Source organism: Salvia splendens, chromosome 9, assembly GCF_004379255.2.
Source record: "Salvia splendens isolate huo1 chromosome 9, SspV2, whole genome shotgun sequence".
Taxonomy (NCBI): domain Eukaryota; kingdom Viridiplantae; phylum Streptophyta; class Magnoliopsida; order Lamiales; family Lamiaceae; genus Salvia; species Salvia splendens.
Genome location: NC_056040.1, coordinates 14338084 through 14453726, shown reverse-complemented (window position 1 = coordinate 14453726; position 115643 = coordinate 14338084). Strand labels below are relative to the sequence as shown.

Here is a 115643-nt window from a genome sequence, read left to right as displayed (position 1 = left end):
CTGTTCTATCGATTTGTGTATTTGATTTTGGTTTAAGTTGCATCAAATCATGGAGATAGTAATCGATTGGAGCTCTTCGTGTGGTGTCGTCTCTGATACCAGAAAAAGGATGCAACAAATTGTATCAGAGCTAACGTTCCTCGGACAATGATGTCGCTGATGCCATTGGCAGAGCCGGAGAAGAGAGAATTGGAGTGAGAGAGTCGATGGGGGCAGCGGAAGCTGGAATCGCAGCCTGAATCACAGCAATTCAAGGCTCGATGGGAGAAAATGATGCAACAACTCTGAAATATGATTGTTCCAAAGCCGAGTGGAGAAGTTGCAGTGGCGGATAAGGAATTCAACTTTGAATCACATGTGGAAGAAGTAGATCTGTAGTACGAGGCGAGGCGGCAACAATCAGAGGCTCGATTTCACGAGCGGATGGCAGACACTGACCCTCATACGTTCGTACCTCTGCCCCAAGTTGAAGGGCAGGGATCCGTCCGCCTTGAATCTCATGATGGAGAATGGATTGTGCAACGATCAACATCAGCGACAGACGAACACGCCGATAGCCATGAATCGCATGAGAAAGAAGGAGAGCCTATTGGGGAGTTGTTCTTGAGTTGCAACATCACTGATCATCATCCATTGGAGGTAGTGCTGACTCCACGGCAGAAAACAGAGGAGTTGGAGCTATCCATACCTTTACCGCACAACTGTAATTTAGAGAAGGTGAACGACATTGATTCGGAGCCTTGCGTTTTGAGCTCATACCTAGAATCAAAAGACTACATAAGGGTGGAGAACTCTAGGAAGGAATCGGTGGAATTTGGAGCACAAAATCAAGGAATCCTCATTCTACCACCTACTCGAGAAAATGCTCAACTGAAAGAGCTTGTTGTAAGTTTGCCTACCCAGTTTATTGTAATTTTGCATCGAAGTGGCTGTTGGAATGTGATCATAAGCCCAAGGTGAAAATGAAGTGTAGGGTTGATTGTGTTGAGTTCTACTCCAAATTCAGTCACCATTGTAATAGTGTCAGCCTGGGATTGTTGTGGAGATGTGCAAGCAAGTTGGAAGCAAGTATTTCATTGGTGACATCAATTTTCAGTCAGGATTATTTCTCTGAGGTATTTGATACTGATTCTTCTAGACATGGAATGGATTCCATAGGTGGTGTAGTTGAGCAACTTAGTGGTGTTGTGGAGGAAGAATCGATGATATTAAGGAAGGATGCTATTGGTAATTTTGAAGAGTTTGGGAACTATAGCAAATTTTCATTGCAATTTTGTCTTGATGCAAAGGCTGGTGGTGGAAAAATCGACCATGGTCAGGTGAAGAAGGGAGGCATGGAATTAGAGCAGAATCAACTCCAGAGAATTGAACGCCTATCTCATGCTCGAAAAAATGCCACAGTGAAGAAGCTAACTGTGGTTTTACCTATCTCAGCCGGTTATAGTTTGTCACTGTCGTGGCTGCTCAATTGGTTTCCGAGGCCTAAGGTGAAGATGAAAACGAAGGAGGTGGAACTAAGAGACCTAATTTCTACCCTTACACAAGAGTTGGGAGAAGAGATACAGTTTGTGGATGATGCATCAAGATTTTTGAGTGACAAGATTACTGGAGCAATAGTTAAAGTTCCTGCATATTTAAATGACTCTCAAAGGATTTCCACAGAGGATGTTAGTTCATTGTCCTATGGTTTTGAAATAAAAACTTTTACACCGAAGGATGTGCAGGAGCCGGAGCAAGATGGAAAAGATAATAGGGATATTTTCATCTTAGAAATTGGAATTTTAGTAGGCAAGAAACATGGTGGTAAAAGAGAGGAAGATCCATTGCATGGAGATATGTCATTTGATAGATGTCTCTGTATTGATGAAGGTATAGAACAGTTGGAGCAATTGGGATCATTGTGCAATAACTATGTGTGTCAAGGGAGATTTTATATTGATGAAGGACTAGAACGAGTGGAGAAATTGGAGACACTATTTGTTAAAGTTGATCACTTGTTTCGTTATAATTTTCAGCTCAAGCCCTTGTGGATTTGGTCCGTATCAGATTCTGGACGAAAACGGGACCATGGCTTGAGAGCTCCCTTATTCGTACCTTCCATTTAGGATGCTTACATTTCGCTCTATTCTTGCTGACAATGACTTGTTTCCTTCCTTCCTTGAGGACAAGGAAGCTCACTGGGGGGGAGTGTTGATACGATCACAATTGCATGGCTTATAGGGGAGATGAAGCTTACAGAGTATGTTGGCAGAGCTTGGCTAAAGAACTGGAGACGGGTGAATCTACATTGAGACTGACACACAATTGCTTGCTGATAATAGCATTTGATGTATTGATGATAGTGTTAAGGTGGATACGAGAGAGATCAGTGGTTCGTTTGCTGGAGGCTTCGGTTAGGAGCAATGGACAGATCATATCAGCGAGCAAGGCAGCTGGTGAGAGGGAACAAGTCTTGTGCTTGAAGAGGTTGTTGGTTGTGCAAGGTCATTACCTTTCATGGGAGTGGTTGTTCGCTTGGTTCCCTAGGCGGCCAATGGTAAAGAAGGTCGAGAGGCTTGTCTCCATGATTCCTTGCGGACAAAGGATTTAAGGGGGATGGATTGTTACGGTCACAAATTAAAGAGGGGAAAAGAAGCTCAACTCAATTGACTTAATTGATATGCCAGCTGGAGGGCCACATCAGCCTAAACAGAAAATGAGAGAGAAGGAAAGTTGAGGGGTCTAAATGCAAAGGAGAGAGAAGGGAAATAAATTGAGTATAAATGCAGAGACTCTCTTCTTCAACAGAGTCGGGAAAAATAGCGTGTGAGCTTGCAAGCTGTGGTCATCGTGAGAATCCGGTGATTCTCCGTTAAATGTACCGTGTTCATCTTATCATTGTATCTTTGATTTCCATTTACATTTGAAGTTCCATTTGTGTAATACTCATCATCAATGCAGTTCCTATTCATCCGTTCTATCGATTTGTGTATTTGATTTTGGTTTAAGTTGCATCAAATCATAGAGGTAGTGATCGATTGGAGCTCTTCGTGTGATGTCGTCTCTGATACCAGAAAAAGAGGATGCAACAGAGTCGGATGATTTCTCCTAGCTTCTCTCTCTTTCTTGTTCTAGTCTTGGCTGCCAGTTTGTGAATGAGAGGGAGAAAAAGGAAATTCCTGGGGACTGTTATAACCGTCGGGGCTGAATTGATGATTTTACCCTTGAGGTGGTTAGCTCTGTTAACTAGCAATTAGTAGTCACTTAGATCCAGATTGAGCCACGTAGGCTTTTAATCCAAGGGTTCAAAATTTCCATTTGATATACTAGTATAAAACCAGATTTCTGATTTTCTAATATTCCCAGTCATAGCTAAACAAACTTCGTCTTGAACATTTTCAGTGGCTTGTTTTCTAGTTTGTATACATTTCAATTTTCATGGACATATTGAGACAGCGATCCGTAAAATTGAAGGTATGTCTGAATTCCATCTCTCAAATCAGTTTTTTCATCTTCTATGGGGGACGCGAAACTGATTTGACAAATGGGGTTCAGTCACATCTTTCAATCGGAGCCAAATCGATTTAAGAGATGGAGCTCAGCTAAATCTTCGCTTCAATTGAGCAATCTGAAGGTGATGGGAGGTATTTACATTTTCATCCAGATTAAGTTTGGCTATTTTCTCGAACGAGGAAGCGGAGCTAGTTCGTGTGTGCTCTGATTAAATAGCTAATCATCTGCGTTTTCTTCTCGTTCATTATTTCAATTTAGAGCTGAGAGACGTTGAAATGCTGATTTAGCCCATGATTATGTGAGATGTGGAAATTTTGGTTTTTGGCGAAATATCAAATAATTTTATACCGCAATTATCATTTTTTACGTAGTATCCAGTGCAGACAAACAATTTCCCGTTCCATCTCTATGTAGATGCTATACTAGGTGAAATTTTGTGTGTTGAGCATTTTCTGTACATTTGAGGAGAAAGTTTGCATATTTTTTAATTAGAAATACATCAAGACTGTGCTTTGGCTGGCTTCTGGCAAATTTAATGTCAGTGACTGAATGTTCAATCACTAATTCTGTAGCCCAGTTGTTAAGGCCACTTGTTCTTTATAATTTGCTCAACAATATAATACTAGCATTCATTGAAAAATCTTGTGTTGTGATGTGATTATTACTTTGTTAGCAAGAATGTCATCACAATTCAAGTATCTTTTTCTTCCTTTCCCCTTTCAGTAATTGCAAAGAAACTCTAGAGTCAAGATCACAAAGGAGCCACTCCTGCATCTGTAAGATTGTTAAATGAGGATTTTGCAGAAGGTAACTGCCCCTTTACAAACACATGATCAATCAAGTAATCTTTTTCTAATATTTCACTGTGGAATTTGCTAGGAAAGCCAACTGAAAATAGCAATCATATATAAACAACTCACTTTACATGTAACTTAAATGGCTTTGGATAGATGAAAACGCTTCTCATTGAGCTTGAGGTCATTTCTTGTCATCCCATGAAGAATGAACATCTACTTTCCAATCTTGAGTAGCCTTCTTCATCTGCTCTGCACATGAAGGATCGCAGTCGATTAGCTTAATCCCTCCAAGAAAGCCTCCAAATTCCCCATGAATCCTTTCCAGATTGTAACAGTGTTTCATGGTCAGTGTTTCAAGGTCATCAAAGCTTCCCCGTCCGATTTTCCAGTCCTCCAGATCAGTGTCTTCAATAATAAGAAATGTAAGAAAACTGAATGCACCCTCTTCTACTTCCCACTCTGGACCTTGAAAAGCATAGCTTCGCAATTTGAGCACCTGAAGGCACGGCAGTGAAGAAATCTTGCTCGTTTCTTTCCAGGGATAGCCCATCCCGCTCAAGCTCAACTTTGTCAAATTTCGCGGGAAAATGGACATTGGAGCGAGCACGGGAACAACCACCTCAGGATTTGTTATGACACATTTGAGTGATCTTAGGTTGGTGAGATGGGGAATATGATCAAACACGCTTAAGGGGCTACCAATATCATCATCTTCCAAACTAATCTGGATTCCTAATTTCTTCAGATTAGGAACTGATCTTAAAACGGCCTCATTGCAACTCTCAGCACTTACACCTGAAAGAATCAACAAGCTTTCCAAGGAAGCGCCGCAAGGATCTGGCAAGTCACTGCCAATGACCTGAAGTTGCTTCAGTTCCTTCATATCCCATATCTCCTTAGGCAGGTGCAACGGGCCTTCACTGGACTTGATGCTCAAATGTTGATGGACAATCAAGAACTCAAGGCTTGAGAGTTGGGATATCGAAGAAGGGAGCTCCCTGTTCAAAGTGAGGGCTAGGTATCTTAGTTGAACTAATTCCAGAACCTCCATTGGGAACTCGTAGAAACGGATTGTAAGAGCATCAAGTTTCCGAAGCAATCCCAAACCAGAACATATTGGCACTTGGTATTTCTGATATGGCCCATAACACAGGAGGGAATGTACAGTTGATGCACACTTCTCCTCCACTGATTCACACACTTCTCTGATGCCAAATAGAATGTTGTTGTGGAAGGATAGCCTGCATTGGCTTTCAACTCCTTCATCGAAAGCATCATTGCTAGTTTTCAAGACATATGAAAACTTGATCTTAGTAGCTTCTTGGTTAGACAAGTGCCATAGAGAAGAATGCAGACCACACTTTTTAATCTGTTTAGCGCCTAGTCGCCCGGAATCATCTAGGGTGGTTTGGTGGACCATGACAAGGCTATTTGAAACAAGCTCATCCAAACACTTCTCTGCAGTAGGATATAGAGATTCATCTGCATTTTCTTCAAGAAATCCGTCTACACTCCACATGTTCATGAGCTTGGATCGTGATAGGTGATAATTCCGAGGGAAAACTCCCATGTAGAGAAAACACATTTGCAGAAGGCGAGGTAAGTACTTGTAACTTGGAAGTAACACCTTTGATATATCATCATATGCATCCATGAAAATAGGATGATTCTTATGAGCTGCAATCTCACCCCAGCATTCCACAGTCTTCTCCTCTTCGGCTAACAGGTTAGCAACCGCGACAATCATGAGAGGTAATCCATCACATTTCTTTGCGATTTTCTTCCCAATCTTCTCGAGTTGGAAAGAGCACGGCTCTTCACCAAACACCTTCTCACGGAGAAGATCCCAACTTTCTTCATCGTTCAACAATCTCACCCTCATCCCATCCGTGGAAAGCCTAGAACCATAATCATCCAACTGCTGCAGCCTTGTAGTGAAGATGACTTGGCTTCCATTTGTCTCGTCGTGTAGAGAACTTTTCAGTTCATTTCTCTCGTATCGAAACGAAGGATGCAGGTGATACATCATGTATCTGTCCCACACATCATCCAGCACAATGAGGTATCTCTTATCCTTCAAACTCTCTTTCAACCGCATAGCTATTACATCTTCATCTCCTTCCACAACGGTCTCACCATTCAACTCTGCCAGAATTCGCCTTGGAATCTCCTTGAATCGGCATTCTTTGCCTACTGTCACCCACACACGACAGTCGAAGTGTTCCTCCATTTTCGGATCATCGAGAAGCTTACTAGCAAGAGAAGTTTTGCCGATGCCAGCCATCCCAACTAGGGCAGTTACCTGCGTGCTCTTCAACCAACTGATTCTGAGCCTATGTTTGAGTTTATTGAAATCGTAAACTAATCCGACCATCTTTTCAGCGCAATGAACATCACCTTCATCTTCTTCATCCTCCTTGGGCGGAGAGTTGTACAATTGTTGGACGTATTTCTCCCCCATCGATTTCAATTGAACCAATCCTTGATTTATTTTCTGTATAATCTGCTCTTCAGATTGTTCCGCAATTTGTTTGACCTCATTATTTAACCTAGATACTTCATATTTGAATGTAGTATCTGCTCTGCTCCAAGGTATAAATCTTTTGGTGATTTGTTGCAAGGAATCCATTTCTTTGATTGCGAATTGCAAGATTTCCCGAGATGGAGCAGCAAGCGAATTCCCATGAGAGGTTAGAAGATCCTCAATCTCGCGCTTGAGAAAATTGACCGCTGCAAAAGACATCTTATGTTCCTCTCTCTAGCTCAGGGTGAATGATGATGATGATGAAGAAGAAGAACGAAAAATAGTGAATACAGTCAACTCAATAATAGTTAGAGCATCCATGGTTTTGGACAAGCAATAGCACATCCATAGCCTAGCCACAAACTCCGCCGGTCACATCAGCAGCCCTAAAAACTCCTCCTGCCAAAGCAACTGGACAAGCAATAGCTCAGCCACAATAAACAAAATTATAAAAATAAATAATTAATAATCACACAAAATACGGAATTAAATTTTCGACACAGATACGGGAATACTCAATAATAATATTAAAATTTTAAAAAGTACATTAATTAAAAAAAGTACATTAATTTTAAAAAAATTTCATAAATAAAAAAAATCCTCCTCCACACACGAGCCCCCCGCCTCCGCCTCACTCCTCGCCGTCGTCGCCGCTATCCGGGACCCCCAAATCTGCGGCATCTGAGCCCGCGTCTGAGGCCTCCACCTGTGCCGCGGCGGAGGTTAAATCGGCCTGCATACTCACGAGCATCGCGTGGAGAAAACTCTTCTCCTCGGGGTCGGTTGCCGCCCTTCATTCAGCTAAGACCTTCCACATCTGAGAACGCGTTTGTTGACGACTCGCCGACCAGCCAGTTGCGACGACTCGCCGACTAGCCTCTTCCACTTCTTCTTCTTTGGCGCACCCCGACCCCGCCCTACTCCCCCGTTTGAACGGGAGTGTCCGCATCCCCGAGATCTATCCCTAACTCCTCTAAGGAGAAAGTATTACACCCAGTGAACTGCGTCTCCGCTGGGGTCGATGTGTGCGAAGAAGCAGTCACAAAATCAAAACTGGGGCGATAGACGTTGTCCCCCTCGGCGTCCCCTGCATCCCCGGGTACCCCGGCATCATCTGCATCCCAGGTGCCCACCCCGGCATCATCTGCATCCCGGGTTGCATCCCCGGTACTAGTGTTGCCCACGGTTCCAAAACCGGCGGTTTCAAGACAACGGATAATTTAAATTGAAATAAGACGAATAAGGTGAAAATTATATCAATTTTATTGAATTTGAGTTGTAACGGACAACTATACATTACAATTTACAATACATATACAAGTATACAACATACAACAATGTAATATAATTTACAAGTGTCGTCGGAACGTAAATAAAAAAATGAAATGGGGGGATAATGGATGAATTTGAATTCAAAATCAAAATTAAAAAAAAATTGAATTTCGGAAAACCGGCGGTTTTGGCGAAAAACCGTCGGAACCGCCGGTTCAGTGAACAAACCGTTTGCCTCGTGTTCCGCACCGGAACCGAAAACCGCAGGTTTTCGCGATTAACCACCGGTTTCCGGTCCAAAAACCGTCGGTTTTGCCGACAAAACCGGCTGAAAAAGCTGCCCCCGCTGCCGCCTCGGTTTTCTCACCGGAACCGTGAAACCGGCGGTTTGGTGACGGTTTTGGTTCCAAAAATCTTGAACCGGAACCGGACCGCGGTTCCAAATGCGACGGTTCCGGTTCGAAAAAATTGTCACGGTTCCGGTTCGGCGGTTAACCGCTGGAAACGGAACCGGTGGGCATCTCTACCCGGTACCCCCTGCCCGCCCGGCATCGCTGGCCCTGCATCGCCGGCCCCCCCGGCATCCCCTGCCATCCCGGCACACCACCCCTGGGCATCATCTGCTGCCAAGGGTACATGTTGTAGTACCTGACCATCGGACCCCATCCACCTCCCACGGGTACCGTGGGGGTTTGAGACCCGCTCGTCCCTGGAGTAGGCTCGTTGTTGTGCTCCATTTCGCGTTGTTGCTCTTGTACAAAAATTAAGATAGAGAGAGTACTTGTTATAACAAGTGTTGCAAATGAAAATGACGTGCAAGTCGCATATATATAGTGTTTCGAAAATTAAATTTTAAAAAAAATCCGCTTGCAGATTGCTCGCCGATCGGGAGCCTGCAATGGCGGCCAGCTGATCGGCCAGCGCTTCGGCCAGCGCGAGGGAATCGGCGTGTGCTCGCCGTTTTTCTTGCCGATTTGGCGCTCGCCGGCTGCAATGGTTCGGCGAGCAGACCGGCGAGCGCCAGGGATCGGCTAGCCGGTGGGCTCGCCGCCATTGCGGATGCTCTAACGGATGGCCAGCTTTGCTTTCTCCATATTATTAATTGCATTATTGAATTTGATGAATGAATCTAAAAAAACATCACTAATTTTGTCCAAATTGATACGCCATCTTCTTTTAATTAGGTGGATGTATATTTTGCTTTTTAATGGATCTCATTTCAAAGCTTCTAATATGCAATTGATTTAATGAATGCGATTAACAAAATTAATATCCCAAAATATATTTGAATTATTTAACTTTGTGTTTGGATGAATGATCAATAGAACTCTCATATTTGGTCAAGTGTGTCTTACAGTTTCTCTTCAAATTTTACATCACTTCAGGTTGAATTAGTTTTTGAAAATGTTTGTTGTATTTCTACTTTTTTACCTTCTGTGATGGGGAACTCAAGTTATCCATAGATGATATACCTTTTGCTTTCGACTCATTTTTTCATAAATTGAGGTAATAACATCATTTTTCAATTTTTATCAAATTAGAGACACTCAACTTTTTACGACGACCGAAAAATAACGGTGAAAGTATTTTATAAGGAAATCTAATATTTACTCGCTGTATAGTAGTAACAAATTACACGTTATATCCACAGTTACACACATACAAATATTGCTTCAAAATAAGAATAATTTTTAAACATGAGAGTATAAAACACAAATATCTCAAAGAAAACAAACATGGTTATAAATTAGGGAGTCATGACTTCAGCTTCTTATCAAGCCATGAATAGTGAATATAAATACTGGGGTCATAAAATTTCAGTTGAGAGGAGTAACCATGTATCATTTGCCTCAGACATGTCTCCACTAAAGGGTTGCTGTCAACAACTTCAATTTTTCCAAAATTATGACCAAATCTTCCATGAATCTCTTCCAACAAATGGCAATGTTTTATGCTCAGATAGTAGAGTTTTGGGCAGCCTCCTTCTCTCACTTCCCACTCCACCAAATCAGTGTCTTCAATCACGAGATACCCAAGTTTTGCAAATCTTTTCTCTTCTACTATCCATGTCCGACCTTGAAAGGCATAGCACCGCAACTTGAGTACTTCAAGATTCGGCAATGATCCAATCACACTCATATCTTCCCAAGAATATCCCAACCCACTCAAATGTAGCTTCTTAAGAACTGTCAACGATGTTGGAAGAGGATGCGGATGCGGATGGAAAAGTGTTTCTGTCATTAGGTCAGGATTCACGACTACACATTTGAGTATCTGCAGTTTTTTGAGATGGGAAATTTGATCAAGAAAACTCAATGCCTCAGCAGCATCAGGCTCCGACTCAAGTTGAATTCCTAACTTCCTTAGATTAGGAATGGCTTCAAAAATCACCTTTGTGCAACAAAGAGCGCTCACATCTAAAAGTGTTGAGAGGTTTGGTAAGGAAGCGCCACAAGGATCTCGTAGATCGCTTCCCACAACCTGTAGATGCTTCAGTTCCTTCATATGCCATATCTCCATAGGCATGTACGATGGAGCCTCAAAAGGCTTGATGCTAAGATGTTGGGATATAATCAAGAACTGAAGGTTCCAAAGTTTGGATATAGAAGAAGGGAGATCCCCATCACAAGTGAGGGCGAGGTACCTCAACTGAACCAGTTTCACTACCTCAATCGGGAACTCATAGAAACGGATTGTAAGAGCATCCACCACCCTCAACAACCTCAAGCCTAAACAAACGGGAACTTGATAACGACAGAATGGGCCAAAACATAAGAGAGAACGAGCGGTTGATGCACAACTATCCTCAATCAAGTTACGAACATCTTTGATGGCAAATAAAATGTTATTATGGATGACCAGTCGCCGTTGGCCTTCTATACCTTCTTCAAGATCACCACCACACTTATGTAACATATGGAAGAACTTGTTTTTCTTAGCTTCCGTTTTGCATAAATGCCACACAGAAGTATGAACCAAGCAAGATTTCACCCCAGAGGATTTAATGTTCCAAATTGTGCTTTCTTTATGAAGCAAAACAAGATTATTGTAACTAAGAGCTCTCAAACAATGCTCACTATATTCATTTGCAGTTTGCCATCCCAATGGCTCAGGAAATCCCTCAGCCGCCCACATTATGACCACCTTTGATTTCAATATCTCAAAATTTTGAGGAAAAACTCCCATATAGAGAAAACACGGCCTCAACACCTGAGCCAAGTACTCTAAACTTGGATATAAAACCTTTGATATTGCACCATATGCATCCATAAAAACTGAGTTCTTTTTCTCCAATACCTCATCCCAATAATCAGGCATCCTCTCTACTCCACATAAGAGGTTCGCCACCGCCACGATCATAAGAGGAAGACCTTCACACTTCTCGGCAATCTTCCTTCCTATCTTCTCTAGCTGATAAGGGCATAACTCTTCTCCAAACACCTTCTCACGAAGAAGATCCCAACTTTCTTCCTTACCCAAAAACCTCATTTTCACAATTCCTGATACAGGATTGCTAGCACCTCGACCTACTTGGTCTAACCTAGTTGTGATCAAGATTTTCCCTCCATTATTATCATCATCTTTAAACAAACTATTTTTCAACTCGTTCCAAACTTGTTTGTCCCACACATCATCCAACACAATGAGATGCCTCCTAACTTTCAGCCTTTCTTTCAAATAATCACCAATCTTTCTCACCTCTTCATCCATAATCATTTCAACCATGTTAGCATCAACTTGAGCTACAATCGCAAGTAAGATTTCTTTCAACTTCCATTTTCTACCTACTGCAACCCAAGCTCGAAGATCAAACTGTTGTGAAATATCTAAATCGTTATAAATTTCATTAGCAAGTGCAGTCTTACCGATTCCAGCCATCCCGGTTATAGGCGTCACGAAACGAAGCCCATCCACACGTTTAAGCCGATTTTTGATTTCCAGAAATTTATCAGATAATCCAATCAACTTCGTCTCATTTCCACAAGAATCAATTCTTGTCGAAACAATAGGTTCATCACCATCATCTTGTTCAATTTCTGGATTATCTAATTCTTTGATGTAGTCCAGCTCCATCTCCTTCAATGCATCGACGATGCCCACAATCTCGTGCTCAGATTCCCGCAGATTTATGGAGAATTTATTCCAATCCCCGCTGGTTTCTTCATCAGATTGTGAAATAATCTGATCTGATAGGTCGGATTCGAGCAAATCTTCGAGTTTGTACACCGCCTCTCTGATTTGCTCGTCAAAAGCGTTGATCTTCTTCCTGCTGCTGCTCTTGCTTCCGCCATCCAATCTTATGAGAGTTTTCCGCAACGACTGAAGCTCGTTGCTTGCAGATTCTAAGATCTCTGCAGACGGGGGAATTAACACGATTTGAGATGAATTTAGGAGACGTTTGATCGTATGCTTGAGCGAAATCACACTGGCGTATGCACCCATCTCTTTCTCCATCAATTTTTGGTAAAGTATATAAATATTCTTTTTTTTCATTTTTGTTTTTGAAACAATGGTTTCTTTTAATTTACGATTAAAAAATGTTAACTATACTCCTTTTGAAGAAAAGTGTTCATTAGAGCATCCATAATGCCAATAGGCCAGCTATAGGCCAGCCATAGTTAGGGGTGGGTCGGTACGGTATACCGTACCGACCGTGCCATACCGCATACCGTACCGGAAAGTACGGTATGATAAAATTCAATATCGATACCGTACCGAATTTTCGGTATACCGAAATTCCGGTATACCGGAAATTCGGTATGATATTTTTTGATACCGTTACCATACCGTTATCACGGTATACCGTACCGTGATAACGGTATGGTAACGGTAACGGTATACCGAAAAATAATTGGTTTCTTGATTTGTTCATTTACTAATTGGTTTCTCGATTGTTCATTATTTTTTGCTATCGGTAATTCGTCCATCACTCTATTCAATTTTATATTTTGGTTAGCATGTTATCAAGTATCATATTATATTTGTTGTTGCCGATGATGTTGATCTTTAAGTATCTTTTAATATATATTTATGGATTATTTTGATTACATATATTCAAAATTTTATCACATAATCGTGGTTAATGATAAAATGAAGGTACTTATTGATTATTTTTGGCTATTTAGACCAATAGTAGTAATAATTGGTCTTATAAATAAAATCTCCAAATAGATTTACGAGTGTAATGAAATAAAGATTCAGTTTTTTCCCCCTAGACTTTAATTTCAATCTATCATTATAAACATGCATACAAATTCTCAAAAATATTAACAAGGCACGGTCTTCCTTTGATTTGAATAAATTTTTAAAATACTAGCAAATAATATTTTTTTAATGTGAAAATACTAAAATTCAACATATATCAAAATTTGGCTCATTTGTTGGTTATGATGAGTATATTTTAAAGTTAAAGGTTTAGGATTTAGGTTTCAAGGTTTGAGTTTTAAGTGTATAGGGTCGCTATATTGCAATGAAATGAATCTCGACTAGAAAGTGTCTCACCAGTGCAATATTAAATTATTGCAACGTAAACTTGCTCCTACAGTTATAACTCAACGGTTAATTCATATTTTCACAGATTTAAAATGTTTTTTAATTTTAAGTCTGATATTTAAATGTCAAGACAGTTTATTAAAATGTCAACACAAATATGTGTTGAAATTTTAATGTGATCGTATTGACATTTTTAAGAAAAGGTAGCATTTAAACACACTCTTGTGTCTATGTGGGGTTAATGTGATTGAAAAAGTATAATCAAAAGTAAGAGGATGTCGAATATTCTTTTGTTTATCATTTCACAACTTTTATTTCGCAAAATGAAATAAATATGAAGAAATTAAAATGACCCGTGCATCGCACGGGCGTGACACTAGTTAGTAATTTAAATTGGACATTTATTTCTCTTTAAAAATTAAGAATGACTGATCAGTATCCTATTTATTCATCCTTAAATTTAAGTAGTATATAAAATAAGATAACATACAATGAATTAAACACTAATTAAACGATTTGATTCATTTTCAGCTGCGCATATTTTTAATTGACATTTTATGAAGTGGGACGAAGAATAAAATAAAATTTTTAATTACTTTGTATATTTGGAATATGACATTACACAAAGAATCATATACTAAATGGTGTGAGTTAATACAAATTCTTTCAAATGTGCTATGTTGAAACATATTCCCGATATCGTATTTCCAATCTTCTTTCGGTGTTATGTGCTATTGTGTTTATTATATTTAATAGGATGAGTTGATAAAAAAATAATTCAGGTTAATTTTGAATTTGTTTGAATAAATTATCATTTGAATGTTTAATTTTATTGTATTAATTGATGTATTAAATTTTTTTTAATATAATATATATATTACAACATATTTAATATTAATATATATATATATATATAATAATAATCTATCGGTATACCGTGGATTCGGTATATACCGAAGTTTCGGTATACCGTGGATTCGGTATACCGCGGTATAGAAAAATTGATACCGTTACCGTACCGAAACACTGAAGTACGGTATCATACCGTACCAGAAACTGCGGTATACCGAAAAATCGGTATTTTCAGTATTTTTCCGGTACGGTAAGTTCGGTATTACTGTATTTCGGTATAATTTCCCACCTCTAGCCATAGTCTAGCCATAAACTCCTCCTGCCACATCATCAGCATTAAAAATTCTTCCTGTCATATCATCAGGACAAGCAACTAGACAAGCAATAGGCTAGTCATAGGCTAGCCACAATAAACAAAATTATAAAAATAACAATCATACAAAATACGGAATTCAGCTTACGACACAGATACGAGAAAATGCAATAATTTTATTTAAATTAAAAAAGGTACATTAAAAAAATTACATAATTAAAAAAAAACTAACGACGTGCAGTCCTCTGCTCCCACAACTCATCAATTAAATCCTTTTGGAGTCGAATATGAGCTTCCACTTGGCGCATGTCGGCATGTGCTTGGAGGCGGCCGGCTTCATCGTGAGGTACCCCACTTCGTACATTGGGGGCGGCCACGCAGTGGCTTGGACCGGCTTCATTATCGTCGTTGGCCCAACTAGTCAGTTGTACATCTTCATCTTCGACAATCATGTTGTGCATGATAATACAGGCGTACATTATATCAGCAATGCAGTCGTCGCGCCGACTCCTGCCGTTCCGCAAAGTAAGCCTTCCTCTCATCTGATGCGCATCTGATCATCTTCACAAAGACGGGCCACCTAGGGTATATCCCATCCGCCAAGTAGTAGCCCATATCATGCGGGTTCCCGTTGGCGATAAAACTGATGGTGGGACCGACGTCGTGGCACTGCTCGTTGAAAAGGGGCGACGAGTTGAGGACGTCGAGGTCGTTGTTCGACCCGGCTACCCCAAAATATGCATGCCAAATCCACAGCCGGTAATCGGCTATGGCCTCGAGGATCATCGTGGGATTCTTTCCCTCGTAGCCGGTCGTGTAGTTTCCAGGCAGCGGGGCAGTTCTTCCACTCCCAATGCATACAATCTATGCTGCCTAACATACCCGGGAACCCATGCTTCTCCCCGTGCATCTGCATCAGCTCCTGGCAGTCTTCGGGGGTAGGGCTTCGAAGGTACTGTTCACGGAATATTTCAACCACGCCCTGACAGAAATACTTCATACATTCAAGGGCAGTCGTCTCACCGATGTGGAGGTACTCGTCCCACATGTCTGTCGCGCCTCCGTAGGCCAACTGCCTGATTGCCGTAGTGCACTTTTGAATAGGTGTGTGGCCGCGTCTGCCAGGCGCATCGTGCCTGAAGCGAAAACACATATATCGACGCTCCAAAGCGTCAACAATACGCATAAACATGGCCATGCTCATCCTAAAACGCCGCTTGAAAATGTTGGCGTTAAACCGCTGCTCCGGTGCGAAGTAGTCTTCGTATAGCCACTGATGTGCAGCTACGTGATCTAGCTCAATCACTGCTCGGCGGTGGACAACGGGTCGAGGTACCGCCGGCTGCAAGACCCTTTGTATCAGCCGGTTTATCTCATGGGACGTATAGGCCTCCAACTCTTCGTTAATTCGCCGTTTGTACTCCTCAGCATTCCCACCACTACCACATGCGTTACTCATTTCGCGTTGTTGATCTTGTACAGAAATTAAGATAGAGAGAAAACTCATTAAAACAAGTGGTGCGAATGAAAATGACGTGCAAATCGCGTATATATAGTGTTTCGAAAATTAAATTTAAAAAATAAAAAATCAGTTGGCCGATCGCTCGCGATCGGGAGCCTGCAATGGCGGTCAGCCGATCGGCGAGCGCATAGGCCAGCGCCCGGGAATCGGCGTGCGCTCACCGTTTTTCTCGCCGATTTGGCGCTCGCCTGCTGCAATGGTTCGGCGAGCGGATCGGCCAGCGCCGGGAATCGGCTAGCCGGTCCGCTCGACGCCATTGTGAATGCTCTTATAAATTAATCATTCGTTCGTTTTATAAATACTTACCAAGAGTTCAATATTATACTTTTCCGATGAAAACAAACAACTTAGAAAAGATAACAGAGAGTCAAATATACATATGCATAACGGACGTAGATTCGCTCCAACCCAACAAAATCCAGTTTACGTCATCGAACTTGAATCCCAACAAATTTCATACGTTCTCAAATTCGAGTCATTACTTTTTCATTCATCTAAGCGCGAAATATTGGAATTAAAATACAATTTCGGCCATCGGATTGCGGCAAAGGGAGTAATTTTCAGTAGTAGATCTTAATCAGTTTACGTCTTGATTGGTTGCGTTTGAATTAGGCACGAAAATGGTGCAAGACTCGGCGTCCGAGGCCGAATCGGACGATTGCGATATTGTGCCCGAATTCGTCGAGGTGGATCCCTCCGGTCGCTACGGTCGGGTTCGTGCAATTTCTTTTGCTCGTGTATTATTTTGTTGATGAAGTTGGATAATGTTTCGTTCCTTAATGTTGTTGTGATTTCGTGTTTTGGTGTTCAGCTTTATTGTTTGCTTTTCTTGTTAGAGGTCAATTAGTTAATTTAGTTATGTTCGTGCTGTTTTTTGCAGTATAAAGAAGTGCTAGGAAAGGGGGCTTTCAAAAAAGTGTATGGAATTTAATGTGATTTGATGATTTACAATTTTCATTTCAGTTTTGTTTATCCTTGATTTACTGTTGGAATTTAGATATAGGGCATTTGATGAGTTGGAAGGCATAGAGGTGGCTTGGAATCAGGTGAAACTTGCTGATCTCTTGAGAAATTCAGTTGATTTGGAGAGGTTGTTTTCTGAAGTGCACTTGCTCAAAACTCTCAAGCATAAGAACATTATCAAGTTTTACAGCTCGTGGGTCGATGCAAAGAACGAGCATATCAACTTCATTACTGAGATTTTCGTGTCTGGGACTCTAAGACAGTACGTTGGATTTTCAGTTGCTGTGTTATGAATCTTTTGATTTCCTTGAGTGGGAGCTTAGAAGCTCGAACTGGTTTTCGTGTTGTTTAGGTATAGGAAGAAACACAAGCATGTTGATGTGAGGGCATTGAAGAAATGGTCTAGGCAAATCTTAGAAGGGCTATCATATCTGCATCGTCATGATCCTCCAGTTATTCATCGCGACTTGAAATGTGATAATATATTTGTCAATGGGAATCAAGGAGAGGTGAAAATTGGTGATCTTGGGCTAGCTGCTATCCTACAGCAAGCTCGTTCAGCTCACAGTGTTATAGGTAAGTTAGTTGATTATAACTTCAATTTTGCGTTATGCTTGAATTTTATGGTTAAGGTGACATGTGATCCTGAGATAGGTACTCCGGAATTCATGGCACCGGAGCTGTATGAGGAAGAATACAATGAACTTGTAGATATATACGCTTTCGGTATGTGCTTGATAGAGCTAGTCACCTTTGAGTATCCGTATGTGGAATGCTCCAATGCTGCTCAGATATACAAAAAAGTGACAGCGGTAAGTCGATATTGATTTTACTGTCTGTAGTTTGCTTTTTTATCTTTCGTTTGTCTGCTTTAAGGGGAAGCTTGTATTATACCGAAATTATTCCCTTGAGCATTTATCATCTGTTACTACAGAAAAATAAAAGAAAGATGAGTAGGAGTGAATATCCAGATACAGGAACAGGATAAAACCGAAGAAGATGACACAATATTACTAAAGAAATCTCTGTTTCTCGCTTTGTTGCTGGACACATTCTTTGATAGTCTAAAGGTCCCTTTCACTAAATTCTTTAATTGTTTAAAAGGGGATCAAGCCTGCGTCATTAAAGAAAGTGAAGGATCCTGCTATCCGGGAGTTCATAGAAAAATGCATCGCAAAAGCTCCTGAGCGTTTGTCAGCCAAAGAATTACTGATGGATCCTTTCTTAAGATCTGATGAGGAAAGTTCAGGTTCTTCAATGTGGCCACAATCTACCGATACAGGTGCAGTTTTAGCCTTTATTCGATTCTAATCTATTTCGCTTTTTGGTTATAATTGGAAGTGTTTTCCACCATATGTATTTGCAGGTGATAATGGCAACTGGTTTGACATTGGTGCAAACCAAGATTCTGGATTTGAGGGTAGTCGAGACTTCACACTGCAGGGTCACAGAAAAGACCATAATACGATATTTTTGAAGCTTCGAATAGCAGATGCATCAGGTTATTGATATCACCATTTCCCATTTGCTGCAATTAGTGCTTCTTGTCATTGAATGCACAGTGACTTGCTTTACCCGTTCAGGTCATATACGGAACATTCACTTTCCATTTGATGTGGAGGAGGATACTTCCACTGCTGTTGCTAGTGAAATGGTTGAAGAGCTGGATTTGACAGATCACGACGTCTCAGTTATTGCTGATATGATCGATTCAGAATTCCAATCCCTCATTCCAGATTGGACACCTAGAGGAACTGCAAACAGCGGCAGTTTTAATGGTCAAACAATGATTGAATTTGGTGTACTTGGAACACACGGAGACATGTCTTCCAGTCCCACGATGCATGAGAATCATCCCTCTGGCCCTCTTGTTTTGGAAAGACTCCCCTCGGGTAGAAAATATTGGTCTGATTCACCCAAAGCTTGTGGCGGATGCTCACCACTAAAGGCAGGGCCGTCTAACTTGATGTCAGCTGATTCAACCGTGTCTGGAGACACCTGGTCTGAAGTGACGTCACAATCACCATTCAGCCATAAAGATAATAGCACCTCTCACGATGTTTCGCTTCTCAGTCACGTGGAGTATGACTCTGATCACGAAGATGACAGCAAGCAGGAACCGGATTCGGCACCTAGCAGATTACAATTTAATGAAGGTCACCGGCTCCTTGGTCCACCTGAAAACAGGAATCCTCGCCAATTGGAAGAAAAAGACAACTCGTCTCCACGTGGAAGTGACACGGGTGGCATCAAAAGTGTTCTAAAGAAACTCGACTCTGTGCTGGATGAGCAGTACAAGGAGCTGAACGATCTGAAGCTGATGCACAAAGAAGCCGTTTTGGAACTTCTGAAGGACGTGCCAAAGGAGGGTCACCACAGGATTACTAGAGTATGCAACGCAAAGATATATGGCACGAATTGAACGAGAAGCTACACCTCTTTTGTGTTTGAAAGAAAATTAGTTTTAGATGTTTGCAGGAAATTATCATGAATCATGATCAATGTCGACTGCAACTGTTTTGCAGAGATGAAGCGAAGTTCAGCTGATAGAAGAATAACGTGTAATGTAAGCTACCAGATGTATCTTGTTCTTCCAACTGTGCGTCTGTTGTATTACTTTGCTGTATAGGGAAGTTGTTTTCTTTCATTTTTTTTTTCCTTCCCTTCCCTTTTCAGAATGATCTAAATGTGCTATTTGATCATCATATACTCCCTCCGTCCCGGGCTACTCGCTCATTTCCTTTTCGGCTCGGAGATTAAGGAATGAGTGTATAGGAAAGTCAAAAATGACGGCTGTAGGTGAAATTTTTTACTAAAAATGGAAAGAGTGCAAGTAACTTGGGACGCCCAAAAACGGAAATAAGTGCGAGTAGTGCGGGACGGAGGGAGTACTTAAGTAAATGGTTCAGTTGGTTTTGTATTTAGCTCTAATGAGTGGACTAGTAAAGCAATTATTCATAGTATGAAGGACAAAACTACAATTTTGTAAGAGTTTGGGGGCCTTTACAAGCAACTCATTCACATTCAGAAAAAGGAATGCATCCATGCAATGCAAGTAATAAACGTTAGGGATTTTAACTATAAACTCTATATTGTTGAAGCTTTAAACTGCAATTATAAAAAATTCAAGTTTTAAAATGCTCGTAATTGACAAAGTTCTTTTCTCTCTCTCTAGAATCTCCCATGGCCGCCGTTTCATCGATCGCAAAGCTCTCACACATTTCCACACCTTTATTCCCAAACCCCAACCCCTCCCCAAAATCCTCTAAATTCGCCCTCGTCTCTTCATTCACTCCCTCCACCAACTTCCATTTCCAATTCCACAACGTCGTCGCCGCCCCGCTCCGCCGCTTCTCCGTCCGCGCCGCCCGTGGAAAGTTCGAGCGGAAGAAGCCGCACGTCAACATCGGCACGATCGGCCACGTCGATCATGGAAAAACCACCCTGACCGCCGCGCTCACGATGGCGCTGGCCTCCCTCGGAAACTCCGCCCCGAAGAGGTACGAGGAGATCGACGCCGCTCCCGAGGAGCTGAAGCGCGGCATCACGATCAACACCGCTACCGTCGAGTACGAGACGGAGAGCCGCCACTACGCCCACGTCGACTGCCCCGGCCACGCCGACTACGTGAAGAACATGATCACCGGCGCTGCGCAGATGGACGGCGCGATCCTCGTCGTCTCCGGCGCCGATGGCCCCATGCCGCAGACGAAGGAGCACATTTTGCTCGCGAAGCAGGTCGGGGTGCCGAGTATGGTGGTTTTTTTGAATAAACAGGATCAGGTTGATGATGAGGAGCTGCTGCAGCTGGTGGAATTGGAGGTGAGGGATTTGCTTTCCACGCATGAATTTCCTGGTGATGATATTCCGATTGTTTCTGGCTCTGCATTGCTAGCTTTGAATGCTTTGATTGAGAACCCTAAGATTAAAAGAGGGGAGAATGAGTGGGTTGATAAAATTTATCAGCTGATGGATGAGGTCGATAGCTACATTCCCATTCCGCAGAGAAGGACTGATTTGCCGTTTTTGATGGCTATAGAGGATGTTTTCTCGATCACCGGTAGGGGGACTGTGGCTACTGGGAGGGTGGAGAGGGGGACAATCAAGATTGGGGATACAGTAGACATTGTTGGATTGAAGGAGACGAGGAGCACAATTATAACGGGCGTGGAGATGTTTCAGAAGACATTGGATGAGGCAGTGGCCGGGGATAATGTGGGTTTATTGTTGAGAGGTATTCAGAAGGCTGATATTCAGAGGGGAATGGTGCTGGCTAAACCTGGCACAATCACGCCTCACAAGAAGTTTATGGTGGTGGTTTATGTTTTGAAGAAGGAAGAAGGTGGGAGGCATTCCCCTTTCTTTACGAATTATAGGCCTCAATTTTACATGAGGACTACTGATGTGACTGGGGCAGTGGTCAGGATCATGAATGATCAGGATGAGGAGTCAAAGATGGTGATGCCAGGCGATCATGTAAAATTGGAGGTTGAGCTTATTACACATGTTGCTTGTGAGCAGGGGATGAGATTTGCTATCAGAGAAGGTGGGAAGACTGTAGGTGCTGGTCTCATTCAGTCGATTATCGAGTAGATATAAAGATAAGTTGAGGTTTATTGGGGATTCTGTGGCTGCTTTGCGAATTTAGTTTTGCCAGTGGTTGTAAGATAGCTTGATTTGTAATATAGGATTGGGGGATTTTGAGGTTACATTTCTAATGCATTGCATTACATATTAGTTGAGCTCCAGTGTGTCACTATTATAATTCAATGAAAATTGGTTTCGATTGCTTCTGATATAATAGCAATTTGGTGCCATCTTATGAAACAATCTAGAAGAGAACGGAGATAAGACCACTTCTATCTCACTTAGCTTACTATATCTATATGAGGTTTATGATGCCTTTTTGATGAACTTGCATACCTATATGTAATTCTTCTTTTCTTTCTTGACAAGTGACATGTCATTAAATGAATTTGAATCTGTTTTACTTGAGCAACTGTGGCAGTGGAGCTTGGAGAAATCTTCACAAAAAGGTGCATACCTCAGATTTTGATTATCAGAAACTGAAAAAGGTGTATATCTGTTGAATTGAATGAGGAGTCCTAGTTGAGCTATCGATTTATGTCTTCAGACTGATTGAAACTAAGATCTTGATTCATAAGATTATCTGTTTACTGTTTTATGGTTTTACTATCTCTAGAAGATAGCATGTATAAATGGATGCTGAAAACTAAGGTGACCGTGAAAATGAATCCCACGCATCTCTGAGTTGGAGCTGAAACTAACTTGACCATGAAATTGAATCTTAGATGAGCTATGACTAGTAAGAAATTATGAATCTCGTTTCTGCTAAGAAAAAAAAGGCTAAATGTAGTAAAACAAGATACAGTAAGGGCATTAGCAATGGGGCGCCCATTGCGGATGCTCTAAGGATGCATTGCCCGAAACGGCTAAACCATAACTATAAAGAAGTAGAGACAAAACTGATAGGTTTAAATTACTAATGTATAGTACTGGAAAATGCCACTCAGAATTTCACAAGCTATAGATGCAGAAGATAGAGATCTTATTTATGTAAAATCCTAGTATAAAGCGATATCATCAAACATAAATATGTGTAAGCCTGTCATGACACTGAGTCAACTTTAGTCTTTAATAGACCTTGAAGGTGTCCCATTTGCAAAGTGCAAACCCCTTGTGCTTCTTCTTGATGAATCCATCTGCCTCCACGTCGATCGACTTATCCTCCACACCATGCTTACCAGCATCAGCCACCTGCATATCTATTTCAGCAAAGTGAACTTTTTTCTCTGGACTCTGTTGGTTCTTCTGGTGATATTTGTTTTTGTCTTTGTTCGTAGGCTTCTTGTTGAGAACCTCGTGCACGTTGGGGTAATTGGGACAGTCCCCAATCATGCTCGGCATCCGTTGGATTCTGTTGAGGCGTTCGAGATATTCATCCATGGAGTAGCTGCTGCTGTGGTAGTCATAGCTCCTGCTCATGATTTTGGCCTAATTTTGCAGCCCTCTCTTTCGCTCCTCAGAAATATGTGGTAAGAGATTAAGTACTTATATTGCAAAAGATGTTCCTCTTTTTCCCTTTGGATATGAATGAATCTGATGCCTTTCTTTAGTCAGTTGCCATACATTTTCCTTGTGTTATTGTATTTTGGAATAATGTATCTAGGAGTAGTGGGAGATGATGCAAGGTAATGTTGCGACTCTGGATGATTGCTGTCCGTTAAACCAATATTCTACTTTTAAGTAATTTATTTTTTTTGGGTTTATAAATGTGGCTTAAATGGCGCAAAATTATCAAAGAAGTCAACTACAGCATAACTGTAATAAAATAAGAAAACAAACACAAAATTAGGCAATATAGTACTCGTACATGGTTCACCAAGCTCTTAGTACATGCACATACCTACAACAGTACGTTTAACAGATACTATGTGGTATGGAATAAGTACAGTTGTATAACACATGATATAAAATGCCAGACTGGTTTATTTCAATTTGTTTACTTTGATTTCCCTGTTACATTTTTAGGTTATGACTCATGTCTAGTAGCTACAAACTACACAAATTTTTTGTTATTCCTTGCTTTGCAACCACTTTTGCAAAGTGAAGGAGCCATATCTTTTGAATTTTGATCCGGCGGCCATTTAGGCCTCCTCCATGATGAACTGATCACAACTTTGAAAGAAGACTTTGCTAATTTCTTTGCAGAAGCACAAGTGAATGGGAGTCATACAAGTCTGTGGCAAAACCCCCCAAATAGAGAAAGTATGCTTTTAAATGCTATGGTAAGTACTCATAGATTGGAAACAGTACCTTTGAAATTCTATCACTTGCATCTTTAAAAGTTGCAGTTTTGTTGCTTGCTACCTTGTTCCAGTACTCTTCTGTCTTGTTGTGTCCATAGAGGATGAGCAACCACGAGGATCATTAGAGGAAGACCTTCACATATCCATGCAAACTCCCTCCTGAGGAGGAAAAAGTTCACCAGCAAACACATTCTTCCCAACTCTCTTGGTTGTTCATGAAGTGTGTGCGATGTTGAATGCTTTGAAATGAAGCTACTTCTCCTAGTCTTGTTGTCAGTACGAGTCTGCTGGTAGTCACGGGAGGAAACATGGTAGCAAGTATTGATGCACTTCTCTTGTCCATACATCATCCAAGTTCCAACACAATCAGGTAGCTCTGGCCACTCAACTTTTTTTATATGTGCGCTTAGTTTGCGTCTATGTTCTCCCATACATGAATTACTAGGCTCACGCCGTGAGCAAGTTGTAATCCCAGTATAGTTTTCGCGTAAAGATCTACTAAGGCAAGCTTAACCACGACAATCAACACCATGATAGTGTTATTAGTCTAATTGGTGTAGTTTCCATACTGCATCTTTTACTTGAGCATCAAATCTTCTGTTAACGCTTCTCTACTTATAAGCCTCGTCTCTTCTCAAGATTTTTTTCTCCCCGGTTTCATGTATACATATTTAAATAAACAAATGCCCTTAGCAGAGTTAAATATTTAATACTGCTATCATATTGTAATGAAGTCATAATTCATAAACATTCTCTTCAACAAAACACGTCTCAGATAACAGAGGTTTAATTTCTCTTTTAATTTCAAGATAAAATATTTGCCTTTAGTTTCCATGTTAGTTCTTTTTTTAAAGATAATTTCCATCGAAGTTTCATTTTATAATTCTATTATGTTAACAATAGCAAGAAAGTATGAACGTCATAAAATGATATTCGCAGTAACATAAGTATTGTTTTGATAGTTTTCATTTTCACTCCTTCTCAACATCAATATTATAAATTATTATTTCAACATCTCGTATCTGACATGATAAATGAAATACTCCATCCGTACGCCTGCAGTTGCAATAAGGAGTCTTGATTTATCATTTTAGTTCATCCACAATTAGAAGTCTTTGATTCCCTTTTACAATAAATAATAAGTAGACATCATTTTCGATTAACTTATTTTACTCAATTTATTATAAAATCAATATTTTACAAAAATGAGAATACACATTCCAGATTTCACTATTTTTCACTCACTTTCCTTCGTATTCCTCAAAACTCATATCAAACTCAATCGCGACTCTTAATTGCGGATGGAGGGAATACAAGATTGAAGAACCATTATGCTAAGAATTTTCTTCATCATTTGTGTACTCATTCTTGTTGTTTGATTGATGTTTTGTTTAAAAAATAAATAAACCAATCATTAGTTATTCTACTAATGATTGTGCTGCATTGAAGAAAATCTCAAGCTTAGGAGACAAACACAGAGCACCATACCTTGACCATTAGCAAAGTGATATCGATCAGGCATGTCTATAACAAAGAGAATGAAGCAATAAACACATGAATAGATACCAAAAACTAGAGAGCAATGTCTATCAATGTTAAAAACTTATATAAAAATAGCTACTAAGTTAAAAAAAAAAACCATAAATTAAGCATTTAGAACAATCTAAGCCCCCTTGAGGTCCACACCATTTATTCATAGCCATCATATACGTGGATCTTAAACAATGCTTGCTAAACCTCCTCCACTCCAGCTATAAGGTCCATGACGACGCGCTTGATGCTCCCATTATTCTTCGTCAGCAGCTTCTTGTTCATTTCTGTGTTATGAAAACCCTACACGTCACACGCAAAATTGTTATAAGAAACACGGATTGAACAATGTGGGTGGTAAGGCAAGCAAACAGGATGGTGAAGTTAGGGAGCCTACCATCTCTTCGAGCTCTTCGAGGATGCGATCCCACTCTGAAACACCGCAAAGATCACCCACTGCTTGATCGAGATCATACCCGTTCATCCTCAAGAGTTGCTTGTTCCGATCGACCTGTTCAAATCCCATCTCCTTAAGTTCCCCCAGAAGTTTATCCTCCATTAGACTCTTTTTGCGAAGCTCAATAGATTCAGGTATACTAGCAATGGGTGTTCGACGAGGTGGTGGTGGCGGCAGCTTGAAGATAGGTGGTGGCGGTGGCAAGTTAAGATTCAAATTTCTGAGTGTCTCACGAGGAGATTCTTCTTCTATAGCAGGAGCCTCAACCTGTGGAGAAACACACAGAAGCAATCTTAAAGTCAGCTGAAAATGCAGTGACATAGTCAAAGACATCAAAGCTGTCAACCTGGATTATGACCCAAACACGCTGGCCAAACTTTTCGCCGGATGGCGAGGCCATTCTCCAATACGAGATATAGCGCCCCGAATGGTTTGGAGAGATGAAATGAATGGAAACATCAAGCTCCTGGTCTACCAGCAATCCAGCATCAGGAATCTGGCAAACAGCAACCAGATGCATATTAGGATTTTCCCTGACACAGTCACACAACCAGAGCTATCCAGAGGGAAGGGAACATCATGAGAATGAGACTAAATACACAAGAATTTAGAAACATTAATAACTAGAATTAATTACTCCTACTAGACAAGGTTAGAGAGAATCAACAACCTAACAGTCCACGTCATCCCTCCAAACCTTATCAAGTGTGACAGAATACCACTCACCGGAACTTCAATAGATTCTGCATCGGTCAATTGATCACCTCCGATCCAAACAAGTTTTGTTTTCTTTGGCCATGCAAGTGTACCGCTGTTCCTCATCCTCCATATCTTGGTAAATGGAGTTAAAGGTTCCATCACAGCACCATCAAATATGTTAACATCTTGGATGAAGCGACTATCTAGCTTTTCAACACTTGGTTCAAACTTCAGACATCTCAAAACACGAGGGATCGCACCCCGGTCCCTGGCCCGTGAATATGGCAAATGATGTCGAGCAATTTCTGGGCGGTCTATTCTGACATAATCATTGTCATTCCCTATTTTACTATGGCAATCTAGGCATAAGTCATAATCCAACTTCCTGCAAGTGGAAAGCTCTTGTTAGTAACAATAACTCGAAATTAACTTATGCATAAAATCAATCAAAGAAATAAACAAATAGACTCAAAATAAGTTCTTACACTTTAGACTTGAACCTGGGGCCAACTATAGGAACTATGCCACAGCCATCACAACCGACCCCCCAATGACAATAACTCCCACTGCTATCATCTTGACCATGACTTCCCCTAAAGGGATTTGCATCAGAAGCAGAATGTGGTGAAGCAGCTGAGATATTTTCCAGTGGTGTAATGCCACATACACGACGAATTAAGCCCAAATCTACATCATCTTTTTTAGGATACCAGGTTGTTGATGTTGCCTTCTTGAAAGCATCACCTGCAGCAGATCCTGAGTTTCTGGTGATCAGATTTGGTCGAGGTAGAGGAGGATAACTAACATTAGAGTAAGTTTGGTTCGCATTCGTAACATTGTTCACATTCAATGTTACTCTCACAGGGTCGAGCTCCTGTTTCACGATATCGTGAAGATCATTGTCGTCAACAAGAGTAATGACCTCATCATCTTCATCAAGATATGTAAGCATCAGATCAGTGTCAGGAGCAAGGCTGAAGAGAGAAAGGATCTTCTCTCTCAGCCTATCCATGTTCACAAAAAGTTTGTCATCAGTAATAGGGGCATTGAAACGCCTAAGCACATTCCCATACTTGACCTGCAGAATGCTAAACATGATTAAGAACTCAAACCAAGAAACCAATAAATAAATCGATATACTTACTATAATAAGGCAACCATTTTAGAACACGCGATTGATTCAAATAACCAGAGAACGAAAACACAAATCACAGCACAGATTGTCAACAAAATCAGTCATTGACACGCAGAGAAGAATCGTTAAAAAGCAAAAATCCCACAGCCTAAACCATACACCTAAAGTTGCAAAAATAAAAACGAACAAACATCTAAAATTACAGTAACTCAACCCAACGAACGAACACAAAAAGAACCAGAAAAAGAAAAGTTGGACTTGTAACAAAAATAAAACCTTGATCACGACAGAATCCTCCATAGCTAACAGCGTTTCAGGTAAGCCACCAATTAAACAAAGAGAAGCCTCAACCCTATAAAACCAAAATTCGCAGATTTTCCAACAAAAACACGAAATTAACGGCGAAAGAGCGAATATCTGAAATCAGTTTGATCGAAATCCGAGAGAGATTTTCACGCAATCCACGCGTATCCGTTAGCCGCGTCAAATTATCGATAATCTCAACGAGTGAGAGAGAGGTACTGCAACGCAATGCATTTGTGTGTGTGTATGTATGTATGTTTATAGAGGAGGAAGATGACGAATAGTGTGATCTTATTTTAGCAATATTGCCTAATTTTTCTATATTATTTCCTTTCTCTTTTCCTTGTTTAAATCCTTTTCTTTCTTCCAAACAAATCTTTTCCTTGTTTAAATCCTTTTCTCTCTTCCAAACAAATCTTTTCCTTGTTAGCGTCTGACGTTGTCTTTTTAATTGGCCGATAATTGATGACGTGGATAGACTGGCTCAATGTGGAGTAGCGGATTATAACAGTTGCTGGGCTTATTCTTGCTGATTTTTTGGGCATTAGGTTAAGATTTTATCGACGTTTGTTATTTTGTTGCTACTAGTCAATTTTATATTAAGTGCTTGTTTGATAGGGTAGATATGACCAAGATATATGAGTTATATGTGTTATTTGGCTGTTTGGTAGATAAAATAAGGTTCATGTTAGGCCATCAAAGCCAATCTCAGCCCGATGAGGCCTGGAGCAAATCTATCTATACTACTTTAAAGTGGCAGTTGGTTGAAAGTACTATTTTACTCTTTTGGGCAGGAAAAATGACTGTCTATGTAGCTATTTTTTTTATTTCGTTTACAAATGAAGTTCGCTTAATGAGAATATCACATGAGCTCAATTTGTATATACCGAGAATTTGTGGTAGAGGCAGCCTATTTGTATTGTGTTGCATAGGCTTTTTAAAAAAATACTATTCTATTACAATATATCTAACTATTACAATATATTTATTTCTTCTGATATTAGAATATATTTATTTCTTGTGCCTGATCTTCTATTGCTTAAAACTTTTCATGCATACAAACTTAAAAATATTTTTGAAATTCATTTTTTAAAGGAAAACGGGGAAAGAGTGAAAGCTGTCATAATCTTTCCTGTTATAAATTAATACTATTTCAGATTCCTTCATTTTCCATGGCAATTTGTTTCTGAAAACAAAAATCTATATATAGTCAGTAGCATGTAATGTAATTCAGATACAAAATTGATGCATTGAAAAAAATCTATATATAGTTAGTTTCATGTAATGGAATTCAACAAAATTGGTGCAGTAATTAAATGAGGAGAAACTCTGCTAAATCTAAAAAAATTGAAGTATTTAAATCTATTTTTTTTTCAAAAATCGTTTTCTAAAGAAAATGGGGAAAGGGTGCAGTTGAAATATTTACTCATTAAATTTAAAAGAATTTTAAGTATATAAATTTTAAAAAAATCATGATTTTTTTTTAAAGAAAATGGCAAGAAAGTTGGAGGTAGAGGTGCCCACGGTTAGTAAACCGGCAGTTCCGGTTCGGAACCGCCGGTTCCAGTTTTGAGAAAGGCGGAACCGGAACCGAACCGTGAGGCTATTTCAACGTTCCGGTTCCGAACCGCCGATTTTCAGACGGTTCTCACGGTTCCGGTTCGGTTTTGGCGGTTTTTTTGTTTTTTTTGCTATGTAATTTGAAATTTGGACTTATACAATAAATTGGAACAAGACAATGGATAATTTAAATTGAAATAAGACGAATATGATGAAAATGATATCGATTTTATTGAATTTGAGTTGTAACGGACAACGATACATTACAATTTATAATACATATACAAGTATACAACAATGTGATATAATTTACAAGTGTCGTCGGAACATAAATAAAAAAAACATGAAATGGGGGGAAAAGGAAAAAATTGAAAAGGGTTTGAGCTCAACTTAAACTTTCAAAGTTAAACTTTTCAAATTTAAGTTGAGTTGCCTACGTATCCACAATTTTATTGAGGAATCAAAGCTCACGTAGTTCTCTTACCTTGCTTACCTTTTTGGTCGCCCGTGCTCGCCATTCACCCCCCCCCCATTATTGATATTGTTGAGCGCCCTCGCTTCCGACCTCGTCAGCGGTGGAAAAGTCTTCACCATCACTCTCTACACGGAAGTCGAAATCCGGCTCTTGTGCTCTCATGTCCGCCTTTGCCCAATCATCAAGTAACATATTGGCTTCCATGTTTTTGGCGGAGAGATTGGTCATTTTGTCGTCTAGGACACAACCGCTGGCACTAAAAGCTTGCTCAACGGCGACGGTGGAAGCGGGAACGGCGAAAATCTCCTTAGCCATTATTGAGAGTATCGGAAACTCTCGATAGCCGATCAGTTCCCAAGAATAGATACGTAAGGTTGCTTTTACGTTTTACCAGTGTTGTCTTGTTTCATAAATCCAAATCAAATAGTCAAATCCAAACCGCCGGTTCCGGTTATAACCGCAGGTTAAATTGATTTTTTTTATCAACGGTCATTTTAAAAAGGTACATTACCGATTCCCCTCTCATCTCTCTCACCATAAATACGGTCGTTTCATTACTTAAATTCAGCCGATTCTGAACTACACTCACCTTATTCACTTTTTCAAACCACCATTCCCTTCACAATCCTTCTTTTATTTGCTCAATCTTAGCTATGTCTGTCAAGTGTAGGAAGTGAGAAGAGAAAATGCAAGAGGCTGCCAACGGCTGACACCTCGGATAGCTCACCGAAATCGTGAAACCGTCGGGTTTTTTTTCCGTGAAACCGGCGGTTCGGTGAGGATTTTGGGTCGTAAAATCTTGAACCGGAACCGGCCCGCGATTCCAAATACGACGGTTCCGGTTCGTAAAAATTGTCACGGTTCCGGTTCGGAACTGAAACCGGAAACCGTGGGCACCTCTAGTTGGAGGGTACTAAATATGATAAGCTTACTTCGAAAGCATTATGGAATTAAGATATGCATAGCATATTTAAAAAAATTCCAAGTATATAAATTTAAAAAATATGAAGAGAGAAATGTTTGATAGAATATCAGAAGTGAAAAAAGACACAATTATCTATAATAGAGTAATCTATACTACTTAAAAGTGTCAGTTGGATGTAATTACTACCCTTTTGGGCGGGAAAAAGGCCACTGATGTGCAATTATTCTTTTTTATTTTTCTTAATGTAATTATTTGTCTTTATGCACAGTTTATTTCGTGGGAAATGTGCAGCTGATGTGTAAATATTTTTTTTATTTTTCTTTATGTAATTATTTGTCTTGTACGCATAAATTATTCTATTACAATATTTTGGAAAATCACTCCCTGATCAATATATCATCCAATGCCCTTTGTCCTCCTTTGAATCTCTTTTATCTATGTACCTGAACCCGCAATTTTAAACATATTAGAAGCTTCTTCCTATTTCATAAATGAAGATAAAAATACCATCTCATAAAATTGAAGGCCAGATTCTGCATAGATTTAAGCAAATCTGAAACCTAACAAAGAAAAATGATGTATAAACTATTCATCATGAATATAAGAGCATCCACAACCGTGCTCGCTGGGAATATAAGAGCATCCACAACCGTGCTCTTGCCAGCGAGCACGGTTGTGGGCCCGGCACCACTATTTCTGTCTGCTCTCTGGCAAGAGCACAACACCCACAACTGTGCTCTTCAGCAAGGACGAGCATAATTCAATTTAAAATTCAATTAAACAAAAACATTTCCATAATATTAAAATTCATTAAAAAACCACAATAAATATTACAAATTACAAATAAAATAAAAAAGATATAATTAAAATCCTAAAAATTAAAAATTACATAATTAAACTCCAAAAGTACTGCGGGATTGTTCGTGCCAACCACCAAGTACGTCTTGAACAATTTATCCATCTCCGCCGGAGTGTACAGTGTGCGGACACCGCGAGTAGGAGGAGTTGGAGTTTGGGAGAGGACGGTCGGCCTAGGCTCCGTGTACACCCGTATCGCCCTTCGGAGGCACCTTGATCGTCGATTGGGTATGGCCGGTAGCAACCCAGAACGCCCGAACTTTGGGTTTGAGGAGGGGCCGAATATTGCGTTTCCGGACTAAGAAACGGTTGTGAACCGAACCATTCGGGGTTCCAACCGTGAGAGGGCGGGTGGTCATCGCCTTGGCCAGACATTGTTATGTTGTAGGGTCGAAGAAAGATTGAGAATGGATATGAGAGAATGAAGATGAGAATGGATATGAGAATTGTGTAGTTTGATGTGAATTTTTGGGTGTGAAAGTGGGGGTATTTATAGATGAAAGTGTGTATTTTTTGGAGGAAAAAAATAAAAAACAAATTAAAAAGTGGTAAAAAATGGTAATAAACAGATATTTTTTTTGGGAAGTGAATTATTTTTTTTAATCGGTTTTTTAATTAAAAACCGATTTTTAATAAAAAAAAATATATTAAAGGCAACGGCTATGCCGTTGCCCAATCGCCGTTCGCCACGTGTCCTGCTCGTTGGCACGGCACTGCTCGATGCATCGAGCAGCGCCGTGCCAGCGGCGCGAGCGCAGCGGCGGCGAGCCTCGTCCTTGCCAGCGGCGCGGAAGGATGCGGGGCCCGGTGCCACCGTTGTGCATGCTCTAAACCCCAGCAAACAAGATTTTGATACATACTTTTCCAGATTGTACTTTATTTTGGTTTCACCCATGAAGACAAAACTCAACAAACCAAAATGTCTATGATTAGAATATTCAAACAAATATTTTAGCTTGCTATGTATAAATGACCTTATGTAACTATAATTTTAATCGAAACTGAATCTGTCCTAGGCCTTTTAAAGCATCCACAACCGTGCTCTTGCCAACGAGCACGGTTGTGGGCCCGACCCCACTTTTTCTGCCTGCTCTTAGGCAAGAGCACAACACCCACAGTCGTGCTCTTCCGCAAGGACGAGCACAAGGGCCCCACCATTCTATTATTCAATTTGAATAAAAACATTTCCACAAAATTAAAATGCATTAAAAATATCCGGAATAATATTACAAATTACAAATAAAATAAAAATTACATAATTAAAATCTCATCTGCCAAATAGTATCCCATGTGGTACTGCTTTCCGTTGGCTACGAAGCTGATTTCTGGACCCTCCCCCTGGCACTCATCATTGAAGAGAGGCGATGACTGCAGAACGTTGATGTCGTTGTTCGAACCAGCAACACCGAAATACGCATGTCAGATCCGCAAACGGTAGTCAGTAACGACTTCCAGAATCATCGATGGACCTTTGCTTTTGAAACCAGTAGTGAACTGACCTTTCCACGCCACCGGGCAGTTTTTCCACTCCCAATGTATGCAATCGATGCTTCCTAACATCCCTGAGAAACCGTGCACCGAACCGTTCCTATAGTGGATGTGTTAAACGGCTGAGAAGAAGGAATATTTAGTGTAAGGCTTGATGTTATTTTCATTCCAATCGTCCATGTTAAATAGGAGTACAATCATCTCAACATGGTAACTAAATCATCCTTAGTCTATACATGATTTGATCAATCCCTTAATGTGGGGAATTGATCCTTAATTTATTCTCCTAAATCTTTCCTTATTCTAACACTCCCCCTCAAATTGAGTAGTGGGATCTCCGATACTCAATTTGTCAAGTACCTCTTCAAGACTCCTTGAGCTAACCGCCTTGGTTAGTATATCTGCCAATTGATCTTCAGAACGCACAAATGGAAATTCGACAATTCCTTCTTCAATCTTTTCTTTGATGAAATGTCTATCCACTTCGACGTGCTTCGTTCGGTCATGCTGCACTGGATTCTCTGAAATGCTTATGGCAGCTTTGTTATCGCAGTACAGCTGACTCTTGCTTGGAACAGAGTCAATCTCTGTCATCAGTTTTCTCAGCCACATGATTTCAGTCAGACCACTCTTGATTCCTCTAAATTCTGCCTCTGCACTAGATAGAGCTACCACCTTCTGCTTCTTACTTTTCCATGTTACCAAGTTTCCCCCAACAAACGTGAAGTAGCCCGAGGTCGACCTCCTATCCACTGGATTACCTGCCCAATCTGCATCAGTATACCCATGGATTTCTAAGCCTCCATTTTTCTTGAATATTATTCCATGTCCAACAGTTCCCTTCAAATATCGAACTATCCTCAGCGCAGCTTCTAGATGTTCGGCCTGGGGTTGATGCATGAATTGACTTACCACTCCTACGACATAAGCAATATCAGGTCTAGTATGAGATAAATAGATGAGTCTCCCAACTAATCGCTGATATTGCCCTCGATCTGCCGCCTCAGTTCCATCTCGTGTCTTCAAGCCATGATTTTGAACAATCAGGGTCTCGGCTGGTTTACACTCTAGTAGACCGGTTTCTGCTAGGATGTCCAAGATGTACTATACCCTAGCCCCTAAGCTTATTAAACCCTTAGGGGAAACAAGAAACGTGTGTCCAAACATCATAACATGGTACATCTTATTCGTATGCATTGCAGTTCACATATTGTGCATTATATAGTCAATTATATGCATTACTCGTGACCATGTGGTGCATTATTCGCAGATACCAAAATGTGGCAGTTACTTTTCCGTCAAATGTCAATAATAACCCTGTAATGCATACAACCACCTTCTATAATGCAACACGGAACCAGTTTTATAGAATCAATCTGATCCGTTGATGCCTTAGATCTAACGCGTAATATTAAGAAGGAAAAATGATCTAAGATGTGAAAAGGAGACTAACGCTCCCCTATATATATATATATATATATGTTCAATATCTATTATCCTAAAATACTTTATTTATTATCTGAAAGGTCTCTTCTCTTCTATTATAATGTTTTTTTTGGGGAACCAGCGTTTTTTCATTCTAGAGCATGCCCATTTTTCAATCACTGCAGCCCATGTCTTTCTTCTATAAATACACATCTATTAGACATTGAAAATCACCACGCAAACTGCATTAAACAACTTAAAGCTGCGGTACTTCACTTTTAGTCCTTACCCTTAGATGTTCTTGCTTTCCAGAAATTGCTTTTGCTTATCTTATTCTATCTCTCTGTTCCCCTTTGATCGATGTTCTTCATCTCATTTCTTCTACTTTTACTACTCTGAAATCTGCAACATTTTTTTAGTTGTTGGTTAATCTTTGAATTTGTTTATGCAGGAAGAGATATTAATAGAACTCAACAATGCATCTGTTTTGCACCTTGATATTAAGAAGGAAATCATTAGCTTAGATTGTGTGCTTCATGATCGAAAGGTATAATTTAGTACTATAAGACAGATTCATAATCTATCTATCTATCTATCTATCTGTTTCTATAAATCTGGAAATCTGCCAAGTTCTAATGCATCTATTTTATCTAACATTTCAGAGTGTGAGAATTCAAGCAACTATTCCAAGGAATTTGATTCAGAAGTTTCGTCCTATTCTTAAAGAAGGAGCTTTGATTTGTATTAGGCATTTCTTTGTTAGGCCTAATAGGCTTCGACATCGTACCACAGACCATCAATACCGATTAATTATGTTCTCCAAAACTGAGTTATTTGAAATATCTGACTGCAATTTTCCTTCAAGGATTTTCTGTTTTAAACCCTTCGATGAAATTGCGAAGCTTAAGAAACTTGAAGGGGAAACTTTCTTTGGTAATTTCTTTAATGTTTTATTGTTGCATAACTGATTCTTTGAAGGTAAATGTTTCACACAATAAATCAACGCTATATTTTGTAGATATAATTGGTGTTGTGGTCGAGCCCGGTAAAGTTGCAACTCAATCCAATTCTAGGCTCATAGAGATACAAGTTGCTGATGAGAAGTATGTTTTGGCTTTCTTTCTGTTATGATTATATTAGTTTCTGTTTCAGGTGGCAGAACTTTACTTTATGTTCAATGTTTATTGATCTAAATAATTTGAGTTTCTCATTTCAGCCACGATAGGATTTTTTGCACCCTTTGGGAGAATACTGTTGATCAATATTTGTATGAAATGAAAAATAATAAGATTGATCTTTCAGTTTCGCATATAAATGGTACATGATCTTTATTTTATCATTTAACCCTAGGTACCAAACATGTGATTTTTTTGTTATGGAGGATATTTTGGGAAATTTCAATTAAATAGAACCAAATATGTGATTTTTTTTCTTCATTTCTTATTTCTTTTTTTCTTTAGTTTATTCTTCTTCCTTTTTTCTTCATTTTCTTCTTTCTTTTTAGTATTTTATCTTCCTTTCTTCTTTCTTTTTTCTCCTTAGTTTATGTTTTCTCTTTTTTCTTTTCTCTTCATTTTCTTCTTTCTTTTTAGTGTTTTATACATACATCTAATTGCATTCATAATATGAATCAATAACAAAACACCTAATTAAATTCATTATTTAAAGTAATTAAACCAATTGAATATTTTTAATTAAATTATTTATACTCATTTTAGGGTTGAAACACCTAACTAAAAATACTCAAACTCTTTATCATTATGAATACAATCACAATTTTAAATTTTGCTTAAGACTATATTGATTAGTTATTAATTTAATATAAAATAATAATTATTATTTATTAATTACTACTAGTTTTTACTATTATAATAATAATATTATTATAATAATTAAATATAATTATAATTATAATTATGATTAAGTATATTTAAATGATATTAAAAAATAAATTAATTATTAATTTATAATATCAAATTAATAATCTTAATATTGATTAATAATAATAGTATAAAGAGTGAGGAAAATGAGAGAAGATATTATAATATCACTTTTGGTACTAGTTTTTTCAATGCCCAAAATATCCTTTATGACACAAATGGAAAAATGAATTTGTTTAGAGGGCATTTTGGGTGAAAATTGCATCAGGTACCAAAAATGTGAATTATAGATACCACAAACAATATAAAATAAATATCATGTACCATTTATGTGCGAAAGTGAAAGATTAGGTACAATTTCTGTAGTTCAATCAAATAATAAAGGAAAGCTTCCTATTATTATTGTTCAGATTTGTAGACCCAACCTATTTAGGGGTAATTCTCTCTTAACCCTCAAATCTGTCATTTTATATTTGTTGTTGTATATCATCTTATTTTTGTTTTTTTGTATTTTAGGTTATGTTCGGATATCTACTCATTATAATGCTTCTAAGGTGTTTATCAACACGGCTTTATTGAATTCAAGGACTTTGAGAAGAGATATTTGGATTTTAGGTTCTTAATCTTCTATATTTGTGTATATATCTCTTCCATTAGTTTTTTAAGCATTTTTAAACTCCATTGCCAGGATCTGTAATGATCAATCATTCTTTGGTGAAAAATCTGTTGTGAAGTATTCTGGAAAGAAGGTTACCAATGAGTTTGATGATATTGCCGTTGAATCTATTGGTAATCTTATATTTCTTGGGGTATTTCTTTAGTTTTCAAAATTTTGGATAAATTGTTTGTTATTTATATTGTTAATATCTCTGTTATTTGGATTAGACTAAAATTTTCTTGGTTTGTATCTGTTTTTTATTTTTAGGAAGGGTCTTACTTGATATTCGGTAAGATTGAGACCGTTGAGTGTCCTATGGGGAGTGGTACTATCTGACTTGCAACAGGTGTTTGAAGAAAGTCTTAAAAATTGATGACATCTATCGTTGTGACCGTTGCAATAGTAAAGATGTGCAGAGGTTTATATCTCAAATTTCAATATGTTATGTTCAGTTCTATACCAATGTTTAGTGTTTTGGGGAGTCTTATTTGCTATTTTTTCCATTTAGATTCAAGTTTGTTGTTCATGTTGTGGATGGTAGAAGCAATGCTACTCTTCTTCTATTGGATCTTGAGAGTGTCCAGCTCTTAGGCAGAAGAGTTTCTGACATTATTGCTACTGATAATGGGGTATATTTCTTGATATTCTAATATTCTAATATGGATCTGTAATTTGTGACATTTTTGTTATTTTTTAGAATGTGTTAATAATTAAATTTTGGGTTCTAGGTTGCTGAACTGGGTTATCTTCCTAGAGAAACTTCTCTCTTTAAGGTGCAGTTGCTTTTCTCTTTAAGGTGCAGTTGCGGAATGATATGAAATTCAGGGTTAATCATCATTTTACTGTTAATAAAGTGTGCAACGTGACTGAAGTTGTAAACAGGTTTCTTCCTCCTATTTTGGATTCACAAGAATCCAATTTAGATGTTGGTCTAAAGGAGTTGTGTTTCAGATATGACTTAGCAGAGGTATTTTTTTTATTTTTAATACATAATTTTAAGTTTCAGATGTGTTTGAAATTATTTTATTTGTCTAATTTATCTAATATTTCTGTTTATCTTAGATTGAAGATTGCGCTTTTGTCACTCCTTTTTCTTCTTCATTAACCAAAGATTTTGAGGCTGAGTTTGTCCCTGAATGCTCTGCTAAGACGTGTCTTGATGAGGATTTCTTTGGTTGCGATGATGGAGTTTTGAAGATAAGTCTGATATTTCTGTTGAGGATTTTGACAACAGCCAAGATGGAGTGTTTGATGTTGATATGAAGATTTAGTGAATTTAGCCAGCTTTTTGTTATTTATTTATTTATGTTGCAGGCAATCTGTTGGACTTATATTATTGTTCACCTAAATCTTTTTTGGGATCTCAGATTGTTGTTGTATTTTGGCTTGATGTTGGTGTTGTTTGCCATCATTTTTGGAAGTTAATTTGTTAGGGTGAGCTTTTTGTCAATGTATTGTTTTTGTTGGTTGTCTTAATTTAGTTTGCTACTTTTTATTAAAGCTTGTGTTCCTTATGTTAAATCAACTATACAGTTATAATATCATACTTTCATGTTGTAATATGAAATGCATAAAGTTAAATTATTATGTATTTTTCTTTATGTAGCAATGGATTATGTATTCTAGCAAGGGACTGTATTTTTTGTTAAAGAAACTAAAGAGCTCTTCTACTATATGAAATCTCAAATAATCAATCAGGTTAGCCATCTATACCTATCTGTATCTAATCTTTAGCAATCCTTTCGGTCATTTGCTTTCGGTCACTTCTGGATTTGAATCTGCAAATACGTTTACATTTTTGAGTTATGTGTATTCATATTTTCACAATTCCAATCTATAATTTAGACATGCAAATCACATTGAATAGGTGTGTGATAATAAAAATAAGAAACAAAGTATAATTATATCACGTAACTTTTTGTTTTAGTTTTTGCAGTATAGAATTCGCAACTAATATTTTTAACTGCAAACTTAGAAATGTGGATGTTGAAATGTTAGAAATCGTGTATTAACTCCAAAATGCAGATAAAGTGTAAAGAGTAATGAAATTATTATCATGGAAATTTATGTAAGTTTCCTTTCAGTTTCTCTACCTTAAATCCCTTTATAACCTTTGCTGTTAGATATTTTATTGGGCGAGAAAGATGGGCCATTTAATTAATAGCTCCTTTGGGGAGAGAGGTTGGTGGCTCCTTTGTATTCCTGGATTTGTTTAAATAGAAAAATATCAAACTATAACTCATTTATTGGGCGAGAAAGATGGGCCATTTAATTAATAGCTTTTCCTGTTTCATTCATTTTCCAAGACACAACCCCCACTCATTTTATTTCTGCATTCTAATTAATTCGGCCCTTCAAAAACCCTAATATTGTTACTGCATTCTTAACACTATGTTATTGTTTTTATACCTATTAAAAATATATTAAAATATTATTTGATATATGTTATAAAGGAGATAAATGAAAGGTTCTAATAAACATTCTGTTTTTTTGGGAATAAGCATTGGTTTACATGTGTGCAGTGCAGGAATGTGATTCCTATAAATACCCTGCTCACTCTATGAATCACTCAACAACATTCTCTTAACTTACAACTTACTCCAATTCATAGTCATCAACTCGGTTTTTGGGTAGTACTATTTTCTTCTTTCCATTCTTATTCTTTATAGAGAGCAATGCATAGTGTTACTATGATAATATCTTCATGCATATCCAGATGATGAGTGTGAAAGAACCTTTTTATATGACTTTACTTTGATTATATCTTCACGTATATCTAGATTATGAGTGTGAAAGAACCTTTTTTATGTCTTTATGATGCCAATGTGTAAGTTCAATCTTTCTTTGTTTGACCTTCCCTCTGAACAACTTATTTCCTGGCAAGAAAAGAGAGAGTTCATTTAAATGTTTATTGTTATATCACTGTATCAGTGTATTGACACCATTAAAGTTCTTACCAATGCTTAATTTCTGAAGTAATCCTTTCCCTCACTTATAAACATCTTTCTGAACTCCCATTTGTTTCATGTAATGTCCTCTTTATCAGCTTATTCCCTGCCAAAAAAACAAATTGTTAATAAAAAAATTTTGTTTAAAAGTATTTCTTATTTGACAGAATATTTTTTCAAATCATAGGTTCATTTGTTCTCAGGCAATGAAGAAGTTGAAGAAATCTGTTACACGTGCATCTCAGACTTTAACACTTTCAAATTCAGGTAAGAAATATGCTTTGGATTTGTGTTACTGTTTTTTTACAGTGGTAGCTTGAAAAAGTGTTTTACTTATGTCAGTGTATCCTGGAATTGAATGCTTTTTTCCTCCTTTTCGGTTTGTGATGGCAGAATCCCGTTTTTTAGTCATCTTCAGAACACTGTCATGCCATTCGATAATTAGCATGTGGCTTGAACTCAATATATATACCTTATGGAATGAATTTTACAGATAGATTGGCAAAGTGTTTGACTTATCTTATTGTGTTATGAAGTGTTTGACTCCACTTATTGTGTTATGAACTTAAATACTGTGTTCCTCTCTGCAGATATAAGCAAATTGCTAAAAGCCTAAAATTAGTTTTTTTTACATATTTAGATTCCTTGCATATATAAGAAACGTAGTAAGATCTGTATACACACAGAAGAATAGAATTACAGAACAAGATATATTCTTAATACTTGAGGATTCCTTAAAGCAATAATATCTCATTCTTCACTCTCAGAGACTCTTCCTCGAAATTTAATGCAACTTGCAAAAACAATTCAATTTAAATTTCTAAAGATAAAGCTGGTGTACCAAAAGTAGTAAGCTAGGTGAATCGAACTTTACCTAAAACCATGCCGATACCGAATTTGTCACTCTCAGAGCCTCTTCCTTTAAATTTTATGCAACGTACAAAAAAAATCAATTTAAATTTCTAAAGATAAAGCAGGTGTACCAAAAGAAGTTAGCTAAATGAATCGAACTTTACCTAAAATCATGCCGTTACCGAATTTGTCACTTTCTGAATTTCGCTGAACGTCGACCATCTGAAATCGCATTTCGATCTTCGCCGATGATGAACATTTGGCGATGCTCCTTCATCGGTTGTCAACGACTGAATAAATTCACTTTCGAAATGCATAAAAGGGAAAATTGATGGATCTATTAGGTAGAAGATCTCTGCGATGTCGGAGAAGTCGAGGTGGTCGAGGCGATGGCGGTGGAGGATGAATCTTCTAGGGTTTGTAATGTCGGTGCTGAGAATGAAAATTACTATTTATATTTTCGTTAAATTATGTTATTAAATCATAACGTTGATTAATTATATTGATTAATTGTAGTTTGTTATTGTTAAGTGGGTAAGTTTAATGAATATCGTTTGGGCTCCTTCCTTTTTTTCAAAATTGGGCCTTTTAAAAAAAACAGTTTTGTATTGGATCCATTTCAGATAAATGTAAATATTTGGGCTCTCATTGTTTTTTGTGTGGGCTCTCCTGAAGAATTTAATTAGCCTGTTTTAAATACGATGATATTGTTTGGCCCAGAAGTTCAACTTTTTTTTTAGATCGTTATTATTGTAACTCTCTACCATTATAATTATAAACTGTACTTCCTCCGTCCCAATCAAGATGACCACAGAGTAGTTGATAGGATTTTCTATTATTTTTGCATTTTTATAATGGTCGTGCAAATTTCTTAATTTCTTCCTAAATCGCGAAAGTTTATAAAGATTATTAAAAACCAGCAAAATATTATGTTTAATTTTCTTTGATTCTACTAATTACTCACTCCGTCCCAACTAAGTTGAGTCGTATTCCTTTTTGGTACGTTCCAACAAAGTTGAGTCATTTTTCTTTTTGAAAAAAAATAAAATATCCGATCACTCTTACTTTATTTCATTACCTGCTTTACTCTTACTTTATTTCATTATCTTCTTTACTATCTCTTTATCTCTCCTACTCTTTTCTTTTTCCTATTTTATTTTACTTTTATTTAATCTATTCAACACAATTTCTTAATCTTCGTGCCCAAAAATTTTGTACCAACTTAGTTGGGAAGGAGGGAGTATAATTTTTCTTTGTGTAGTTGATGTTGGGGTATCCGTTTAGTGTCTTATAATTATAAGTGGTAGTGTTACTACTCACCAAGGTGTATTTTTATTCACTGAGAATAAACATCATTGTTATTCTCTTTAGTTTTATCTTATTTTCCTTATTGTTCAACATCTATTTCGAAAATCGTTTGGTCCGTGCATAGCACGGGTGTTGACAATAGTTAGTTCAAAAGAGTGGATTATTTAACAGCCCAAAAAAGTGAGATAGCATATCTTTATCTTAAAGCTCATCTTAATTAATTATCTTGTTCTAATTTAACATGCCTACCAAACATGCACTTAAAGTTTTTGATTAATTTTATAAATAGTCACCAAATTGTATTTGTATCAAATTGGTTACTATATTTAAATTTATCTCAAAATGAAAATTCAAATTGACACATAAGTTTTATATTTTATTACATATTATTTAACTTTTTAATTTAATTATTTTATTTCAAATGATAATTCAAAATGACACATACTCAAGTTTTTCTATTTATGTTAACTTAAAAAATTATTCATCATATTATTCTTTTTTCAAATAAGAAAAATAAAAACTTAATACTAGTACTACATATCTTAATCATGTTATAAGGAATTTAATTATTATGCTAGTTTCAAACTTCACAACTCACAAGAGTTTCATACTTTCAATTTGACGTCCTCAATAAAATGTCAAATTGAAACGTGTCTCTCATATTTGTAGACGCAAAACTAAAATGTGTGTTAGTACAATTTTACTGTGATATTTTGAAAGCGTCTCTCTCCCATTTGGGAGTCTTAATTCTTATTTTCTTCCATTAAAAAAACACAAGTAAATCAGTCAAGATCTTAGTATTATGGAGTAATTTTGAACTGAGCCGAATTTATGGTATTTTTAAGCAGATACTTATTTAGTACTACTAGACTTCATTCATTATTTTGATTAAGAGATCACTAATGAATTTACACACCAAATAATTAATGGGAAAGAAGTACGTACCCAGCCTGGCCCGGTCCAGCCCAACTTTAAAAGGTTTTGGGCCTTTTACAACAAATAAATTCATAAACATCAAACTTATTTCTATTACAAAATTAATGCTGTGCACATGTGTATAATCTGATAAGCATAAGATGGAAGGGAAATTCTAGGGAATATTTGAGTACAATAATATATGTGATTGTGCTATAATTATATTTCATACATAGCAATAATTAAATAACCCCTCATGTAGGAGAGCACATTAATGACCTTTTTAACCTAAATATACTCATCTTCCATGTATGAAAAAACAAACAAACAAAAGGGTTCTTCAAGCATAAGCATGCCATATAGCTACAAGACAAAAGCAATTTACTCATTTAATTTATCTGAACAAAATAACAAATTAAATGTGCAAAATTTCTACATTCATAACCTAGAGAGAGAGACATGGTTGAACTTCATCAATTGGCATTTCCTAGCCAAGCAAAGCCATTCCCATTAGACTCATAATAGTGGCACATATAAAAGCCACAAAGCTCCCCTCTTTGATCACAACTTGCGCCAAATACATAGCCACATCCGATGTGATCTTCCTCCCCTCCTTAGCCAACACGTGGCGGCGCTTCCCCGCGAAGGCCAGGAGCACCAACACCGTTATCCACGCCACCAGCGTCGTCCTGACCGCCAGCACGATCAAGAACGCCAATACGAGCACCAAGGCGGCCGCATAGTAGCCGGAGGGATACGCTGGCCGAGCAACCGATGATGCAATCAAATAGAAAGAAATCAAGGAAAATAAGAGGCAAGTTGTAGTCTTGGTGGAATTTGTGATTTGTTCCATGGAATGTTTGGAGAGAGAGATGAGTTGTGAGATAGTGTGTGTATGTTTTATTTAAGCTATTGTCTAGTTGGGTTGTATTAATATAGGTTGGAAATATGGGGAAGGGAATTGGAGGTATAATTTGGTGCACATGGCAAGGTTGGCAATGGGGATACCAACTTCAATAATTTAGTTGGTGAAATTGGACAATAATGGGTGACTTTCACATGATTATTTGGCGTAATTAGTGATTATAGGGACATACATTGCATGTTTTGGAGTGTTGATGTTCCAAAGTTAAAGATGGGAATTTTTATGCTTTTAATTATAGTTATTTGAAATGTTCCCATTTTTAGGCTTGTATAGTCATTTTAAAATTTAAATGTTTATTGGGAACATCTTACAATGCACCGTCCCGTTGCTTAATAATTTGTGCATGTATATTATATTACAATGTGTATCTTGATAATTTCGAGAATCTAATTATATGAACTTTTCACAATTCACATACTGTAATGGGTGAGAGTTCAAATAATTAAATGGTTCACACAAATAGAAATTTAATTGCTATAACGTTGTATATAAACTCTAAAATTATTCAACTTCATATTTTAAATGTTAATTTAATTTTGAAATGTTACCTTAATATACCGATATGGAGATTTATGCCAAATGCATATTCAATTAAAATGAACTAAATAATTATTTTCGGCTATCCTTTAAATGAACTAAATTTATCACTACTCTAAGAATAAAGCAAATCATACAAGTAACAATAAATTCATATTAGGAAACAAATTATATGATCCTCGTATATCTGTATATATCATATATGTTTGCTTTTTCGTAATGTATAAAAACCAATTAGTCACTTCACTTGAATAAAATGATATTATCACCATATATAAAATCATCCTATCAATCAGGTTCGGATCAAATCAGACTGCTTCAAAAAGTATTAATTAAGAGTATTGAATTAAGCATTTTCATCTTAGTGCAGAAGGGAGATTGATAGATTGTTTTGTCGTTTTTTAATTATATTTTATTACCTCTGTGTTTATCTAAATAAATCCCATTAATTTAACAGTATATGTGCCACGATTGAAGTGACTCAATAAATTTAATTTATCGTTTACATTTTACAATATAATTTGCGCATATGCAAGGTACTTGGTCTAACATTCATGCCTTCAAATGCACAAGGCTCTATGCAAATAATTTAAATGAGTACACATTTAGGTAAGAACCACTAAAGCATTGAAACATTCAACCACGCTAGTTATTTTATCAGAAAATGTACATCGAAAAAATCCCTTCAAATGTTAATACCAAGAAGAAAAGAACAATACAATCTAACTACAAATGAATCCAATGCCCCTAAACTAAACTTTCTTTATTACCAATACCCTAAAATCCGTACCACTCAAAAAACCTCCCTAACTCTTATTAACCTGACACGTGACATGTACTGATAAAATGCAATAATTTATAATTTAGGTAGCGTCCGAGCAACACTTGATCGCCCGCCCTCAAGTGAACCTTCTCAACATAGAGGGCACTCTCGATACACATGACATGTACTGATGAAAGAAACTCAGTACTGATGATCTAGGTGGCAGTCAGCATCCGAATCAAACCCCCCAAACAACGTGACCACGGTCCTCAGCCAGCTCGCCCCATGGTTGAGCAGCCCTTCCTCCTCCGGCTCCTCCTTCACAAACAGCATGCTCTTCTCATCATCCACATCCATCAGCATATCCACCCACCTCTTGGTCATGTAAGCCATCACCGCATCCAGCCCGGCCGAAGCAACGCTCGTGGGGGGAATCTCGAGAGGATTCCCATCCAATTTGAGCTTGGTCAAGTTCACCAGCCTCCCAAACGTGTTAGGCAGAGCATGAATCTGGTTGTTGCTGAGATCAAGCTCCTTGAGGCTGATGATGTCCGAGATTGTCTCAGGCAAATCAGTTAGGTCACTGAAATTGCTGCTCAAATTTAGGGTTTCCAAATTTGCCAATTTCCCAATTGTTTGTGGGATGGCGTGGAGCTCGTTGAAGTGCACATCCAAGAGGCGCAGGGACTTCATCTCAACGATGGAGGTCGGGAGGGACCGGATCTTGTTCAGCTGGACGCGCAGGCGCTTCAGGTTCACCAGCTCGTGACCGATGTTGGTTGGGAGGTACGTGAGCTTGTTGAAGCTCGCGTCCAGCTCCTCTAACGACCTGCGCAACACGCCAAGTGTGATAGGTTTATGATCCCCTTCTTTTTGTCAATTAGGGTTAGGGTTTTTACCTGCAGTGGCATATGCTATCAGGTAGGGCGGAAAGCTTGTTTGAGGAGACATTCAAGATTTTGAGATTCTCCAATAGGCCCATGGAGTCAGGCAGTGATTCTAATAGGTTTGCTACAAGAATTAGCTCTTCCAGATGCTCTAGGCCTGCAATTGAATCTGGGATCCACTGTTTCACTCACACAAAAACAGAAATTGGGAAAGAATAAGTTAAATGTCAATTTCAGATCAAATCAAACAAGAAACTAAGGCCCTTCTTGGTACAATGAAATGGAATGTGATTTCTACTTCAATTCTATTTACTTGCTTGGTAGGATGGAATGAAAATGTAAAGGAAATGCAAAAAAATTCCTACTTTCATTCCATTCCATTCCACTCTCATTTCATTTTATTATACCAAGAAGAACCTAAAAATCCAGTATTCCACACTTAAAAACAGTTGGTAATGACATGAAAGTCTGCTTTTAAACATAAAAGATCACATAAACAAACAGCAAAATAAGAGCTTTACAATAATCTTGATATCTACTGTATTAATCAACTGATTCCAACTTAAGGCTTCAAAAATGCAATGCTGCATGAATAATGATTAGTGATTAACTCTAACCTCAAGCTTGTTATAAGACAAATTGAGCACAACCAACAAATTCAACCCCCCAAACTCCTCCGGCAAGATCTTCAACTTCCTCCCGGACAAATCCACCTTCTCAATCGCCTTCTTCCCGGACTTCGCGGCCTTCAAAATGGCGGCCACCTCCTCATTCATCAACTCCCCAATCTTCATCGCCTCCCCCGCCTCCTCATAGTCCTCATAGTCATCCTCCCCTTCCTCATACATCTCGGCCTCCGCGTCCATATCCACCGCCGCCTCCTCATAGATGCTCTCGAGGCGCTTCTCCGCTTCCTCCAGCATCGTCTCGTACGCCTCGTGCATCTCGTCCAGCTCGATCACCGCCTTGCACACCTTGTAGTCCTGCATCGCCTCCTCGGACGTGTCCCCGGCCGCGTTGATCTCCTCCACGCGTGCCCGGGCCACGTCCACTGTCTCATGGTCCGGCCGCGGGCCCAGGGCCTCCAGCACGGACCGGGACTCCGCCACGTCGTTCACCGCGTCGCGCATGGCCGCGGAGAGCTCCGGGTCCGAGATGTAGGGCATCCGCTCGAAGCTCTCGAAATGGGGCGATTCGGACGCCGGATAGATGTCGTTATCGTCGTCGGGGGAGATGGTGAAGGAGCGCGTGATGACGACCGGGAGGGCGTCCATGACTTGGGAGAGGGACGGGAAATTGGAGGGAGGCGTCGGATCCGTTGCGGTGGGATTTGGATCCGTTGCGGTGGGATTTGGATCCGTTGCGGTGGGATTTGGATCCGTGACGTTGGGATTCGGATCCATGATGTTTGTGATTCTGAAATTGTGGTTTCGCAAAGTGTGAAGTGTGTGGAGATGAACGCGATCGATTAGCGTAACCGTAATAACTGTCGGGTACGCGGGCTTTAAATAGGCGCCGGATTCGGGTCGGATCGAAGCATATATATTTAGATTAAAATTTGCTAATGTCTTAGTACTACATTTAACTGATTTAAGTGTTTTCAACATTTGTTGATTACCTATTAGGGATGTTGATTAACTTAAATTAACAAGCACCGTGTACAAAAGTTGAATGAGAGAAAATGAGCTTTACTAATATTCTCTTCGTCTATTATACTTCCTCCGTCCCAGATAGTTTGTCTCACTTTGATCGGGCACGAGTTTTAATAGATGTAAAGAAGAGTGATTTTAAAAAGTTAGTGGAATATAGGTCATACTTTTATATATTAGTTTTTATAATAAAATGTGAGTATGAATGCGTTAGTGGAATATGAGGTCCACTACTAAAAATTGTAAAAGTAAAATGGAACAAACTATGTGGGACCGACCGAAATGTAAAAATGGGACAAACTATCTGGGACGGAGGGAGTAAATGATCTTGGATATTGTGTCATTGCTTTAAACCTCACAAACCTTTCCAACATGTTCAATTTTAGCCATTGCAATGACCTTGGTTTGTATTGATATATATGTGTTTGTGTTGTTATGATTTGATAGATCAGGCTGCAATCATAAAAGGGAAATTTATATTATATTGAACTATGCATATCATTTAGACCCCCACATATTTATCGTTCACAAAATAATTAGTAAATGAGTTTATACGACATTTGTTGGGCCATGCATATGATTGATTGTAAATGTACATAAATGAATGTGTGGTGTAAAACTAGCCCATGTCATATAGGCGTGCAGTGGATTGGTTTGGACGATAGTACTATACTATTACTCCATCAATAACGATTCTTATCAGGAATATTATTTTACTCTTTTTTTCTCTTTTTAATTTTGAAAATTACGAACAGACTAACAGTTCAAAAGTCGATCTCTAAATATCTTGATGATGATAATAAAATTTTATCATGTAATCCATATTTAACATGTTAGTTTTATGCTACTGAACTAAATTGACTAGTAAAGAATTAAATTTTATTTTTTAAAAACAAATTAAGTACTAATTTTATCTATGTTATATTTATTGTTGATAGAATACATTGAAGATTTAACAAAACATATAAATGCATACTGATTATATGGTAAAGTCAATAAGTACAATCTTATAGAATAAAAATTGATTTGATAGATGGTTACAGATTTGATCAATCTAATCTATAGTGGGTGACTAGGTTCTCTAGGAAATATTTTTATTCGTCTACTTTATCACTTATATACTTTATTTTCTCTACTTTAACTCTTTAAATCTCATGCCTAAATAGGACTAATGAAATATTAAATTAATAAAATACTCCTATAAAATAACACACCACAATACAAACCATACTCAGCATATTCCATAATTGAAAAAGTGACCGTTAATAATTTGAAAGAAAAAAAAGACCATTTGATTTCAAATCTTTGACCTTAAACATTATTCCACTATCATGCTCACATTCACTAATTTATCTTCACTAAACGTATCTAGATTTGTTTACGGTCTACCAAACATTTATGCTGTAAAAACTAAGCTAAAATTCCAATGATCGTACTTTAATATCCAAAATTGACGTCCTTATCATCCAAACCATCATTGTGCAATTGCTAAAAGCCAACACAACTCAACTATCGCACCCCGCACTTATGGAATAAGCAATCGCGTTTTAATTGTTAAAAAAAGCAAAAAGAAAAGAAAAATACAAACCACTAAATCCAAAAAAATCATCAATAAATACATACACAGACTCATCACTTTTATGAAAGGAGCCTCACTGCTTGTCCCATTCCTCTCAGTCTGCAACTCGCCCCTTCTCTCTGTATCAATCTACAGTAGAAACGATAGATAGAGAGTTAGGATCGCCGATCAGCTCATAATCTGTACGAATTTTAGTTGCTGATCAAATATTTTTCTGCATATACTCACTCAATCTGCCTCAACAGATTTGCAGCGACGTTTGGCGGCGGCGCTAGTCTGAGAAACTTCCTGTTTCTTCTTCTGCTGTATGTCAGAAGATTTCGACGCGCATTGCGGTGGATCCGGTGAGCTCGACACCCAGTTGCAATGGCCACAACTCAGAAAGAAGCGACGCGTCCCGGTCAATTTGCTCAGGTAGCAGCTGTCCGCCGTGAGAATGTTTCCGCCTCCGCCGCTGCTGATTGGGGCGTATCGCCTGCCGCTGAAGATCTCCAGAGAAAGAACCTCACCTCCTTAATCAGACCCGATCCTGCTTCCAAAGCTACCGCGAAAGGTTTTCCGTCTCATTTCACCTCTTTTTTTTAAATAAAGTATTTATACGAATTTATTTACTCTCCAGCATTCATGTACCTGTGTGTCGCCGTGTATGTATGTTGCTCTATGTATTTCGTGCGTTTAACATCTTAAAGTTGTGATCGTGGCTCAGTTGAAAATATTGACAACTTTTTTTATTTTAAAGTTGTGATTGTGGTTTGGTTGAAAATAATGACAACTTTTTTGTTTATCTTTTGGCTGTGTTTATTTTATACTCCATACTCTTGTTACATCGTGGCTTGTTAATTTGTTTGTCCTTGTTAGGCGAATAGATGCGATTGATAAAATTTTGAATCTACAAGTCTTGACTAAGTTGCCCGTGTGTTCATTTTTTAGTGCATTTGTAAACCTGTGCCTACTGCCTGCATATATGGCGGAGTGAAAGAGCATATGCTATTGTTTCATGAGGGGAAAAAAGAAGAAGGAAGTTATGTTATGAGTAAAAGAAGAAGGCAGTTTGTTCAATATCTAATCACGCTGGAAATTATTACTACTATTATGATAAAGCTCCAAAGGCTTGATAACCTATTCATGTTTGAAAGTCTATACAACTTTACATTGGCATTCAAGTAACTGCATTATCTATGCTTCAGAGGCACTTCATGAAGCAATATGTTTAAACTGATTAAGTAATTTGTAATTAATCTATTCGAATTGTTTCATACTCTTCATACCTCCATTTGGTGGTTGCTGCTATATGTTCAAATATCTCTTCGTTTTCTTGTTTCATTTTGTTTCAAATTCGTTTGTTGCACTTGCATTTTGGAATTATTTCATAACAAGTAGACAATAAAGGTTTGATCTGTCAGTGGTGTCGTAGGTGATAATCATGCACTTTTCATAATAATCTGCGATATATTGTGGCTTAAGCCATAATGTTTCCAAATTGTTTTATATCTAGCCATCTAGGAATACTATCATTTGGCAGGACATGAAAGTTTTTTTGATTGCTATCCTACAAGGTGGATGCTTGTTATCCCCTAATAGTTTACCTTTTATATTACCTATCGTATCTATTTGCATGAAGAAGATGTCTTAAACCTCTATCAACTAGTTCTTCGTATATTAAATAAAATTTTATGGAATATTTACTGGTTAATGTGTTGTTGATTCAGGGATCCAGATCATGCTAAGAGCTGAAACGAAACATCCTTTGGAACCTTTATCTGCTGCTGAAATCTCTATAGCTGTGGCAACTGTCAGAGCAGCTGGAGCCACCCCTGAGGTTCTTAATGGCTTTCTGTTTATATTTTCTTGCCCAAGTAATATTATCTTAGTATGTTATCTTAACTCTAGTGTACATTTCTTTTCTTTCCAGTTGAGAGATAGCATGCGGTTTATTGAAGTGGTTTTGTTAGAGCCGGATAAATATGTAGTGGCATTGGCAGATGCTTATTTCTTTCCCCCTTTCCAACCCTCATTGTTACCTAGAACAAGAGGAGCACCTGCAGTTCCTACCAAGCTTCCACCAAGGCGAGCCCGACTAGTTGTCTACAATAAAAGATCCAATGAGACTAGTGTGTGGATAGTTGAGCTGACAGAAGTACATGCTACCACTCGAGGTGGACATCATAGGGGAAAAGTCATTTCTTCTACAGTTATCCCTGATGTTCAGCCACCAATGGTATCTCTGACAACTGAAGCTTTTCATGATTCATTATGTCTAATTTTGAATCAGTTCATATTTACATTGCTTATAAAATTTGCAAAGTGGCTTTTTAATCTATTATATACCACTGGGCAAGAACAGTAAACTAAATATTTTGAGCTGCATTTGAGATTGCACGACCACTCTGAATCTTTTACCTTTCTACTTTTCATATTTTACAGTTTTCTCTGATACTTGAACTGAAAAATCCATGCAGATCAGCCTTAAAGAATTACAGTATATTTCTGATTTTAGCCTGTGATAAAAAATGTTCACTTTCTCATTCTAAATTATTTGTATAACCTAATTTTAGGACGCTGCAGAGTATGCTGAATGTGAAGCTATTGTCAAAGATTACCCTCCATTCATAGAAGCAATGAAGAAGAGGGGCATTGATGATATGGAACTAGTCATGGTTGATCCTTGGTTAGTAACATATAATGTGATATGTATTTTCGCTTCTCTTAAAATAAAGTTCTAAGCTCTCACTGTCAGATATACCAACTTCTTGATGCCTTTATTGTGCACTGCAGGTGTGTTGGTTACCACGGTGAAGCTGATGCTCCTAGTCGTAGACTTGCAAAGCCACTCATTTTTTGCCGAATAGAAAGTGACTGCCCACTAGAAAATGGCTATGCCCGACCTGTAGAAGGAATTCACGTTCTTGTTGATATGCAAAATATGGTGGTAGTTGAGTTTGAAGATCGTAAGCTGGTACCATTACCTCCAGCTGATCCACTGAGAAACTATACTCCTGGTGAAACAAGAGGAGGGGTGGATAGAAGTGATGTCAAACCCCTTCAAATCGTACAACCTGAAGGTCCTAGCTTTCGAATTAGTGGAAATTATGTTGAGTGGCAGAAGGTAGTGGATTTCTTTCTCTCTGCTTTAACATTTATCATTTAATTTATTTGAATATACCAATAATGATTGAATTGTTTAATGCCAGTGGAACTTTCGTATTGGGTTCACTCCAAGGGAGGGTTTGGTCATTCATTCTGTTGCCTATGTTGATGGTAGTCGAGGTCGGAGACCTATTGCCCATAGGTTAAGTTTTGTTGAGATGGTCGTGCCCTATGGAGATCCCAATGAACCACATTACAGGAAGAATGCATTTGATGCTGGGGAAGATGGTCTTGGAAAGAATGCCCATTCTCTTAAGAAGGTTTATGTTCCTTCTAAGTGACCATTGCTTTCTCAGTTTAATTTATTCTGCATTGATCACTCACACTCAATATGACAGCCAAACTAAGACTCTTACTTTTCAGGGATGTGATTGTTTGGGGTATGTAAAATATTTCGATGCCCATTTCACAAACTTTACTGGAGGAGTTGAAACAACTGAAAACTGTGTATGCTTGCACGAAGAAGACAATGGAATTCTCTGGAAGCATCAAGACTGGAGAACTGGCCTTACAGAAGTTCGTCGCTCAAGGCGCCTCACTGTTTCTTTCATTTGCACTGTAGCTAATTATGAATATGGATTTTACTGGCACTTTTATCAGGTTAGTGGATCACACTTAAGTCTGCTCTTACAATAACTGTATGTTGGTCTATCAAATGTATAGCATGACTTGTATCTTCCTAGTCTACAAGTTTGCTCTCTTAGTGAAGCATTGTTATCCTCTAAGGCATATATAGCAAAAAGTGAACATACTAATTGCGAGATATCCAGGAAACTCATTTGTTTTCTAATTTCAGCTTTCTTATCCTTTTTTCTCACTACATCTTGAGACCTTTAAAATAAGCTTCACCAAGTCTTACTTTTTGAATCTAATCAGCCTCTTAACTCTTTAATCAGAGTCATTACATTTTTGTTTTCCACCGCAGATTCATAAACTTTGTTTATTGATGCAGGATGGAAAAATTGAGGCTGAAGTAAAACTTACTGGAATTCTTAGTTTAGGAGCTTTGCAACCTGGGGAAGTTAGAAAATACGGCACAACAATCGCACCAGGACTGTATGCTCCAGTTCATCAGCATTTTTTTGTTGCCCGTATGGACATGGCCGTTGACTCTAAGCCTGGTGAAATGCACAATCAGGTTTGTGGTCATAGGTTAATAAGTTTTTTGTGTTAATTTCCAGGAATAACACTAACTCGTGTCGTTTGTCAATGGGTGCTATGCTACTACTATCACTTCTTAGGTTGTTGAAGTGAACGTGAGAGTTGAAGAACCTGGAAATGATAATGTTCATAACAATGCATTCTATGCTGAGGAAACTTTACTTAAATCTGAATTAGAAGCCATGCGCGATTGCGATCCATCATCAGCCCGTCACTGGATTGTAAGAATCCTCACCCATTTATGCTTCTGATTTGTCAATTGTTTTGAAAAAGACAGGCAGTTTCCTTTTTTCTTGTCTTCGTTCGAGAAAAAATATTTCCTGTCATTGATAGTCCATCATGCTGTATACAGCCATTGAGGAATCTTATGAATTGATCATCTTCTATTAATAATTTCAGATAAAGAACACGAGAACTGTCAACAGGAGTGGACAACTGACTGGCTACAAGCTGGTGCCTGGTTCAAATTGTCTGCCGTTGGCTGGTCCTGAGGCTAAGTTTCTGAGAAGAGCTGCCTTTCTGAAGCATAACTTGTGGGTTACCCCATATGCACGCGACGAAGATTTCCCTGGAGGAGAATTTCCTAACCAGAATCCACGTGCTGGTGAAGGCCTTGCTTCTTGGGTAAAGCAAAATCGATCTCTGGAAGAAACCAACATTGTACTCTGGTTAGTTTCCTCAATGAAGCACAGTGCCTTTATTATTTCTCCAAGTGCAATTCCTTTTTGAAATATCAAGTCATTTGATCCCACTAAACCAAGATACAGAGTGTGTGAAGCTTCAAGTTGTAAACCTAACTATGATTATAACTACCTGGTTTATTTGAGAATGTTTCTATATGGAGTCGGGTGTCTTTTGTTTGATGCTATCAGCTTTAAAATTGCACCTGTCGCTCGATTCTCATTGTGACACTCATGTTCCCTCTTCTTTTGGACTTGATGTTTTCATGCAGGTATGTTTTTGGAATTACACATGTTCCTCGTTTGGAAGACTGGCCTGTCATGCCAGTAGAACACATTGGTTTCGTGCTTCAGGTATGTTACAAATACGATGTTATTTGGTCTGTTGTAATCCTCAATTCTCATCGTGCTTGTTACCTATCTATCCACGAAAGTTCACAGCTAAGAACCACGCTGCCAAGCCCCTTTCCTTAGAAATTTACTAGATCTGTGCAAAAGAGTCAACCTTATTTCTGTGTTTACTCGCAGTTATCCACTGCTTTATCATTTAGCATGTCATGCAACCTAGATGCTACAACTTTAATCAAAACTAGTGCTTAAAAAAATTACGACTTATGGTTGCAGCCACATGGATTCTTCAACTGCTCGCCTGCAGTGGACGTGCCACCAAATGCTTGCGAGGAAGATGGAAAGGAGAATGACGTGAAAGACAAGCCTGCTTCATCTGGTCTGATTGCAAAACTCTGAAGGGGTATGAATACCTGTGGCTGTTTCAAACACTTTCAAGACTTGCTTTCTCATCAAGTTTCAATTTCAGTATTCTGCACAATAGTTTGATCAAACTTGCTGTGTCTGCAAAAAATAAAATAAATTGGAAAACTTGGGTGAACTCTTTAATTTGAATTTGTGTTCTGTATTTCTTGATTTTGGGATAGTACTACGTTTATTAACTCTGGTTGCAATTTTCTTGAGTTTTGAATTAACTTTAGAGGCTTTGCCTTGCCAAATAAAACCACTGCAGCATATATTTCTATTTGTATGTTTAATTATTAGATATACTCATATAACCACTGCCGGTTTTCGTCGAAGTCTATTTAGGCAACTATTGTAAGTGCAGAGGAAAAAAATCTACATTATTTTATAAAATGGTTCTTGCATGAGTCTATAATGAGAAACTGGCTTTTACCAGTAGTAATAACTTAATCAAGGGTGGCGCTTAACAGCTCACAGTCAAAGTCTACTTTGAGATTTTGATTTCTTTATTCATGTCTTTCTCTCTAAAAATATTCTAAATTAAGCTCAAATTTACAGTTTATATTATCCAATAAGTAATTGCATTTATTTTGTATAAACATTAGGTCCACATCCACTATTCAATACATATCCATGATTTATTGATTCGGACATATCTAGGTTGATATGTACATTGTAATTTGTACACCATTGATGAATGATGATATATAAGATGATTGAGATGCTGATAATTTACCAAATCCACATATTTCTCAAATGAAATGGTATTAACAAATACTACTACCCATTTAATCAAAAAGTGAAAGTCGACTGTCTTTCCAATATTGCGTTCAATTTTTAGTCAGTTTCTCTAAAATTTCTTAGTTGACTTCTCGAAGAAGCACCAGCCAGCCGATCTTGAAGTGGCATACTATATTTTGCATGGTTGTTTTCAGAATAAAATAGATACTCATACTGATTTTAATCTAAAGACTGAAGATTGAGATTCCCTCATTTTTAAACCCCCGCGCCATAAATATTATTCATTGACTTTGCTACTAATCTTTTCTCATGGAGTATAAAAATTGGTCTTTGTTTATTAGTGATATATCTACTCCCACACCACAACAAAAATATCCCTAGTGTGTCCAAGTCGTTGTCGAAGTTTACTCGGATATTTCCTAGAATTTTCTTCTCCCTTTACAATGAAAGTAATTAAATTTATTTTAAGAAAATAATTAAATTTATTTTAAGAAAAGTCGAATTCTTCTTTTTCCGTTACCTAATTACCGTTGGAAATGCGTGAACTCGATTTTTTTTAGGTACATTCAACACGGCAAACACAGTGACGGTTGACTAGTTATAATTTGTTTTATACACGAAAGAAGTAAGAGCATCTCCAATAACCGGCGTCACCACCGCCACGCCGATTTTTCGCCCACGCCGGTTTGACGCCGAACCATTGGAACCGGCGTGGGCGAAATCGGCGTCGCCATGCCGATTCCCGCGCTGACGCCGGTTCCGACGCCGATCCTCACGGGCGCCATTGTGCGTCCCGGATCGGCGCCAAACCGGCGTCGGATTTAAATTTTTTTTTTGTTTTTCGAACACACTATATATACGCGCGTTGAACCTCATTTTCATTCGCACCACTTGTTTTAACGAGTACTCTCTCTCTACCTTACTTTCTGTACAAGATCAATAACGAGCAATGGAGAACAACTACGAAGGTACTCCAGTTAATCCCGGGGGATGGTCTCAGACTCCCCCGCCTCCCGGTGTAGGGTCTCAGACGCCCCCGACTCCCGGGGCAGGGTCCCATACTTCCCCGGCTCCTGGGGGAGGTGGTTGGCCTCCGATGAGCGGGTACTACAACATGTACCCGTGGCAGCATATGATTCCGGGGTGGGCACCCGGCATGCAGCCCCCTATGCAGATGATGCCGGGGTGGGCACCCGGCATGCAGCCACCGGCGCAGCAGATGATGCCACCGGCGCAACAGATTATTCCCCCGGCGCAGGGGACGCACGGGGGGACAACGCCTATCGGCCGACTTTTGATTTTTCCACCGGTTCTTCGCACACATCGACCCCAACGGATGCACAGTATACGGAGACCTTCTCCTTATCGGACTTGGGTTTTGATATTAACTAGGTTTCGGAAACTCTCATTCAAAGCCAGGGAGTAGGGCGAGGTAAGAAGAAGGGCAAGGCGAAGAAGGTCGGCGAGTCGTCGCAGCCCCAAGCCGAAATCCGGGGCCGGAGGAAGTGGACAGACGCGGAGAACGTTGCGGTTGCCAAGGCGTGGGTGAGTGTCTGCGACGATCCTCTGGTTTCGAACAACCAGAGGATCGTCAACTTGTGGGCCAAGATAGCCGCAGCCTACAGGGCATTTTGCCCTGAAGGGAGACCGTGCACCGGGGAGGAGGTCCGGAAGTGCTGGGACCGAATCAGGGCTGGCGTCTCTCGATTTTCGGGTTTGTACGCCAATGCCCTCCGCATGCAGACCAGTGGCCAAACAGAGGAAGACTGCAGGAGGATTGCGGAGAGAGCCTACCCCGATCCGGATAAGAAGTACTATGAGTTCACCTACTGGAACTGCTACGTTGTGCTCAACGAGTCGGAGAAATTCCGGGCAGGCGTCGACGCTGGCTGGCCGAAGAGGCAGAGACTGAACTATACCGGAGATTATAGCGGCAGCAGCGGTGGTTCGTCAGACCTCCCTGAGACGGCCCAGGAGGTCCCGACTCCTCGGTCGTTTGGTCGCCGACCTCGCCCGGTTGGGCAAAGGCGGGCGCAGCAGGTTGCGAGGGGGGCACCCCGAGTTCCCAGGACGTCCATTCGGCATCCCCCCTCGGCAGGTCTACCGAGGAGCTCAAATTCTTCGCGCGCCAACAAACGCGCGCTCAAATGGTGAAGACCTTAGCCGACTTCCAAGCGGCGGTGGACCCCAAGGTGAAGGATTTTCTTCGTGTATTGCTCCAGAGCCAGCGTGAAGAATTGGAGGCGATGAGGAGGGACACCGGCGGGAATAGCCGCGGCGTAGGTGGTGACGGAGGCGGCGGCGACGACGGTGAAGAAGCGCTGGGCGACGACGGAGACGAGGACGGCGGCGATGAGTGATTTTGTTTTACTTTTTTAAATTAATGTACTTTTTAATTTTTGTACTTTTTAATTTTTGTACTTTTTTTATATTATTGTACTTTTTTTTATAATTAATGTACTTTTTAAATTTTAATATTATTATTCGAATTTTCCGTATTTGTCTCGTAAATTAAATTCCGTATGTTGATACAAGTGTAAATTAAATTATATAATTGTTATTGGTGATGTAGAAAGGTAGTGTGAAGGCTATGTGAGGGCTATTTGATTTCCAGTTGATGTGGCAAGCTGATGTGACAGGAGAATTGTAGTGCTGATGATGTGGCAGTGTGAAGGCTATTTGATGGCTATTTGACGTCCAGTGCTATTGGAGAAGCTCTATGAGAAACAGTTTCTACTATAATTCAAGTCTCGTTCTCCCTCAAATTCAATCATTCACATTCGCTCCCAATTCCTTCTTCTCCACTTCAGCTTGATAACTCATGGCGATGGCGACGGCGACGGAAGAAGAAAAACCAATCCAAGAAGTCCTGTCCCTCCCAATTCTACTCGCCGACCGAGTCATCAAATCAACCCAAGAAGCCGAGTCATTCAAGCCAGAAAACTCAGACCTCTCCCGCCACGTCACCCAGCTCTCCCAGCTCCTCCGCTCCGCCGCCCGCCTCACCGCCGCCACCCCAACCGCTCTCTACGACCGCCCCATCCGCCGCGTGTCCGCCGACGTCACCAAGTCCCTGGACCGCGCCCTGGCTCTGTCCCGCAAGTGCCGGCACCGCAAGACGAACGTGCTCCACCACGTGCTCTCCATCACCACCGCCGCCGACTTCAAGAAGCTCGCCGCCCTCCTCGACTCCTCCCTCGCCGACATCAAGTGGGTCGTCTCCATCATCAACCGCAACTCCGCCGACTACGAGACCGCCAGCCTCTCCCTGCCGCCCATCGCCACCACTGACCCCATCCTCGCCTGGGTCTGGCCAGCCATCGCCGCCGTCCACACGGGCCGCGCCGACGCCGCGCTCGAGCTCGCCGCCTTGGCCAATGACAACGACCGCACCAAGAAGATCATTGTGGAGGAAAATGGGATCCCCCCGCTTCTCAAGATGCTCAAGGAGAGCACCAACGTCGACGCCCAGACCGCCGCCGCCGCCGCTCTTTGCAATTTGGCCGATGATCTGACACGTGTCAAGATAATAGCCGATAAATTAGGAGTTCAACTTATTGCCAAGGCATTGTCTCAATCGCCTGCTAAAGTACAGGTAATTAATCCTCCTTTTTGCACTAGACTCACAAGGAGTAATAAATTGTTGCTTTTATTCCATTGTTTGGAGTGTTTTGTCCAAAAATTACTGTTCAGTAAAAAAATTCTAGTGATTGAAATATGAATGTGACAGCATTTCCACGCCGTTTGAGTCATCTATATGTAATTTGGGTAATCAGTGTGTAATTTTGGTAGTCACACGTCCATACTTCGATCAAAGATTTTTGTTTTTAAAGATATTTTGTTTCCAAAATTGAAATGATGGAGGCTAATTGCTAAAATGATTAGTACTATGTAGTAATTATTAGTACAATGAGACATTTTCGAATAAACGCGGCGACGGGACAAAATCAACCATTTATCTTTTAACATTAAGAAAATTCTGTGGCAGCTAATTGGCCAACATTGATTGATCCGTGCTTTATTTAAGTGCAGGTAATCTTAGTAAACCTAGTATCAAAAATGTCGGAACTATACCCAACCGTGCAAGAAGAATTTGGGAGAGAGAATGTGACTAGGCCATTGGTCACACTTCTATCCATGGATGTGAACATGGACGAGTTTGTTGAATCGAACACACACAAAAACGCAAACAACTTGCACTCTATTGTAGGCATAGCAAGAGAGAAAAAAATCCACGGCGGCGGAAGTTTAGAGGGAGGAAATAGTGGTAAACATAGCAAGAGAGAGAAAGAGGGCGAAGCAGAGGCGCCTGAGCTCAAATCGCAGCTCAAAATAAGCTGCGCCAACGCACTACGCATTCTCGCTAGAGGAAACTTGTTCAACAGTGGGAAGATCACAGACACCAAGGCATTGCTAGTTCTCGCAAAAATCATCGAGAGAGAGAGCGGAGAGCTGAAGATTTGCTGCTTGAGAGTGGTGATGGAGCTCGCCGTCGTAGCAGAGTCCAACGACGAGCTCAAACGCGCCGCCTTCAAGCCCACCTCCCCCGCGGCAAAAGTGGTTTTCGATCAGCTCTTGAGAGTGATCAACCAGGAGATTACCCCGGGAATGGTGATTCCGGCGGTCAAGGCGATCGGGTGCTTGGCCTCGATGTTCCCAGCCAAGGAGAAGCGGATCGTGCAGTCTCTGGTGGCGCAGCTCGGCCACAGGGACCGCAGGGTGGCGGATGAAGCGGCCGGGGCTCTGAAGAAGTTCGTGTGCGATGGGAATTACAACCGGAGGGAGCATTCGGAGGCGATCATCGAGTTCAATGGGGTGGCGATGCTAGTGAATTTGGTGCGGAGCAGCCATGAGCGTCTGGATGAGCTCGTGCTGCTCTGCTATCTTGCGGTCAATGCGGGGAATAGCAAGGCGCTGGAGCAGGCTCAGGTGCTGAGAGTTCTTGAGGGTGCTGCGCGACATGCTGTCGCGCAGAACCCTGATCTTAGGGACTTGTTTGCCAAGGCCATACATCATCTCACAATCTATCAGGCTGGGACACATCATGCATATAGGCATCATTAATTTTGATATGTAGCATTTGTTGATCAACTTTAAAGATGAAGAAGGAGTGGAGGTATACGATGGCTTTGAGGTGTATAGTTTCATTTTTATTTGAAGATGGAATTTTTATTGTAAGTAGATGAACTAAACTGAATACTATCACTGAACTAAAATGATAAGTAGATGAATGTGATACCATTCTTGTATGAAACTTGCTACTTATAAAGAAAATAAAGATTACTAAGCTATAATTAATAAGGAAATAGGTGAATAAGGTATTAAGGTGGGACTTCAAAATATAAATGTGATGATCATATTGAAGTCACCTGGTACATGTAAGTGTAGAGCATAAGAAATGGGACTGTTAAACGAGTCAAATTGCGCACCAAGTCTTCGGGTCTCTACCCGAAAATCATTTGGGTAGGAATGAAGGAATACTTGTTAATTCCAAGTCCTAAAAAAAGCTCTCTTGTAAAGTTGCATTTGGATTTGCTTTTGATTAGTAGAAACAGCCTTTTACGCAAATGGATGTACTAGTGTTGATGCTCAGGGTGCAGCTGCCACTGCTCTGTATAATCACAGGTACATAGTGGTGGCGATGGTGGAGAAGGAGCAGCCTGTGAGGGTTCAGTATTATGTTGTTGGAAAAGAGTGATGGGAGAGTTTGGTGAAGAGGATGTGGCAATGCATTTTGTATCCCTTTTGAGTGTTAATGTGGATTTGCTTGAGTTTACATAAAACTAATGTTGGTGAGGAGATGAAGGTGAAGTATGATGATGATGATGATTGTTGATGCCCAAGATAAGTTGCACAGTTGCTTTGGGGAAGCTGGCACGCGGGAGCCTTTTGATGGCCTGAAAATAGTGGCAGAGTTGGTCTGAGTCCCACTTGGACTGCATTCAAGCTGATCTCGATGTCCCCAAAGGTCGTCTTGGATCAGGTGATGAGCGAGGAGACAAACACCCACTCAGTGACTTTTGTGATTAAGGCCGTCAGATGTCTTGCAATATCGATGTTTCCTGCAAGGGAGAAGCGGAGCATGGCTCAAGTAGACCATTGGACCGTGGGGGTGGCGGGATGATGCGGATAGGGCACTCAGCGTTGGAGGGAACAACCAAGCACGTCATCTCCCACGGCCCCAAGCTGAGGAGACTGTTTGCTAAGGCCATACACCAACTCGTCATCTATCAGCTTGCAGTACATTCAAACATGCAGACTTGTGAGGCTTAGTTTGGTCATGTTTTGTGTGGTGAATAGGGACTTCTTTAGAGGTGTGTTCCTATAAGATGGTGGGGAAATTTGTGCTATGTTGTTTGTAGAGTAAATGTTTGGGGAAGGTCATGGACTCATGTTATTGGGTAGCTCAATAGATACTGAACACGTGTAGTTGTAATTTGTAAATCTAGTCAAACATGAAGTAATTCTTTTTTTTTTGCTATAGTGTGTATATGTGTTGTGTGTGTGCGCGCATAGTGTTTGGGAATTTTTTTTCAATTATTAAACATTTAAAAAATATAATATTGAGATAATATTGAAGTGAAATACTATGTTGCATAATTTTATTAAAATCGAAAATAAGAAAAGAGAATAAAAAGGAGAAAGGCCATTCTTTGGATTCTATTCTCATATTGAAAATAGAAACATCATTCCGTTCCCGTATTGAATTCCATTATACCAAGAAGCTTTTTATTTCCTCTAACTAACTCGCAGATAACTACAGTTAGTAGCATCATAGCAACAATTAGGGATGTCAATTTAGCCCGAAACCCGTGGGCTGGCCCGAATAGCCCACCAAATTTATAAGGTTAGGGCTGAAAATTTTCAGCCCGATAAAATTACAGCCCGATTAGCCCGCACCCGATTAACCCGCAACCCGTTAGGGCCAGACCCGAAAACCCGATGGGCTGGCCCGGAAACCCGATAAAATTTCTATTGTTCTATTTGTTTTACTCTAATTCGACACTTCATTGATTATTTTATAATACAGATTACTGAAAAAATAAATTTACATTTCATATATTAAATATATAAATTATATATTACATTTTTTATTAATATAATAATAGATAAATAAATTAGAAACTTCAAATTCACTAAAAGAAATATTTAAATTACTAAACATGCTTTAAAATTTCTTGATGTTTATGTTTTATTTTGCATAAATCTCAAATATTAGTATTTGATCATAGGGTGCTGTTAGGTTAAGATTATTTAATTAAATTAAGAAATGAGATGCAATCTCAGCCACTAATCCACAAGATTAATGAAATGTCAACAGCTATTACATTATGTCAACACGGGGGTATAAGTGTCATTTCATTAATAATATGGCAGAAAAAAATTAAAATTGTATTTGAAATCATTTTCTAAAACCCTCTCCAAAAGTCTCTCTGAAAAATCTGTTGATCTTCATACAATTCACACAATTGTGCAAAATCGAAGACCTTCAAAATCTATGAAGTATATAGAAGCTGAAGCTGAAGAATTTGAGCAATACCGTTTTCCCCCCCAAATTGAAGCTGAAGAATTTGAGCAATTGAAACATGAATATATGAAGTAAATAGAAGAGGAGAAGACAATTGCGATGGCGAGAAGGTAGGGGATGAAGACGAGCGTGTTGGCAATTAGGTAGGAGGAGAGGCAGTAGACGCCGCTGGAGGCTTCTCGGAGGAGGATTGGGCGCTCGTTAATGAAGATCGGGAGGGTTTCGGTGGTGGAGGAGAGAAGGAAGGTGAGCGTGAACGCGAAGTGACCTAATCGCTTCTCGATCCCCAATTTGTCTAATCCGATGTTGATGTAGATCTTGCCGAGCACGATTTCGACTCCTACGGCTTGCAGTGTGTTGGTGACGAGCAATTGCTTTGTTCTGTAAATGATTTTCCAGAATCAGAAGGATAGGAGTGTGAATTCGTGGATTCTCGAGCTTCCAGATCTGATTTTGTGTTCAATTGGAGGAGGAGAGATGGATTCAATTGACATCTGCTGTATATTGCCCAAAGAACAGTAGTTATTTTGATGTTGGTACATCTGTTGTTCAAATTTACCATGCTTTCTCTAGGTTAACCTAGTTATTATCCATCCTTTTGTCCTATGAATATCGTTAGAGAAGTTTAAATGCAGTTTATACCATGCTTCCTTTGGTTTGCTTTCTTGAGTTTGGTCCTTGTTTTCATGTTCCCATGAAAGTGCAGTTTATTGAATCTAAATATTTCTATTTTCTTTAAAACTATGCTTCTTTTCTTAAAAATATTTGTATGGCAGAGCATGTTGATATGTATTTGAGATAAAGGATACTAACATAATAAAGAAATCCTCATGTAAATTTTGGATGTCCTGTTTCTTGATCATAACTTTCCTTTTGTGATGTATCCCCTGCCACCCTCCACCATGTCATATCATTTTCCTGCTCCTGCTCTGGCTGTTCTGGTGGTTGGAGGTTGGTGAGGATTTCCATGGAGAATTCGAGGGGATCGAGCTGAGGGGGACGGTGAAGCCGTTGGAGAGGAGGAAGGCTTTGAGGGAGAAGATGTCGTCGTGGTGGATCTCGAAGCAGCAGCAGCCGTCGCAGGGCGTGACGCCGGAGCTCTTCTCTGTGCTGCAGTAGGTGAAGAGAGCGCCAGTGTCGTTCCGGAGCCACCAGCAGCGCAAGGAGACGGCGGAGGTGGTGGAGCTCGATCGGATTCTCCAGGTGTTTGATGAATTGATTCAGAAGGTGTGTGTGTTTGTGCGTGTCAAAGTTTAGAGTGATTTGTCTGGCTAATCTAATTATTAAGATTCGATTTTTTTCCATAAAAAATGTTCTTTTTTCTTGTTTATAGTGATGGTTGAATGTGTTATGTTTTTCTAGCAAATGTTTCCTTTCTTTTAAATGAGGGATTTTTTTTGGTGGATTGTTTTTCTTATTCTTGAGCTGAAATTGTTCTTAATGGAGTTGTTGTCTTAGTTAATTCTGCTGATTTTTTTATTGGTCTTGATATTTTACCATAGGTAATCTCTCTCTCTCTATTTGCCTCTTGAGCTAAGATTTCCATAGCTTCTTGGTTATTGTAAGAAACATATTGATCTATTTGAGAGAAAGAGTGAGAGTGAGAGTGAGAGTGAGAGAGAGAGTGAAAAACATCTTGATCTTATGTCAACTACGATGTCAACAGCAAACGTTATTCGTGTCAACTACGATGTCAACATCAAACGTTATTTATGTCAACTACGATGTCAATATCAAACGTTATTTATGTCAACTATTATGTCAACAACAACTCATTCAGGAGACAAAAAAGATTGATTTCTGGAAAAGGATAAAAGAAGATACTGTTGATGCTGCTGCAATGGGGGAGGGTTCCTAATTGAAGATCTTGGCTCTCAGCTACCTTTACTTGCCCGCTAGACTTCAAGGTTGTTTTCTTTACCTGGGTGCATTCCCCGAAGATTGTGAGATACGTGCCTCTAAACTCATCAAACTTTGGGTTGGTGAAGGCTTCTTCCTAAAACCTGCACTACCCACACAAACCATGAACAACTGTTGTGGTTTCTGACTTTTGAACTTAGCAGTAGGTAATATATATGAAATGTTAACCAGTTCAACAACTTGTATTGAAATGTCAACAAAGCAAAAATAATTCTTATAATTAAAAAAGAACAACTATTCTGTCTTAATTTTTTTATTTGAAACAAGTTCCGGTATCATGATCATGCAATAAATGTCAATTGCTTTCGTATCAAATATCAACAACTTATATGAAAATATTAACAGCTTGTATATCAAATGTCAACAACTTGTCAACAATTTGTATATAGTGTCAACAACTCAAAAACAATTCTTGTAATTTAAAAATAACAACTATTTTATCTTCAATTTTTATTTGACACAAGTTTTGGCACCATGATCATACAACACATGTCAATAGCCTGCATATCAAATGTTAACAATTTATAGCAAAATGTCAACAGCTTGTCAACAACTTGTATATAGTGTCAACAACTCAAAAACAATTCTTGTAATTAAAAAATAACAACTATTTTATCTTAATTTTTTTAATTGACACAAGTTCAGGCATCATGTTCATACAATATATGTCAATAGCATGCATATCAAATGTCAACAACTTATAGCAAAATGTCAACAGCATGTTAAAAGCCTGTATATAAAATGTCAACAGCTTGTCAACGACTTGTATTAAGTGTCAACAGCTCAAAAACAATATCAATAGCGAGAATATCAAATGTCAACAACTCTATTAAAATGTCAACAACTAAAAAATAACACTTATAATTCACATATCAATAGCGATAATATCAAATGTCAACAACTCTATTAAAATGTCAACAACTCTATCAAATTCAGAAACATAGCAGAGCTTCCACCAACATACACAAAATCTCTTAGTCAATTAAAAAATCTAACAATTTCGACATGAGGATTCAATATCTCACAAATCTTATTGTTCCAATTTTTAGATCTACAAATTCCAATTCAGGAAAAATGAGTAAAATCGCAGATCTCACTACAAAATCCAACAAAGAGTAGAAATCAAAGATGTCGGCGAGGAGCTCGGGATCCATCTCGAAATCGGGCAAAACGTCGCTCTCGTCGATTCCGAGGAAGAGATCGTCGAAATCAATACTGTCGAACAGATTGACGCCGGAGAAATAGGGGAACTCGGCAGCGTCGATCGAGAAGCCTTCCATTTCGCCTTCCAATTCGGAGGCGCAGCAATGGCGGCGGCAGTGGAGTCGTGTGACAGCGGCGGAGATGAAGTGCGGCGGAGATGAGGAGCCGCGGTGGTTGACGAGGAGGAGATTTTTTTAGTGAAATTGGGAAAATTATTGATGGCAAAGAAGATAAAACATGAAATTACCATTCTGCCCTTTTATAATAAATTAATCTAAAAATATTTTTTGTGTGGCAAAATCTGGACCACTCATTTAATAAAAATGAGTGGCTGATGTTGCATCTCATTTCTCAATTAGCCTAAAAAATCTCAATTGATCATGGACCTTTGATCATATTTATATTTGAGTTTAAGCATATATCTCAAATTTATCATAATTAAATATTTTACATTTTATAAATATAACTAATTTTCATCATTATTTATTGGATTGATCGCATGTTAATTTTATCGGTAGCAACCCGATTAACCCGATGGGCTAGCCCGAAACCCGAGCTTTCAGGGTTAGGGTTGAACTTTTATAACCCGAAAAAATCACAACCCGATTAGCCCGCACCCGATTGACCCGCAACCCGAATAGGGTTGGCCCGAAACCCGGTGGGCTGACCCGATTGACATCCCTAGCAACAATGATGTTAAGTCCTTGTGTTATACAGAATTTAATGCAATTTGTTAGATATAATGAGGTTATCAAATCGACTGATCGTCTTCACGACAATTATTCGAGGTGGGAAAACGTCCTACTAGCTACGTAGTGCTTTATCCACGCAATTACTTGATCCTTAAATTAAATTAAATCATAAAACATGAAAATGAGAGCGAAAAGAAATGCTGAAAGCTACGTATTAACTTGGCTTAACAATGCAAATGATAGTTGCCATCATATTCTTTAATTTTTTTTGCTATCATATTTAAAACACATAGCGAAGACGTGGGGCAAATTTTATGTCGGGCTGATATCGAATCGGGTTGGGCTGAACCAGCCCATTTTACGAATGTGGATTCAGAATGTTATAACTGCAATTTCGAGATATGATGAGGGTAAATGTGGCAATTTCCATTAATAAATCATGTCCTACTAATATCAGATGCATTATTTCTTCCTTAATCCAGACATCAACTTATTTCTTACATTTATTTCTAACTTAATGCTGTCTATTTTAAAATTTAGGTTTTGATACAGAGATGACACAACGGGCTTTTTCAGGGGCCATCAAATTTTGGACCCTCATGAGCCTCCAAAATGACTAAAGTAACCATATTACTTTCCAGATCATTTTGATTAGAGTTTGGTCCCTACAACCTTTTTTCACAAATTATTTCCCATTTCTTCGAAAGAAATTTGAATGCCTTTTCCTTGCGAAGTTCAAATAAATGGAAGCCTAAAGAAAACTGGGTTTTGGGTATTTCATGTAAAATGGGACAACAAAATCCAGTTCTTTAAAGATTCCAATAACATGATATAGTGATTAGGTTTAGTTAGAATTAGATGAGATTTAATAGGTAAAAAATGCATAAGAGTCCGACCATGTTGAATTATATGAAATGCAATTTTATCTAATCTCGGACGAAGATTCAACATGACTTATATCCAGGGACGGGCGCATAAATTTGTTTTGGTAGGGACTAATATCATGGATTTCGTTTTCGAAATTTTGATACATTAATTTTCCTATGCTTCGTTGTGATAATAAGGGCTTTTACACAATAATTCGTACAAAAATACCAAAACTAAAAGATATTATATATATAGATAAAGCTAAGAGATCAAACTTCTTTCTTTTTTTGAGTTGCAAAACCCCAAACCATTATTTCATCATACATAAATAACTCAAAGGAGAAAATGCACGGGTGTATGACTTTGTAACATTTTTAGCACAATAAATCATTCATTAATAGATCGTTTACGCCCAATAAGTTGGATATGAGTCAATTTAAACTTAATGTGATTTATGATGTCAGAAAACAAGGCTAGCCATCAACGACGGCATGTTGCTGTCAACATGAATAAAATGCATGATAGTATTGTTTTGTATTTGAGATTAGCCAATAAAATGCTATAGTATTGTTTTGAATAAATACACGAATTAAACATGATAATACATTTGACTTTGTGACAATTTTAGCCAATAAAAGAAATTTATAAAGAATGCGTATTATTAGCTTGACACATGCAAATCCCATAGATTGATATGATAGTAGTATAATATTAATAATTAAAGAAGCTAAAAGTTGTCATAAAAGTGATCATATTATGAGGCTAAATAAATGAGTGTAGTTTCCTAACTAAAGAATCATTAATTCGACTAATTGAATATTTCGTTATTGATATGATGGGAAGTGATCACAATGTTTGATACATATTGAACCATGTTTGCCAACAAAGTTTGTAGAGATTATGCTTTATTAATATTTGGGACAGATGCACTAATTATTAATTGACATCAATTAGTTGGAAATTGAAATTTTAAGCAAAGATTTAAATTTAAGGGCCAGCTTTAAGAAGATGGGGACATATGTAATTTCACATTAGTGTGGTGCGTTGAGGTCATGATTTGCACATGGACTTATTTAATTGAATTCATTTATTAGGGTCAATTTAATTATGATTAATTGTTTGAATTTTGAGAGGAATAGATTTATTTGCTAGATTTTATAAGGATTAGTTCGTCCGTGGCCGTTTCCAATAAGAAATTGTCTTCTTTTTATTTCTCAAATACATTACACATGTCATATATATATGATGATACACACTATTAATACTGTACTGATAGTTAACTTTAAGCATTGACTGTGATGAAATAAAGCACGATGATAATATAAAATAATATGGAGTATAATATTTGAAAGAAAAATAAATTACAAATCAGAATGTGTAAGATTTAAATTAGATGTTTTGCTTGATCAATTTAATTGGCAAACAGTGGAACTATAATATTTTGATTTCTTTAGAACTTATTTTTTTCCCAAGGTTATTTCGATTAAGAAATAAAAATAATTATTTTAAATTTATGTTCATTTATCAATAAAAATACTCATCTTTTTAATACAATACACTATAATATACGATGCCAAAGTATTTTTGAGATAATTAATTTTGTTTAACTATGACAATTTGTATATTTTATTATCGGATAAATTGTAAGAAAAATAAGAAATTTGGTCAAATTTTGATTTGTACTACAACTTTGAAAATCAATTAAAAATTCATAAAATTCAAATTTATTATTAATTGTTCTGTAGTGAAAAATTATGGGCACACTTTTATCCGCTTATGTATTATACTGTCTATATTTTTCATTCAAACGATGTTGTATTTTTTTATAAATAACATTGTTCTCATTGGCAATAACGTTCATATATTATTTATCGGTTGTCATATCATATAGATTTCATCAAAAAATTTATATCATAAACTAATTGAGAATAAATATAAACTTCATAGTTTTTGTAGATAAAGTTGCAGAATAGGTTGCTTTTCTTAGTAATGTGTTGTTAAATATAAATGTATGTAATAATTTTATTTAAACATTAATTACTTTTTAAGGGCTTATGCTTGTGCACAGCCTACCTATATAGACTTGGTTATTTTTCAATCGAGCGATGATGATAGATAAACTAATCATATTTTAATACACGGTTATACAACGGCCAATAATACCAATATTTTAAAACAAAGGGAATTAAGTAATATAGAGATAGTATCTCAAGTGCTAGTCTATCCCCAGCCAACCTACACAATAGTACAATACCGGGACCATTAAGATTTTTTCATATAATTACCGCCCCTAGATTAGCAACGCTTTCAAAATTAGTACTACTCCACTTTATTTCAGTATTTTCTGATTCAAAAAACAATTACCCTTGAATTCTCACAGATTATAATACTACTTACTAGTCTATAAATATATAAAAAAAAACCCAAAATCACAATAAAAAACTTCGACTGCCTCCAATACACACGCCAAAAATAGAAAAAGAAGGTAGAAAACAAGTTTACTTTTCCATTAAGTGAAACTTTTGCTAGAATAACAGAAAACTTAATCAAATGAATCAACTTAGATGCTTGGCCTCAAATGGAATTTACTTGGACCACAAAACAAATGCACTCTTTCACAACCAAAACCACTAAACTTCTTTTAATCAAAACTTAAAAACAAATTACAATTCTTGAATCACATGACAAGAACCAACTCTCTCTTATTGATCAACAATCTTGCATATAATGAAACAGAGAGAGTGAGAGAACAACGAAACTAAACAATTTCAACTGGAAAACTTCCCTACACCTATCAACCATCAAACTCTGTTTCAGTATTACATATATATATGTGTGTGTGTGAAGAAAGTGAAAAAAAAATAAAATTACATCCCATATTTACTGAAAAGCTTCACTAAGCTCTTGCGACAGCGACGCCAATGCATAGCTCCTCTCATCAGCTCCATCAAACTGAAACTCAAATATGGATTCCAATGAGAATGCATTGATCATGTCGGTTTTCGCCTCCATCCTAGGATTGCTGCTGTTGCTGGAGCTCTCCTTCATTAAATACGCCCCCGAGCTATCCGAATAGTCTGTGTGGTGATCGAAATTCGTCAAATTCGGGATCGAGTTGAATCCGCAGCCGGGGTCGTAAGGCCTGTAGGAAGATGGAGTGTTGAAATCGATGCTTTCTTGAAATTCAGACATGAATATGGGATCGTAGGCGGCTTGTTTTGAGGAGTTTTGCAGCTCTGAATAGTCTTGCTCCATTTTCACCTGGATTTCTACTGGTTTGTGTGTGTTCGGATCAATCCCCTGTTTTTGAAGCTTCTTCTTCAGAGACGAGTTCCAGAAGTTCTTGATCTCGTTGTCTGTTCTTCCTGGCAGCTGTGATGCAATTTGAGCCCACCTATTTTTTTTACAATTAATTATTATTATTTTTTTTTTCAATTTTATGGGTTTGGTTTGAGATTGTGGGAATTAACTAACCTGTTTCCTAGTGCTTCATGGAGATTAAGGATTAAACCCTCTTCTTCTTGAGAAAACATTCCTCTCTTGAGATCAGGCCTCAAATAATTAATCCATCTCAGCCTGCAACTCTTCCCACATCTTTGCAAACCTGCCAAAAATTGATTAATTTAATCACAATTTCCAAGAAATGTTAATTTGATATAAAATGTGAACAAAAATAAAAAAAAAAGACCTGCTAATTTAGGAACAGAGCTCCAACAGCCGACACCAGATTTGGAGATATGATCAAACAGTTTCTCATCTTCTTCAGGAGACCACAGCCCTTTCCTGAGCTTCTGCTGCTTCACACTGCTGCTACACTGTCGCCCCATAATGTCAGCAATGGCACCAAGATTTCTAGCTTGTGTTGGTGTGAGAAAGTGATGCAAGAATGGCTGTGATCACCCCTTTTAATTGGGGGAAAATCAGAGATGATTTATGATAATTTAAGAGAAATTATACTTAGAAATCAAGTTTCAACTGGGGGTGGGGGAGGGGGTGGAGAGGCAATCCAGTGGTTTCTAAGCAAATTCATCTTCTACTGAATTGAACTTTAAGATATCTCTGTCCAAGTGCAATAACAGTGTACAGGTAGTATAATCATGAATTATTTAATTTTATACAATAATTATGTGTACATACTCGAACATCACAATTGACCGTATTTTGGTGTATATATATCAATATGACTTATGGTTTAGTATATAATTATTTGTATAATAAAGTCATTTTATTGATTATTTTGTACTAAAAAACATTATATCAGGATATATACACCTACTTCTAACAATCTTTTTGAGTACAAATTATGCACCGACTATTATAATAAACTCTCAACAATGAGTCAAACAACTTTTTGTTAAATCTCCGGCATGAAAAATAAAATATGGACAGAATAAATTAAAAAATACGTCAATTTTCAACAATATACACTTTGAAACTAATGTGTCCAGTGACTTTAACTCGACCGACAGAGAGAGTAAGAAAGAGTATTGGGCCCATGTAGAAATTGGCCTTTTCAAGAAAACTTTTAAAAAAGTAATAGAAAACAAAATAGATGGGAAAGAAATAAAATGTGGAATTCGTGGGTGATGTATTGTGCCTAATTATTTATGGACAATTTTTCTTCCTATGGTAACAGAGAGTGAAAGGTACGCGCATTAAAATTTAGTTATTGGTATGGCATGCACATTAATTTTAAACTCTTTTTTATTGCCTTCTACTTGATGTGGCAAGCTACGTATTAGTACTATTAATACATGTATGTTATTTATTATATTATCAATATTTTTTTAATCAGTAGTATCACCAATCATTTTTTTTAATTATCTAAAAATTATATTATCAATAATTTTTACTCTTGGAATAACTGATTTATTTAGTCTGAATTTTGGCAATGTGTTTATTTTGGCTCTCATTACAATTAAAGTTTTGCCCTAGTGTTTATTTTGTGAAACAGTAAATCTTTTTATCTTGGCCGTTGAGGTTATTTAGGAAATCATTAGACCCTTGTATATATATTTATTTTATTCTCTAAAAATATGTTTGTGTTTTAATTTGTAAAAAGTTATTAGAGCACCCATAACCGTGCTTTTGCCAGCGAGCACGGTTGTGGGCCCGACCCCACTTTTTCTGCCTGCTCTCTGGCAAGAGCACAACACCCACAGCTGTGCTCTTCTGCAAGGATGAGCACAATTCAATTTAAAATTCAATTAAACAAAAGCATTTCCTTAATATTAAAATTCATTAAAAAAACCTAAATAATATTACAAATGACAAATAAAATAAAAATGACATAATTAAAATCCTAAAAATTTAAAATTACATAATTAAAATACTAAAAATAAAAAAACCACTACTCGTTGCCGAATTTCACCCACATGTGTTTGATTAGGTCTTCTTGTAGCTCAATGTGGGTTCAGGTATTGCGCATTGTGTGCCTTGTCTCGATCCTCTGGCCCACCGTCGTATGCACACCTCGGCGTGGGGGAGACCTAGCGGTTGAGCTTCCGGCTTCATCCTCGTCGTAGAAGCTAGCCGCCCTCGGTCCTTCGTCATAGCTGTGTAAGATAATACACGTGTACATAATGTCGGCGATATTATTCACGTACCAGAGCCGAGCCGGGGCCTTCACAATGTTGAATCGGGCTTGAAGGACCCCAAAGGATCTTTCGACATCTTTCCGCGACGCTGCGCAAAAAGAACCCGTCTCGGGTCGTGCGGGTTGCTGAGCGTCTTCACGAAAGTCGACCACCTTGGGTAGATACCATCGGCGAGATAGTAACCTATGTGGTATGCATTTCCGTTGATGGTGTGTTGACAATTCGCATAAACAATCGCTTTGACATACGAAAACGGCGCCTGAAGTAATCTGCCAGAAACTGCGGCTGGTCGGCAACGAGCCTTTCATGGGCTCTCTCCCGGTCACGATGGATGTAGTTCGTTGAGGAGGAGGAGCGGGGGAATTCGCCGCGACATATGCTTCGTAAGTGGCACGATGTTGTTCGTAGTATTCTTGTTTTTCGCGCTCCGCTTCCGCCATAAGATGGGTGAAATCCATTTGAGGTTTTGAGTTAGAGATGAAGGTGTAGATAGTATGTATGAGAATTATGAATGAGAGATGAATGAGAGATGATTTGATGTGATAAGTGGATGATGAATGTGTGTATTTATAGATGCTTTTGGGGGGGGGGAAATAAAAAAAATAAAAAAAATTCAAAAAATGGGTAAAAAACGGCCATATTTTTGGGATTTGGAAAATATTTTTTTTATTTTTTATCGATTATTAAAATTAAATACCGAATTTTAAAAAAATAAAAAATAAAAATGCCACGTCAGCTGCTCGCTGGCACGGACGTGCTCGATGCATCGAGCAGTGCCGTGCCAGCGGCGGCGGAGCTCGTCCTTGCCAGCGGCACGGACGGACGGACGGACGACGTCCGTCCACCGTTACAGATGCTCTTAGTCGTACTTTTCTGGAGGCACATGGTTTGATATTAGTCGGACCACATTAGCCCTTATTTGACAGTGGTATTATATCCAGAATTGAATAATTATAAAATTTTATGTATATACAAAGTTAATCCATAAGCTAACTATCAATTCAATAAACAATATTAAGAGACAAATTACAATAACCTAACTGTACTAAAGGCTATATTAAGATATACTCTCTCTGCCGCCATAAGCAAATATTTTTTAGACACATGACAATTTGCCTCACAAAATTTAAAATTATAAAATTTCAATTTTTCGTTAGTGTAATGAGTATAATAAAAAGAAAAAAAAAGAAAAAGAAAAATGCGTATAGTATGAAGAAACGACATCCTTTTTAAGTATGACCATACCTAATTAAGTGTTGTTGAACACTTGTTAAAATTGAAATTACATTATTTTGAATTCATTTGTAAACGTTGCGCGACTAACCAAAAATTAAAACAACGTTGGGATTTAAATGACAATTTCAAATAATAAATAATTATTTGAAGAAAGTGCATATGAATAAGAGAATTTTCGGAATAAGGGGTTAAATTCGCTGACCTTTTGTAATTTTGGATCGAGGCATGCGTATTCTTTAGAATAAGGGTTTTGTGATATTTTATCTTATTTATGTTCTATTTTTCCTCTAACCATTTATCAATTGCCTAAATTACCCCCTTCAAATTTTTACCTAAATTCTACTTCATAATTAGAGATTCAGCCGTCTCTTTCTAAATAGGATTTGTCCAGCTTTTTTTTCTTCTTTTCCATATATTTACGTGAACAATTCCTTAATTACTTTAACTAATAATTGTGTTCAAGAGCATTTATCAATCACTTTTAGCTAACATCTATGCTATTAAGTGAAAAAGTGGCTAGTTTTTAATCATATGCAATCAAGAAACATTTATTTATTCATGAGTATTTTTTTCTAAGAAATCCAAAAACAAACATATTCATATAGAAGAGCAACTACCAAAACTCTTCTTCCACAATTTCTTCCAAAAAAGCAATGAATTCAAAAAATCATAGTTTCACAAAATACTTCAAAAAAATCATAGTTTCAGAAAATACTTCCACAAAATTATACTTTCAGAAAATACTTCCACAAAAGCAAAGATCATCCATGAACATGTTCTTCAAAAGCATAATTCCTCAAAATACATGATCACTAAATTGGCTTCCTTGGAGTGAGCTTCTCCTTCGCACATATTTTTACTGTATTTTCTTCTAGGTTTATGCTTTCCACTACCTCTATGCTGCAATCTACTAGGCTGAAATTTTTTTATACTAATGTCAGTATATAAAAAACAGTTGGCCCCATCCTACAAATTATATACTGTTAATTCTTCGTACCTCATTGGTTCTTCAACTGCCTCCTGCCTTTGGCATGCACTGACATGCATCCCACCTAAAGGTCGTCCCTTTGCACGACTCTTCCTGCAACTCAAGTAAATAAAAAAAAGAATAAGATTGAGATAATAAAATAAAGAGTAAGATGCAACTCCAAGTAATTACCTTTTCCTTGTTCCATTAAAAACACATTTAGCTGGTGATTCCCTATGACCAAATTCTTTGCATTGCATACATTGGACCTGCCACATTCCTTTTGTCCTAGATTTGTTTCCCTTACCTTCCAAGCATCTTGGTATTCTATTTTCCATCGGTCTCCTTGGAGCTCGTTTATGCAAAGAGGTAACACCTTGAAGCCAAGGTTCATGCTAGGCCACTGAGACTTGTCAGGAAATGGGCTAATTACCCGTGCATATGCTAGCCTAAATAAACTCACTGAAAAATAAGGATGTAGGTAATCTTCCATTTTAGGATTTCTACGTGAAGTTATCACTGCTAATGCATGTGGGCATGGTTTCCCCAAGACTTGCCACTCCTTACATGAGCAAGTGTGTTGCTCAAGATCCACCACATGTCTAATTACCTTGTATCTATCTGTGATCCCAGTCACTTCTGCCTCACCCATGCCACCTACTTTAACCTTCAGTTGGCCCAATTTTCTACTAAGAACATTGAGATGACGAACAACAATTGAAAGCATAGTGTGGCCTTCCAATCTTTCACCTATATTTCTCCTCCTTGCATAGAGCTCCATGAACTTCGATCTCAGATTGTCAACTAGCTCGGCTATTGGAAGGTCCTTAAGGTCCTTCACCCACCTGTTCCATACTTCTGCAGTATTGTTTATAATATAATCACATTTGATCTCTTCAGAAAATTTGCTCCTCATCCAAAGTAGTTTGTGATATGTCTCTAAGAAGGGTTGAACTCTGTCATTTGCTTCATACATCTTGTGCATTAGGTGTTCATGATAAATTGGACAAAATGTCCTAGCTGCAGGATACATGTGTCCAAAAATTGGACCTTGAAACCTCTTAGAAAAATTCTTCATCAATTGGAAAAAGCACTCTCTGTGCTCTACCAATGGAAACACTGCCTTCACAGCATTCTCCAACCCCTTGCATGTATCTGAACAAATAGCTAAATGAGGTGAACTTCCAATTTCCCTCTTTAGCTGCTCCATAAACCAAATCCGTTCTTCATTGGTCTCGCTTTCAAACAACCCAAAAGCAACTGGAAATATCCAGTTGTGGTCATCTAATGCAGTTGCTGAAGCTAGCTGTCCATTCCATCTACCATTAAGAGCCGTTGCATCTACACTTAAATATGGCTTACACCCATTTAGGAAGCCATTGATACCAGGCTTGAAGCAATAAAAAAATCTTTGAAAGTACACCCCATCTTCGGTCTCTTTCAACCCTATCTCAACCATGCTCCCTGGCATTTTAAGCTCAACCATTGCCTTAAAGTTAAACAAATTCCCAAAACTGTCTTCCCATGTCCCATACAATTTTTCATGTGCAATCTGCATACCAGCATATATAGTTGAATAATTAATTGTGGTTACATACTTCTCCTGTAACTCATTTTGCAGCTTCTTTGCTCCCATGTTTTCTTTAAAAAAAGAGATTGTCTTTTCTCCAACTCAATAATACGATGCCATCTTAGTACTCACTCTACCAGTGGATGAACAAAAATGCTCACTTTTATTCAAAGTAACCTATTTCAGGGATACAAATATATTAGTTAGAAATGCACACATAATTAAAATTAGCAAATATATTAACTACATTAACAGTACACATTATTAACAAGTTAGCAAATATACCTTGACATGCTTTTCTTCTTTCATCAACCTAGCAACAATTGACCATGGACAACTCTTTGCTTTGCAGAAGCCTCTGAACAAATTTGGATTGGATTTCTCCGTTCCTAGTTCAAATTGAGTCTTTATAGCATGTTGCTTCACTGTTCTCCTGAAATCATTCATATTTGCATATACGGTTCCAACATCCATCGGAGGGTCTTCCATATCATGAAATACAGTCTCTTCATTAGGAATATGATCATCAACTGTTATGTGCATTATCTCATCAACAATTGGATCAGAATTCATTTTCTCTACTGCATCACTAGGTTTCTCTAAGGTTAGACCAACAAAAGCAAACATTGTTTCTTCATCCATCAAGCTCTCGGGAGCACCAATTTGTGATTATTCAAGTGGAATAATTTCTATATTATCTCAATCAATAGTATCAATTTCATCTATGTGATCCATCCTACCAAATAACAAAAGAACTAAATATATTAAAATTTTCAACATAATTATACAAAATTTTAAACAAATATATATGTATATATAAATAAACGTGTATATATATGTATTGTATGTGTATGTATTCTGCCACAAACCAATGTGTACATATATATGTATTCAACTGCATAAAATTTCAAACAATTGCATGTCAAAATTTTCAATTACGTGAGCAAATTAATATCAACACACTAATATACCATCGATATCTCTACTTTTGAGACGTGTATATATGACAGAAAAAACAAAAACCATGTACATATACATATTACATATACAGAAATATGTATATGTGTAGTTTGAATTCCTTACAGAATCACAACTATTTTGTGTTAAAGAGACGGAAGAGAAAGGTAGAGGCAGAGGCAGCGAACAGTGGAGGCACCCGTGAAAGATGATGGAAACTGGTCTGGAGTGAGGAAAAGAGGGGATGAAGGCAGTGAAGAGTGGAGGCAGATTTGGAATAAAAAAGGCGGGTGATTTGGGACAGAAACGGCGCTGAATTTATTGTGAAGTAGAATTTAGGTCGCTGAATTTTTTATGAAGTAGAATTTAGGTAAAAATTTGAAGGAGTAATTTAGGCAATTGATAAATGGTTAGAGGGAAATAATATTAATAAAGAACATAAATAAGATAAAATATCACGAATCCCTTATTCTGAAGAATACGCATGCCTCGATCCCAAATAAGAAAGGTCAGCGAATTGAATCCCTAATTATGAAAGGTCAGCGAATTTAACCCCTTATTCCGAAATTTCTCGATGAGTAAACACATGATAATTGTTATAGTACTCCCTCCGTCACTGAAAAGTATGAATTCTTTCATTTTCAGTCTGTCCCTGAAAAGTATGAACATTCTAATTTTGAAAACCAAATTCTCTTTAATGAGGTGAGACTCATTCTTTACTAACAATACTTTAAAACATTTTCTATCAATATCTCTTTATTGAGATGAGACTCATTCATACTTTTCAAGGACGGAGAGAGTGTATTTTACAAAACTTGATCATATTCTATTTTCACGCTATTTGTAAATTAGTACACATTTAGTTAATTATAATCTGCATTTTACAACCAAATTAGGGTTTTCTGGATTGTTCGTGAATAAATTATCTACTACTGATTTACCTTTTTTTAATTTTACTCCATCTGTTTAATTGTCCAATTTTGTTCCGGCACAGATTTTAAGAAATGTAAAGGAAACTGAGTTAAAAAGTTAGTGGAATATGAGTCTCACTTTTATTTATTAGTTTTATAATAAAATGTTAGAGAAATAAATTAGTAGAATGTGAGGCCTACTTACCATTTATGATAAAAGTGAAAGTGGACAACTAATGAGGGACGGACGATAATAACAAAAATGGACAATTAATAGGGGGGGAGAGAGTACATTTTTTCGAATTAGTGTGTCGCATACACATACCCATAATTATTTCGCGTTGGAGTACACATAGTTATCTTGGGGACCAATCAACATCGATTGCAAATTCAAATTGTATACTTATGTCATGATATACTTAATACAGTACTGTTAATTACAAGTGTAATTTTGGGTGCGCAGGAGTCAGGACTCAGGACCATAAACCGGTGAAGGTTTAATGGTAGTTATATATTTATATGTTAATTTTCCAATTAATAACAATTTCAAGGTATGGAATATAAAATACAACAAACATAATTATGAGACATAAGGAGTTATTTTGGCAACTATACTCACTATAAATAGTTTATTTTACAAACTCTTGTGTTCAGAGATTTGTAGTGAAGTTAAAATTACAACATAAGTATAAGTTCGTCAAAAAAAAGGTACAGTATTTCGCAATTCTCAATTTATTGCAAATAATCTGGATCTAATATTAGGATAGAAATTGTCTCTTCATCGTGAGGTCGCATTTGAGCCCCCCTTTAAGATCATATTTACGCCTTCAGACATCTTTTCGGCAATGCGCAACTTGAATAATATACTTTTTATATAATTATAAAAAAATACAGCAGCCATCGATGCAGATGATGATCACTGTGGTTGAGATGCAGCCGACATGACCACGTCGGACGACACAAATTTGAAATATTTGTGCCTAAAAGGTTCACACGACCACACAGAATCACATCTGGATTTGTCCAATTTCTATTCACTCTCGTAGAGTCATTTTCTACTATTTGTTTCCCTGCTGTCCCCTCAAGTAACTCTCAACCCAATATGATCATTGATGGGGTACGAACTAAACCCTAATGGCAAGCCCAATAATAGTGACGGCCCATCAGCCCAGAGCCCAAGAAAGAGTATCTGTTCGGCACCAAAGAGTTCGGCACGACCAAAGAGTTCGGACTCAGCCTACAGCTCGGTAAAAGCCGACCAGTCAAGCTCTCCTCTCAGATCGGCAAGAGCTGATCGGTAAAGTCCAGCAGTTCGGTCTCAGCTTTCGACCGAACTAGGAGTTAGTGGACTCATGAAAGGCCTCCACGACCTCCGCTATACCCACGATCTATTTAGTGGTACGAAGCAGTTATTGAGCAGTTATTGCTCACCCACGATCTTGTTAGTGGGGCTGCAAACCACGACCTTAGTTCAATGTATAAATAGAACTTAGATCAGATAGAAAAGGGTTAAGCTCTCTAGAGATAAAATAGCATATAGCAAGTCTGTGTTGTAAGCTGTAATCCCAGATCAAGCAATACAATCTTGCCCTCCCTTCTTCCCGTGGACGTAGATTTACCTCAGTAAATCGAACCACGTAAATTCTTTGTGTCGTAATTTTCATTCTCTACCAGCATTTACTAACATCAGAAATTCGCGGATCCATCACTGGCGCCGTCTGTGGGAAACAGAGAACAAAATTTGTGATAAAGCGAATTTTTGATCCATTTTTTCCGCCCAAAAAATGCATACCAGATCGCAGAGTACCCGTATTCCTGCCCGTGAGAACCAGGAGGAAGCCAATCCATCCCATAGGTCTGGAAAACAGCCTAGGGATAAATCCACCACCAGTTCTCATGGCGAAGGAACAAGCCGCTCCAAAAATCGTCCCACTGAGTCTTCCCAGCAGCCCGATTTGAATGAGGCTGTCAAGCAGTTTTTGGAGGCGAAGCAGGAGGAATTCTTAACCTTCCTGCGAAAAAGCCAAAAGCAGCCGGAGACGAAAACGGCGGATTCTCCTTCTCCCTCCGCACAAGAAAGTCACTACCGCAGTAGTGTCGCATCTCCCAAGAGAAAGAATCCCCGTCCCCCACATGTTCCAGTTCTTCCTCGGTACCGGAATCACAGGAGAACTCAATCTCCTCCATACCGACGAGATATCGGATTCGCCGTGTACGGAGCACTGAAGACTCCGTTCTCGGACGACATCACCCGAACTCCCCTACCACAGAACTACCGAACTCCGTCGATGACTTACGACGGGCTCGTGGACCCTCACGATTTCTTGGGGCGCTATCAATATAACATGGCGAACCAGGGTCTCAACGAGGTCCACATGTGCAAGCTGTTTCCCGAGCTGCTCATCGGGAACGCGAGAAGGTGGTTCGATAGCCTCCCCCAGGGCAGCATCAGATCTTACCGAGATCTAATGGATGCCTTCCACAGGAGGTTCTTTCAGAAAGCGGAAGCCCGAATCACTTCGGCTCAGCTGCTTTCCATTCGTCAAGGTCGCGACGAAAAAATCAGCGACTTTATGACAAGATTCCACAAAGAATGCCTGCAAGTAGACGATCTCAACGATCTGCTTGTCATCTCGGCATTCCAAAATGGAATCCTGCCCGGAGCTCTCTACAGGAAGCTCGTTGAGTGCGGTCCGCAGACAGCTCAGGAAATGTGGGACATTGCGGACCAGTACTCCCGGGCCGATGAGGCAGACCGTCGCAAACGGTCGTTAGACAGCTCATCGACCCGAGGAGACAGAAGGAAGCCCGATCATAGCGATCAGGGGCATCCTCGCCGGACTCCATTTGAAAGAATTCAAAGGGCTCCGGTGCAAGACAGATTGGGACCTCGTCTCAATCCCGAGAAGCCGCCCGCTCAGTTCGTACCGCTGAACAAGCCGAGAGCGGAAATTTTCGAACTGCACTCTGACCTATTCGAAAAGCCAAAGCGGATGACGAAATCAGCCGCGCGCCGACCACAGGATAGCTACTGCTCCTACCATCAAGACCACGGTCACGATACTGAGGAGTGCAGAAACTTGGCTGCAGGTATCGATGTTCTTGTGAAGGCAGGGACATTGAAAAAATACCGAAGCAAGCAGCCAAAGAAGAATAAAAAGCAGAGTGGTGCGAACTGCGCTCCTCAGGATCCGAAAAGACAGCCGGATCCCGAAGACGATGACGAGCCGCAATATGATGGAGTAATCCAGACTATTGACGCGCTCCCTGCCGGGAAGACCAAGTCGTCCCTAAAGTCAGAACGCAGAGGCTCCAATCGAGAGGAGCCAACGCATAAAAGGCTGAAGCAGGACGAAGTGATTACGTTCTCGGCTGCTGATCCCGTCCCGGCCATCTCTCCTCACCAAGACGCCATTGTCATCCAAGCCGGAGTGGCAAACAAACTGATCCACAGGGTGTTTGTGGATACAGGAGCGTCGGTTAGCATTCTTTTTAAAGAGTGCTTCGACAAACTAGAAGTGGACCCAGCTCGGCTCAGTCCGGCTCCGCTTCCCCTGAAGAGCTTCACCCAGGAGGACACCCGCCCTGAAGGTATTATCAGCCTTCCGATCACGGTGGGGAAAGCGCCTACTAGCTCCAGTACGATGATTGAGTTTTTCGTGGTGAAAGCTCGGTCCCCGTACAACGTCATCCTGGGAAGAGACTGGCTCAACACAGTTCGGGCCGTTTGCTCCACCTATCACCTCACCATCAAGATCCCTACTAAAGGAGGGATAGCGGTCATCCGAGGTGACCAAAAGAGAGCAAAGGAATGTCTGCAAATTGCGCTTAGAAGTGCCGAGCAGTCAGATCGGCACCACCAAGCATAGCAATCACAGCAGCCGGAGTCAGAGGCGATGACCGAAGTCATACCGGAGCCGAACTCGATGACAGTTCAGCTGTACGAAGACGATCCATCCAGAACGGTTAAGATCGGCTTCGCGGGAACGCCCCTACTTCGGGAAAAAACCATCCAGCTCCTCAAGGAGTATAAAGACGTCTTTGCATGGTCTCCGTTGGACATGACCGGAGTGCCCCCCGAGGTAATCACTCATCGGTTAAATATTGATCCTTCAGTCCGGCCGATAAAACAGAAGCAAAGACTCTTTGCGGCAGAACGAAGTCAAGTCATCCATGACGAAGTCCGTCAATTATTGAAGGCGGATGTGTTATTCGAAGTGAAGTATCCTTCGTGGGTGGCCAATCCTGTCATGATCAAGAAAAAGGAAGGAGGATGGCGGATGTGCATAGATTTCACCGATCTAAATAAGCACTGTCCCAAAGATTGCTATCCCCTTCCGAACATAGATAAAAAAGTAGAAGCTTTGATAGGCTTTGAAATTTTTTGTTTTCTTGATCTGTACAAAGGATACCATCAAGTTTTAATGGATGAGATTGACGCTTCAAAAACGGCCTTCATTACTGATTTCGGCATTTTCGCTTATAAAAAGATGCCATTCGGTTTAAAGAATGCCGGAGCCACTTATCAAAGGATGGTAGACAAGCTTTTTCGGCACCTGATTGGAAAGGAGGTCGAAGTGTATGTTGACGATATAGTCGTCAAAAGCAAAAGCACTTCGGAGTACGAGCACAACCTCAAGTCCACTCTCGACGTGCTCAAGAAAGCCAACCTCAAACTTAATCCCCAAAAGTGTACCTTTTTGGTAGATTCGGGAAAGTTTCTGGGTTGTTGGGTTTCAAAGGACGGACTCAAGGCAAACCCCTCAAAAGTTCAAATCGTTCAGAACATGGCAATGCCGAAGTCCATACATGACGTGCAAAGGCTAACCGGATGTCTAGCCGCCCTGAATCGATTCCTTTCCCAAGCAGCCGAAAAGCAACTGCCGTTCTTCAAGGTGTTGAAAAAGGCACCAAAGTTCGAGTGGGGAGCCGAGCAGAAAAAGGCCTTTGACGGGCTCAAAAGTTACTTAGCCGAGCTTCCTATTCTCTCTGCTCCAACCGAAGCCGAAGTAATATTCTTATACTTAGCGGCATCGGATCAAACCATCAGCGCGGTGCTTGTACGAGAAGAAGGCCTAAAGCAGCTTCCCATCTATTTTACAAGCCGAGCATTAAGAGGTCCAGAAACCAGGTATCAACCTCTGGAAAAGATTGCTCTGGCATTAGTAAATGCAGCAAGGAGACTGCGGCCATACTTCTATGCTCACAAGGTATGCGTCTTAACTGATCTGCCACTTCGGCAAGTGTTGACCAAACCAGAAGCATCAGGCAGAATCGCCAAGTGGGCTATAGAGTTGGGAGAGCACACAATTGAATATCTACCTCGGAAAGCCATCAAGGGACAAGCCTTGGCAGATTTTCTTGCAGAAGCAAAGTTCGATCAAGCAATTCCTGTTATGGCCGAACAGAAGAATTCTGCCAATGCCGAACTAGCACAGCCCTTGGAATCCGAAGTAGAGCCGCCGGACTGCTGGAGCGGATTCGTAGATGGAGCTTCAAACAAGATGGGAAGTGGAGCTGGTATTTTACTTGTCGCTCCCGACGGACACGAGGTAACCTACTCACTTCGGTTCCTATTCCCCACTACTAATAATGAAGCCGAGTACGAAGCCCTCCTGGCCGGACTCCAGTTAGCGCAAAGTCTGCTCGTCAAATCTCTCAAAGTCCATTGTGATTCACAAGTCATAGTAAATCACATGTTGGGTACAAGTGAAGCTCGTGACGAGAGAATGAAGAAGTATTTGGACAAAGCGCGAAGCATCAGCCGAAGTTTCTCCTATTTTCGGATAATCCGCATTCCTAGAGCGGAAAATAGCCGAGCAGATACCTTAAGTAAGTTGGCCTCAGATCCGAGCTCAAAGGCGGAAGAATTAATGCATCGAAGCATTGATGAAGCCGAGGTACATTCAGTATCCAGCTCGCCGAACTGGATGACGCCGATCTTGCAGTATCTGGATCAAGGACAATTGCCCGAGGATAAGAGAGAAGCTCGGAAGATCACGTGCCGAGCACTTCGGTACGAACTTCATGAAGGAGTCCTCTTTAGAAAGTCTTACCTCCAGCCGTTATTGCGGTGCGTAGGACCAGAAGAGACGGACTACATCCTCAGAGAAGTTCATGAAGGATCGTGCGGTAGCCACATCGGAGCCAGAGCTTTAGCTAAAAAAGTTCTGAGATGGGGATATTATTGGCCAACCATGGTACAAGAGGCAGTGCAGCTCGTCAAGAAGTGTGCGAAGTGCCAAATTCATGCAAATGTCCCAAGGATGCCGCAGACCGATCTATACACTATGCAAAGCCCTTGGCCTTTCATGCAATGGGGCATAGACATAGTGGGACCACTTCCTCAAGCTCCTCGGCAAATGAAATTCCTTATCGTTGCCGTGGACTACTTCACGAAGTGGGTGGAGGCTGAACCATTAGCTACGATAACGAGCTCAAAGGCATTGGACTTCGTCTGGAAGAACATAGTGTGCCGATTTGGCATACCCCACATCCTCATCTCGGATAATGGGACTCAGTTCACCGACAAGACGTTCAAGAATTGGTGCCAAGAGCTGAACATTCAACAGCGGTTCACTTCGGTCTCCCATCCCCAAGCAAACGGACAAACGGAAGTAACGAACCGGATTCTGGTGAAAGGGTTAAAAGCTCGGTTAGAACAAGCCAAAGGACAATGGGTAGAAAATCTCCCTCAAGTCCTATGGTCCTACCGAACTACGCCCAAAACCTCCAACGGTGAAACTCCGTATAGTCTGGTGTACGGCACTGAAGCCGTAATTCCGGTGGAGATCGGCGTACCCAGTCCCCGAACTCTAACTTTCTCCTCAGAAATGAATGACGACGGACTGAGAGCAGAACTAGATCTCGCCGAAGAAAGAAGAGAATTGGCGTGCATAAAAGCAGCCAAGTATAAGGAGCAAGTAGCCCGGTATTATAACCAAAGGGTGAAAAAGCTTCAATTTCAAGTGGGAGATCTCGTCTTGAGAAACAACGAAGTAAGCCGAGCAGAAAAGCTGGGCAAACTCGAACCCACATGGGAGGGTCCATATCGGGTGTCAGAAGTCCTCGGCAAAGGGTCTTATAAATTGACTCACATGTCAGGAGAACAAGTACCCCGAACATGGCACGTCTCCAACCTCAAGAAGTTCCACTTGTAAGAGACAAAAGTCCGGTCAGTCCGTCTCGTGTCTAGTTCGGTCATAGGGGTATATGTTTTTATTTGTTTGTTTTTTACTTGTACCTTTTACTTGTCGTTTTATAAAAAGTTTAAAGTTTTTTTCTTTCGTCTTTTTCATTTTTTCCCTATGTGTTTTGTCTCTATGTGCTTGTCGTCTCTTACAAATGGTACCAAGGTATATCGTTCTTTAAAGACTGATCCCCTTTTTAGATCGATTATTAAAGACTATTGTGAGTCCAAGCTTCTAAGGAGGATATAAGACCACAAGTCAGCTTAACAAGCAGTCCGTCTGAAACGAACTGCAATAAGCCAACGATTGTGAGTCCAAGCTTCCAAGGAGGATACAAGACCGCAATTCAGCTTAACAAGCACTTCGTCTGAAACGAACTGCAATAAGGGAAAGTCCGATCCACGCGATAAACCTCGCCGAATTAGGACGACCAAGTTCGGTCAAAGAAGTTTACCTCATAAGACCGGGGACGACCATGTCTGGTCAAAGAGGTTTACTGCATAAGACCACTTCGGTTAACTGGGAAAGTCCGATCCACGCGATAAAACTCGCCGAATTAGGACAAGGGAAAGTTCGATCCCGGCGACAAAAATCGCCAAATTAGAACACAAACCAAGTCTGGTCAAAGATGTTTATTTCATCAGACCAAAGACGAGTCCGGTCAAAGATGTTTATTTCATCAGACCAAAGACGAGTCCGGTCAAAGATGTTTATTTCATCAGACCAAAGACGAGTCCGGTCAAAGATGTTTATTTCATCAGACCAAAGACGAGTCCGGTCAAAGATGTTTATTTCATCAGACCAAAGACGAGTCCGGTCAAAGATGTTTATTTCATCAGACCAAAGACGAGTCCGGTCAAAGAAGTTTACTTCATAAGACCAAGGACCAAGTCCGGTCAAAGAAGTTTACTTCATAAGACCGAGGACAAGTACGATGAAATTTTTTCGCTAAGCTGTAAATACAGTGTTAGAAGCGAAAACAAAATTTCATTTTTCAAATCTTGTTCGGCATACAACTCAGCTACCCTACAAAATGGCGTTACGCTATTACAAAGGACTATTCTACTGTCCAGGGTTGCTGAAGTTAAGCCACCTATCTGCAAAATCCTCTGGAAGCCGAGTTCGGTTGTTCCGAGCAGATGAAGAATAAGCAGGTCGACGAGATGCTATCCTCGACCCAACGCCTCTTCCCCGAGCCCGAGAAGTCCTAACACCTCGGCGATGAAGAGTCTCTGCAATAATCATCTGCTGATCTTGCTCGCTCATAGTCACAACTCCTCGGCGAATTTCAGTCCGTCCCTGTCTTGACGATTCCGGTTGCTCCTGAGCCCGTTCTCGTCTTGACGTTTCCGGCTGTTCCGGAGTTCGTTGTTGACTGGAAGTAGGATTTTGAACAAGGGAACCAGAGGCTTGATCTGGAGTGCGAGCATCTGTTGGCACGACATGCCGAAGGAATCTTTCTATGGGGGGGCGCCGAGAAAGAACAATGTCGTACCGAGAAGCCCAGCGCCGTAATGATTTCACAACTTGTTGGCAAGCCGAGCTCTCCAGCGCATTGTTCCTCCGGAGTACATGATATTCCTCCCACAGTTCGTCAACTCGACTCTGAACATCTGATATGGTCAATCCCCCGCGCACACGGATGTAATCCTCGTACGCAGTCCTCTCAGCAACGGTCGTATTCAGCTCGGCCTCCAGATCCTTCTTATCGGACTCTAAGTCCTTATTATCGGCCTCCAGCTTCACTAAACGAGCCAGAAGCTCGTCATTCTTCGTCTGATCGGCTATAGCTCTTTTCTCAGCTTCGTCTAAAGCCGAAGAGTACAGCCGTTTCCAGTGAAGTATCTCCATCTCCTTGAGTACAAAGCAGCTATATTAGTTCGGCAGCTGTACCGAGCAGATAGTAAAATACAACAGGAATAAAGGCGAGTACGAAAAGCTATACGAAGACAAGTGTAGAGAATTTTTCATTCACAAGGAAAATTTTTACACTAGGAGGGCTTCAAGGCCATTTTACAAGGAAGAAACTAGACTAAGAGAAGGGAGACGAAATCATACTCCACCAGCTTCGTCTCCGGCTCCTTGGTCTGGTTCAGCTTCTTTCTCCTGAGCTACTTCAGCCTCGGCCTCGCCTCCTGCCGGCCTCGCCTCCGCCTCCTGATCGGCTTCCTTCTCCGGATGCCCGGCCCGCTCGACTTCGGCCTCCAGCTCCAGCGGCTCGGCCTCACCCTCTCCGTTGTAAGTCGAAGCGGGTGAAACGGGTCCCACGGAGGCAAAGATAGCCTCCAGGTTCTCGTCCCGATCAGCTCGACAACTCCGGACTCGGTCTGCAGAAAGCAGGACCGAGGATGAAGCGAGCTCCTCAAGGAGCGGCAGATTCTGAAGCCGAGCTGCTATCTCTCGGCTGTACAGAGGCAGCACGACGTCGGCCCCCTGCTCGCCCTTATCGGCAATTAGCCTTACCAGACTACCGACAAAGGCCGAGAACTGGCTGCTCAAAAAGAGTTTCTCCGTGTAAACACGGAGAGCCTCCCCCTGGGCAGCCACGGCGGCAGCATCCCTCCGTTTCGTCTGCTCTCGCTGGATGACGAGCTGGTTTTTGGCAAACTGAGCTTCATCCTGGGCCGAAATCCTAGCAGCTCTGGCTTTCTCAAAGTTAGCCTCAGCCTGTTCGGCCCGATGACAAGCAGCCGCCAACTTCCTCTGCATCTCAGCATAGTCATTGGACGCTTTGGAGAGTTCGACGGCGACGAGCTTGGAGAGCATATCGTTCCTCTGAAAATGGATAAAGAAAAAAGTCAACAAAGGGGCCACAAAAAATACAGGAAAAAAGCAAGGCCAGAAAATCAAGAAGAGAATTCACCTCGGCGAAGTCCGTGGGCCATAAAAACGGCTCACAGATATGTTCCGAAGGAGGCGCCAAGACCACGTCTTTCTCTGGCGCTCTCGGGGGCTTCTGGGCCTTCCCCCTCCCCTTTGCCGAAGTCGACTCCGGCTTCTTCGGATCCGAAGAGGTTTTTTGCCTTTTCGGAGTCCTCTCGGCATCAGACGCCGAGCTGGTGGTTTTCGGCCTCTCCGGCTCCTTGGACTCCGAAGATTTGCGGCTAGCCTTACTCAGCATGTACACTGCCAAAAAGCAAGAAAGCAAAGTCAGATTTTCTTCGTTAAAGCAGTAGAGCATAAAGATAAAGAGAAATCCTCACCCTCGGCCTCTTCGTCCGAAGACGAGATGTCGAACACGACGTCGCCCTTGACGAGCTCAGACTCCGTGTATTGTTTCCTAACTATGGGAATCTTGTTGAGCTCGCCATCGAGCTCGTCCAACGGTTCAGGCCGAGGATGACGGATAACGGACTCCGGCCCTCTCCAGGGAAAACTAGGAGCCGCGGTCCTATCATAGTAGAAGAAGCGATTTTGCCACTTCGGCCACTTCGTTTTACAAAAGGCCCTAAAGGGCTGTAAAGGGATCAAGTAAAACCAAGACCCCTTCCTCTTAAATTGAAAGAATTTAAGGATCGCCTTCAAAGACAAATCCCTTCCTAACCTACGGAGTTCGGCAGCGAAGGCCGACAAGTGCCTCCAAGAGTTCGGAGTCACTTGGCCTAAAGGAAGCTGAAAAAAATCTAGTAAATCTATAAAGGCAGAAGGGAGGGGGAAACGAAGCCCGCATTCTAAGCAGGCCTCGTACACGGTGGCGTACCCCTCCGGCGGGGAGTCAGCCCTATGATCACCGTCAGGTACCACCGCCTTCCCCCCAGGAAAAAAGTATTTTTCGGGTAGGGATATCACAGTATCCTTACTCAAAATACTATGGAAATACTCTACGGTCTTCTCCCCGGACTCTTTCCGGCCAGAAGACCCCTTATCCCCTTTCCTACCGCTACCCGACTCCGAAGAAGAAGAAGACATTTTTCTTACTTTTTGAAGGTGAAGAAAGTCTGAAGAAGCTCTTGAAAGCGGAAGAAAATTTCTCGAGAAAGAGAGAGTATAGAAGACGCAACAGCAAAGGTGTTCAAATGAGGAAAAAGGAGCATATTTATCAGATTCGGGAAAGATTTCGAGATCGTTGCGCCGTTTCGAATCCCACCTTTTCAGGATTCAACGGCCGGATTTTACTGTCGCATTTAATGCAGGCACGCGCAAGGCACGTCCCCTGACGTCAGCCTCCCCCTTACCATTATCCAGAATGCCGAAGTGACTCACCTCGCCGAAGTGATTCACTTCGCTTTTCGGGGGGGGTAGTGATGGGGTACGAACTAAACCCTAATGGCAAGCCCAATAATAGTGACGGCCCATCAGCCCAGAGCCCAAGAAAGAGTATCTGTTCGGCACCAAAGAGTTCGGCACGACCAAAGAGTTCGGACTCAGCCTACAGCTCGGTAAAAGCCGACCAGTCAAGCTCTCCTCTCAGATCGGCAAGAGCTGATCGGTAAAGTCCAGCAGTTCGGTCTCAGCTTTCGACCGAACTAGGAGTTAGTGGACTCATGAAAGGCCTCCACGACCTCCGCTATACCCACGATCTATTTAGTGGTACGAAGCAGTTATTGAGCAGTTATTGCTCACCCACGATCTTGTTAGTGGGGCTGCAAACCACGACCTTAGTTCAATGTATAAATAGAACTTAGATCAGATAGAAAAGGGTTAAGCTCTCTAGAGATAAAATAGCATATAGCAAGTCTGTGTTGTAAGCTGTAATCCCAGATCAAGCAATACAATCTTGCCCTCCCTTCTTCCCGTGGACGTAGATTTACCTCAGTAAATCGAACCACGTAAATTCTTTGTGTCGTAATTTTCATTCTCTACCAGCATTTACTAACATCAGAAATTCGCGGATCCATCAATCATTAACATCAACACAATGTTCATAGCACTATCCTACACCGTGTGCACAAAGGGGATAAGCACCGCGTTGGAGGCTGCGGGTAGTGGCACCCTGTAGCGTGCAAAAGCACTTGGCAATACATGAATCGAATTCATGTATTCATCTAATGAGCGCAGCGAAAAACATACTACATGAATATAGACCATGATTCATAATTAGACCACCTCTAACCATATGCCAAACCCATTTTTGGCGTAAAAAAGTTCTTCAACCATACACCATACCCAAACCCATTTTTTAGTTTATAAGACCATTTCCAACCATACTCCAAAAATGAGTTTTGGTGTAGAAATCTTCTCTAATCATACACCAAACTCAAACACATTTTTGGTGTTTTTTTGTAAAACAACACCAAATATAGTGTTACTGCAAAATTTTTGTGAGACAAAAACTCAAAAATAGTGTAAATGGTTGGAATAAAACTACTTTTTGGTGTGACGTATACCCAAAAATGAGTTTGAGTTTGGTGTAAATGGTTGGAGATTGTCTAATTAATGAAACAACACCAATTTAAAGTACACACCAAAATTGAGTATCTACTGCAAAAGATCTTGAAATATTGCATAATAATCCTAATTACTCCATTATTTTGAGGTAGTTGAACTAGCCGGCCATCTCTTGCACATAGTTTTAATGAGGTTAGGGTTGTACTAGGAAATCTGTTTACACATAATTAAATAATTAAAATACGAATTAGCAAATGAAGATGTTCGATTTCAAGAGTATATGACCCGATATGACGCAATAAGAAATAAAAGTGCTCATCTGGAACTTCGAAATGCGCTAGATAATCATTTGTAGAAACAATGCACAAATTTCGAGTCTTGAATTTTAGCTTTTTTATGTTTATCGTAATATGCTTTATGTAATTGCGATATCATTAAATGTGTTTCAATTTATATTTGAATTTTATTATATTATGTATAGTGTATTTTAATTTTAAAAGTAATGTGATTTTTTTGAATATAAAGTATATTTAATACATAAATATATTAATAAGAAAATTTTGTATAATTATTTAATTTACATAAATTATTGATAAAATATTCAGGGATTAATATGTAATTTAAATAAGTATGTAAGTATAATTGAAAAAGTATAATAAATAGGTAAATATGGAATATTTTTTTGGGGTTGAGTTTGGAGTATAAATGATTGGAGTAGAATTACTTTTTGTTGTGACTCATACTCAAAAATGGATTTGAGTTTGGTGTAAATGGTTGGAGATGGTTATATGCAAGTTGACCACATTAACACAATAGAAATAAACCCACTTGTCGTTTGATCCCCGCAGTTTATCAAATCCTGCAAGTTGAATTCACAACTATCGAGGTACACTTGTATTCTGATCCGATGCAGGAACTATTTCTCGGTATAATCATCTACACAGAAAGCTAGGAAATCTCTTACATAACGTACGTCTGTGCCGTTTTTTCTCTATAAGAGAATTAGGTTTTCTATCTTATTTAATTTTAGAGAATATAAATAGGGTAATTTGTCACGTTCGGCCAAGACCAATGGATCTATTATCTATCACATGAACTAATAAAATGATAGCTCAACCATAATTATTAGTAATTCACTTTAATCTAATCTAGCCCATTTACTTTCATCGACAATATTAATTGGGCAAACGAAGGCATAATAAACTATTCGACTGTAAGCGACGCTCCAAGTCTAGGTGCAGGTGCGACCACAAATTTCCGAACTTACAAAGCTAATCGTGAGTCGACATGCGATAAAGAAATTTGGTCACGTACGTTTAGGAATGATTTGTTCTTCAGTTTCAAATTGTATAATTTTTTAGTTTAATTATAGATTTTTTAATATTTTAATGATTCCGAGCTTGATCTTTGCGTCGATGAATTTTGAAGAAATATTACATGAGTTTTTTTTTATTTTGCTATATAGAGAAGAGAAATGCCATATATTTTGCGAGTAAATTTATTTAATTTTAAAAAGTTAAAGAAAATTATATCTACATTTTATCATCGTTACACGATTATTTGAGCATAATTTTTTAACATTTCTTTTGAACCGTCACCTGTCGGTAGCCCGATATACATTGAGTTATTTACGCATTAAGAATTTATTTTTCTTAAAAGTAAGCATTGCATAACAGTAGTATATTGGATCACACGTGGAAAGCAACCTGCTCTTTTGTCTGAAGATACTAATAAATTTCGTATCCAAAAAAATCTTGGGAAATACGTCCATACCTAAAGTAAAAAAAAATAAACAATAAATTGTATCCAGCCATTTTATATTGAACGAAAGTAAAAAAAAAACGAAATCTAACTTTTTGACGAGATATGCCGAAGTTGAAACACGTCAAACCAATGCATACTGATACCAAATGCTTCCGGTTTACCTTTCATCAAATTTGTTAAAAAGCTTTTGGAGCTTCTTCTTTTATAATGTGACAGTGTAGTGAACAAAATTATTTTCAAGAAGATTTTCCTAAATTGGAAAATTAAGAAGAGTCTCTTACCATAGAGTCTAAGTTTGTGGGCTAAATGATGGTCTCCAGAATTTTCCTTTGTATTAGAACAAATATATGATGTTCGGATTGTCGACTACATAGTCCGCTTCGGGTCAAGCCCGCACGGATTTGTTTTTGGATCACTTCCCAAAAGGTCTCAAATTGATTAGGTGTTGGGCAGGATTATATACACCTTCCAACTTCCCTCATACTCCTGATGTGGGATGGGTTTGTACGTAACAGATTTGATGTTTAATAAATTTAATCAAATCGCCGTCAGTCGATTCATGAAATTGACGATCGCATTGAATCTTTTCAGGATGCAACGATTACATCGGATCGTGAAAATAACTCTTTTAATACGTACATTTTGTGAGTTAAGCATGAGATTATTGGTTTAAGGGTATCTTTCGCGATGATGCCATTTTAGTTTCTCATATTTTATTTTGTACAATTCTTTAATCAATTGTCGGATTTAGGAGGTTTCAGCTAAAGAGCTTCAACGTACCCTACCAATTTAATTTTATTACTATAATCAAACTCTCTAAATTTCTAATTCTCCTCATTTTTCTACGTCCTTCTCTAACATATATAGGTGAAAGTCAAAGGTACATCACGCAATTAATTTTGTTACTAGAAATTATAATAGCACATTATTTTACATTTTTCTCGGTGTACAAAAATTATAATAGCACATTGTACATTTTTTTTTGTTTTCTGTTTTCTAAGACGATCTTTCTTGTTCTCTTAAATAGTTTATGTACAATATTTTTTATTTAGTTTGATTTTGAAACTCCAAGTTGTTGTAACGCCGACTCAAAAATTGTGAATATGTCACTGCGGATCGTGGAGAGTGGTTCTTAAGGGAACTGTCCAAGCCTCCAAGGTCATCATGTCCAGTGTTGGGCAATACTAAAATATGCAAAAAGCAAGTTTGTTTTTGAAAAAACCATATGCTTCGATCTAAATACATGATTAAAAAATATAATAAAAGAATGCATGATGAGTTGGGAAGCAGTAAATGAGGCTAAACGATTGTCAATTATTAAGAAGAATATTTATTTCTTAATGTTGATTGAGTGAGATATGTTTAACTTCTTATTATTAGTTATCACGCAAACCTTAGTTTGGGATATTATAATTTTGTACGATAGACTCTTATATTATTAGAAGAATATTTCCTCTCATTCTCTAACTAAATATTCACTCTGTGTTGGAAATAAGTATTGCAATTGGGCTTAAATATATCCTAGTATTATACACCATACCATAGAGTGCTTAGGACCTAAAAATTGTCGACAAACTTTGTTGATAATTAGTGACATCTTTCTTTCTCTCTAGCAATACAATGTCAACTTTTGACTTAAATCACATAATAAAACCAATTAAATCTGCAAACATTCAGCAGAGGACATGTTTGTTGGAATATAGGAAATATATTGGAGGAGTATTTTAGTTTGGAGGAAATATTTGAGGGGACAATGGGTGGAATATTTGGGAAGTGATTTAGGAGATGTTGATGTGGAGAAAACTAAGACACTCTTTATTTCTCAAATTCTCTCAACTTCTCAACTTATCTAAAATGTTAGAACTCACTCCTATTTATAGGAGTCCTCTTCCTATTCTAGAATCTACATAATAATTTTATATTCTAAATATCTAGATTTTTATCTATAAAAATCTAGATATTTCTTACATAATATCTAAAATCTAGATTATTCTTCTAAAATATCTAGATATTTCTACTAAAATATCTAGATATTTTCTCAAGCTTATTTCTAGACAATTCTACAATATCTAGATATTTGCATTACAAAATCAAGTTTAATAATATTTCAACAATGTTTATATATATTGTAGGGGGAAGATAATAATCGCAATTTGAATTTAACCATGGCAATTATGAGACATGATAAACCTAACTACTTAATGCCCAACTATCAAGTCTCCGACTATAAGAAAATTTACCATTTTAACATCAACAACTAATAGCATTAATCATTACAATTATCATGATGTTCACAAAGGGATGCATTACAACATTGTCATAGTATTCGGGCATCAGTGTTGTTTTACTCATCGTATAAACAAAAACGATTTAAAAAGACTTTTGTGATTGATTATCTGATTATGTATTACACTAGAATTTAGTTATGCATTGATCACAATCCATTATATGCTAAAGACTGTATTATACTATAAACATTAGGGAAAATCATCAAATTAATCTCATTAGATGATGCCAAAACAAGTCTTTTAAGTGCCTGGACCCATCAATTGTTGTGATTAACCAACAAAATATATTAAATTTGGTCTAAACTATTTCAGAAATTAAATATGGACCGTTTAAAAACCAAACTATTTTTAGCAAAAAGGAAAAATAAGGAACTGAAGTTTTCAATTTTAGTTTTAATGTGATAGTTCCTTACACTTCCAATACTATGAGCTTATAAAGTATGCCAGAAGGTTTGAACTCTTCTTAACTATGAATTCAATAAGTGTAATAAGAAATAGAGTAAATGATTTAATTAAGGTGTGGAGAAAAGGATGTCTCCCTGCAACATCATTAAATCATAATCACTTGTGAAAGAAGCATCATTAAAGAAAAAAATAAAGCCATTATTATTGCAAATGTAGACTTTTCGAAAAGGCCGTGTCTTTATATGGAAATTCTTCCACTTGTGAAAAACACTTTATTCATGTGATTTCAATTTCATTATACTGTTATTCAGCACTCAATAACATATATAAACACAAAGTATCTTGATTATTTACATTTAATATCAACATAATACGCATTAATTTGATCAATTATACTAAATAAATTACGCCTTACATAAATATCTATAAATAAAGGAGAAACTCGACACATCTGGATGATGACTTCAACGAGTGCAATTTCATCAATTACATAAATTTGGAGAGTGATTCTAATTCAACATTCTTGAATTCTCACTTTCTTTAAACATCAGCTGCAATGTGTTGTACTTACAATAACCGGTAATAAAACATCAGTAATAATACAAATACTTGACACAGCCTATAATTAGAAACTGAATAATCTTCTCTTTTACTTCATTCTTTTACATCCGCTTCCTGTATAATCTATTTTCAGGACGACTTGACTCTCTGACTAAACAAATTTCCTTGAGCAGTTCATTCTTGATGAGTAAACTCATCTTTGTTCATCCGATGTATCCTCGATCTTGATTGTGTCAGAACCATCCCTGATATAAACAAAAACAGATACAATTCATAAGTCAAAAGCCGATGTATTGGTTCATTGGCATTCTTTTGATACCAAAAAAGGCGACATAAACAAATGAGAATCAGACAAGGAAATGCAATAAAGTGTCCTTGGAGCCTTTTGCTTTTGGTGAGTGTGTGTGTGTGTGTGACAACATGAATACAGACATTATCCATTAGCATTCTCTAGACAAACCACACTCCTGAACAATGGCGAACCTCATAGACAAAACCCGTGTCAAGCCAACCTAGAAAGTCTTGATGTAATTCAATCTCAACAGTTCTGGTACAAACTCACTCACTCCACCAGCTAAAAATAATGGGCCCCATAAGGTGAACAAAAGAATATCCAATATCACAAAGTCATTCACTCCACTTCTGCACTTGCGAGTTTAGAGAAGCAGTTGAATTATTCAGATGAGCACATGCAGATTCCAGTAAAAGACCCTCACACACAACCAGAGAGAGAGAATACAGAAGATCAAAACAAAAAACAAATCTGATGCGAGTATCCTAACTCCCAAACCAAATTATAGAACTTCAGAAACTCCCGCAGATCCAAAAGAGAGACAACCACAGATACATGGAGGATGAAAGAAACTCCCACAATGGAGAGAAGAAAGTTTCACTCAAGAGAGATGGGAGAGTCCTACTTCCATGGAGGAAAGGGAGCTTCAGTTGGTCTCTGCTGAGGGTTCTGGATTGTCACAAAGAAAAGAGAGAAACGCAGAGGTTTACGAAAGATGAATCCACTTCACTTCATATTTTAATAATAATATGAATTATTTTGTCTTTATTTTTGGTCACATTGGTGGGAAGGGGCTTGGCTGATTTAAGGTTAGGTGTAATGGGATTTATTTAAACACAACATAACTTATCTGGAAAGAAGATAATGGGAATCAATGAACACAGATCCTACCTTATATCTATATTTTCTCCAAATGTATCTTCGCTATTCAAGCTTCGCATTGAAGGCTTGTCAATCTCATCCTCATCAGACTCGTAATCATGCTCCCCATTCCATATGCGGGGTTTAGGTCTCACTTCCATGTCTTCGTCTCTCTGAAATTGGAGATAGGTCGGTTATATTGCAAGGAAATTAATACATTCAAAGATAGAGTTGTGCATGTTATCCAGTAATTTCACTTCTTCTGGAACTTCTGTGGTTGGAGGCATTGTTTGAAACTGGGTGCTGGGTGCATGCTGCAGTTTAGAAATTTGATCTAGTAGCATGTTCCTGCAAGTAGACATTTATACTGATCTTGAGAAATTTACTTATGATAGCTTACAGTTATGTGAAAATAACCAAGAGCGATTACATTCTACATATGAAAGACATATCTTTTTCTTTGAAAACTTCAAACGCAGCAAAACAGTCATCATAGTATACTTTTGGTAACTCAACTGTTTTTGCTTTGGACAAACCACCTACTAATCTATTCAAATGGCATACTTTAGCATTCCACAAGATTCAAGGTTCAATACTAATACTGATAAATATAAACAAAATTGAGTATACGATCGGTCATCCTTATGTGTAACAAAAGTAATTACATGATTTTCTCCCTCATTTTGATACCATTATCTTCAAGACAGTAAATAAAACTAGGGAACTAATCCATGCAAAATGAAGAATGATTGCTTAAATGGTGGTTTACATCAATTACGTGAAAGTATCTATCACCATAATGCACCTGAATTCTCTTTTTCTTATTGATTTTCTCTAGTGAGTGCCTATTATCACACTTCTAGATGCAGAGATGGATACACAGTTTTTCAATGACATCTCAATTTGTGCAGACAATGTTGCCTTCGAATATAAAAAAGCATGCTATGCAGATATTTCAATGGACAATATGTGCAAAAAAATTACATTTCGATGACCAAAAGTATAATTACTATAGTCTGTACAGAGTCATGGTTTAATGACCCAAGAGTTATTTACCATTTTCCAAATCTTTTACTGCATAATGAAAACAAAAACTCGAAAATACCAATTGCACCATAGCGTAGACACACATAGAGTAAAGTTTCCAAATTTTAACTGTATAAAAGGGGTATGAAAGGGAATATTTTCAAAATAACCAGATGGAGTACAGCTTTAACTTGAAGGTAAATGAGTAAATAACTAGAAAACAGGACTGATAAACAAGAGAGTACTATCTAACAGAAAAAAAATTTAACGTGTTGCAGAAAAATTGGTCGAAGAGACGAAGACAACTATAAACGCTGACAATTGAACAAGTTCTACAAATACAATTAACAGCTTAAGGTTGACAAACAATATATAGTAGAAGAGAAAAACCAAGTAGTTTTTAGGAACTTAAATGTAATGGATTTGTTGTGTGTGAGGATCCATAAATCCCCTTGACATACCATGCACAAATACACAAGTGGTTTCCATGTATGCAAAATATATAAAAAGAAAGTGAAAGTAGACAAAACCAAAAACAAATATAATGTTGATCAGGATTGTGAGAAAGTAGAACATTGGCCTTGGAAAAGGTAGCATCAGTTGGTGGGTATTTATCAAGTGAGATATAACAGTAACGATGGTGACTTAAGTCCTTATCTATGGCATTGTACCAATAAACACAGTTTTATGATGTTAGTTAAATTATCCTCGTAGATGCCAAGCTGTATTCTGCAGTGTTGCAAAACAACATATAGCAATATTATGGTAACTATAGGACCTTGAGACCAGGTTTGGTGAAGTTGGGACAGAGGAACATCAGTTATAATAATGCAGTGGACGGAGGTTTCAAACAGCAAGGGGCATAAGTTTGTAGCACTATATTAGAAATACAGGAGATCTTCAAGCATGTACATTCGTATGACGTGAACTTAACTTTACCTGATTTTCTCCAAATCCCTCAGCGTATTCAAGTTTTCCATATTACTTGGTTCCACATGAAGAGTATAATCTGGGCCAAAGTACTCATAATATTCATTGTACGGCAACTTGTTATCTGGCTCCACATCTACAGCCACGGCAGTCTACAACAAAGTGCAAATTTTCATATCAGCTGATACCCCACATAAATTATCAAAAGTAAATGATAATATGAAACGAGATACATGTACAATGGTATAAATTTGGCATGCAAAAGCATATGAAAGATAGAAAGAGAGCACACACATGCAAACAAATTTGTGCGTGTAAGAGAGGGAGAGAGATAGACCTCGTAGCACCAGCACCGGGCAACATTTCTGATTGTATACCCTCCCCCGCCCAAAACCATAAGAGGAACATTGAATGACCTCAAAAACCGAAGGCAGTCTGCATGGCCTTTCACAGACAAATTAAAGCAACCTAACCGATCACCAGACAATGAATCAGCCCCACACTGAAGAACAACAGCATCTGGCTGATAGACCTCCATTACTTTTTGCATTATTGGACGGAATAAGCTTCGGAAGTTGTCATCATTTAATCCATCATTCAGTGGGACATTAAGAGCATAGTACTTTCCAGAGGCCACTCCAACGTCTTTAATATGCCCAGTTCCAGGAAAAAAGTCTCCAAATTTATGGAAAGACACTGTCATAACACGATCAGTAACATAAAAGGCTTCCTCAACCCCATCACCATGGTGAATATCAATGTCCACGTAAAGTACCCGCTGCCATCGAAAATACAGTGATCAGAGAATGCCACATTATAAAGAGTATATCAACAGGCATTACATTGAATACCAAGATTATTTCTTACATAGAGTAATGTATAACTCTTAAGCCTTCCTACGTTCTAACACATGGATCAACTTATGAATTGCAAGCAGACATTAGAACCCATACTGAGTGGTATCGACATATATAGTTCTACTAACAATAATTTTATCAAGGAAAACAAGGGAAGTAACAAATTCAAACAATGAGACAGGTACAATTACAAGTTTTTAGAATATCTAATGATATAACTCAAGTTCATAAATCAATTAACTCTTTTACCCTTGAAAGTTACCATCTGAGAGTGACCAAACATCAAACATGATTCTACACATCATATTAAAAAAAAATTAAAACTTTGAAGCAAAAAAGGTGTCTGCTTGTATATGGAGTACTAACATAGGCACCAGTCACTAGGAAACACAAACAAACTGATACACAAAACTATAAACCGGTACAGGCTACAGCCGGAATCAATTAACACAATTTTCCATAACTTAGAGACACGCGCAGAGTGAAACAAATTGCCACTTAATTTCAAAGCGAAAAGGTTAAACTAATTATCGATTCCATACCCTGTGAGCTTTCAGCAGCTCGAGAATCCCCAAAACAATATCATTAACGTAGCAAAACCCCGAAGCCTCGCTCTTCTTCGCATGGTGCAAACCCCCGGCCCAATTAATTGCGATATCCGCATCCTGCCTGTTGAGCTTGACGGCCGCGCCAATGGAGCCGCCAGCGGAGGCCTGACAGAAGTCAAACAAGCCGTCGAATACGGGGCAGTCCTCGCCCACGTTGAAGCGCCTGAGCTGACGCGCGTGCGTGTGGTCGAGGAGAGTCTCGGGCGCGACGGAGGAGAGGAACTCGACGTACTCCGGCGAGTGGAAGCGGCGGATGTCTTCGAAGGCGGCGGGGAATGGGCGGCTGATCTCCATGCGGCGGTGAAGGCCGTAGTGGACGATCAGATTGTGTGCCATGCGGATGCGGTGGGGTTTCATCGGATGGCCCTGGCCGTAGTAGTAGTCGCCGATTGTTGGCTCGTAAAAGTAGGACACGCGCCGCTTCCGCGCGTCGGGGCAGACAGATGGCAGCGACGCGCCACCGTCGGAATCCATCGCTCAATTTGCAACTGCAATGAGAGAGAGGGAGAGAGAGGAGGAAGAAAGAAGAAGAAAGCTGAGTTTTTTTTTTGGGGAGAGAATTTAAACAAGGTTTTAAACTTGCAAAGAATTGGGCGTTTAGAAATAGAGGTGTTGCCCATGACCGGCTTGCGGACTACGGCCGGACCGAGCCCAAGGTGGTTCGAAGCCCGTGCAGATCCATCACTAAACCCATGACTGCCCAGGCCCAGCCCATAAGTAAATCTGTTTTTTCTATAAATGGGCCGACCGTCTACTAAGTATTCACATTTGCCATTTTGATCCACCCACAAAATAATGTCTATATTTACTTTTTTTCATTTATGGACCTCACATTCTACTAACCTTTTCAACCAATTTTCCTTCATATTTCTTAAAACCAATGTTTTAAAAATCGGACCGGTAAGTGAACCGGTGAAGCTACTGGTTCATGATTCAACCGGTCGGACCGGTTTAATCACTGGTCGAATCGTTTTACTGTTACAAATATGTATAATTCAATTTATAATATAAAATATAGTGTCCAATATAATAAATAATAAAATTTGATCAATAATATATCACAAAAACATTCAATCTTACAAATAATTAGTATATATACAAATATAAAACATTAAAATTTAGTGAATATAATAAAATATACAAATTGTTAGTTAGTGTGAATAAAAAATAAATATTTTACATATAAAAATAAATCAAATTTATATTAATTCAAAAAAAATGTATGTGGTGGAATAATCGAATACAAATTATTAGTTAGTTTAAACAAAAGTATACTTTAATATCAATAGTTAGGCTACGTGAATTAAATATATGCTATAAAAATATATATTTAGTAAATAATAAACTATAATAAATAAATATATTGAAAAAATCGAATCTTACTCCCTCCGTCCCATGTTGTTCGCACTTTTCATTTTAGGCCATAAATTTGGGATTGATTTTTTAGTGTAATTAAATTAGAATTTTAAGTGTAATGAGACATCACTTAATAAATGAGCTACTTAAACTAACATATTAATTGAATGCATTAATTCTAACTTAAACTATAAATAGTCTAAGAAGTTTGTGACGAGCCAAAAAGCAACAGTGCAAGTAGCATGAGACCGAGGGAGTATAATATAACGATAGTACTAAGCGTTATAGTAATAATATAGTAACTAGGAAAGTATAGATAAAATTTAGAGGATGATGATTATATGTATCATAATAAATAATTACATAAAAAATATAAAATAAATGAATTATTAGTTGGTTTAAATAAAAATATTAATATTCTATGTATAACATTGTTTAATGTTCTTATTTTTCCATGTGGGGCTCGTGGTGGAGTGGTTAAGCTCTTGTTAATTGGAGTGGAGGTCATGAGTTCAAGCACTTTCAAGAACAAGATTTTAAAATTTTGAACACAACCAACCGGTCGGTTCAAACGGTTCTTAGTGGCTCAACCTCATACTGGTCTAAATAGGTAAACCGGACATGACTACCAGCCGGTCCGGTCCGACACAACCAACCGGTCGGTTCAAACGGTTCTCAGTGGCTCAACCTCACACTAGTCTAAATAGGTAAACCGGACAGGACTACAGGCCGGTCCGGTCCGGTTTTTAAAACTCTGCTTAAAACCTACTCACATTGCGGATTACTACTCACATTGCGGATTATACGTGATAAGTGAAATCTCTTCTCATTGTCAAACGGTTCTCAGTGGCTCAACCTCACACTGGTCTAAATAGGTAAACCGGACAGGACTACCGACCGGTTCGGTCCGGTTTTTAAAACACTGCTCAAAACAAGTTTTTAAAATTTTGAACACAACCAACCGGTCGGTTCAAACGGTTCTCAGTGGCTCAACCTCACACTGGTCTAAATAGGTAAACCGGACAGGACTACCGCCCGGTCCAGTCCGGTTTTTAAAACACTGCTTAAAACCTACTCAAATTGCGGATTATACGTGATAAGTGAAATCTCTTCTCATTGATATTATTGTGAGTTTTATATCTCTAAATTATCTCTTAAATTTTTAGATATTTTGAGAAATTTATCTTATTTCTTAAACGAATAACGTAATTCGTTCTCATTCTCACCGTTCATACTATTGCTGTCCTTTAGAAATAAAAACTATTTATATTTTAGCCAAACCCTTTAAAAATAAAAGTAAATAGATTTCTACTATTCGCTTTCATTAAAAATAAAAATTATTTTCATTTTAATAAAATTTTTAGAAGGTTGATGAATTTGTGTGAGAGAGTATTTGATCAACAAACATATTCGACAACTAATTATACCCCCATTTTTTCATTGTGATTTTAACTCTAAAATTCAAGGGCTTAAAATGCTGTGTGTGTAGAGGTGGGGGAACAAAAATAAAATCAAGAAATAATAAAATTGGAGTACAGAGTAATTCAGAATTAATTGAAGATTTGGGAATTTCTTCTCTTTTTTCATCGTCTTCGCCGATGTCTGCTCCATACAGATCAAGGTATTCCACTCATTATATTCAATAAATAACAGCTATGCAATAGTAATTTGAAGCTGAAATCGCACAATTTTCGCTCTGCGTCTGATCGATTAATCGCGGACTGCAACAGAGATGGATTGAGCGCGCGGGCCGTGGGGTATGGCGGCAATTCCGATGAGATTCAGTTGCGTATTGATCCGATGCATTCAGATTTCGACGATGAGGTGACCGGTCTTCGGAAACAAGTTCGGAGACTTCGAGATGTGAGTGAATTTGTTTGCTTTTTTCTATATCTCTAATTCGTTTTGTAGAAACGGTGGGAATGTGGTCTGTTTTTTTGTTCTTAATTTGTACGATGATTTTCAGTCATGATGTTATTCGTCACGGTTGAATTTTTATGCAGTATATATTTGTTATTCATCAGAATTGTACATATGAGAGATGCTTCTGATGGTAAGCGGTTTGGTTTATTTTGGTGGAGCTCGAAAATGCTGATAATGTGAGTAAAGTCAGAGAAGTTATCAGCATTATAGTTGCAATCACGACGTGCTTGAAAAATGAGAATATTGTGTTACTTAATCATTCTGAGTTTACAGCAAACTAATTCCATGGAAAAATTTCTAGGACTACCTTTAGTTGTTGATTTCTCAATTGATTTGTTTGTAATGTAGTATTATATGACCCATCATATTTTGTAACTATCCACGAGAAATGAAAGACTAAATTGCATAAGAGTAATATTTTTACATGGAGTTGGTCCTTGCTAGAGTTTTTTCAAATAATCTCTTTTACGAGCTGATCAGCTGAGGGCCTGAGTTATGGCTTTTGCTGTATGCTCATAGAACGTTACGATTTGAATTCTTTTTATAATGGAATTTGGAAACTCGATGAATGTATTATATGGTCTAATGAGGCTGTTTAGTCATTTTTACCACAATAAGCAGCTATTTTGAAATATACTTGTTACATACCATGCAGCATATATCATGTAATCTTAATTATACTACATATTCTGTTTCCTTATAGTGTTTTGTTGTGCGATTCTCGTGACTTCTTTTGGAGCACACTCTTATATGTATGTATATATATGTAAGGGTGTAGAGTATCTTTAGGATGGTTGACTAGCTGCTGGCCTGTACATGGTTCTCATCATGAGTATATATATTTGTAGCCGCCCAGGAAAGAACGTATTAAACAAAAAACTTGTCTGTGTTTGCTTTGTACGCATGTGATTCCAGATTAAACTTTAAAATCCATCTGCTTTTCCAGGACGAACTAAACAAATTTAAAACCTACATTACCTGCTGATTTGTTATGATGGAGTTTTTTTTTTCCTTTGGATCGTCCTGAACATGCAAGTTCCTAACTATAGGTTTAAGGTTTTATCAGAATTGTATTTGAGGTCCCATCCATGACATGATAAGAGTTCTATTTAAATTAAAATTCTGATGAACACTGAATCTTTTCTTCTAATATACGCTTATCGCAAGCCACATAATTGGCTTTCTGTTTATGCAATAGTCTGTGTTAGTCATGACATTTATATTTAGTTTAGGTTTGTCTGGCCTCAACTCTTGTTGCTTGTGAAATATTGCAGGTGGCTCAAGAAATTGAGACAGAAGCAACGTTTCAAAATGATTTCCTGAATCAGCTGGTATGTCATAAACTATCCTCAGCATTTTAACCTTGAGAAAGGATTGGCTTCTCTGACTCTATGATCACCTTGAGTCATCATTTTGGTCGGCTTTTATAGTATAGTAACATATTTTGATTAGAAAACTATGACAGTAAGTTAATCTCTACAACTTCTTACGTCCTTTTTTTATGTACCACAAGCCATCAGTAATTTCAGTCCCACTACTCGATGTGATATGTAGCTGTTGTAAGTTGGTTGCTGGAACCTCTTTAATTCAAATTTCAAAGTCCATGATGATAGTTGAAATTTCTTCTAGGTTTGCTGCAATTTATTGCAGGGGAGTTACTGAAAATAATTTTGTAAATGATTATATTGTTCGTTTCCATGGTTCATTGACTTGTTGACTATGCCATTGTCATCTTTATCTGTATGACCTTTACTGATGCTTTGGTTCTATTGAATCAACTGCTAGACATTGAAACTCTTGGAAAGTTGTGCTGTTAACTTGTGAAAGATTTCTTCAAATGCCTCTGAAAACATATCATGGATTTGTGCTTACGGCTTTTCATGAGAAACCTTGTAAGGCTCTCATACGCTATTATACTCACTGGGTGGATAGAACTGATATTGCTTTATTTCTTTAACTTTTGTAGCAAATGACATTGATTAAAGCTCAGGCAGGGGTGAAAAACAACATGAAGAGACTCAATAAGAGCATCATTTGGGAAGGATCAAGCCATGTAATGCACGTTGTTCTTTTTGCACTGCTTCTGTTTTTTCTGGTCTATTTCTGGTCCAAATTGTCACGAAATGAGTATGCTTGAGAGTTCTGTCCTGCTCCTGTGAGATGTTGAGACACGGCAACACCTGAATGCTGAGAGTTCCGTCCTGCTCCATTGAGATGTTGAGACAAGGTAATACCTGAATGCTGGTTCTTGTAAATGTTTGCATTTGGTCCCCATCATCAGTTGACTATCATATTTGATTTACCAGTGTACATGAAATTTCTTGTAGAAGAATGAATTGTGGTTAATATATTAGCATCAACAAACTATCAAGATCTAAACTTCTGTGGATCCTAAACCTATTTCTCGGTTTATTTCTCAGACGATTGTGAACCCCATCAGAATAAAAGGAAATCAAATGAAAAGAAAGTAAATGATAATTAGGAAAAACCATTAATAATATATGTCATTCGTTTGTATGTCTTCATTTTTGTAGAACATCTCTCCACTACCACTAGTATATGGTTAGACTTTACTGGATGGACGATCGTAGTCTCTTTTATTTAGAACTAGGTAGACTATGGAGCCATGTTAACTGCACTTTTTTGGTTTAACTTTAAGATGATCAAAGTTATTGTCCCAGGATGGTAAACATTACTATCATACATGTTAATTTACATTTGCAGTATAGTAGGCTTAGTAGCAAGTAGGATTAGCAGCATCTTCATGGGTATTTATATATACTATGGTCTAGAGCTACAAAATGATTGTAACTTTATCCTTTTAGATCAAAACCTAGCTAACCATTTCCATTATCCACCTATTTACTTTTAGATCAAAACCTAGCACACATTCTCATTATAACCCTATAAATTTTCTTTTACTTGCTTTTTCTGTTCTTTTTCTCTCCCTTTACCCTCTATTAGTTATGTGCATTAGGGCCAATCTTGAACTAAACTCTATGAGGTGTTGAAAGAGCAACTGTTGTTTTTTTTGTCCTAGCTTCTTCTGTTTTTGTCATGAACATATTTAAAAAACCTATTTTTTATAATATTCTGTTTGAATAGCCCTTTTACTAAGATTGTGAGAATGAGGTGGATTACACACCTTATAACCTCCGTTATAGCTGAACAATATACATATTGTAACAGTGATATGTTTTGAATATGAAATTAGTTGTTGTAATCTCAATTACTATGATATGATATCATAATTTATTAGTAGATTGAGGAACAATATGAATATGAATATGAATATGAATATGAATATGAATATGAATATGAATATGAATGCAGTGAAATAGAGCTTCGAGAGAAGGGGATAATTGTCTCCTAGTTCTCTTTCATCCCCTCTCTATTGTGTGTGTCTATTTGTTTCATAAAAAAGGAATGAGGGCCATTTAGTGGATCATCAACAAAGAATTTACATGTCCTACTTTTGTAATCTTGTTGGCCCCTAAGTAGTAATCTTCTTCATATCATTAGGATTTTTGGCACTAGAAACACTTTATTTTGAGAATAAAAATGGGTGCATCTTTAGTCATGTTATATGATTGTTTGTATAGATGTAATTTTGTAGTACAATTTTTGTTTCAACAAAAGTGCTTTGGCTTGTACTCTTCATACTGAAGAAGATTGTGATTTTCAATTATTGTCGTAATTTCTTGGACGGTTTCTTTGGATAAATCTCCCAACAATGTTAGTAATTTCTTAGACACTTGTTAATTTTTCTAGTCACTATATGCATGATTACTTTTGATAAATTCCCCAACAATATTAGTACGGACTACGGAGTTTAATTATCTGTAAACAACTCAAAACTAAGAAATTAAATTATATAGACGAATCTTAAATACAACAAATTCACAATGATTATGTGAATTCGAACTAGATATAAACCCGAATCTCCGTTTTGAACCCACAGCTTGGGTAATTTAATTAACTTAACAAATTTGATTATATATCAGGAAAAGTTGATTACATATTCGATTTTACATGCTTTGATAATAGTGTCGTCACCAGAGCATCTATAAATAAAACAAAAAATTCAACCTCTGCTCTTGAATTTAATATTGGACGGTGCACAAGGGGCTTATAAAATTAGGTACCAGGATCCCTCTAGAAATGATAACTTTGTTATAATTTTCACTTCTTTTATTTAAATATGACTTAGAATATTTGTTGTGCGAGGCATCAAATTAAGTCAAGGGCAAAATATATTGGTATCCTTTACATCTTGAAAAAGTATCAGGGAATTAAGTGTAAATCTTTGTTGAAAATGATTGAAGATAGCTAATTATACTCCGAGGAAAAGTTATCTACCATATCTTCAAAAAGAGTTTAGCCAAATAGTCAATATTTATTTGTTCTCCTATATAAGTTCGTTTTATTCAAAGAGGAAATCGATTAATGGGCATTTACTTTTAGTATAGGGTTAGTTAATTAAAAATAGTAGTATAAGTTTATTAATTAATTGTCTATTTTGATGGAAATTAATTTTGAGTTTGTCTTGACTGTCTTATTCTTCAAATAATTATTTTCATATTTATCAATTTATCTTATAAGTAAATGTTTCTAGATGTATAATCCTATATATTAATAATTACTTTCATGCGGCACTCAATGATAAGGAATACTCTATAGGAGTATATAGAAGATTCTTTGTTACGATTGACAATGGGTGGGGAATGGAATAATTTAATTCCTTAAAAAATAATTAAATAGACCTGAGTGTTAAGTGAGTATTACTTGTTGGAAAGAAATCATGCAATTAAGATGATTGATTTCAATTGATTGATTCCAATTGATTGTATACCATAACTAGAATAGGATCCTCAATTATCTCTTTATCATATGTAGATTTACCTTGCCTATAAAAGTTTGTATAGGAGATACATTGTAATCAAGCAATTATGCAATAATATTACCCATTCCCGATCCATTCCTGATCCCTTACAGTTTCTTCATGGTATCAGAGCTAATATAGGTTTTAGTGACTTCACCAAACTCACTAAAGTCTGTCCTCTCGGGGGTCATGGTATCTGTGGCTCCACAATAAAAAATCCAACCCCTTTTATGAATTCTATCACTGTTTTGCACGTTTAATGCAGCGGAAATATTCATCAGAGGTGCAAACCTATTTTGGGTATCAATTTGGTCAACATTTGGGGTTAATTTGAGATTTCTACTAATCATGGGCGGATTATCATAATAGGAGTAGTCTGGGGGTCTCCTTTTAATATGGTGGGGTATGTTTTGGTATTTCATATAAGGGGGAGGACTAAAAAGCAAATGAGAGAGTAAGTTAGGGCTTGATTCTCGATCAAGCCCTTTACCTCCAGTTAACGCGCCGCTCCCCCAATTCGGTTCCTCCGTCGCCGCTCCAGTCCGTTCCACAAAGTTTCCGATTCGGATGCCACTTCCTCCGCCGCCGCCACTACCACCGCCGATTTCCGGTTGGGGAGGATTGTTGGTTTGATTTCCTCCCCCAATTGTTCCATCTCTGTTCTGGTTCGGATGTTGGCGTGGGTTGTTCTCCGCGATTCCGACGGCGGCGAACTTCCCTTGGGCTCGCGCCTTCTGTTTCTCATCCCACCATTCCGGGTATCCCACCCGGAGGAAGCATGTCTCCCTCGTATGTTTGTTTTTACCACAGTGGGAGCACCACAGTTTGCTTTTGTCCGGTCTCCCTCCGGTTCCGGCAGTTTGGTGGTTGTTTCCGGCTGGCGGCGGTCGTTGCTGGCTTCCCCGATTGCTCGGTCGGTCTCTCTGTGCCCTGAATCCGTAGCCTACTTCCCCCGATGATGCATCGGCACTCCCAATGCCAGAGGAGTCTCCGATGGGTGGAGCGGACGCCGGTGGCATGATCCTTTGTCGAGCCGCCTCCTTCTTCACCCATCCGTAGGCTTCTTCGACTGAGGGGTACGGCTGCTCCTTGAGGATCTCCCGTCGGATGTGGTCATACTCTTGGTTCAGGCCTGTGAGGAATTTGATGAGCCGTTTATCATTTGCGTGTTGTCGATATTGCCCGATCCCCTTGTCACAGCACGTGACTGGTTGCCTGTGTCTGACATTTTCGATGAGGTTGGGTTCTGTTTTGGTTTTAGGTGAAGGCCGAGAATGGTATTACACGGCTATGATGAGATTTCTCTGAGCCAGAGATCTTCCTGCTCTTGATGCCATGAAAGTTTCAAATACCCGTATGAAATTTATGTTTGAACTTGTGCATGCTGATGTATGGGGCCCTGTGCCAGTTATTGGGGGAAAGGGATTTAGATACTTTGTGACTTTCATTGATGACTGCACTAGGATGACATGGGTTTATTTCTTGAAACACAAATCTGAAGTTGTCGACAAATTTGTTCTTTTCTTTCATATGATTCAAACCCAATTTCACACCACCATAAAAGTCCTTCGATCTGATAATGGGAGGGAGTTTGTCAATAGTGATATGTCCGAATTTTTTAGGAAAAAGGGTCTTGTTCACCAAACGTCGTGTGCCTACACACCCGAACAAAATGGGGTCGCGGAGAGAAAGAATAGAACAATTCTAGAAGTAACCCGGGCTATCATGATTGACTCCAAGGTTCCAACCTTTCTTTGGCCAGAAGCCGTGGCAACCTCCATCTACCTCATAAACCGATTACCCACAAAAATCCTCAACAAGAAAACACCCCTTGATGTCCTCTCCCAACAAGCCAAAATACCCGAATCCCATAGCATGTCGCCTAAAGTGTTCGGTTGCATAGCCTATGTCCATATTCCTAAACATGAAAGAACAAAATTTTCTCCGTGTGCTACTAAATGTGTTTTTGTGGGATACGGGATAAACCAGAAGGGATATCGGTGCTTTGACCCGAATACTAAGAAGATTATCACCTCTATAAACTGCACCTTCTTGGAAACCCAGTTCTTCTACCCTCACCACCTTAGCAGTCAGGGGGAGCAGAATCCTGAAACTAATCATGGGGACTGTCTAAGTTGGTTTGTGTCACCTCCAAGTCCTTCAATTGCGGAACCACCCGAGACTGTAGCGGTCACTGCTGCCGAGCACGCCTCCCCACCGGAGTCTCCTCAACCACCTCAAGATCAACCTCAACCGATATCCCAGGTATCTCCTATACCAATCTCTGAAGAAAATACCGCGGATAATACTAACCCTGCAGAAAAGGAAGAAGAAGATAACACCATTGATAGTGACACTGGGAAGTATGTCCTTCCCAACCGGAGTACTCGGGGCATTCCTCCGAAACGATACTCTCCCGAGAAGGTTGGTACAAAGAGCAGATATGGGGTCGCAAATTTTGTGCAAGGAAATTTGAGTAAGATGGCACGCGCGTTTGAAGCGGCACTATATGAGGAAGAAGAAATTCCGCAAACCGCCGAGGAAGCAATGAAGCACAAACACTGGAGAGAGGCCATGTTTACAGAAATGAAAGCATTGATGAAGAATTATACATGGGTGAAAGGAAAATTGCCAGAAGGAGTTAAAGCTGTGGGATGTAGATGGGTGTTTACTATCAAACGAAGACCAGATGGCTCAGTCGAAAGATATAAGGCACGACTTGTAGCAAAAGGATACACTCAGACATACGGAGTTGATTATGCTGAAACTTTTTCGCCAGTAGCAAAGATCAACACAGTCAGGGTATTATTCTCGATCGCAGCCAACAGAGATTGGCCACTTCACCAGTTCGACGTGACAAATGCCTTTCTGCATGGGGAACTACCTAAACCAATCTTCATGATTCCTCCTCCTGGATTCGGAAATGATTTCAGCCTGGAGAAGTATGCAAACTTCAGAAGACTTTGTACGGACTCAAGCAATCCCCAAGGGCATGGTTCAGTCGATTCACTGAAGTAATGAAGAAGTATGATTACAGGCAGAGCAACTCAGATCACACATGTTCATAAAAAAGAACAATGGGAAAATCACGTGTCTTATCGTCTATGTTGACGACATGATCATCACAGGAGACGATGAAGAAGAGATCGGCGAGTTGAGGAAGAATTTGTTCAAAGAATTTGAGATGAAGGATCTGGGTCTTCTCAAGTATTTTTTAGGAATTGAAGTTCTGAGATCAGAAAGGGGAATCTTCATCAATCAGAGAAAGTACATCCTCGATCTGTTAGCAGAAGTGGGAATGGTAGACTGCAGGCCAGCAGACACTCCAATGATACAGAATCACGGATTGCAGATAATGGAAGGAGCGACGCTCACAGACAGGGGGAGATATCAAAGGTTGGTAGGTAAGCTCATTTATCTCTCTCATACTAGGCCGGACATAGCATATGCTGTGGGAGTAGTGAGTCAGTTCATGCACTCACCACAGGAAGATCATTGGGAAGCAGCTCTCCGGATTGTACGATATTTGAAGGGTACTGCGGAGCATGGGGTGTTGTTTGAGAAACATGGACACTTGGAGATTAGTGGCTTACTGATGCAGATTGGGCGGGAAACCCAAATGACCGAAAATCCACGGCAGGGTACTTTACACTAGTAGGAGGAAATCTTGTCACTTGGAGAAGTAAAAAGCAAAAGGTGGTTGCACTCTCAAGCGCGGAAGCAGAATTTCGGGGAATCAAAAGTGGCCTCACGGAAATATTGTGGCTGAGGAAGCTCATGACAGAGCTTGATCTGTATGTACCAAAACCATGTAGACTGTTCTGCGACAACAAAGCTGCGATTAGCATCTCTGAGAATCCAGTTCAGCATGATAGAACTAAGCATGTGGAAGTTGACAGACACTTCATCAAGGAGAAAATTGAAGCTCGGATTGTCGAATTTCCATATGTGAAGTCAGAAGATCAGTTGGCCGACATTCTAACCAAGGCGGTGAATTCCAAATCATTCAAGGAAGTATTAAGCAAGTTAAGTATCGGAAATCCCGTTACTTGACTTGAGGGGGAGTGTTGGAAAGAAATCATACAATTAAGATGATTGATTTCAATTGATTGATTCCAATTGATTGTATACCATAACTAGAATAGGATCCTCAATTATCTCTTTACCATATGTAGATTTACCTTGCCTATAAAAGTTTGTATATGAGATACATTGTAATCAAGCAATTATGCAATAATATTACCCATTCCCGATCCATTCCTGATCCCTTACAGTTTCTTCATTACTATTAATATAGACATGTATTGGATGAGTTCATTGCATTTTTGTAACCCTCATAGCCCATAGGTTTCGATTTTTGAGACTTTGTTGCTATAACCGTTTTTCCCTTTTCTTTTCTTTCATCTCTTTTTTTTGCCTCTTCTCGTTGGGTGTAAATTGTGGAAGGAAAGTAAAGCTTTGCTTCCTAGCCCCCTAGCCCTTAGGGGTGCCAAATCGTGAATGTTGGGTAGTTATCGGGTCAACATATTAATGACCCGACTCAATAAGGATAAATACGAACACGACCTATTAAGAAAATCTCAAACTCAAACACGAATCCGACCAGCTATCCTAAACCTAAACACAATGCGAACCCACCTTGGGTCAACATGACACGATAAGTAATTTAAGTATTAACAAATTCAGACTTTAGAAATCAAAATTCACATTTCACTCACGCTGCGTACCCTAACTCAAAATTTAAAATAATAAAAATTAATAATATTATAATATATAATTTCATACTGGGTAACCCGAATCCAACACGATCACAACACAAAATTTTTGTGTTCTTAACGTGTCGACCCAATAAAGACACGAACCCAATAAGCTTTGACTCAAACTCATTAATTTCGTGCTAATTCGAGTCGGGTTATCGTATCGTGCCAAAAATTGTCAACCCTACCTTTACCTAAGAGTAGTGTTGCCCACGGTTCGAAAACCGGCGGTTCCGGTTTTGGCGGAGGCGGAACCGGAACCGGACCGTGAGGCTATTTCACGGTTCCGGTTCAAAAACCGGCGGTTCCGGTTCCGGTTCGGAACCGCCGGTTTTCCGGCGGTTTTGGCGGTTCCGGTTTTTGAACCGGCGGTTTCGCGGTTCAATTATTATTATTATTTTTAATTTGAAATTTGGCTTTATACAACAAATCGGAACAAGACAATGCATAATTCAAGCACAAATAAGACGAATAATGAGAAAATGAAATAAATTTTATTGATTTTGAGTTGTAACGGACAACGATATATTACAATTTACAATACATAAGTATACAATACAACAACATACAACAATGTAATATAATTTACAAGTGTCGTCGCCTCGTCGGACTCGGAAGGTAAATAAAAAAAACATGAAATGGGGGAGAAAAAGGAAAAATTGAAAAGGGCTTGAGATCAACTTAAACTTTCAAAGTTAAACTTTTCAAATTTAAGTTGAGTTGCCTACGTATCCACAATTTTATTGAGGAATCAAAGCCCACGTAGTTCTCTTACCTTGGGATCAACCCTTTTTTCTTGCAAAATGTTGCCTATTTTCTAAGCAAACACATATCAGCACGCCATATACACATTGCTGCATTTCTAATAGGG

General features: G+C 38.7%; 12 protein-coding genes and 2 long non-coding RNA genes across 22 annotated transcripts; 6 read left to right on the top strand and 8 right to left on the bottom strand.

The window, feature by feature from the left end:
* Window positions 1-4470: 4470 nt before the first annotated feature.
* On the bottom strand, window positions 4471-7032 carry LOC121749196 (putative late blight resistance protein homolog R1A-10). The gene has a single exon (XM_042143785.1). The coding sequence runs from the start codon at window positions 7030-7032 to the stop codon at window positions 4471-4473; it is 2562 nt and encodes an 853-aa protein (XP_041999719.1).
* A 2808-nt stretch (window positions 7033-9840) lies between these two features.
* Window positions 9841-12528, bottom strand: LOC121749195 (putative late blight resistance protein homolog R1A-4). The gene has a single exon (XM_042143784.1). The coding sequence runs from the start codon at window positions 12526-12528 to the stop codon at window positions 9841-9843; it is 2688 nt and encodes an 895-aa protein (XP_041999718.1).
* Window positions 12529-16595: 4067 nt separating this feature from the next.
* Window positions 16596-19875, top strand: LOC121746721 (probable serine/threonine-protein kinase WNK3). 5 transcript variants are annotated; one of them, XM_042140644.1, is made up of 9 exons: window positions 16596-16978; window positions 17146-17183; window positions 17269-17311; window positions 17393-17490; window positions 17581-17804; window positions 17883-18040; window positions 18333-18510; window positions 18595-18729; window positions 18812-19875. In XM_042140644.1, the coding sequence occupies exons 1-9, from the start codon at window positions 16886-16888 to the stop codon at window positions 19648-19650; spliced, it is 1806 nt and encodes a 601-aa protein (XP_041996578.1). In that variant the 5' UTR covers window positions 16596-16885; the 3' UTR covers window positions 19651-19875. The 5 variants fall into 5 exon arrangements, with proteins under 5 accessions (XP_041996578.1, XP_041996577.1, XP_041996576.1 ...); XM_042140643.1 differs by having other exon boundaries at window positions 17263-17311; XM_042140642.1 differs by having other exon boundaries at window positions 17269-17490.
* Window positions 19876-20290: 415 nt separating this feature from the next.
* Window positions 20291-21965, top strand: LOC121746723 (elongation factor Tu, chloroplastic-like). Its single transcript, XM_042140646.1, has one exon. The coding sequence runs from the start codon at window positions 20412-20414 to the stop codon at window positions 21819-21821; it is 1410 nt and encodes a 469-aa protein (XP_041996580.1). The 5' UTR covers window positions 20291-20411; the 3' UTR covers window positions 21822-21965.
* Window positions 21966-23589: 1624 nt separating this feature from the next.
* On the top strand, window positions 23590-24574 carry LOC121746724. Its single transcript, XR_006039066.1, has 3 exons — window positions 23590-23686; window positions 23961-24037; window positions 24130-24574. It is a non-coding gene; the product is annotated as an uncharacterized LOC121746724 (long non-coding RNA).
* A 1023-nt stretch (window positions 24575-25597) lies between these two features.
* LOC121746722 (protein JOKA2-like) lies at window positions 25598-28627 on the bottom strand. Its single transcript, XM_042140645.1, has 6 exons — window positions 28156-28627; window positions 27230-27822; window positions 26772-27129; window positions 26392-26541; window positions 25986-26312; window positions 25598-25891 (listed from the first exon to the last, which is right to left on the bottom strand). Exons 1-6 carry the CDS (start codon window positions 28177-28179, stop codon window positions 25790-25792), a joined length of 1554 nt encoding a protein of 517 aa, XP_041996579.1. The 5' UTR covers window positions 28180-28627; the 3' UTR covers window positions 25598-25789.
* Window positions 28628-31434: 2807 nt separating this feature from the next.
* Window positions 31435-41705, bottom strand: LOC121747480. 3 transcript variants are annotated; one of them, XR_006039208.1, is made up of 7 exons: window positions 41416-41705; window positions 41274-41318; window positions 40409-40505; window positions 40251-40327; window positions 39165-39229; window positions 35203-35315; window positions 31435-31585 (listed from the first exon to the last, which is right to left on the bottom strand). It is a non-coding gene; the product is annotated as an uncharacterized LOC121747480 (long non-coding RNA). The 3 variants fall into 3 exon arrangements; XR_006039207.1 differs by lacking the exon at window positions 31435-31585 and adding an exon at window positions 33435-33610; XR_006039206.1 differs by lacking the exon at window positions 31435-31585 and having other exon boundaries at window positions 34980-35315; window positions 41416-41703.
* Window positions 41706-45744: 4039 nt separating this feature from the next.
* LOC121747640 (plant intracellular Ras-group-related LRR protein 3-like) lies at window positions 45745-47865 on the bottom strand. Its single transcript, XM_042141716.1, has 4 exons — window positions 47459-47865; window positions 47204-47416; window positions 46599-46765; window positions 45745-46528 (listed from the first exon to the last, which is right to left on the bottom strand). The coding sequence occupies exons 1-4, from the start codon at window positions 47858-47860 to the stop codon at window positions 45901-45903; spliced, it is 1410 nt and encodes a 469-aa protein (XP_041997650.1). The 5' UTR covers window positions 47861-47865; the 3' UTR covers window positions 45745-45900.
* Window positions 47866-49840: 1975 nt separating this feature from the next.
* Window positions 49841-55752, top strand: LOC121748467 (copper methylamine oxidase-like). Of its 3 annotated transcripts, none has more exons than XM_042142843.1 (13): window positions 49841-49996; window positions 50060-50367; window positions 51524-51633; window positions 51727-52032; window positions 52370-52482; window positions 52590-52920; window positions 53006-53221; window positions 53325-53561; window positions 53914-54099; window positions 54203-54343; window positions 54522-54790; window positions 55075-55156; window positions 55427-55752. In XM_042142843.1, the coding sequence occupies exons 2-13, from the start codon at window positions 50181-50183 to the stop codon at window positions 55547-55549; spliced, it is 2301 nt and encodes a 766-aa protein (XP_041998777.1). In that variant the 5' UTR covers window positions 49841-49996; window positions 50060-50180; the 3' UTR covers window positions 55550-55752. The 3 variants fall into 3 exon arrangements, with proteins under 3 accessions (XP_041998777.1, XP_041998779.1, XP_041998778.1); XM_042142845.1 differs by having other exon boundaries at window positions 49878-49968; XM_042142844.1 differs by having other exon boundaries at window positions 49879-50367.
* Window positions 55753-59032: 3280 nt separating this feature from the next.
* Window positions 59033-61545, top strand: LOC121747114. Its single transcript, XM_042141104.1, has 2 exons — window positions 59033-59891; window positions 60329-61545. The coding sequence occupies exons 1-2, from the start codon at window positions 59118-59120 to the stop codon at window positions 61358-61360; spliced, it is 1806 nt and encodes a 601-aa protein (XP_041997038.1). The 5' UTR covers window positions 59033-59117; the 3' UTR covers window positions 61361-61545.
* Window positions 61546-71119: 9574 nt separating this feature from the next.
* LOC121749678 (myb-related protein Hv33-like) lies at window positions 71120-72522 on the bottom strand. Its single transcript, XM_042144263.1, has 3 exons — window positions 72195-72522; window positions 71981-72110; window positions 71120-71900 (listed from the first exon to the last, which is right to left on the bottom strand). The coding sequence occupies exons 1-3, from the start codon at window positions 72331-72333 to the stop codon at window positions 71387-71389; spliced, it is 783 nt and encodes a 260-aa protein (XP_042000197.1). The 5' UTR covers window positions 72334-72522; the 3' UTR covers window positions 71120-71386.
* A 3826-nt stretch (window positions 72523-76348) lies between these two features.
* Window positions 76349-78518, bottom strand: LOC121749194. Its single transcript, XM_042143783.1, has 3 exons — window positions 78162-78518; window positions 76614-77858; window positions 76349-76420 (listed from the first exon to the last, which is right to left on the bottom strand). The coding sequence occupies exons 1-3, from the start codon at window positions 78516-78518 to the stop codon at window positions 76349-76351; spliced, it is 1674 nt and encodes a 557-aa protein (XP_041999717.1).
* An 18711-nt stretch (window positions 78519-97229) lies between these two features.
* Window positions 97230-102406, bottom strand: LOC121746449 (histone deacetylase 6-like). The gene is made up of 6 exons (XM_042140287.1): window positions 101789-102406; window positions 100727-101167; window positions 100399-100541; window positions 98691-98781; window positions 98464-98606; window positions 97230-97525 (listed from the first exon to the last, which is right to left on the bottom strand). Exons 1-6 carry the CDS (start codon window positions 102326-102328, stop codon window positions 97474-97476), a joined length of 1410 nt encoding a protein of 469 aa, XP_041996221.1. The 5' UTR covers window positions 102329-102406; the 3' UTR covers window positions 97230-97473.
* A 2231-nt stretch (window positions 102407-104637) lies between these two features.
* LOC121749666 (bet1-like protein At4g14600) lies at window positions 104638-107512 on the top strand. Its single transcript, XM_042144253.1, has 4 exons — window positions 104638-104831; window positions 104941-105073; window positions 106408-106464; window positions 107100-107512. The coding sequence occupies exons 1-4, from the start codon at window positions 104809-104811 to the stop codon at window positions 107268-107270; spliced, it is 384 nt and encodes a 127-aa protein (XP_042000187.1). The 5' UTR covers window positions 104638-104808; the 3' UTR covers window positions 107271-107512.
* The last annotated feature ends 8131 nt before the right edge of the window (window positions 107513-115643 follow it).

Bases quoted from the DNA above. Each gene is read 5' to 3' on its own strand.
- LOC121749195 (XM_042143784.1), bottom strand. From the start codon at position 12,528: ATGGGTGCATACGCCAGTGTGATTTCGCTCAAGCATACGATCAAACGT.
- LOC121747114 (XM_042141104.1), top strand. From the start codon at position 59,118: ATGGCGATGGCGACGGCGACGGAAGAAGAAAAACCAATCCAAGAAGTC. The intron at 59,892-60,328 runs GTAATTAATCCT...ATTTAAGTGCAG, and splicing joins AATCGCCTGCTAAAGTACAG to GTAATCTTAGTAAACCTAGT.
- LOC121749666 (XM_042144253.1), top strand. From the start codon at position 104,809: ATGTCTGCTCCATACAGATCAAG. The intron at 104,832-104,940 runs GTATTCCACTCA...GGACTGCAACAG, and splicing joins TCTGCTCCATACAGATCAAG to AGATGGATTGAGCGCGCGGG. The intron at 105,074-106,407 runs GTGAGTGAATTT...GAAATATTGCAG, and splicing joins AAGTTCGGAGACTTCGAGAT to GTGGCTCAAGAAATTGAGAC.
- LOC121746722 (XM_042140645.1), bottom strand. From the start codon at position 28,179: ATGGAGGATTCTGTCGTGATCAAG. The intron at 27,823-28,155 runs GTTTTATTTTTG...AGCATTCTGCAG, and splicing joins AGGATTCTGTCGTGATCAAG to GTCAAGTATGGGAATGTGCT. The intron at 26,542-26,771 runs GTGAGTGGTATT...GCTGTTTGCCAG, and splicing joins CAGAATCTATTGAAGTTCCG to ATTCCTGATGCTGGATTGCT.
- LOC121748467 (XM_042142843.1), top strand. From the start codon at position 50,181: ATGGCCACAACTCAGAAAGAAGCGACGCGTCCCGGTCAATTTGCTCAG. The intron at 53,222-53,324 runs GTTTATGTTCCT...CTTACTTTTCAG, and splicing joins ATGCCCATTCTCTTAAGAAG to GGATGTGATTGTTTGGGGTA. The intron at 53,562-53,913 runs GTTAGTGGATCA...TTATTGATGCAG, and splicing joins TTTACTGGCACTTTTATCAG to GATGGAAAAATTGAGGCTGA.
- LOC121747640 (XM_042141716.1), bottom strand. From the start codon at position 47,860: ATGGACGCCCTCCCGGTCGTCATCACGCGCTCCTTCACCATCTCCCCC. The intron at 47,417-47,458 runs GTGGATATGGAC...GAGGAAGGGGAG, and splicing joins GCATCTATGAGGAGGCGGCG to GATGACTATGAGGACTATGA. The intron at 46,529-46,598 runs GTAAAAACCCTA...CGTGTTGCGCAG, and splicing joins GATAGCATATGCCACTGCAG to GTCGTTAGAGGAGCTGGACG.
- LOC121746721 (XM_042140639.1), top strand. From the start codon at position 16,886: ATGGTGCAAGACTCGGCGTCCGAGGCCGAATCGGACGATTGCGATATT. The intron at 17,491-17,580 runs GTACGTTGGATT...CGTGTTGTTTAG, and splicing joins GTGTCTGGGACTCTAAGACA to GTATAGGAAGAAACACAAGC. The intron at 18,730-18,811 runs GTTATTGATATC...TTACCCGTTCAG, and splicing joins TCGAATAGCAGATGCATCAG to GTCATATACGGAACATTCAC.
- LOC121746449 (XM_042140287.1), bottom strand. From the start codon at position 102,328: ATGGATTCCGACGGTGGCGCGTCGCTGCCATCTGTCTGCCCCGACGCG. The intron at 101,168-101,788 runs GTATGGAATCGA...TTTCGATGGCAG, and splicing joins AGCTGCTGAAAGCTCACAGG to CGGGTACTTTACGTGGACAT. The intron at 98,782-100,398 runs GTAAAGTTAAGT...GTCTACTTGCAG, and splicing joins AGGGATTTGGAGAAAATCAG to GAACATGCTACTAGATCAAA.
- LOC121749196 (XM_042143785.1), bottom strand. From the start codon at position 7,032: ATGTCTTTTGCAGCGGTCAATTTTCTCAAGCGCGAGATTGAGGATCTT.
- LOC121749678 (XM_042144263.1), bottom strand. From the start codon at position 72,333: ATGGGGCGACAGTGTAGCAGCAGTGTGAAGCAGCAGAAGCTCAGGAAA. The intron at 72,111-72,194 runs GTCTTTTTTTTT...AATTTTTGGCAG, and splicing joins CTCTGTTCCTAAATTAGCAG to GTTTGCAAAGATGTGGGAAG. The intron at 71,901-71,980 runs GTTAGTTAATTC...TAAAAAAAATAG, and splicing joins CATGAAGCACTAGGAAACAG to GTGGGCTCAAATTGCATCAC.
- LOC121746723 (XM_042140646.1), top strand. From the start codon at position 20,412: ATGGCCGCCGTTTCATCGATCGCAAAGCTCTCACACATTTCCACACCT.
- LOC121749194 (XM_042143783.1), bottom strand. From the start codon at position 78,518: ATGGATGAAGAAACAATGTTTGCTTTTGTTGGTCTAACCTTAGAGAAA. The intron at 77,859-78,161 runs GTATATTTGCTA...GCTGGTATGCAG, and splicing joins AAGAAGAAAAGCATGTCAAG to ATTGCACATGAAAAATTGTA. The intron at 76,421-76,613 runs GTAAGGGAAACA...CTTGAGTTGCAG, and splicing joins AATACCAAGATGCTTGGAAG to GAAGAGTCGTGCAAAGGGAC.